Source organism: Martes martes, assembly GCF_963455335.1.
Source record: "Martes martes genome assembly, chromosome: 9".
NCBI classification, from domain to species: domain Eukaryota; kingdom Metazoa; phylum Chordata; class Mammalia; order Carnivora; family Mustelidae; genus Martes; species Martes martes.
Window position 1 is genome coordinate 99,235,283 of NC_137896.1, and position 121,014 is coordinate 99,356,296.

At 47.9% G+C, this 121,014-nt stretch overlaps 7 protein-coding genes and 1 long non-coding RNA gene across 8 annotated transcripts; 4 read left to right on the forward strand and 4 right to left on the reverse strand.

Moving 5' to 3' along the window:
* Positions 1-13,961: 13,961 nt before the first annotated feature.
* LOC308349744 lies at positions 13,962-61,019 on the reverse strand. The gene is made up of 5 exons (XR_013967485.1): positions 60,729-61,019; positions 28,456-28,569; positions 25,427-25,509; positions 16,082-16,230; positions 13,962-14,597 (listed from the first exon to the last, which is right to left on the reverse strand). It is a non-coding gene; the product is annotated as an uncharacterized lncRNA (long non-coding RNA).
* MAT2A (methionine adenosyltransferase 2A) lies at positions 60,620-67,967 on the forward strand. Its single transcript, XM_080814573.1, has 9 exons — positions 60,620-60,835; positions 63,188-63,265; positions 63,367-63,489; positions 64,213-64,325; positions 64,410-64,553; positions 64,722-64,940; positions 65,211-65,393; positions 65,544-65,677; positions 66,341-67,967. Exons 1-9 carry the CDS (start codon positions 60,745-60,747, stop codon positions 66,441-66,443), a joined length of 1,188 nt encoding a protein of 395 aa, XP_080670699.1. The 5' UTR covers positions 60,620-60,744; the 3' UTR covers positions 66,444-67,967.
* A 546-nt stretch (positions 67,968-68,513) lies between these two features.
* On the reverse strand, positions 68,514-81,043 carry GGCX (gamma-glutamyl carboxylase). Its single transcript, XM_080814572.1, has 15 exons — positions 80,903-81,043; positions 80,335-80,505; positions 78,576-78,734; positions 78,085-78,250; positions 76,525-76,603; positions 75,993-76,099; positions 74,996-75,159; positions 74,408-74,673; positions 74,129-74,260; positions 73,594-73,745; positions 73,008-73,177; positions 72,662-72,792; positions 72,224-72,371; positions 71,869-72,064; positions 68,514-71,425 (listed from the first exon to the last, which is right to left on the reverse strand). The coding sequence occupies exons 1-15, from the start codon at positions 80,943-80,945 to the stop codon at positions 71,233-71,235; spliced, it is 2,277 nt and encodes a 758-aa protein (XP_080670698.1). The 5' UTR covers positions 80,946-81,043; the 3' UTR covers positions 68,514-71,232.
* Positions 81,044-90,120: 9,077 nt separating this feature from the next.
* On the forward strand, positions 90,121-93,643 carry VAMP8 (vesicle associated membrane protein 8). The gene is made up of 3 exons (XM_080812656.1): positions 90,121-90,402; positions 91,748-91,906; positions 93,203-93,643. The coding sequence occupies exons 1-3, from the start codon at positions 90,400-90,402 to the stop codon at positions 93,344-93,346; spliced, it is 306 nt and encodes a 101-aa protein (XP_080668782.1). The 5' UTR covers positions 90,121-90,399; the 3' UTR covers positions 93,347-93,643.
* Positions 93,644-95,242: 1,599 nt separating this feature from the next.
* On the forward strand, positions 95,243-102,722 carry VAMP5 (vesicle associated membrane protein 5). Its single transcript, XM_080812658.1, has 3 exons — positions 95,243-95,661; positions 101,683-101,820; positions 102,274-102,722. Exons 1-3 carry the CDS (start codon positions 95,359-95,361, stop codon positions 102,481-102,483), a joined length of 651 nt encoding a protein of 216 aa, XP_080668784.1. The 5' UTR covers positions 95,243-95,358; the 3' UTR covers positions 102,484-102,722.
* On the forward strand, positions 95,629-107,250 carry RNF181 (ring finger protein 181). Its single transcript, XM_080812659.1, has 6 exons — positions 95,629-95,661; positions 105,183-105,344; positions 106,154-106,284; positions 106,464-106,573; positions 106,756-106,830; positions 107,108-107,250. The coding sequence occupies exons 2-6, from the start codon at positions 105,259-105,261 to the stop codon at positions 107,165-107,167; spliced, it is 462 nt and encodes a 153-aa protein (XP_080668785.1). The 5' UTR covers positions 95,629-95,661; positions 105,183-105,258; the 3' UTR covers positions 107,168-107,250.
* A 658-nt stretch (positions 107,251-107,908) lies between these two features.
* On the reverse strand, positions 107,909-112,195 carry TMEM150A (transmembrane protein 150A). The gene is made up of 9 exons (XM_080812657.1): positions 112,059-112,195; positions 111,381-111,561; positions 110,876-110,923; positions 110,447-110,533; positions 109,795-109,862; positions 109,337-109,464; positions 108,956-109,133; positions 108,440-108,682; positions 107,909-108,333 (listed from the first exon to the last, which is right to left on the reverse strand). The coding sequence occupies exons 2-8, from the start codon at positions 111,443-111,445 to the stop codon at positions 108,441-108,443; spliced, it is 816 nt and encodes a 271-aa protein (XP_080668783.1). The 5' UTR covers positions 111,446-111,561; positions 112,059-112,195; the 3' UTR covers positions 107,909-108,333; position 108,440.
* Positions 112,196-114,273: 2,078 nt separating this feature from the next.
* LOC308348891 (UPF0561 protein C2orf68 homolog) lies at positions 114,274-119,715 on the reverse strand. The gene is made up of 4 exons (XM_080813305.1): positions 119,524-119,715; positions 119,330-119,448; positions 118,281-118,432; positions 114,274-117,925 (listed from the first exon to the last, which is right to left on the reverse strand). Exons 1-4 carry the CDS (start codon positions 119,628-119,630, stop codon positions 117,803-117,805), a joined length of 501 nt encoding a protein of 166 aa, XP_080669431.1. The 5' UTR covers positions 119,631-119,715; the 3' UTR covers positions 114,274-117,802.
* Positions 119,716-121,014: the final 1,299 nt, after the last annotated feature.

Consider the following 121,014-nt stretch of genomic DNA (forward strand, 5'->3'; position numbering starts at 1 on the left):
AGAGTGAGTGCTTCCTGAAGCAAAATTATTCCATTTAAAGGACCATCTTTTAGAGGGAAATCAAGTTTGTGCTCCTTTTTTGGTATCAAATCATACTTTCTTTTAGGCCACTTTATTTTGCTGGGCCTCATCTTTAAAATGGAATAGGAGGAAAACTAGAAATAGCAAAAAAAAACAAAACAAAACAAAACAAAACCCAAAACCCAAAGGAATAGGAGGGGCAGGGTGCTCGGCTTAGGTAACCTCCAAGGGCCTTTCCAACCTGATATCCCAAGATCTTCAGGCCTGGGGCTCATTGCTTGCTGCTTGGGACGGTGCTGCTCATAGCCTGGCCTGCTTCCCCCTAGACTCTACTTCTCCCCTCATCCCCTCCAGCCCTCCCTGCTCAGCACCATAATGTTTGCCCTCTCGGCTGAGCTGGTCTTCTGTGCTCCTTGCAGAGAAACGCCCCCTTACTGCACTTTGGATTAATCGAAAACCCAGAGGATACAGCTTATAAAAGGCAAGTATAGGTTTGGAATAGCCTAATGTTTGTCCTGATATCATGAACGGATCCGCCCAGCCTCCATAAAACCCTGGAAGGGCGGAGGGTCAGATACCAGGAACAAACCTAAGAACAAACACCAAGACAGAGTCTGCATTGAAAGAGAAAGTTCTAGCAAAAGAATGCCATCATGAACTCCTACAGCGCCCGATCCATCTTGTCCTGTCTCCTCAGGTTACCAATGAGGAGACGAAAGCCCAGGGAAGGGAGAGAAGTCTATGGCTGGGAGTGGGATGTACATTTTTTCTCTAGCAATGCCTCAGCTGGGGTAAGGTCTGGAGATGGAGAGGAAGTGAGGGAAACTTGGAAATTGAGTCCAGGAGAGGCCAGAAGCGCTAGATTAGAGATGACCCAGGCTCCCCTAAGCCCTTGTGTCCCTGTCCCCCAGCCTGCCCTCTCTGCTCTGGCCCTCCAGCTCTCCTTTCCTTTGCCGTTGCCCTCAGCTCAGCTCTCAGGATATCACAGACAGCGGCCCCGATGGGCTTGGAGCAGGAGGAGACTGGCAAGAGAGAGCGCTGGTTAGAGAGTGAGGAGGGCTGATGGGTGCCCCCCAGAGTGCCCGGAAACTCCGCATGCCCTTTTGAGAAGCTCCAGAAAGAGGGGAGTTGAAGGGGAGCTAGCATTGCACTTAGAACGGACTCCTCTCCCCACCACACATGCACTGTGGACCCCAGAAGGATCCAGGGATAGAGCAGGTTCCCGGCAGTTCCCGTGGAGTCCACAAACCCCAAACACTGGGGAGAACAACAAAGCAGGAATCCCTCCAACTCCCTGTCGCATTCAGCCCTGCGGTGAATAATAAGTGTGAGATAAAAGCCACACTGGAAGTCTCCATGATCCACATCCTGCCCATATCTCTAGCACCTGCTGCTGTTGGTAGAGGGTCATTTTTAAAGTGGTGATGTCAGGGGCCAGAGAGGAGCCAGCTCCAGAGTCCCCGAATCTACCTGGGAGACGCCACCAGCTTTAGGAAGGCTTCCAGCAAGGAGACCTTGGCCAGCCAGGGTGGCCTCACAAGGTCCTCAGCTGTGCCTGTCCTTGAGCACCCAGGCCATCTGCTGCCTGGGAAGCTGGGAGTTGGGGCAGCTGGCTGACCTGGAAATGGAGAGCCCAGGGAGCCCCACGCTTGCCTGCTCCTCCGGGCCAGCCTCTCCCTGAGAGCAGAAGCAAGGCCAGGCTCCCCTCCAGGGAACCTCCTGCCTAGTTCCCAGCCAGCTCTGCAGCTGATGCAAGGCCCGAGGTGGGTGAGCTCAGCCAGGCTCTGGTGCAGGGAGCTTCCGCGCCCCCTCTGTGCTCTAGAAAATGTACCCATTCATTCCCTTCTGCCTTGGCCCTCCTGGGTCTCTAGCTCCATTCCTTCTGGAAGCAGAGCAGGGCCCTCTAAGGGAAGGCTCTGGGAACAGGTGCTGCTGGGAGCTGCGGTAGCGCTGGGCATTTCTGAGTCAGCCCAGCTGCCCTGCACCCGCAACCTGTGAACAACGTGGACACCCAGAGTTCTGCTTCCAGGGCACCTGTTCAGGGAGGGCCTGGGAACCCGTTTGCTTTCAGGCTCTCTCCAGACTGGCCCGATTCCTCTTCGCCAGGGGGTCAGACCCTCTTGTACCGTTTGAGGGTAGACTTACCTCTACCTGTTCTCACTCTGTCAATGTCCAGGCCAAAGGCAGGGATGCCAAGGCCCTCTTACCCTCCCGAGGCACCGTCAACTCAAGATGGGCATTCGTATGGCATTTGCTAAAAGCTCAGTGATAATGACGTGAGGCGTAATATCATCACGTGGATGATGGGTGTCACATTTGATGTCCTCCAAGGGACGATGTCATGATGTAGGGCAGCTCCAGCAGAGAGGTCAAGTGGCAGAATCAGGAGTCATGCCCATGGGCCCGTCCATCAGGCATGGCCCTGAGCAGGAAGCAGCCTCCCACAGACTTGCTTGCTACTGGGACTCTGCTGAGGCAGAGGAACTTTTCTTGAGGACCCTGGGGGCCAGGTGGAGGAGGCTGGCAGGATCAATTGTGGAGCTGGGGTAGAGCTGCGCTGGGAGCCAAGCCCGTCTGGAAAGGCCTGGAGACAGTCTGGGAGCACAGAGACGGTAGGCAGGGTACTCGGAGCCCAGAAGCCATAGCTCCTGTGTCACTTGCTCCCTCAGACAAAGGCTCATGGGTCATGACAACCTCAGGCCGCCACCAGCTGGGCCGGGGTCACCGCCTGGGGACGGAAGCAGGCTTCAGGACCGGCCCCTGCAGTTCTGGCTTGGGACCAGCAGTCGTGGCCGCTGCTGGCCTCCCTCTCCAGGCCAGGGTTGAAGGAGGCCTTCCTCGTCATCTGCCCCATTCCATTCGGACCTGCCCTTTGCCCTCCGCCATGCCTGGACCTCTTTGGGTGGCCACACGCACGTCTTCATGACCCTTGCCCACCCTCCCAGGGCTGCTTGCTGCTGATGCAACTTGGGAGCCCAGTGAGCTCAGGCTGGCCTGGCTCGAGGGCAGGTGAGCACACAGTGCCCTGGAGGGTACAGCCCGTGCTAGTGGCACCCGCCCTCCCTGACTCAGGCTTACTGGCCTGCACGAGCCAGAGGCGAAGAGGAAGGCAGGGGCGCCCCTCTCATTAGAAGCACTCCAAGACAACACACCGGCTGCAGGGGCCACGCCAGGCCCAGCCTGCTGGACACTGCAAGCCCTTCGGTGGACGCTCCTCGCCCTTCACCGAGCGCACCTGGTCAGAGAAGGGGGATCTGAGGGAGAACACACCGTGCACAGACGGCTCCCGACTCCGTCCTGACCTCAAACCAATTCCTAAAACAGCTTTTCAGTTGGAATTACACTGGTTTTCGTATCAGATATTCCAATCACATGCTATTAAAGTAAAAAGGCATAAGAGAGTCTACCACAGAGAGAGACAGCGTCCCTCCCATACCTTTCGCTCCGCTGCCCTGTTCTCCACCCCGGACAAAACCACTGTTACCAGTTTCTTGTGTTTCTTTCCAGACAGGCTAGATTAGCCACGGGGTTTGTGATGATCAGAGCTGACATAGCAAGGTCACATCTTGCTTCTCTTTCCTGCTCGGGATGAGGAAGGGTAAACTCCCCTGCTTTGAATGCTCCCTGAGAACAGGAAGTGACTGGAGATTAGCTTCCCCCAGCAGGCCCACGTTCCGGTTCTCTCCCCTTCACTGCCCTCCACCTGTTACTTCGCTAGATGCCCAAGGCAAGAGCGAAGGACAGATGGCATCGGCCTCATTCCTTAGACAGGGAAGAGGTTAAAGAGCCACAAGTTCTCACACTTCACGCTGAGGCACCCCGGTGTCCCCACACCACCACCCCCTTCCCTGGTATCTTCCCCTCGTCTTCTAAACCACCTCAAGTTCTTCATTATATTTGCTACAACTCGACTCCAGACATTGCAAGGGCAGGGTCAAGGACTCCTCTTCTCTCGCCCCCTCCGAGCTGGACTCTGAGCTGGGCCCTGTACAGCCTCCCAGCAGTGGGAAACGATGTCAGCGAGGTCCAATGAGAGCAGCACAGGGAGTGCTGTTTCTTCTGGGGGCATCCAAGGCCCTGAGGTTTGCTACCTGGACACACGCACATGCCTGACCACCAAACTCACTGACCCACAGGCCTGTGCCTTCAGAGTTCTTTCCTTGTGTAGTTGGCCCAGTTAGTTAATGGCCCCGCTCAGGAGGCCAAGGCCATGGGTTTGCTCCTCAGGGGTGGAATCATCTTATGGTGAAACATTCTGTTCCTTGCCCATGAACTATATAGATTGTTGCAAATGACAGCTGGGTGACAAAAAGAGATTTTTCCCTCTGTGAAAAGGAAAATGAGCAGTCATCTAGCTGAAGGGGTGACCTCCTTTGTAATCCCCTCCTCCTCCCAATTCCTCCCCACCCCCACCTCTGTGATCCTTGGGGTTTCTCTGGGGTGAGTCCCGCTGCACCATCCAGTTCCATCTTATATGTCCAGGCTTGCTTCAGTAAAGCTTATCTGGGGCGCCTGGGTGGCACAGTCGGTTACGGGTCTGCCTTCGGCTCAGATCCTGACCCCAGGGTCCTGGGATCGAGCCCTGCATCAGACTCCCTGCTCTGTGGGAAGCCTGCTTCTCCCTTTCCCACTCCCCCTGCTTGTGTTCCTTCTCTCGCTGTGTCTCTCTGTGTCAAATAAATAAATAAGATCTTTAAAAAAAAAAAAATAAAGCCCATCTCTCTGAAGGTTATAATGTGCCCAGGGTGATTAGGCTCTGAGAAAACAAGGTCATAACAGGGAACAGTGGCTTCAAAAAAGTATGAGCTGTGCCTATCCAGCGATGCAGCAGGAACAAGAGGGAGGCTTTATTCATTTCAGAGAACACAAAGTATCTGTCAGGGCTGTCGTGTGAACTCAGGCTCCGTTCTGTGGTGGGAGTGAGGATGCTGGCGGGTGAGGGAGGGCCTGTAAGGAGGCCTGTGACCAAGGGGGTGCTGACCTGAGAGGATCGGAGGCCATGCTGCTGGAGGGACAGAACAGGTGGCAGTTGGGGACTACAATCAGAGAGGGGGACACCTGAGTATGGAGAAGGGTGAGAAAATGGCAAATCTAAGGAGGGGCAGGTCAGAGGTCACAGAGAAGGAAGCTGGAGGCTCCACCAGACACCAGAAAAGCAAGGTACTCACCAAAGGACTCATCTGTTCCAAGAACTGGCCTCTCTGCCTGCTTTCTTGTTCCGCTCAGGGTGTCTCCATTCTGATGGACCGGGCACCTCCTCTGCGCCCAGGACCTCACCTAACTCTCACCAGGCTCCCCAGAGACCAAAGCTCCGTTGTGGGATCTCGGGCCCCACCTGCTTCCCAAGGATTCCAGATGTGGCATTCTCCCAAGCCTGCTCCCTCCCCCCCCAACCCCCACCACTGCCTTGTTCCCTCTGGATTTCCATTACAGGTGGCTGTGTGAGGTCAAGATAAACTTAATTTGGAGTGTGGGATGACTATTGCATTCAGTTGGGTGGAATTGGTTTGTTGAACCATTGACCATTGAAAAGAGTGGCCTTTCTTTAACATAGCCGCAATAGCATTCCTCCAGATAAAGGACTACTAGCATCACCCACATGGAGCCTGAACTTAGTCCGTCAATAATACTAGCAACAACACAAGGCTTCATGGTTAGTGAACACAATCTCACCCACCCTCTGGGCTTCCACTCTTTTCTGGTTTTCTTTATTTCAGCGGCCTCTCCTTCTCCATGTATTTTTCTGGTTCCTCTTCATCTTCCTGACGTCTAACACTGGAGGGCCCCAGGACTGGGTCATTCTTTTTTCTCTGTCCTTGCTCACACTAGATGACCTCATCCAGAGTCACGAAATGGGTCCATCTCCCTATGCTGAGAGCAACTACGTTTATATCTCCGGCCCTAGCCTGTCCCCTGAGCTCCAGGCTTGAGGCTTGAGGACCCAACGGTCTACTCTACACCTTGACCTAGACATCTAATAGACATTGCCAACACACTATCCAAAATCAAACCTTTATTTTGTGCCCCAACCTGCTCCTTCCACAGCCTTCCTGAAGCAGAAACTCTGGCCGTTGATTTTCCTCTTTTTTGTAAGACAAGTGCCTGACTTCGGCTTGGATCACCAAGGTCTCACTTCCAAGAGGCAACCACTCCAAATTACCAGCCACAGGACTAGACCAAGAGCCAGGCCACTCCCTGGACTGAGGCTCCTTTGTTTTTACAGAATTTGGTCAATTTTGATAACTGATCATTTGGGCCCCTTGCATTCTCTCTTCCCGTGCTTTAAATTCCCCCTTTTATGTTTTAAATTCTCCAACACATAGTGAGTCTATGAAACCCTAGGCCTCCACCCTTCACCCCGGGCCTGCCTGTGCATTCTCTCTCTCTCTCCCTGTGACCTCACTCTGTGGCCCCAAGCATACTATGTAATTTCCAGGTCCTGTAAGTAATAAACCTTTATTTTTTTAAGAAGTTTCCTGATGGCTATGGCTGAAGGGTGTGTTGCAATCATTGTGAGAACTACAGGGCCAGTCCCACCACAGTGTCGGTTACCAATAGGCTGAAACAGGCACGTGATTCTTCCCATTGTCAGTAAACAGCTACATGGCACCTTCATCCTCCCAGGGCTCAGACCCAAACTGGTTGGAGGACTCTTCCCCGATGTGTTTTTTTCACACTTCACTGTCAGTATATGAGCAAATCCCATTGGCTCTGCCTTCAGGATACATCCCCCATGCCCTCTTGCCACTATTCTTAGCCACCGAAGCCTTGACCTCCGCCTCCCAGGCTCATGTAACATCTGGCCCACTGCCCCTCCCTGCCTTCATCTCCTGTCACTCCCCCTACTTGGCTCCTGCCATCCCGGCCTTCCTTCTGGCTACTCCTCAGATCCACAGCCCACTCCTGCCCGGAGGCCTTGGCACTGCCATCCTTTTGGGTTGGAATTCTCTCCCCCAGGCCCTCACAGAGCTAGCTCTCTCATTCCTTCTGATCTCCACTTCGATGTCACCTCCTCAGTGGGACCTCCGTGAACTATCCTATGTAAGATAGCAAAGCCTCCCACACTCCAGCCTCTACGCCCCTCTTTACACTCTCTTCAGAGCCTTTAATCACAGCCTGGGATCTCATATATATGCGTTTGTGTATGCGTGTGCACATATAAACATCAGATTCTATATCTTTCTCGGATGTTTATTACCTGCCTCGCCCCTCTAGGAACTCCATGAGCGTGGAGACTGCGTGTGAATTGTGCACAGCTAGACTGCGGCAACCAGAACCGTTTCTGGAACATAGTTCCATAGTCATTAAAGTTGTTGAATGAATCATCAGGCTTACAGAGGCTAAACTAGTTCCCCAAGGCCAAATAGCTAGCACCTGTCGAAACTCAGAGGGTTAACAAACTTGCCCAGGGTCACAGTAAGAGGTGCAAAGCTGGGGTTCAAGCCCAGGTCCGAATTAACTACTGTGCTTTCTACCTTCCCAGCCTCCCAACGCTAACCACCTCGGTCCACCCAACCACCACCATCCTGAACAGCAGTCTGCCCTTCAGCCTCTTTCTCATTGCAATCCATGCTCTAGAAAACATAGTAGTTCATGTTCTTTGTATAATCACAGCATAGCACATGGAGAAAATAGGAAAATATTTTTTCAGAGTAGGAAGGACAAAATTACCAATTGCCCAGACACCAGAGGCCACCATGGTTACTATATGGCTCTCTCATTCCGGTGTCTCCTGTGGCATTTGTGCATGACAGGGATCACCATTATTATCTGGGCCACAAATCCTTGGTTGTAATCCCAGTGAAAGAGAAGCAAAGGCATATTATGGTCAGAGAAAGACGAGCAGGCTTTGGCTAGAGGACACAAGGACCCAAGGTCTCCCCAGTCAGGGGCAGACAAGCAGAAATGGACAAGAAGGATCTGAGGGCAGGGAGGTGGGGGATGATGGGGATGGCTGTCTCAAGGGGAACACTGGGGAAAGAGAGAGACGTGGCCAAGTGGGAGGAAGGCACGGAGAGCTGAGAACAGTAGCCGAGGCTGCGGAATTTGAACTCCACAAAGGAAGCCTCCAGAGATTCCTGCGTGCGAGGGGGTGGGGGGGGTGGGGATACGAGAGGTAGGGAGACATTGTGAGATAAATGGTTCTTACCAGAGATAATTCACACAGAGGCAACTGAACTGAAAGTGAAGGTCGTTAGAAGGGGAGGAGTTAGAGATCACTCCCAAGGTGAGCGGCCGATTGCCTGGGTGAAGAGTGGCAGCTTTATCAAGGCTCAAAAAGAGGGCATGGGACCTGGTGGGACTCGGTTCTGGGTGTTGGGGAAGGGCGGGGAGCAGTTCTACAAGCTGCAATGGCGTAAACACAGACGTTCTCCTGAGAAGAGGAGACAGGTGAGGAAACAAAGGGTAAAGAGACACTAGGACATTCTCCACCCAAGACCCCGCAAAGACACTGCCTGGAGGACCAAACCCGCGCCCACTTGCCTCATCGTAAAGACCCACCACACCCAGGCCTACTGGCCTCCTCCTGCCTTCCCTCCGCCTCTGCTCAGGAAGGCCCTTCTCTGCTGGTGGACCAGCGTCTTCTCCACTTAGCTTGCCTTCATGTGCTGGATTGTAGGCCTCCCTGGCGGGCTCCCCAAACACACCTCAGCTCCCAGGCCTTCTTGCTATGTGTTCCTGGAGCTCCACAAATGCCCCTTGACTTGACTTCCCTTTCTCTTCTCTCCCCATCCAGTTCCTGGCTCCATCAGCTTCCTCCGCACGGAACGCCCGTGGTGGAGCTCGACTCTAAGAGCTGTAGGTAGCCTGGTCTTTGTGTCCGCCATGGCTAACTGGAGCCAACTTGGTTCTGTCAGACTGCTTTCTAGTACAGATTCCTCCAACAACTCCCCAGACCAGCGTTAATGGGCCCGTGAATCCCCCAGGGTCCCGGTTCAGACGCAGATGCCTGGGGTGAGTCCAACATCTTGTGTTGCTATCAATTCCCAGGTGCTGTTGATGGACTACACTTGGAGTAATGAGGACCTGGGTGAGTTTAGGGAGTCACTGTGTTCTCATCTGCCAAGTAGAGCTCTGACCACTTCACTGGCTCAAAAGAGTTCGCGTTTGTGAAAATAAAATAAAGATAAAGTCACCGAATAAATGTCAGTTGTCCCCACCTATCTCAGGGGTCTGCCCCATCTATCTGCCAGGATGAATGTGATAAAATACATAAAAGGCCTCAGAAGGTATACAACAGAGGCTAGTAGCTCCCCCTCCAGAGGCTGCAAGGTTGTATTCATAATGGTTTCCTCCCAGGTAGAGATATATTTCTCAAAGTCAAGGCAATGAAGGAGTCATTCTGGGCTGGGGTGCGGTAGGATGGTGGAAAAGAAGGAGCGTGTTAAGGGTACACAGTTCCATGAGGCCTGGCCACACAACACAGCTAGGAAAGTACAGGCCTGGGCTTTCCAAAGAGATCCCACTGCCACCCCCCAAAGCAAAATTCTGTCCCTAGAAGCCATTCACAGTGCCCCTGCTCTGTCATGTGAGCCCAAACCACCTCAGCTCTCAGGTCCGCTCCGGCTCATGACTTCCATGCCTGTCTGGCCCCTCTTAGCCTGGGAATCTGACGCTGACCTTGACTACATCTCCTCCTCTCACCCATCGCTCCGTTGCTCCCATTACATACCACTCTGGTGGTTAGTGACAGATTTCCATGCTGACACCGGCCTGCCCCAGGCAGGGTCCCATTTGGCCTGATCTGCCTGACAGATTAGACGCCCACAGCAACCTCACAGCTGTCTACAATGAGATGAGTGTGAAAGCTATTGCCAGCAGCGGGGCACTGTGCGTGGTGACTAACCGGGTCCCCATGCCAAGGCAGAGGTAGGAGTTGAAAATCATTCTAGGTTTTAGGTCTGGGCGGTAGAATGAGGAGTTCAATTTGGAGCATTGAGCTTTGTGGCCTGCTTTGGTCAGGCAGCAAAGTGGACCTTTCTCTCAGGCGGGTGGGAGCGTGGGACCGGAGTGACCATAGAGGTCAGGCGGAAGTGAGGGCTTGGAGACACCCACACGGATGCAGTCTCTGAATCTGGGTAAAGATAGAAGACTGAGATCAGACACTGGAGAACATTGCCATAAAGCCGAAATCAATTCCCAGGAAAGGGTGGTTCTGACCGGGCCTCTCAAGCCAACTGTGGTCTCTCTTAGGTCCCAGATGGCTTCCCTCCAGGTCCTGTGGGGGTGGGTGCTGGGCAGCTGGCTGGCAGGAGGGCCATCAGGCTCGGGTCTCACTGTCACAACAGGTCTCAAACTTAGATTCGTGATGTTATTTCCAAATAGGATTATACTTACACCGACAGAGAGGCCCTGACAGAAATGAAAAAACAAATAAAACAGCGTGTGGCTTAATGACTGGCCTTCCTGTCTGTGATGCATAATGGACTCCTTTTTCTTTAAAATTCTGTGAAAAAAGTACACTTATATTTTATTGTATCCTTTACGTTAAAGTAGAAATTACAGGTGGACATTTAAACTAGACCACAGTGTTGTAATCCTAGCCTGGTTTTCTTCATTGTTTCAGAAAGGAGCACCCCAGATCAGAAGGGGGCAGGACTGTCTTTGCTTCTGCTTCTAACCCAAATCGCCAAGAAATTAAGCTCCTGTGGTCTTCAGGGATCGCATGGTCTAGCCCAAGTTACCGGCTGCTGTCCCCAGCGACCTCGGAAGTCAGTCTGTCCTCGAGTCTGTTCACCGGGACTCAAAATATTTTAACTCCAGTTTCCACCTCAAGCTTGAATTAACCTTTAACAACAACAACAACAAAAAAAAAAAGGCTCTGTTACTCAAAAAAGGTGTTTTTTTTTTTTGTTTTTTTTTGTTAAATGTTTGACTCTGTGCTTACGTTCTGTCCTTCAACACTTTCATACTTCTGATCCTCAGTAAGGAAAGTACTTTTGATCCCATTGTGGACACGTTTAGCAGACATGGAACTACCATCGGCCCTGCTGATATGTTTGTTCATTTGAGGCAACTTGATAGGAAGGTGAGGTCTCACAGCAGGACCTCCTTGATGTCAGCCCAGGAAAGCCCCACCCATGTTTTGGTGCTTTCCTAACCTTCTCAGTATAAAGGGAAACAATTCTATTACCAGGAGCTCGGGACAGCCTGGTTTTGCCAGAGGCTGTGTTGTAGGATATCCTGAGATGCTGGCAGATGCTGGGTCATCTAAATGCCTCTAGACACTGTCCCCAGAAAATTAAAAAAAAATTTTTAGTTGTGGTAAAATACCTGTAACATAGAATTTACCATCTTAGCCATTTTTAAGTATATGGTCAAGTAATGTTTAGTATATCCACATTGTTGTGGAACCAATTTCTAGAATTATTTTCATCTTGCGGAATTGAAATTCTGTATCCAGTAAATAATATCTCCTCGTTCTCCCCTTCCCAACCACATCCCCTGGCAACCACCATTCTATTCTGTCTCTGAACTTGACTAGTCTAGGGATCTCATGTGATTGGAATCATACGTTGTCTTTTTGTGACTGACTCGTTTCACTTAGCATAATGTCTTCAAGTTTCATCCATGTTGTAGCATGTGTCAAAATAGTCTCTCCTTTTAAAGGCTGAACAATATTTCTTTGCATGCATGTATGTACCTTTTTTTTTTTTTATCCCTCTATCTATAGATGGACACTGGGTGGCTTCCACCTTTGGGCTCTTGTAAATAATGATGCTATGAACATGGTTGTATAAATACCTCTTCAAGACTCTGCTTTTGGGGCGCCTGGGTGGCTAAGTCAGTTAAGCATCTGCCTTCGACTCAGGTCACGATTCCAGGGTGTTGGGATCAAGGCCCGCATCAGGTTCCCTGCTCAGCGGGGAGTCTGCTTCTCCCTCTCCCTCTGCTCCTCCCCCGTTTGTGATCTCTCTCCCTCCCTCTCAAATAAGTAAATAAAATCTTTAAAAAAATAAATAAAATAAATACATCTTTCCTATTATAAAATTAATTTGTGTTCTTGTAGAAAACTTGGGAAAGTATAAGCCAAATAAAAATCATCCCTCATCCGTGGTGTGCTGATAAAAACACTTGATTTATATTGTTAGGTGACTTCTGTGACATCAATACTCCCGCCATGGTCAGTTTCAGCTGGCTTCCAGCTACCCATGAGACCTCACTAAAGGCAGGGTAGGGAAGAGATATTCACAGCTGGCTATCACACCCCTGGCCCTAACTCACCAACTGGCCAGAGCCATAGCTTGTGCAGGTGGCAGTCACACAGTCAGCCACGCAATGTCTCAATGGCCGTGTCCTCCCCCTTCTGTTTCAGCCACTACTATGATGGGATGGGATGGGATGACCTAGTGGCTTAGTGCTGGCCAACGAGATTGAGGATAAGTCTTTTCAGGGGAATTTGAGAAGAAAAAAAAAAGTTCCTCCCTGATAAATTTAAAGAAGCATGCTAATAAGGCCCCTCTCTGCCTCCCTGCTATTCTTTTGTTTCCTGGCTTTGGATGTGATCTTGTGAGTAAGTCCTGCTCCAAGCTGATGCAGCCATTTTGTGACTATGAGTCCAGACAGAGAGTTTTAGAGATGACAACTCAGCATCTGGACTTTGTGCAACTGCTGAACTAAATCCTGGAAATGCCTATTTTCAGATTTTTTAAGTAAATAGAGATTTTTAAAAATGATTTAAGCCAGGGATCAGCATGTCTTTTTGTAAAGAATGAGATAGCAAATATTTTCAATTTTGCAGGTTACACAATGTCTGTCACAACTATTTCATTCTACTGTTGTCACGTGGAAACAGCATACACAACACATGAAGGAAAGAGTATGGCTATGTTCCAGTCAAACTTTATTATGCATACTGAAACTTGAACTTCATGTAACCTTAACATGTCACAAGATCTAATTCTTCTTCATTTTTTTTTAAAGGGAGAGAGAGAAGAGTGTGTGCCAGCAGGAGTGGTGTGGGGGGGTGGGGCAGAGGGAGAAGGAAAGAGAGAATCTTAAGCAGGCTCCATGCCCACCACAGAGCCTGATGTGGGGCTCGATCTCATAACCCTGAACTCATGACCTGAGCCGAAATCAAGAGCTGGATGCTTAACTGACTGAGCCAACTTGGAGTCCCCTCATTTTTCTTTCAATTTTTGTTCAATCACTTGAAAATGTAAAAACCATTCTTGGTTCATGGGCTTTTACAAAAACAGGGGAGAGGCCGGATTTGGCTTGCTGGCACATTTGCTCAAGCCCCCACTGGTTAGGTCTTCTGTTACCACAATGGAAAGCAGTGCTTGTCCTAGTTTACAAAGGACTGCCCTCAAACACACATATACTGAATCTCTTCCACGTTCACTCCCAGGAGTGTGAGAGGCAGCACATATCCACCTCTTTGTTGAATCTCCTCAACATTAATCAACATGTTCCAGAAAATATACTGAACACATTAAGACTAGGAAAACATAATCTGGGGCATAAGTTGAGGCTTGGATATGCAAGAGTGTGCCCAGCAGTTAATTTCCCTGAGTGACTGAGCAGACTTCTGGGAAAGCGCTCAATCCAAAGGTGGGACCAGCTTGGGCCAGGCAAGAGCTGTTGGAGGAGAGTCATGTCCATTGGAGGAGAGAGGCACCATGTGTCAGGTTAGAAATGAAAAAATAGAAAAATGCTTTTATTTTTCAAGTTGGTGTGGCCATAAGTGGCTTTAGGAGTCCTCCGGCAAATGTAACACAGTAGGGATGAACAGGTCTTGCCCCATTTTGCAACAGAACCATGTGCCATGTTGGCATCACAAAATGCCAGTATCTCCCAGAAACTAGTGGTGCCCAGAGGATATCCAGTGGGAGACTTGGGGCAGCCCTAATGCCAGAGAAGGACCCGTGTATTCCTAAGTCCTTGTGAGCTACCCCTGAAAGACTCCCAGAAATTCTTCTTCTTTTTTTTTTTTTTTTAAAGATTTTATTTATTTATTTGTCAGAGAGAGAGAGGGAGAGAGAGCGAACGAGCACAGGCAGGCAGAGTGGCAGGTAGAGGCAGAGGGAGAAGCAGGCTCCCTGCTGAGCAAGGAGCCCGATGCGGGACTCGATCCCAGGACGCTGGGATCATGACCTGAGCCGAAGGCAGCCGCTTAACCAACTGAGCCACCCAGGCGTCCCTTCTTTTTTTTTTTTTTAAGATTTTATTTATTTATTTGTCAGAGAGAGAGAGAGAGCATGCACACAAGCAGGGAGAGTGGCAGAGAGAGGAAGAGGGAGAAGCAAGCTCCTCGCTGAGCAAGGAGCAGACACTTAACTGACTGAGCCACCCAGGCATCCCTCCCAGAAATTCTTGATGAGCACTTGGCAGGGCAACCTTCTTCCTCAAGGCAGTGCTTCCCCCATGGCATTCCCATTCGGCGCCCTCTCGGAGACTTCCCCATTGTCCCTCCGCCTGCTCCAGCCGCTGTGTGTAGACTGTCTTTTCCCTTATCTAATCCAGTAGCAGCCAAGTTTCCTGTGGACAGCAGCTCCTACCCCAGCAGCTGTGATGGCTCCTTCTTCCTCCTGTCCCCTCCATCTCGTTTCTGCCCTCATTATGATGACCAACACCTTGGGGAGAATAAAAAGAGCTTCAGATTTCAATCTCCTATTTCCTAGCTGTAGTAGATTCCGAGGAACTATCCTTCTAGAGTCCCTTTCCTAGGGACTGCCCTTCCCCATCTCCATGACCATGGGAGCTGCCTTGTTAGTGAAATATGACTCTTACCCCCACCACACTATTGGTCCCTCCCACACTAGTCACGGCCTCTACCCTCCTTGCCAAAGTTAATGGGTTTAGAAGGGACACGTGACTCAAACTGGACAAAGGCTCACTTCCTAGGGACTGGGAGAGGCAAGTGTATTTCCCTGCATAAAATTTTAAACAACGAAAGTCAGCAGAAATCAGTATTTCCCTCCTTAAATCCATTAAAACAATAGTGGAGGAATTTGTGAAAAGGAATAATTGAACAAGAACAAAGAGAATGTGGGAGGAGACAGAGCAACAAAATGCTGGAAGCTGGGAGGTTAGATGGCTGCGTGAAAACGGAGTTAGAAGACCTGAGAAAGTGGAATCCTAAACCAAAAGACCGAAAAAACAAAAAACAGTACACTCTCCCTAATACACGGAACCCCCAGGAGCTTGAGATAGGAGGCAGCAGGTATCACTCACTTGGAGTAAGGGTAGAGCTGAGCATAAAAACAGGAAGACTGATTAAATATTGATTTAAGAAGCAATTAGACCCCTAACCCCTCCTCCACTGCCCTTGGTGAGTGGCCGTCCCCCCTCTACCCCAGCAGGAGACACTAGAGACTTCATAAAAACAGGTTTTCTGGAGAGGAAGACATCAGTCACAGTTGAGGGCATAGGTGGCATACTGGAAACAGGGGGCTTAAGCAGGGACATCCTACATACTAAACGAGGAGACCACCACCCCTCTTTCCCCATTCCACAATTAGAACACTGACAGACTTATTCCCTCTGAGCATGAGACTGGCAGAAACTTTTCTGGGAAGTCTGAATAAACCCAAGGAAAAAAAACTAGAGATCCTGACATCAGAGGTTTCCCAATGAACTGGCCCAGACTGATTACTCTGCACTTAAGTCCCCAGGTGGCAAGCCCCACATCTGTATATGGGGTTTCTAAGGAAATTTTCTGTGCCCCACTCTTAAGTATGTGTGCATCTAAGACATCCCCAGGGTGATGGTCTAGTGAGACCCCATAACCACCCTAAACAGCAGTCCTAAAGAGAGGTCCACAGAAGACAAGATCAGGTCAAAGGCCCTGGAGAGATTTCTTCAAGATGATGAAACTGATGGAACGTTCCTTGCTTGAACATGATGAGAGATTTATACCACTCTGGGGGGAGGGAGGAGGCTGAGATCAGATTAACAAGAAGTATGTAGAAAACCAGGCAAATGAAAAAACAAGACATTACTCTAGGGAAGATAGAATTGTGAAGGAAAGGGAACATAATTCGCTGGGATGATGAAGGGCTTGGGATGCGTGTGTGAGGGGATGACAGGATGCGGTCTGCGGGAAGTCAGTCCTCACCGTCCATCATACGATGTCTGTACCGAGCATTTGAGTGTTGGTAGTGTAGTGGTGAGCATAGCTGCCCTCCGAGCATCTGAAATTCTTCCATGGATGCCATGCTCTCTCTTTTGCTTTAACTTGTCAGAGTTGTTTTTTATTGCTTGAGTCTGAAAGAATCGCAGCTAAAACATTAGTCACAGGATCCTTGCTTGTCACTTCTATCCCTAGGCCTGGGGCTCACTGCCCATAGAGCAAGGTCCTATTCTTTGATTCTGTGCACCTTTCAACAGTCAACCTCTTCATCTCCTCTCCTCCTACTCAGTCTTTCTGCCAGCTATCTGCCACATCCACTTACCAAAACGAAGATTCCTTTGGGGGTGTATGCCCTGGCCCACATTGTGTCACAGAGAAAGATGTTGACAAACCCTGCCTGGAAGACAGCCTGCTGAGGCAATCCATGGGGGAAGTGCCAGGAGGACAACAGAGCTGACTTTCCAGTATGTGGGTGTGATTCCGCTGCTCCCCAATCCTGGACTTTCAGCTTTGATCGTCTACATGTTATTTTTAAAAAAATATTTTATTTAATCATTTGGCAGAAAGAAAGCAAGAGAGCACAAGCAGGGGGAGGGACAGAGGGAGAAGCAGGCTCCCCGCTGAGCAGGGACCCCCCCCCCACAATGTGGGGCTCAACCCCAGGACTCTAGGATCGTGACCTGCGCTGAAGGCAGATGCTTAACTGACTGAGCCACCCAGGCACTCCGATTGTCTATATTTTAAATTGAAAGTTGACTTATTTACAATTTTTACCCCATCTGTATTTTAGACAAATTTGAATCAACTTTACAAAATTAATAAAATATAGGCAAAGACAATTAAAAAAATAAAGACAGACACAAGGAAAGTGTGATGATACATCGATAGAATGAAGTGCTAAGTTTTATTCCAAGTTCATTGGTAGGTAAGACAAAATAAAAGTTACATAATTGAGGAGTTACTCCACATTCAAAAAAACATTTATTGGCTACTGAATCAGTCGGGCTTATGTATGGCTACATATCAGGGAAAAAGCTAATAACGGCATTTTTTTTGTTTGTTTTTTTAAAGATTATTTATTTATTTGACAGGCAGAGATCACAAGTAGGCAGAGAGGCAGGCAGAGAGAGAGGAGGAAGCAGGCTTCCTGCCGAGCGGAGAGCCCGATGTGGGGCATGATCCCAGGACCCTGGGATCATGACCTGAGCCAAAGGCAGAGGCTTTAACCCACTGAGCCACCCAGGCGCCCCAACGGCATGTTTTTTTAAGAAGGTAAAAGAAGCCCAGAAGTAGGGAAACTGGGGTTAGTATGGGGCCTTTCTGGTCATCAGGAAACCAAGATCCCTTACCATTCAGTAGCGCTCTTCAAGTCACAGCTGTCACCACTGTGTTTGAGGAAGAAGGAAAGATGAACAGTGAGAAAAGTATTTCCCTTCTGTTTATTTATTTATTTTTAAAGATTTTCCTGATTTGTGAGAGAGAGAGGGAGGGAGACAGAGGTGGGGGTGGCGGCAGGCAGAGGGAGAAGCAGGCTCCCCGCTGAGCAGGGCTCAAGAAATACAAAGATGAAGACAACACAGTCCTCGCCCTTTAGGAATTCACACGTTTTAGGAAAATGCTAATAATCAACGGAATATTCTACCATTTAAAAAAATTTTTTTGTAAAGTTGTGAACAAAGAATTCTGGGAGGAGAAGTGAGGTAGTGATGAGCTGTCTAGAGAGACAGGGAAAGATTCATAGAGACGGTGACCGCAGAGTTGGGCCTTCAACAGAAATTTAGACAGGAGAAAGCGTTCTAGGTGCAGGAAAGAGCATGCACAAAGGAAGGCATTAGAACAGGTGGCTTCTTGGCCCAGGGCAGGGGAGGGGATTTTGGTTCATTTTGTATTCTTTAAAATAGGGTCATCAGAGTCCTGGGGGAAGAGAAGGCCAAAATAAGGTGAAAGGGGCCAAAACCTCCACTGAAAGGATTCTAGAGGGAATGGGAAGCCCTGAAGGTTTATGAGCAGGGGTATGGTGGGGCCAGATCTTTATGTTCAAAAGAGAACCAAGGGAATGTGAGAATTAATGAGCTAAAACAGGAGGACGTGGGAAGCAAGGCGATCAGCTAAGGGGCAAGCTAATTGTTTAAGTGATATGCCCTAAGGACCTGAATAAGGCCTGGTAGCCCAGAGGTTTGGAGAGGGAAGGGTGAGAAGCAAAAGTTGGCTTATTGCAGGTTATAGGGAGAGCGAGGAAGAGGCAGAGACCACCGGAAGACCGCTGCGTTTAGTTGATCGGTGAGCGGCTTCCCATTCCCAGCCTCTCCTACCCCTACATTAAACAAGGTGCCTGGCACTGTTCTCCTCGCAGGATCAGTGCAGACCAGGTAGCTGTGCTTCCGGTCCTCAGGGAACTCCTGTCTGGGAGGGCGGGGTACCAATGAACTGAGCAATTTAAACACATTGTGGTGCCAAGCACAAGCATGTCTGTGTGGAGCTGGCTTCCGAAGAGCAGTGTGGGGGAAACGGGAGATGAAGGACAAGGCAGGCATGGGAGTTAGGGCTAGATCTGTCCACTGGGGTGTAACCACATGGACGCTTTAAATGGCCCAAAGCCCCGCCCCCACTGGCCAGTCTCTAAGACATGACTTAAAGTCTAAGTCTTCAGCTAGTGAGTGCACTTCCCCAGGCACCTGAGAAGAAAGCTCAGAGTTCATCTCTCCTAGAATAACACCCCGTGGGAAGGCCTGAACTTTCTTTTCTGAAGTGCAGGTGGGGGTGCGTAACTAGCTAGGACCTTCTGGAAGGCAGCCAGGCAATATACATTCCTGTGAAATATACATTCCTGTGAAATACACATTCCCGTGACCCAGATAGATTCTGCTAGGAATCTATCTCAGAGAAATAATTAAGGATGTAAGCAAACTTTATATTAGCAAAAAAATGGAAATGACCTTACTATCTAACAACTGAGAATCTGCCAAGTAGAATCATCTGATAGAATCCTATTTGGCTATTAACACCCACTGTGGTTTGTTTGTTTTTTGGGGTTTTTTTTTTCCTTTGGAGATTTTATCTTTAAGTAATCTCTATACCCAAGGTGGGGATTGAACTCACAACCTTGAGATCAAGAGTTGAGTTGCATGCTCTACTGACTGAGCCACCCAGATGCCCCTTTTTTCACTTTTCAAATCAACTCCACTCAGGTAATGCATCTACTGTAATATATTTAATTATAATCTGCAATGTGTATTGTATTTTCGGGGTCTGAATTATTAGTGTGTTTTACTATAGTCATTATATTTCTAATATGACTAAACTGGAGTATATTATTTTAGTATATGGGTTATATCATTATACTTAAATCATTATACTTTTTTTTTTTTAAGATTTTATCTATGTATGGGGGGGTGGAGAGCACAACCAGGGGCAGGGGTAGAGGGAGAGGGAGAAGCAGAGTCCCTTGCTGAGCAAGGGACCCGACTTGGGACTTGATCCCAGGACCCTGAGATCAGGACCCAAACCCATAGCAGATGCTCAATTGACTGAGCTACTCAGGTGCCCCAAATCATTATACTTTTAAGGTGAAAAACAGATTAATGAAGTACATTACAAATACATTTGTGAAATAGTGATGCCTTGGACTAGTAATAGACGAATACCCAGGAAATCTAATAATCCAGAATTTCTAATTATTTGGCATGTTCCAAGTCAGATCTGTGCTTGGTTATTGAACTTCTATTGTATTATCAAAATTTGAAGCGTGCCAAAAATTGTCAAGGAGCAAAGTAAAAAGCAAAAACAAATTTGGTCCCAGTTCATCACTCAGAGACAATTAATTGTTGACATGTAGGGACCATTGTTCCAGATGTTTCTATCTGCAAATACACAGATAGGAATGAGAATAAAAGAAAGTGTATGTTTGCATCTGTGTAGGGGGAAAAAAAAAGAAACAGTTTTACAGAGAATGGAAATACCCACAATAGCATTACCCCCGCCCCCAAATGGGATCATATTTTTCTTTCCAACAAAGGCATGACATTTATCAGGAGAAAAAACTTGAAGGAATTCATGAACTTCAGAAAATATTTCTTGACATCAAGAAATACAGGTTCCTAAAAATTGCCTGTTAAATTAAGAAAAATGATGACATTAAGAGTTTTGAGTCATTTCTAAAACCATGTTTCACCTTTAGACAATGTCAGTTGACTTCCAGCCAACAAACGTGAGGACATTAACACACTTGTACTTTTCCCCATTTCCTCTTCCCTTGCCTCCCCCTGATTTTTTTGGTTGTATCATTTTCACATAGGAAAGGTTAATAATATTTACATTCCATTCTTTTACCACAATTCCCACAGTTGTCTGGCTGGCTCTGTGTCTAAATGGAATTGGTGCTCATTAGTGTTCTTTTTCCATGACTTCTCCATTCCTACATTTGGAGTCATCCCTTCATTGGTGGGATTTTGTCGTCAAGTAGTCTGTTTTCCTACAGGTCTCATAGATTCTTGCATGCTTCAAAGGGTCTGCATCATTATACTTAAAGGGCACACTGATTTAAAGTTTTTGGGTTATCTCTTTTCCTCGGATCTTTCCAGATATTGCTCCTTTGTCTTCTGGCATTGAGTGTTGCTTTGGGGGAAGCCAAAGGTTAACTAACTTTTATTCCTTGTGTATGACTTGCTTCTTCTCCTTGGATATATTTAAGATTCTTTCCTTCACTCTAAAATTCAGCAACTTTACCAATATATACTGTAATCAGTGTATCGCTTAGGGTAGAAATTCAGACACAAACGCAAAGTAACAGTGGCTTTAAAAGAGAGAAATGTGTTTCTCACTTAATGATATAAACTGATACAGTAGCAATTCTCTAATGAAATGGTCAGGGGTTCAGGCTCTTTCGATTTTGTTGCTTTACCATCCCTAGGGTATTGTCCTTGTCCAAGGACCAAGATACATACTCTAGCCAATAGGAAGGAGGAAAGAGAAAGAGATCAGATTCCTTCCCTTTAAGGATGTTTCCAGAAGTTGCATACAGTAATCTTGTGCTCACATCCCATTGGACGGAACTTGGTCATATGACCCTACCTAACTGCAGGAATACTGGAAATACAGTCTTCATTCTGGGTGACTATATATCCAGCTAAAAACATTCCACTGTAATGGAAAAAGGGAGAATGAACACTGGAGAAAAACTAGAAAATTTTGCTATGATCAATCTGTATCAGTTCTTTCCTGGGGTATGGCCTGTCTTTTCAATATGTAGCTTCCAATCTTTATTTCAGGAAAGCTTCTAGAACATCTGTGACTATTTTTTTCCTGTTCCATTTTCTGCTTTAGGAACGCCAACTATCCAGCTTTTGTACTCTGTATCTCTTTCTTATTTTAACCTTTGTATCTGTGTTTGTACCCTTTGTACATGTCTTCCATATTAATCATCCTTCCTCTAAATATTTTTACAATGTTTTCTTTCCATTTCACTTTCTTTTCATTTGTGTTATCAACTGTATTCATCCAGAAAACTTTTTCGGTTGTATTTATTCCAGTTCTTATTGTTTCCGCTGGTGTATGTATCTCTGTGATATTACTATCTTTTTCTTCCTTTCTTTCTGAAGTAAGCCAGCCTACTTTTCGTCCTCTTCTGTGGCCTTGGAATCTCTTCTTTGCACTCTTGCATCTTTGAGCTCTCTTGTCAAAGAGAGACTTTCATCTCACATTCTTTAAGATCATGGAGAATTATTTGTTGGACTCTGTTTCCTGAAGTAATCCCTTTTTTTTAAAGATTTTATTTATTTATTTGACACAGAGAGAGAGATCACAAGGAGGCAGAGAGCAGGCAGAGAGAGAGAGGAGGAAGCAGGCTCCCCGTGGGGCAGAGAGCCTGATGTGGGGCTCGATCCCAGGACCCCGGGATCATGACCTGAGCCGAAGGCAGAGACTTAACCCACTGAGCCACCCAGGCGCCCAGTAATCCCCTTTCTGATGTATGTTTTTCATCTGCTTTTTGCTTATGGCTCTCTTTTCTTTATTTCGGGAGAGGAAGGCCATTTATGCTCTAGGAGCAGAGTGAGAGAAAGGGGTTGGAGTTTCCACCATTCAGGAGACAGACTTCCTCTGTTCTTTTCTTTCCTCTTCTTTTTTTTTTTTTCTTTTGCCCCATGGTTAACATTTTGGTATGTATACTTCCAGAGAGATGTGTACATAATTTTCCCTTGCAAAATAAGATGACAATCTACGTTCTCTTTTGCAATTGGTTTTCTTCATGTCATATGTGTTTTTATTGTCAGGAGATATATTTCTCCCACATTATTTAAGCAGTTGCATCACATTCCTTTGGCATGATATAGCATATTTTTTTTAATCCAGTCTCTTGGCAGGCGTTTCCATTGTTTCCAGTAATTTACTATTGTAACCAAACTGATGCATGATTTAAAATCTCTTATTTTGACTCTGGATTTAAAGCTAAATTGTGGAGGATTTCACAGGTTTTCACTTTATCCTTCCTTTTTTATTATGGAGATACAATTCAACTACCATTAAAGCCACCTTTTCAAAGTGTACAGCTCACTGGTCTTTAGTATATTCAGAGTTGTGTAACCATCACTACTATCTGTTTCCACAACATTTTTATCACCTCAAAAAGAAACACCCTATCCATTAGCAGTCACCGTCATTCCTCTCTCCTAGCTCCTGGCATCCTCTAATCTACTTTCTGTCTCTGGATTTGCCTACTGAGGATATTTCATATAAACGTAATTATAAAATAAGTTCTCCTTTGTGATTGGTTACTTTCACTTAGCATAATGCTTTTAAGGTTGGCTCACGTTGTAGCATGTATCAGTACTTTAGTCCTTTTTGTGGGCAAATAATATTTCATTATATGAATACACCACATTTTATCCATTCATCAGTTGATGGACATTTGGGTTGTTTACACCTTTTGATTATGATGAGAAAGCTATAAACATTTGTGTATAAGTTTTTGTGGACATATATTTTTAATTATTTTAAAAAAGATTTTATTTATTTATTCGATAGAGATCACAAGCAGGCAGAGAGGCGGGCAGAGAGAGGGGGAAGCAGACTCCCCGCTGAGCAGAGAGCCCGATGTGGGGCTCGATCCCAGGATCCTGAGATCATGACCTGAGCTGAAGGCAGAGACTTAACCCACTGAGCCACCTAGGCACCCCCTATATTTTTAATTCCTGTAGGTGTATACCCACTAGTGGAATTGTTGGGTCATATGAAGGGGAGACTTACTCTTGATCCCCATGTTTCTAAATCCACAAGACATCACCAGTCCCTTTACAATGTGTGTCCCCAAGTAAAGAGCCTTTCAGATTTAGTTCCTACAGACACTGAATGTACAGTTTCCTGCTTGCATTGGTGGTCACCTTGCTTTAAGGGGTGGAAGAAAAGGCCTAAGATCTAATAGCTGTCTTCTCCCAATGCGTCACCACCACTTTACACAGTATCTCATGCCTTCACGGGATCTGCAGACGCTTTAAGCCGCATCTTCCTCTACTTTGCTAATTTAGTTGCCTCTCACTCCTTCAGGGGTGAGGCCCTTTTATATTTCTTCATTGTCATTTTGTTAGGGTTTGGGGGAGGAAAGGCTATGCATACCAGCTTGTTTAACTGGAAGTTGTATTAATTATGCATAAGTCTTTCTGATTATTGCTTATCTCTGAAAGATACCAGCTTTTTTTTTTTTTAAGATTTTATTTATTTATTTGACAGAGAGAGAGATCACAAGTAGGCAGCAGCAGGCAGAGAGAGAAGTTAAAGCAGGCTCCCTGCTGAGCAAAGTGCCTGATGTGGGGCTTGATCCTAGGACTGTGAGATCACAACCTGAGCTGAAGGCAGAGGCTTAACCCACTGAGCCACCCAGGCGCCGCAAGAGACCAGCTTTGTTAAAAATCAGTTTCGAGAAAGATGAGGCCAGTGATCTGGACAGACCACAGTTTGAAATTGTTGATTTTCCTTGAATGTGTCACCAAATCTGTTTTTGCCTTCGTCTGGGGCCATATTCTTCCAGTTTTCAGGATGTAGAAAGTCAGTGTGGTAACACTCCCTAAGACAGGCGTTGTCTTAATCTGTCCGGGCTGCTATCAGAAAACACCACTGACTGGGTGCTTAAAAAAACAACATTGATTTCCGCACAGTTCTGGAGGCTGGGAAGTCCGAGATCAAGGTGCCAGCAGATATGGTGTCTGGGACGACCCCACATGGTTTGTAGATGGACATCTTTGTGCTGTATCCATATGTGGTATTAAAGGTGAGAGAGTTCTCTGGGATCTCTTTTTAAAAGGGCACTGGGATGCCTGGGTGGCTCAGTCAGTTAAGCTGCTGCCTCCAGCTCAGGCCATGATCCCAGAGTCCTGGGATCGAGTCCCGCATCAGGCTCCTTGCTCCGCAGGGAGCCTGCTTCTCTCTCGGCCTCTGCCTGCTTGTGTGTGCTCGCGCTCTCTCTCTCTGACAAATAAATAAATAAAATCTTTAAAAACTAAAAAAAAAAAAAGGGGCACTAATCCCATTTAGGAGGGCTTCATCTTCACCATCTGATTACCTCCCAAAGGCTCCACCCCCAAATATCCTCAATTTGGGGATTAGGTTTCAACATAGGAATTTTGAGGGAACACAAACCTTCAGTGTATACCAGACTTTCTGATCATTACTGTGCCCTCTTTCCCCCTCCCTTGTCTCTCCTCACTCCCAGCAGATTCCCTCAGGTAGGGGGCTGGGACATAGATAATGAATATGTTACTTACACCTGATTTCTCCATGATTCGCACCTTCCTATTGCCTACATCCTGCCACACCTTGATGGAGTTACTTCTCTGGAGTCATTCCAGATGCTTGAGTTATGGTTCCAAACAGTGAATTGTAAAATGGGCTTTCATGGGGCCCCTGAGTGGCACAATCAGTTAAGCATCTGACTCTTGGTTTCAGCTCAGGTTGTGATCTCAGTATTGTGAATCAAGCCCTGAGTCAGTCTCCACAATCAGAGTGGAGTCTGCTTGAGGTTCTCTCTCCTCCTCTGCCCCTGCTCATGCTCTCTCTCTCACTCTCTCTCTCAAATAAATAAGTCTTTATTTTTTTTAAAGATTTTATTTATTTGTATGAGACAGAGAGAGCTAGCACAAGCAGAGGGAGTGGAAGGCAAGAGGGAGAAGCAGGCTTCCCACTGAGCAAGGAGCCCTACTCGGGGCTCAATCCCCGGACCTTGGGATCATGATCTGAGCTGGAGGCAGATGCTTAACTGACTGAGCTACCCAGGTGGCCTGATAAGTAAGTTTTTAAAAACAAAAAAAGAAAAAGAATGGCTTTCCAGAATAGTGTCCTTACCTTTACTTGGTAGTCTACAGCTTCTTTGTGTCACTGAAGTTGGAGACGGGTACAAGAACGTTCAACACTGTGATAACAAAAAGCTGGAAAGGAATGATCTATCATGAGCTATCAGGAAGGTGGGTAAATACAGTGTCACATACTCATACAATGGAATGCAATTCACCAATACGAGTGAGTGAACTGGGGTGCCTGGCTGGTTCAGTTGGAAGAGCCTGTGACTCTTGATCTTGGGGTCATGAGTTCAAGGACCATGTTGGGTGTAGAGATTTCTTAAATAGATAAATGAACTTAAAAAACAAAAAAAGAGTGAACTATAGATGGGTCTTAAAAACATACAGTTGAGTGAAAAGAAAAGTAAGTCAGTCATGGAAGAATATACTCTGTGATTTCCATAAATGCAAAAACTCCCTCAATTGAAAATATATTGTGTAGGGAAATATACACGAGGAACAAATCTCTAAAGAAAGAGAAGGGAATGATTAAGTCACAATTCAGGATAGTAGTTACTGCTTGGAGGGAGAGGAAGGGGTGTGACAGGACGAGTCCACACAGGACCGTCTAAGGAACTACTTACATCAGGTTTTCTAAAAGCAGGTTGGTAGGTACATGTGTTCATTTTACTGTGATTAGTTAAATTGTTCATATACATTAAGTAATCCTTTTATTAGCGTGAAATTTCATAATAAAAAACGGAATGATTGTTCCTTTTTTTTCCTCATCTTCTAAAAGATGGAGTTGTTTCCCTTTTTCGTTTTTTGGGGGGTTTTAGGGTGGGGAGAGGAGTAAAAAATGCCTCTCTCCATCTTTATCAATGACTCTTTCCCCAGAGATTTGAATAATTCTCATGCCTAGCTATGTAGAGATATGGGCCATTACAGCATTTGGGTTTCTATGTAACACTGAAGAAAGAGAGTCCATGGAAAACGGACATCAAGAAGTTTTGTGACTTCCAAGATTGTTTATTTCTGAAACCCTTGAGATGAAAATGGCTTTAATTCAGAAAATGGCTCGTGTACTCATATGGAGGGACAGTAAGGCAGGATTGCTACAACAGTGAGAGAGGGGACTTCACCTCTGACTCCCAGAAAAAGAAGGGGGGGACAGGTGGTCTAGGTGAGCAGTCATTGGCCCAAGGTGAGACCCGCTTGAGCAGAAACCTGAGTGGACCCACATGCCCCGCTCAAAGGGCATGACACTTGCAGGAAGGGTGGATATTTTTCCCCACTCAGGAGCTCTAGATCTGTTCATGCCAGAACAAATCTTGAGTTGAGCAGTGACTGCTCAAAGCCATGGCCCGAAAGAGCCTTCATGTTAGAACTTGGTGGATAGACAGGGGCAGGGGTGGCATGCATGCCAAGGGAGGTCAGCGGAATCAGGCAGTGCCCGGGAGGGAATTTGGACTTTATCCTGTGCAATGAAGGGCTGTTAAAGGGTGTAAGCCAGGAAGAGACAGGATAAGATTTGATGGAGAAAGCATGTGATTACAAAAATGCTGGTAAGAATTCAACAATTTATTTAAAGGAATCTATACTGCATTAATCACATCAGCATCTACATCGATTATAATCATGTCCATATGTGGGTAAAATATGCTTTCACTCTGTGGGAGAGGGAAGTACTGATGCACATCAGGACTCAGAAACCCTCAGAAAACCCTCTTGGGTCCCCTCCCTCTTCGGAAGCTTCGTACTTCGCTTTGCAAAAAAAAAAAAAAGATTCAGAGACCCTTTGCCAAGCTCTGTACCCACACCTTCCACTCCCCTGAGGCTTGGGGCTCACAGGGTAAGCATGGCCAGTCCAGTTAATGTTAACACTAAACTGTTCTTGCCAGCAATTAGCAACGATTTCAGCTTCTCTCCTTAGGTTTTTTTTTTTTTTTAAAGATTTTATTTATTTATTAGACAGACAGAGAGAGAAAGAGAGAGCACAAACAGGGGGAGCAGCAGGCAGAGTGAGAAGGAGAGCAGGGAGCCGAGCAGGGAGCCTGACATGGGGCTTGATCCCAGGACCCTGGGATCGTGACCTAAGCCGAAGGCAGACGCTCAACTGATTGAGCCACCCAGGTACCCTATCTTCTCTCCTTAGGTTAATTAAACCCATGTCCCCAACATAGGAGGAATGCTTGCCTTCTCATCTGCTGTAAAGGACACACATCTAAGGCGCATGCTTGCCGTTGCTTCTAACCACTTAAGTACGGGCAAAAAACAAGGGAAGAACGAAGGCACAGCCTGGAGCTATTCCAATTAGGACTGTTAGCAAAACTAATAAGTAGTATTAGGACATCAGTTTTGAATTTGCTTGCCTCTCCTATCCTCACAGCATTGGCAGAAGTGGATGCCATTATCGCAATTGGAATTAATGACTTCATTATGTAATCTTTGTTTAGTATCCAGGTCCTGTGATAAGTTCCATGGGAGCAGGGGGGCATGTCTGTCATGTCTGCCCCTGTAAACACGAAGAGTGCCTGGCAGGCGTTGAACATTCAAAATGGATTTATTGAATACATTTTGGATCTTCTTTTGCAAGTGAGGACACCAAGGCTTAGAATTGTTAAATAGCTTACCAACTATTAGGTCACCAGCTAATCCAAACTCACATCTGTTGGACCCCGTCTTCTTAGTAGCTCCCAAATAGTCTAAGGTTTTATAAGGCTCACGTAGCTTGGTCAAGTTTCTAGCTATTAAATAGAAACTTATTGAAAGATTAATTAACACCTTTTGAAAGGTCTTAGCCATTTTCAGAACATAAAGTGGAATGCAGAGGTGGGCAGCAGTGGAATGGTTATGTTTAAACTTGCAATGTCTCATGAAAATATGACATTGAGAAATTCATACCTGACATTTGAGAACAAAAAACTGGCTTAGAACTTGGGGGAAGTATTGTTAGGAATTTGCTCAGCTAAATCTTCCTAAGCTCGTTATCAATAAACAGGGTGTTTTCTTTTTATATCTCTTTTTCCTCAACTGCAACCTGTATTGGAGGAGGGCTCCCCTTGTCATGGGCCACTTGGCATTCGTCATTCTTACCTTGCTTGCTCAAAATCGTTGTCCAAGGAGGCCTGAGTCCTGATTCCAGCCCCTTCCTCACACCTGGTCTCGCAAGGGCACACACTCCCTATTAAATATTCAATACTCCGAGGCCTGTGAAAGAAGCAAAAGAAAATAAGATTACCATTTCCCATAGGAAGGATATTGAAGCAATTGTGCAAGTTACCTATGGCGAGAGAGGGAAGTTAAGTCTCTGGGAACAACTCCTTTGGGAGTAAATAACGAGTCCCAGCCTATTCTCATCTCATCCCACTTCTAGGCAGGAGTCTAGCCAAGTTGCCAGGCAGGCCCTCAGCCAGACAATGTAAGAACAAGTGATGTGTGAACGTGCAGGTATTACCCCAATCAAGAGACGGGCCCAGATCTTTGTTTAAGTCTTTTCTTTGGGTTCCATCCCCCAGAATGTGACTGGAAGAGAAATTGCAAACACCAACCTAAGACTTCACACGTTCTTTCTTTGCTGCAGGAGGGTAGAGGTCAGGGTGCAAAGGTCTCAGAAACTTGAATTCCATGGATTTTAGAAACTAACATTGGCATAGATTTTGATGGTCTCTGAGTCATCTCTGATGTGCAAAGTGTGTTCACATACACCTTCCTGCTGAAGTTGATAGACCAATGTTATTATTCCCAAATTGGAGACAAAGGGATTATGGTACTCATCTAAAACCATGCCACTGCCCCCAAAACCTGCCTCCTGTGGACCATTGCTCAGTCCTGGTGTTTGATTTTTCTGTCCCTTCAAGCCAACCATTTCCCACTTTTGCATTTGGTGTATCATCACTTAGAGAATCGAATGAGCACTCTGGATTCCCATCCCAGGAAAAAAGCCCATTTATTCATTGACATATACACAGGCATATGCACATAAACAGAGCTGTGCACATGGAGTTTTATATTGGAGTATGCTAAAATTATTGAGGATCCCAAAGAGTTTTCTTTATATGGATTGTATCTATCAGTAGTCACTGCGTTCAATGTTTAAGTGTGAAATTGTAAAGATATTTATTACTTTATTAAAAAGAAACACCCCCCAAAATAAGATAAAATAAAATAAAATAAAAATAAAACAAAATAAAATCCATTACATGTTAACATCAGAGTGGTGATGCCAGCATGCATCATGTAGCCTCTGGAAAACTCCACTGCACACTCAGCATGAGAGTAGAGAAGGCAAATAGTATCTTAGCATTACCGTGAAAATGGTTTTAAATGCACAGACCCCCAGAAGGGTCTTGAAGACCCATGGGTGTCCTAGAACCACACTTTGGGAACTGCCTACTAGATCATTCTCCTCAAAGTCCCAGTTACTCAATTCCTCCACATCAAATTTCAGTCCCTTGTCCTTGCAGCTGCTTCCTCTTCACATCTCCACTCATCCCCTAGCACTCACCTGCTTGAGCCTTCCAGCCCTGCATTTGTCTCTAATACCCTTCAGGACTTTGTTCTCTCCCCTCTAAAGTTCCCTTGCCTAGAAGGTCCTTGTCCTTCTTTTTCATTGGCACCATGGCTCAGTGGTCATTCCCACCCCCAGACTTCTGAACCAATCATCTCGCACTGTCCTTGTCCAGCGACCTTGGCTGTGGTTCTTCTCTGCAGGTGTGTGTGCTATCTTTTCCACCAGATGAGCCGCAGGGGCAGCCAGTTGCTTGGATTTAAACCCTGACTCTGCCTCACTAGCTTAGTTTACACGTATTCATTGGAACAAAAAATTACATAGTAGCGTGTGCTTCTTGGAGAAAAAAGAATAAGGACATGCATAAGGCAAAAAGAGCCTCTTCCCCTTGCTTGCCTCCTTCCACTCCCGGGGCGGGGTGGGGCGGGGTGGGGCGGGGTGGGGCGGGGGCGGGGTAACCACAGTGGCTGCTTGTCAGGTGTCCTTCCAGATCTTTTCGTACACATATACATGTGCAAGCTTCTTCTAATTTTTCTATTTGTTATAAAGATGAGACCATATCCTATCTGCGTCCTAGAACAGGCAGGATCTCCCCACCTTTGTGAGGTGGTGCCTTGTGCCTTGAGCTGGGTGACTTGGGACTAAACCAATTCACTTTAACTCAGGTTTCTTCCCACTAATATCCCAGGCTGCCTCCCACGAGCACATGTGAGTTCATGTGCACACACATGAACGCCTGCACCCCACACTTACAATAGATTCAGTGTCTCTGCAGGGAACATTCATGCCTTGTCAATCTTAGTATTCCCCGCAAGAGATAAAGTGTCTGGCAGCTAGGAATTAATAAGAGATTGTGAAATTGACTTGATCTGGACTTTGGAACCGGATTGTCCTGGGGGAGAGAGAGAAGGCACACGGATGAAGATCCCGGCCAGAGTCAGAGTTCAAGACCAGATTGACTGAACTCTGACAATGGTCTGGCCCACCATCCGGGCTCTGCCCACACCCTCTCAGAGCAGAAGGGCCAGGTCACCGGGAGAAGCTGAGATTCCCCAGGGGAAATGGATCTGCCCACCTGGCTCTGCCCCAGGACGTGCAACAGTTCCTTCTGGGGGGTGGGGGCCCCGGCAGGCAAGAGCTTGCAGTAAACAACAGTGCTCATTGCCTACCTGCTTCAGCTGCCCACCCAGGACCTGGCATCCATGGTGATGCCTGCGAAACCAGTCTGAGCAGAGGCCTCATGCACGGGGGCACAGAGAGCTGGCAGGGAGCATAGGACACTAAGAATTAGAATGAAATGGATCACCATTAGGACATCACTGTTTTGCCAGGCACCGCTATATAAATGTACTTGCTTCTACTCTTTGCACAGCCATGCACAGCACTGCTGGCCTTGGACTCAGCCCTTTGCTCTTGCTTCAGCTATGAACTTGCTCCCCTGCGACATTTTGCAGATTCTACGTACTGGATTAATTTGGCTTAACTTTGCATCTGTGCTCTCTCTCCTGACCATGAAATGGGAGGCCACATTGTCCTCTCAGCCTGAAAGACTCCTGGAGCAGGGGCATGGGGGTGGGCCCAGCACAGGTGGCCCAGGCTGCTGCCCACACCACAGCTATGTGCTTTCACGAATCCTGTTGGCTGCCCTATTCTCCCCTCTGCCCACAGAAGTCTCAGCACCCTTGAGAATCAACAGGAAAAGGCAGGATCATGAATTCAACAATGAGCAGTGTGTGGGAAGAAAAAAAGCCAAAGGCCTCCCACGGTGCACTCTGAGACCTCGTACAGCCTCTGCCCCTCAGATCTCTCAGGGTTCGCTTCCTCTTCCTCTCCTCTCACATCACTTTTCACTGTTCCTACAACATGCCAGGGTCACTCCTGCCACAGGGCCTTTGCACCACTCTTCACCCAGATAGTCTAGTGCTCCCTCCTGCTTTCTGCTCAGGCCATTGTTCCAATGTCACCTTCTCCCCGAGACCTTCCCTGACCACATTCTCTACCACTGTAAACCCCCATCACATTCCATTCCCCACCCCTCTGCTTTTTCCTTGGCACTTCTTACTGCCCACCTTGCTTATTTCAATGATTGGTCCCCCTGCCTCAGCAGTTTTGTCTGTATCTCCAGCAGTGAAAATGTGCCAGACATTGATTCCTACGTGAATGAGGCTAGACCGTGAGCTACTGTTGGGCAGTATGTGGTTCGGGTGAGCCCCCCTCCCTCCCAGCCTGACTGCATTCATCTGGCTGATGATGTGGCAAGGGGACACGTGCTTCTGTGCAAGCTGCCTTCCCGTGGTAATAATTGATGAGTCCAGACAATATCCTCTTACCACCCCAGAGAGGCCTAAAGCGAAGTCACCCAGGGAAGGGCGACAGGAAGCAGCTGCCAGGATGACTAACTAGGATCTCAAGTGGCAATCCTTCCAGGCCTCAGCGAGGCTCCGGATGGCTAGCTGTTGAGACGCACATGGCGTCCTGGCCTGACCTGGCCCTAAATGACCAGGAGGCAGACTTGAAAAAATAGGCCTATCTGAGGGAGTTGACACTGAGGCCTGCAAAAGGAAGAGAGATTTGCTGAACTCTGTACAGAAATTTTGCAAAAGTAAACTTGGTTCAGTCCTTATGAGGACTCCTTCTGGGCCAGGCACTGTTCGGCAAGAATGGAGCAGAGAACCAGAGGGGCAAGCCCTGGCTTGCCCTGGGTGTTTACTTGTGAGTTCTGGTATGTCATCCTTTCCCAAGGCCTGGGCCCTGCTTCCCTTCGACCTTCTGCCCTCTAGTACCTTAACTCTCCCCTGATCTACCGGCTATGTCTAGATGGATAAATTCCCTTCACCTCCAGAACAGAACAACGGTGACAACACACAGCACCCTGCCCCCGCTGGGCCAATGGGACTACAGTGCTGGTCTCACCATGTCCCCTCCTCATCCCAGTCATATCAGCTTTATACTTCTGTCCAGCTTTCGGGGAAACTCCAATTCCCTCTCTCATGACCACCTGCCTATGTGCGGTCGCACCATTCCCTCACACATCCGCCTTCTACAGTTGTTGGGCTAAGTGCCTCAGCATCTCCCAAATGGATTATATGGCCCCATGTTCAACACATTCATGTCCTCCTCCAGTTTTCCCCATCTGAACCGCCTCTTCCCTCCCTTCCTTCTGTCTCTGTTGCTCATCACGGATAAATCAACTCTCTCATCTTCGAGGAGAGGCGGACTTCCCCCCGATCAACTCCCCACTGCCTAGAATGCCTGCTCACCATGCATGCATCACCACTGGCCTCACACATCTTCCCATTAATCAGGACTCTCCGAGGGGCACATGGGTGGCTCAGTGGGTTAAAGCCTCTGCCTTCAGCTCAGGTCATGATCCCAGGGTCCTGGGATCGAGCCCTGCATCGGGCTCTCTGCTCAGCAGGAAGACTGCCTCCCCCTCTCTCTGCCTGCCTCTCTGCCTACTTGTGATCTCTGTCTGTCAAATAAATAAATAAACTCATAAAAAAATCAGGACTCTCCAAGAGTGTTCGATGAATGTGTGTACCATCTCTCCAAAAGGATGGAAACTCCTGGAGGGCAGACACAACTTTTATCTTTCTGTAACCTCTAAAGCCCAGCACCCACTCACTGGGCACTCAGTCCATGGTAGATTTGACCCAGATTTATGGATATTTTTTAAAAGATACGTCTGGGGAAATGTGTGGTTTCTTGACAGATGTTACGAAGAAAATGTAGAATCCAAGGTTGTATTATGGTCCAGATACTACAGTTTAAACTATGTAACCAAATGGGTAAACCTGAAAGGTAATTGGTAAAAATAAAAAAAAGAATTGTGTGTTAGGGTTGTTAGGTCATGAGTGATTTGTTCAAATAGTCTGTGAATGTTGTTAGTGCATGGTTTATGCATTTGAAAAGATTTAAAAAATGTATAGGAGGCTTTAAGTGTCCCCAAAACATTTCACTCTTGGGTACAAACTCATTAAGTCTTTCTTAGGAAACAAACGGGAAGGGACCAGGGGTAGGCAGGATTGGTCGTCCTTTGGAGACTTTGCTCAAGTCATATTTATACACGAATAGCTGAGCAAAGGCAAGTACATTTTTGCCTGCAAATGTTCATTCCCTGGGGATGGGACAGAAAAATAAACAGTTTAAAATAACCCAGTGAAATCACGTGAGCTATAAAGATTTTTTTCCTTCTCTCAACAAGAATGGAAAGGTCATGCATTCCTCTTGAGTTTCCTGACGTTTTGTGCCCTGAAGCTCTAGCAGTGGGGGATGGCATTGGGGGAGGCCCTGTACACCTGTCCTTCCAGGCAAGGACTGCTCTGGGCACCAGCTTTCTCTGCGTCTTTAAGTTTTCTCGCGTGTTTATTTTCTCCATCTCAGACCATGGGCTCTCAGAGATGCAGACTGAAGTCTTCCTGCCAAAGGAGTGGTCTTGCAGCACACCTAAATATCTAAGAGGAACCTGAGGAATCAGTGATCCAACCTCCTCATCAGACCCAGGAGAACCAGGTCAGAGAATGAAGACATGTGCCTTGGCCACACAGCCAATGGTTTACTGGGGGACTCTTTCTAGAGAGCTCTGGAGCACCTCAAGCCCAGCCCCTATAGTGTCGCTCCTCAGCTTGGGTAATTAGAACTTTCCTCTGTGTGTTGAGCACATATCCTCTAGGCCAGGAAGTTGGCAAAAGGCCAAGAACAAACAAACCATGCTCCCTAACCTTGAGGAGCTCTGCTCTGGATTTAGCGGGAGAGATGGGGCGAGTTCCCAGATGACCAGAAAGCAAAGTGGAAAGAGGAAGAATCGAAAGGAAGGAGACTTCTGATGAAGTGGGCTAAGGGAGGCACCCTGGGCATCAAGCTGGCTTGAAGGGGTTGGCCTTGCAAATGAACTCAGAGGCACTGAATCTTTTGCATCCATCTAACAAATACTGATCGCTGGGATGCCAGGGTGGCTCATTTGGTTAAACATCTGCCTTCTGCGTGGGTCATGATCCCAGAGTCCTGGGATCGAGTCCCGCATCAGGCTCCTTGCTCAGCTCCCTCTGCCTGCCACTCTCCCTCTCTCTCTGGCAAATAAATAAATCTTAAAAAAAAAAAAAAATACTGACTGCCAACTACCACATGCCAAACAAGGTTCTGGGCACTTGGGAAGCAAGTCTCTTCCCGCGTGGAGCTTACGTTCAAGTAAGAGTAGGGACAGACACTACGCAAGATACGTAAGTGCAAGTAGGTGAAGCGGGCTGGTGAGGGCGTGACATTGTGCAGCCACTGTGGCAAACAGTACGGTGGGTCCTCAGGAAATGAAACAGAGCATTGCCATTGGACCCAGCAATTCCACTTCGGGGTATATACTCACCCCAGGCCGCAATGTGGGGCTAGAGTAATCCAAACAGAGGGATTAGCAAGTACAAAAGGTCCAAGGCAGAAACAGCAAGGAGACTGCAGAGCCATTGCCACGAGATTCCATTGGTTTATCTCTGTGCCTTTTCCGTCAATTGCAATGATACCAGGGAAACTGCTTAATAGCTGAGCTGGGAAAGACCTCCCATGGGGAGGTGGGCCATGTGTGTGTGTGTGTGTGTGTGTGTGTGTGTGTGCGCGCGTGCATGTGTGTGTGTGGTGGGGGGATACACAGTGCATAGGGTCTAATTTGGGTGAGGAGTTGAGGGAGTGACTTGGCTGTACTCTGAGCAAAGTCACTACAGACGCAGCTGTTACCTTTCGTGGGGGAATGTGATCACTCAGGGCATAAGAGTTGCATGTGACCACAACTTCATTTCTCTGGAAACTGTTCTGCTAGGACAGGAACTGAAAATTCTTTCTCTATGGCCTCTTGGTGTTCTAGGAGAACACTGGTTTGCATTTCTCATTATACCGTTCTCACAGCTCCCGGGAGTGGAAGAGGCCATGGTCAGACTCTTTCATGACTTTCACTCCCATCCAACCAAGGACAAAGGGGAATAAGGAGCTCACCCAAGTGAGCAGAACACTGTCAATGCCCAGGATGATTCCTTTTCATAAAACCCAAAGTTTCACGCCAGGGGCATTACATAAAAATAAAGCCACAGTAGCCAAGTGCAAATTATATCATTATAGACAATGCTGTGAAATGAAGTCTTTCTCTCAAGATATTTTAATTGTCAGATGCAAAAGATAGTAGGATCTTCTCTTACTGAAACTTCACCAGCCTTGTGGCTAATGCCCACTGCAGCTGCATTAAAGACCCTGGGATATCACTAGCAAGAGGTGAAGGCCAAGAACCAGTGATGACTTCAGAATGAGCTCTCTGCACCTGCCAGCCCCCACCAGCTTGCCCTGGTCTGCGTATTAGCTGCGTGACTCAATCTCATTCACAGCTCCCATTGGATTGGTAGTCTGTCCTCATGTAGAGGATAATACTCACATATAAGGTTTTAGAGAACTAGCTTGAAGGGTAATGCTGAGAGATGTTGTGGGCCTAAGGGTGGTCTCTGGAGGGATCTTCTCTGGAATTCTCTGCCAGGTCCCAGTGTGTAGAGGCCACAGCATTATGGAAAGTGCATAGGAGGAACAGGAGACAGGAAGTCTGAGGGTTAGCCACTGTTCACCTCTGTGCTGGTTATCTTTTGTTTGCTTAACCCACCCTGGAGGCACTCTCTGCTCTTCTCCACCCTGTCTTACGTCCTAGGAGGCTGGCCTCTGCAGACTTAGACAGGCTCCCTTGCCCTCTGGCTTTATGGTGCAGCCAATGAGGGGCTCCCAGCAGGAGAGACAGGTTGGGTGTTAGTTCCCCTGACTTCTCCCTAGGTCTCTGCAGGCTGCGGCCGGCTCCTCCCACCCTGGGTTTCCCTCCTGCTTCTGCTAACAGTGCCCTCCTCTCTCCTCAGGGCCAGGTAGCTCCCCCAAACACTGGGCTGTCCCCCTGTGGCTTCCCTACGCTCTGCCCCCACTTTTGTAAGGAGTCCTGAATTCTGCTGAAATCACCCAGTTAGAGTGTGTCCTTGGTTTCCTGCCAGGACCCTGACTGCTGCAGCCACTAATGAGCTGGGCGACCCTGGTCACAACCACTTAGGCACTCTGGCCTTGGTTTCCTTGTCTTTTTTTTTTTTTTTTTTAAGATTTTATTTATTTGAGAAAGAGCAAGAGAGAGAGCATAAGCAGGGATGGAGGGAGAGCTGGGGAAAGGAGGTCAGAGGGAGAAGCAGACTCCCCACTGAGCAGGGAGCCACGTGGGGCTGGATCCCAGGACCCTGGAATCGTGACCTGAGCCGAAGGCAAGAGGCTTTAACCCACTGAGCCATCCAGGTGCCCCCCAAATGCCAATTCTTATACACTTGTTCCACAGAGTAGTCCTAATGTTTAAAATGAATACAAAGCGTGAAATAAACATGTCTTCAAAATAAATACGCTTTCTGAGTTTCACAATTCCAGGAATGCTTGACAGTAACTTGCTGTCTTTTCTATGGCATGATACTGCTACCAATAAGCAGGCACTTGAAATAGTCTTTGTAAACTGTACGTGGGTTTTTGTTGAGTACCCAAAGGCTAAGTGGATTTCACTGGGATGCACCCAAACACGTTAGGTGGCTAATAACACTTTAATCCTAAAATCAATCTCAAATTCAGGAAGACCGATACAGCAAAACTATTTTTAATATTTTGCGCCCATCAGGGTAGTAATGATTAGCATTTTACTAGAACAACGTCTAAGCATAAATATTAACATAGTTTTCATTTTGGATAAATAAAACTAGCTTTGTTATCACCATTGGCTGTGAGGCAACCTGGTGTAGGAAAAAGGATATTGCCAGACTTGAGATGGGTCCTAAGTGCCAGTTCTGACATACCCTTTACGCAAAGCCTTTAGCCTTGTAACGTTTTTATCAGATCTGTAAACCAGAGGGTGAGAGCTGCCTCCCTTACTTATAAATGAGATAACAGTGAAAGTCCTCCGTAAATGAAGCTGGGCTATTTGCAATTGCTCCCCCCGGGGCTTCTTCAAATACGTCATCTCTCCCATTATTCTCATCTGATTAAGATAAGTGGGGACAACCGAAGGCTGCTCTGATTTGAGACTTGGGGAGATGGCGTAGATCTTGGGCAAGACAGCGGGGGACAAAGCAAAAAGAGGGCCAGATGTCCTGATTAGCCCAGCAATGAAGAGATTTTAGCCACCCAAGACTGGCTGCAGTCCAGACTCAGAAATGAGTTCAGCAGCGAATAAGACCAGTCCTTGCCCACGAGGACTTTATCCTTTAGCCAGAGAGCTAAGTGTAACACACAGAAAATCATTTAACACCGGGTTATAATTGCCCAAGTGTGCAGCTCACAGGATGCTCCAAGCTCACGGGACACTGGAGTACCTCTGTCAGGCTGGGAGGAAGAGTGGGCCTCCAGGGGAGCCTGGGGACAGGGGTGGGGCACGGGCATCGGGCACCCAGTAGTGGGGAGGCTGGCTGTGGGGAGGGGAAGCGACTTTAGGAAGGTAAAAAGGGCCTGGATTTCTAGAGCCTCTAGGGCTGCAGAGCCAGCCTTGATAACATTTATATTGTACACATGAGGAAACAGAAAACCACTGCACATTTTTGAGCAGAGAGTCCTGAGGTGAGGCTGGAGTTTTAGGAAGATGGGTTTGGGGGCGCTTGTGCGGCTCAGTCCTTAAGCTTATCTGCCTTCTGCTTGGGTCATGATCCCAGCGTCCTGGGATTGAGCCCGGCATTGGGCTCCTTGCTCAACAGGGAGTCTGTTTCTCCCCTTCCTCTGTCAGCTGCTCTGCCTACTTGTGCTCTCTCTGTCAAATAAATAAATTAAAAAAAAAAAAAAAAGGAAGATGGATTTTGTAGAGATGAGCCGGACAAAGTGATGGAGAGACCACAGAAAAAAAGACAGTTTTTTTTGTTTTGTTTTGTTTTGTTTTTTTGCTCTTTTAAAGAAACCTAAGTATTTGCACTATAACCTGTGAATTAAGATGGGTGGTTCTGCTTCCTGCCAAAGACAAGGCTTTGAGAGAATATTTGTTTTCTGTTTTATTTTTTTTTTCCTAAGTAGGGTCTGGGCGCAGTATGGGGCTCACACCCCAGAGAGCCAGAGTCGCCTGCCCTGTGGACTGAGCCAGCCAGGGTCTCCTGTTTTCCCTTTACAGAAGTTTCTTCACCTTTCAAAACAAGAAGTTTACTCTACTGTGAGGGGACTGGCATGGCCCTGCAGGTCCTAAGTCAGATGGGGTCTCTCTACTCAAGGCTTTGCAGATTTACAACCACAGATTGGTCATGATAGTGCGTGGGCATTTAAAAAAAAAAATGGGGGCCTTCACAATATTAACCTATTGGTATTTCAGAGATGACCACTGAGGGTCCATTCAGCACCTTTTATTTTTGGTAATCAGCTTTCCTTTATTATCAGTCTTGGCCCAGCAGCTGTGGGGCCCAGGTTGGCTCTCAGAAGCACCTGGTTTGCCTCCCTCAGCGGCCAACGACCTTTTGTCTCAGGTCCAAGTTGTTTATTTATCTTTCCTGGGCTATTTGGGTCATTAAAAGAAATGTATTAGTTTGCTTTTTCAATTCTCTATTCCCTAGAATTTTACTTCCTTATTTTACATATGACAGGACAAAGGAGTCAGGCCCAGCATTTTCTTTCGTTGTTGTTTTTTTTAGCAGATTTTGAGGAAGGAGGGAGCCGGTGGGCCTACTATGACATAGAGAAAGAGGGAATTACCCTTTCATTTGTTTTTTTTTAGTTTTAATTTTCTCCCTCTCACTATCACAATCACCATCATGTTGTAAAATGCAATGTATGTTGGCACAGAAGATATGGGAGGCCCCGCCCTACACGAACGTCAAGGTTCCCATTCTCTGGGGTCTACAGTTCAGGTGGACAGTCTCTCTGGAATAAGCTATACATCCTGAGTCAGGACAGCAAGCTGGAGGAGGGCAAGGGTCAAAGGTTAAGGGAGGCAGGGAAGGGATGGAGGAGGTGAGGGCTCTGCTGGGGGCATGTGGGCCCAGGGGAGTGCCAAGCAATGCTGCTCAGGAGGCCAGTGCAGGCGGGTGGCACCTGAAGGAGTGGCTGTTGGCAGTGTGCCACAGAAGAGGTGTGGGTATTGTGGGGGGGTGGGGTGATAATTCTGAGAAGCCAGGCCCATGTCCCAGGGCCAGGGCCTGGAACTTCCCCTCTGTGGCTTGCTTCAGGGGTCCTGAGTCCTGAAAACAGGGCTGACAATGGGGGGAGCTTATGCGGGCTTCTGCTGAGATGGCCACGGAGGTCCGAGATGCTGGGGGAGAGCTCGGCATGCCGTGCCTTGGTTCTGGATTTTATTCTGTGGAAGCCATTGAGTTTGGGGGCCAGAAAGAGGGGTATGGTGGGGCAAACAGTCCTGCGTCAGGGTTTTTGTGGTTGCTGCTGTTTGGTTTTTACGGTTTAAAGATTAATCCAGCAGCGATGGGTTAGAATGAGGAGGAACTCAAGCAGGGAGATGCTTTCAGGCCCTTGTGGCTCAGGCATCTAGTGAAAAAGGCCCAAACACGATGATGGGATGGGCAGGAGAAATATTATAAAAGATGAATTGGCAAGCGTTGGAGATTGCGCGTGATGGGCAAAGGGAATATAGCCGTGCGTCAAAGTGACTGGGGCCTCAGCCAGGCCCAGCGGTAACTAGGTTTATGCACAGCCCTGGCTTATGTCTATAACTTATTGCCTTTAGCAGCAGACTTTGCTTACAGACTGTCCCACTTACAGTTGCCGGAGGAACATTTTCTTTTTTTAAAAATTTTTAGTTTTTTTATTAACATATAATGTATTATTAGCCCCAGGGGTACAGGTCTGTGAATCGCCAGGTTTACACACTTCACAGCACTCACCATAGCACATACCTTCCCCAATGTCCATAACCCAACCACCCTCTCCCTCCCCCCTCCCCCCAGCAACCCTCAGAGAGGAGCATTTTCTTGAAGCATCAGTGGGTCTTCTCAAAAGGGTGTATGAGTGACCAAGAAGCTCTGGGCTCCTTCATAGCCTGAGAAGCTGGTTCAGGAGACCCTATTGAGCATACGGTGAGCAAATATGTAAGGGTTTTCAGGAGGAAGTCACAACAGGCCTTAGGGATTCATTAGGTTTCCCTGGTCCAGCTTTCTTTTAAATTATTTTTATATGGGCAACATAAAACCATAGAAGAGAATAGAGAAAACAGGAGAAAGGATTTCCATTTTTGGCTCTGGCATATAGATCCCTGAGTAATCCTACTAAATGCCCAAAAACAAAAGTCAGTATTTATTGAAAGCCCATTACAATCAAGGCTCTTTGGGATTTAAAAACAATGAGTGCAAGGGCAAGGTATTTACAACAAGGAAATTAATTTTTTTTAATATCACTTTCACGGAGTTGAAGAAATAGTAAAACTTTTATTATCTTGAAAAGAAAAGAAATGGGTCAGAATGCTGTTTCCAGATATCTGTTTGATTTTCACTGGGCTTCTGGCTTTGGGTCAACAGAGTTCTCTCCTGTCTGGGGCCCCAGGGGTGCACGTGAGCTGGAGAGAAGCCACTCGGGCCACAAGGGGAGATGATCTAAATCTCCTAGGCCATGCTGTTGCCTCTTGTGCCCAAAGTGGGAGGCAAGGCAGTGTGAACGTACAGGTTCACAGACCAGAGAGATCTGGTCCTGCCTCAAAGCCTCTTTCCAACAGGTCTGATAGAAGCTGAAGAAGAACGTCACGGAGATGAGGCTTGGGACCAGGTGGGAAGCTGGGAACCCCTGGGGAAAACAAGTCAGTGTTATCTAGACAAGATGAAAATGTATAACCCTTAGGACCCAGAAATAACCCCAGAGAAACTCTCGCCTGTGGCCCCTAGAGTCACCTGCAGGAATGTTCCCAGTGGCACTGTCCGCAAGAGCAAAAAATGCCAAAGAACCCAAACATCTGTTGAGAGGAGAATGGAGAAGAAAATGGCAGAGTAGTCACATATAGGAGGTCATACAGCTGCACGCCACAGCAAGGACAAATGTCACCAACAGCACGTTGAGTGGCAAGAAAAGCAGACCAAAGCATACATACTGCATGATTTACTTCATATAAAGTTCAAAAGCACGCAAACCCAGCATGTTGTTCAGGGAAGGGTATTTTTTTCGGGTAAAATTATGAAGAAAAGTATAGAAACAATCAACATGAATTTAGGGGGGTGCCGGGAGGGGCAGGGTGCAGAGGAGAGGTACACAGTGGGGCTTTGGTGGCGTGGGCCGTATCCTCTGTCTAAGCCGGGCTGTAGGTAGTTGGATGTTTGTTTTTTATATTCTGCTCATGTGATTTATTCTTTTGTATGCATTTAATATTTAGTTCGATTTTGAAAACCTAGATGGGGCGGAAGTCTCCTGCCAAAGATGTGATTACAAAGCCTAATCCTTATAATCCTGGAACTCGAAACTCATCAATCCCGTCTTTGTTTAACCATCACACAAATACAACGAAAAGGCCAAGTATATATACGGAGCAAATGTAGATGGCAGAGCATGACCCAAGGACCCCGAGTTTCTCGCCCTTTCTGGGTCGCATTTGCCTTTGACATTTCTTCTTTTTTCTATCTCATTCATGATTGCACTCAAAAACTTTCTTTGAGTAACTCCCGAGTGAGGCATGCTCTATGTTGTGAGGAAGGGACAGTGGAGAGCAAGACAGACATAGGTTCCTGCCCTCGTGCAGAAGACGGATAATTAAGCATTACAGATACGTAAGGACAGGTGATGCCCAGAAGGACAGGTGGCCGGGGGAGCACAGGGTGGCCGCTGACCCCCGAGGCACCGACCACCAGCGTACTTTAGAGTAACAAGAGATGCTTATTGCATGTCAGGCCATGTCCTAAGCGCTTTACGTATTCTGTACACGATATAGTAATGCACTGAATCCTCACAACAACCCTAATGAGACAGGTGCTATCATTATCCCCACTTTACAGCTGAGGAAACTGAAGCCCAGGGGCACTGAGTGACTAGCCCAAGGTCACACAGCTAGGAAGTGCTGAGCCGGGATTTCAAACTGGGCACACTGGTGTTCTTAAGCGCCGCGCTCTCCTGCCCTTCCTGCTTCCCTAAGAAAGTGGCATGCTGAGACCAGAGAGATGAAGAGCAGTCAGGCCAGTAGAGAGGAGGGCGATGGGAGTTCCGGGCAGAGGGCCCGTGTATGTATCACTTGAAGGTGTTACAAGGAGCTAAAATAAATATTTAACCACAAAAAAATGTGAAAGAGCCATCCAGCTGAGAACAGTCTTCCTTTTTCTTCTCTTCTCTTCTCTGTCTGTCTCTCTCTTTCTCTTTCCAGACTTGGCCTAGAAGAAGCAATGCAGGGATGAGGTGCGGTCTGGGGGAGGTGGTTCGAGCTCTGGGCAAGACGCAGACCCTGGTGGCAGGGCTCCGAGGGTTTCTAAGGCCCATGGCAACAACTGCCAGGGCTCCTGGGAAAATCCCCAGGCATCCAGGATCCTGTGGCTTTGGCAGTCCCTCTGTCCCCTCTTGGCCTCGTTTCCCAAATGGACCCAACATCAATCAAGGACAAGAACCCAAGGCACGACCTAGCAAACAGCTGGCAAACTATTTTTAAAATCCAATTTAAAGTTGTGTATGTGTAAGCCCCAGTGTGTTTCTCTAGGGGATTCTATCTTTCAAGTGGAAATTTTTTTTTTTAAGTCAAATAAGGTAATCTCTATTTTGATTCCCATCAAGCCCTCGCACAGGGCCCGCAAGCCTACGGTAAGTGCTAATCCACTTTAAGCACAGGCAAGGCGGAGCTTGGGAGTCAGGGCGACTCCAGGACCCACAGACAAAGGTCAGGACTGCTGATATTTATCGTGTTAACACTGTTAGTGTGTGTTGGGCTTTGTCCAGCAGAAGACAAGAAAGAGAGGACATTAACTGTGGCTGCAGGAGGGTGGGGAGGGCGAGGCTTCTGGGATCTGCCCCTCTGCTGGCCAGCTTCCTAAATCTAGGACTCCCTCTGGCCGCTTCCAGAACAAAAAAATATTAAAGCTCTGAGAAGAAACAAGAGTGAGGTGACAGCAGGGACTGAGGCAGGGAACAGAGCCGAGAAAGTGAGAGGGAGGGCTGACCCGGGTGGGGACACAGTCCGCCAGCACTTCACAACGCCTGCTTGTCTCACTCAAGCTAGTGTTTTTCGGGTGGTTCTGCAGCCGCCAGGCCTTGGCTTTAGGCGCCAGTGGCAAGATAAAGCATCTTGTCCCGGGGCCAGCAGCACAGCATAGCCTGTGAGGATGACAGCATTTTGCTGCTTCTAACAAATGCCTTTTGCATTCAGCAACCCAGATTTATTTGTCTGGGCTTTTCTTCTTTCTGAGGCCTACGCTGGATAGATACATCTAGGGAAGGGTTTCTCCAGCTTTCCCTCCCCGCCCCCCCACCCCGCCATTAGACACTTGCTAACTTTCCCATTTTTTCCTCAAACAAACTCTAGGATAACCCAAAGGACCCTTGGCTCCCTGAAGAGTCAAGCCTGCGGTGGCCACAAACCCAGTCAGAGTCCCCGTCCAACACCCTTGCAGGGGAATTTTTTTTAGTCACGGGAAGGAGAGAACACGGCTGGACAGGCATCCTGGGGTAGGGAGGAGAGGGTCCCAGCCAGGATAGAAAGGCCCCCCGGGCGGAAGGAAGCTCCTGGCAGAAACACTTTATACTTTGCTTACTGTGATGGGACCCAGGGAGGCCCGGGCAGGAAGGCAGTTCTATCAGGAGGGGAGCCGGACAGGGAGCCAAGTCAGAGGAAGGCTTTTCAGACAAACCAGGAGCCTCTTCCCAGGGCTTGTAGTCACCAGTCTCTGCAGCCCTGAACGGATTGATCACAGTTTCACCAGGCAGCTCATGTTCAAGCCTCAATCATTAAAAAGTCACTCTTGTATTGAATTAATGGACAGCAAGCCTTAAGTGCACGTCAGGGGCTGGTGTGTGGCTAAGTGCTCTCTACATATGAACCAGTATCATCAGTATTATCGAGCAGAAAGCTGCCTAACCCAAATAGTGACCCATTGGCCCAGTGCTCTCTTCTAAAGCAACCTGGCCCGTGTCTGATCCCCTCTGTTTTCAATTCTGTAATAAACATCTTCAGTGTTTTTCGGTCCCGCACAGCTTCCAGACACAGGACCATCGTTGCCCTCTATAGACAATTCAAGTTATCAATCGCCCTTTTGGAACATTTTAATCATGAGACCCAGGATTGAATCTAAGATTGCAGGTATCATCGAATCATCTAAGAATACAGTGGAAAAGCACTCCTTGAGTTCTCTCACCTGTTGATGCACAAACCATTATGCAGACAGGTGGGAAAGGCTGGAGATAGGAAGATGAATACAACATAGTGGCTGCTATTTACAATCTGTCATACCTGGATGGGTCAGTGCATCGCGGTCCGTTCACACCATGGACTATTATAGGGCAATGGAAATGCACCAGGACTACACACGACAATGTGGTTGACTCACAAACACAATGTCAATGAAAAGCTAGACACGGAAGAATACACACCATTTGGGGCCTTTTTTTTTTTTTTTTTTTTTTAGTTTATAAAAACAGCCAAAACTAATCAATGCTTTTGAAAGACTCGATAGTGTTTGCCTTGGGGAGGGGAAATAGAGGGTGTAAGAGAGCACAAGGAGGGCCCTGGGGGCGCTGTAAAGCTTGGTTTCTTCCTCTGGGTGCTGACTGCATGACTCTGTTTAGTTGGTGAAAATTCTGCGAGTGACACATTTACAACAGGTGCCTTTATCTGCTTGGGTGTCGTATTATCAATAAGACGTTAAGGGTCGGGAATATGCGTAGGATCAAGGTAATTGGAGGAGACAGGGAGATAACTTCAGTGCAGATGCCATGAAGAGGAAGATAGAATGTGTGATATAGTGATGCGGACAGAAGAAGGACCAATAGCTAAGGCTCGGGGATGCGGGGGCGGTCAGTGAGGCTTCCTTGAGGGCCCCTAACACTAATCAGGAGCTGAACTTCATTCTTGGAGCCTGAATACTTGCGAAAGAAGGCAAATGTTGTTTTAGATATATTTACAGAGAGAAAGCGGAGATGTTCCAGGCACTCATTCTTGTTCCTTGAAGTAAGAAGACAAAAGAGGTCACAAAGATGAGCGGAAGTAAGATGTGAGACGTGAACAGGATGCTGATTTAGAATAACAAGGATGAGAGCCAGAGCCAGCCCAGGGCAAGTAAAAATAAATCGATGGGTGGCAGAGAGAAAGCCGAACAGAGGTATAAACCATGAACTTGGAGTGGGGCCATTCTCACTGGGTAGGTGGCCCTTTTCCAGAGCAAAACCAGAAAATCCAGGGTTGGGATTTTACTGGGCAGGTGTGGCAAAAGAAGGGCAATTTTCGCTGGTGACAGAGTAGCTTAAAAGATCAGTCAGTGTCCTGCCAGGAGCAGGGAATGGTCGTCTGTGACCCCAGTCCCCTCCTGTTCCCCTCACAGCTCTGATCGCTCCCTCCTCAGCCTCACTCTGGGTCTTCTTCTCTACTCAACACTCAAAAATGGGTATCTGTAGAGTGCCACCTTGAACTGGGCCTTATTTTTTGCTTATCACACAACTTCCTTATACCCTGTTTCCATTCCCATCTGATCTCATGTGTTCTGCCTCCAACTTAGAATCTGCTGAGCTCCAGACTTTTACGTCTGTTCACCATAATCAGATTCGATGTTTTCTTCAACTCAGTGCGCTCAGAACTGAACTCATTATTTTCTTCCCCATCCTCCTCTGGTCTCTAACCTTCTCCTTCCTTCCTTTGCCACCCACTCAGCTGCCCAAGGCAGATGGCTGGGCCTCCTCATCCCATCAAGCACCATGGCTATCAGTTGTCCTTTTTAATAACTCTCCTAGCTGAGGCATTCTCTACCCCCACTATCACCAACTAAAATTGAGCCCTGCTCTGTTGCAAAGACCTCTGATCAGTTGCCCTGACTTTAGTCTCACAACTCCTCTCCATCCTCTAGGCTGCTGCCCTGGTGGTCTTCCCAAAACCCTAACGATCTGGTCACAATGCTTTTATTAATGCAGTTAAAATGAACTGGTCCTGTGTCACGACAAACCATAGTTTCCCGCCAAAGAGATCCTTCTTACTCTTTCTTTACTCTTTCTTATCCCTCCATGTTTCTTACCTGCTTTTAAAACATTTATTTTATTTATTTATTTTTTAAAGATTCTATCCATCTATTGGAGAGATACAGAGAGAGAGAGAGCAAGAGAGCACAAGTCAGGGAGAAGAAGCAGGCTCCCCGCAGAGCAGGGAGCCCAATGCAGGGCTCGATCCCAGAACCCTGGGATCACGACCCCAGCCAAAGGCAGATGCCCAATGAACTGCTCCACCCAGGCACCCCTTAAATATTTATTTTAAGAAAAGTCTTACATTCACATGGTATAAATAAATCAGATATTATAGAAAAGCATCAAATAAAAAGCCAAAGTCATTTTTTCGTCCCTCCAACCCCCCAGAGCCATTCTCCAAAAGTAACCAATGCTTCTTATGTATCCTTCCTGAAAAAAAAAAAAAAAGTCTGCAGCTACCTGTATATATTTTAAAACAACACAAATGGGATAGTATTGCTATGCACATTGTTGTCGTCGTCATTGTTGTTGTTTTTTAAGAACACATTTAGAGGATCTTTCCATGTTCTACCTCATGTTTTAATGATTGCATACTTTTACATTACATGGCTGTATTTAACTGGTCCCCTGCTGATGAATGTCTAAGTGCTCTACAGGTTTTTGTTATTACAAGCTATGTTGCAGCGAACATGATTTTGCCCATGATTTTGGCATAATTTTGCCAGTCTCTCCCTAGGGCAAATTCCTAGGGGTAGAATTGCTGAGTCAATGAGAACAAGCACTCAAAATGTTGACAGACATTGCTAAATTGCCTCCAGAAGAGTTAAATCTGTTTACACTCCCAGGAACGGTATATGAGGGTGCCTATTGCCCCATAATCTTGTGAACACTGGACATTACCAAACTTTAATATGTTTGCTGAGTTGATTGATGACAAGCGGAATCTCATTGTTTTGTGATGTATTTTTTTTTTAGCTTTGAGAGACATTAAACACTTTTCATATATCTACTAGCTATTTGTGTTTCTTGTAGACTGTTCATATCCTCTGCCTGTTTGGTAGTTAAGTTTATGAGTCTGGGTATTTGAACCATTGTTCAGTCTCCCAGGGAAGTTAATAGATTGATAGAACTCCATGAATTTTACCTTTGCCCATGTATGAGCCTCAAGCAATCAGAGGATTGAGTAGCCCCTGAAAGTTCATATAAGGGCTTTTTCTGGAGCTTTCTGTCTACTGATGGTTGGCCCAACCAGCTGACCACTCCCTACTTCTTGTGCAACCATTGCACCCAAAAGAAACCCCATACTCATTAGCAATCACTCTCTATTCCCTTTTCTTCTCAGTTCCTGGCCACTGCTAATCTCATTTCTGTCTGTAGATTTGTCTACACCAGATATCTCATATAAATGGATATCATAATCCCTCGTGACTGGGTTCTTTCACTTAGCATAGTACTTTCAATGTTCATCCATGTTGCAGTATATATCTGTACTTCATTCCTTTTAAAAAATATATTTTATTTATTTATTTGACAGAGAGATCACAAGTAGGCGGAGCACCAGGCAGAGAGAGAGGAGGAAGCAGGCTCCCTGATGAGCAGAGAGCTCAATCCAGGGCTCAATCCCAGGACCCTGGGATCATGACCTGAGCCGAAGACAGAGGCTTAACTCACTGAGCCACCCAGGTGCCCCTGTACTTCATTCCTTTTTATGGCCAAATAATATTCCATCGTGTGGCCATGCCACATTATTGTTTATCTAATCATCTGTTGATGGACATTCAGTTTGTTTTCACCTTTTGACTATCATGAAAAAACTGCTATGAACATTTGTGTACAAGTTTTTGTGTGAATATGTTTCAACTCTCTTGGACATATACCTAGGAGTAGAATTGCTGGGTCATATGGTAACTGTTTAACTTTGTGAGAAACTACCGAACAGTTTTCCATTTTCCATTTCCAGTAGCAATCTATCAGTGTTCTAATTTCTCCATATCCTTGTCAATACTTTTTATTATCTTTTTTATTATGGCCATGCTAGCAGGTATGAGGTGGTATCTTATTGTGAGTTTGATTTGCATTTCTCTAATGACTAATGATATGAGCATCTTTTCATGTGCTTATTGGACATTTGTATATCTTCTTTGGAGAAATGTCTATTCAAATCCTTTGCCCATTTAAAAGTTACATTTCTTATCTTCTTATTGTTGAGTTGTAAGAGTTTTTTTTATACATTCTAGATGCTAGACCCTTACCAGATATATGATTTGTAAATATTTTCTCCATTCTGTGGGTCGCCTTTCATTTTGTTGATAGTTTTCTTTAATACAGAAAAGTCTTTTAATTTTGAGGAAGTCCAATTTATTTATTTATTTATTTATTTATTTATTTATTTTAAAGATTTTATTTATTTATTTGACAGACAGAGATCACAAGTAGGCAGAGAGGCAGGCAGAGAGAGAGAAGGAAGCAGGCTCGCCGCTGAGCAGAGAGCCCGATGCGGGGCTTGATCCCAGGATCCTGAGATCATGACCCGAGCCGAAAGCAGAGGCTTTAACCCACTGAGCCACCCAGGTGCCCCAATTTATTTATTTTTCCTATGGTTGCTTATATTTTTGGTGTCATACCCAAGAAATCATTTTCTAGTTTAAGATCATAAAGAAATACTCCTACATTTTCTTCTAGGAGTTGTATAGTTTTAGCTCTTACATTTCAATTTTGATCTATTCTAATTTTTGTATATGGTGTGAGGTAAGGACCTAGTTTCATTCTTTTGCATGTGGCCATCCAGTTGTTCCAACACCATTTGTGGAAAAGACTATTCTTTCCCCCACTCAATGGTCTTGACACCTTGGGTATATTTCTGGACTCTCAATCCAAATTCCTCCAAACTTTCTTTAATATGTTTTCATTCACATATATATATTTTTAAAAATAAATTTAAAGAAATAATTGTAAGGAGGAAGGGATATCTGTATTCACTGTCTAGTTCCCAAGAGGAAAACCTACATGGAATACATTTATTATTAAAAATTATCTTTGGTGATGTGATTGCTTAGAATAAGAGCAAAAATTGAGTGTGGTACAAGAGTTTTCAACACCCATTCTCTTCACTTCAAGTGCTTCCAAGTGTATCTGAGGGAACTTTAGGATGGAAGCATGGCAGGAGGCCAAGGGAAGAGGGTTAGAGTCTGTCAGTGTCACTGGTTGCAGCTGGTGGCCTAGGCATGGGCAAGAGTCCAAGAGAGCAGATTCTGTACATATCAGGCCATACCTACAAGGGCTATCCAAAGGGTAGTTTGTGAAAGATGGTTCTCAGGGCCCAGCCAGAGTTCAGATACCATGAATGTGGTCCAATCTCCAAGTAAAATTCTCATTCCATAGGAATGACTAAGGCAGTATCTCTGGAATAGATAGATACCACCACTGAGCAACAGGGAGCTGGCACTTCTCTGTGGCTCTGGACCACCACCAGTAGTAAATTTGCAGGTCTTGAGCAATTTTTCTCAAATAGGTACTTGTCCAGCAAGGGCCAGGTCACTTACTGTTCAAGTCCAAGACCCCCTGCAAGGAGAGCAGATAGTGGCATTTACTAGTATGTTTTGCCCCTAGAGGAGTAAAAGTGAGGCACCATGTGTGCATCTGTGTGGCACCTCACTTCTACCCCAGGGCTCAGTATGTGTGGTCGCTGGTGTTCTTTGTTCCCAGATTGGGAGGCATCTCCACACTGCCTGTAGTTTCCCTCCAGGCAGTGAGGGCAGTTGCCAGCCTCTGTCTACTTCACAACTCCTCTTTGCCCATGTTGCTCCCATATCCAATGTCCATAAGCCCTTCCAAGTGAGACTATTCCTTGTCAGAGCTGGAGACTCAACTCTGTAGCAGTCCACAGAGAGGGCCTTAGACTCAGTGGGTCTGTGGGCTTCATCAAGTATGACTTTTAGGGACTTATAGTTTCATTCCAATCCCCAAAGGAATGAAGGCGAGGCTGACTTCTAGACATGGTACAAATAAGTTGGACCCTGATTTATGAACTCCAGCATCAACAACAATCCTTCAGTGTTTCCAATAGCTTAGTGGTTCTTAAATGGGGAGCCCATTTTCAGTTGTCACAGCTTGGGGGGTGGGTAGATGCTACTGGAATCCAATGGGTAGAGGCCAGGGATGCTGCTACATATCCTATGATGCACGGAATAGCTTTCCATAACACAGAATTATCCAGCACAAAATGTCATTACTGCGAAGTTGGAGAAACCCTGCAAAATATCTGATTAATATAACATCTGTGTACTATTTTGGACTACGAAGTGATCACCTAATATTTCTGGGTGCTACTGGGATCTGGCTCCCAAGAAGTTTCTGCCTGGACCATCCTGAGTTGTTTCTTTTATAATCTCTTCTACATAAGCTCTAATCAATTCGAGGCTCAATTTTTGGAGTATTCTCTCCTCTCAAATGGGACTAGGTAGATAGTCTTTCAATTTTTGTGGCTTTTTAACTCCAAAGTAATGTTTAAGAAGTATATGCTACCAGCATATTTTTTTTTTTACAGATTGATGTTATTTATTTATCTATTTAAGGGAGGAAAGGGTAGAAGGGGAGGGAGAAGGACAGACTCTGCAGTGCTGGGCTTGGCTTGATCCCAGGACCCTGAGATCATGACCTAAGCCAAAACCAAGATCCAGATGCTCAACTCACTGAGCCTCCCAGGCCCTCCTACTACCAGCATATTTTTAAGTAGATATCTGAAGTACATTTGAAAAGTTGTAACTTTCAGCATATTATAAATATTGGCATTTAAAACAGAATAAACCATTACTCTTAAATATGCCCAATGGAATCTAAATACCATAGAGTTAATACTCACCATCATTCATTTTAAAAAATACATGAACAAAAGGTAATCATAAGTAAAAACTAAAGTACATGAGCAAATTCCTCTTTAATAGGGAAAAATTCTGTATTGTTCCTTTTTTCTCTGTGAACTCCGATCTATTTCCCCCAACAGAATTTTTTACTTACGTAATATATTTTATATTTTATCTTGAAAGTCTTTTATTGATCACCCTATCACCTACTCTGTTCCAAAATATCCATATAAATTGAGATATATTAGAAAATGTTTATTATAAGTCTTTGAGAATTAGCCAAATTTCCTGTGGCTTGACTTAGCAATAGAATAATAGGTACACAATTCATCAAAATCATAAATGTATTATAATCTTTTATAATTATCAGTCAAAAAAGGAAAAGTATATAAGCATGTGCTTATATGTGTATGTGTGTGTGTGTGTGTGTGTGTGTGTGTGTGATGAAGTGGATGGGGTATTTTCTCCCTCAATTAGTTTAAATTCCATGGAAGAATATTACATATTGCTAGAAAGAGACAGGGTTCATTATTGATTTTAATCCTATTTTTCATTTTTACAGGTATAAACACTAAGGAACTTTGTTCAGATAAATAGTTTTGTTAGAGCAATTTTACCAAATGTTTTTTAATTTTTCTAAATGCCAAAAAAACAAACAAAACCATATAATGATCTATCATCCAAAACTATGTGTAATGACCTGTTAGCTAATAATGTCATTAAGTCATCCAGTTGTATAGAAAACAAAATATTAAATAAGACTTAATTTGCAAAAAGATTTGTTAGTTATCAGAATCATTCATTTTCTCAATACCTCCATCAGTATCTTAGTGTGTTCCCTTGTTTAGCACTCCAGCATGGGACTTGGTTGGGTGAGAGGTCTTCTTTTCTTTAATGCACCTAAGAAAGAGGCTTTTGTGAAAGGGGACGTGGGAGATGGGAACCCACTCTTTTGTCTCAGGTCTACTCTCTGGCAGATCAGGGGCACCTGAGTGGCTCAGTTGGTAAGCATCAGATTCTTGGTTGCCACTCCAGTCATGATCTTTCAGTCATGAGTTTGGGCTCTGAGCTCAGCTCAGAGTCTGCTTCAGATTCTTTCTCCCTCTTCCTCTCCCTCTATCACTCCCTGTTCGCGCACGCTCTCTCTCTTTAAAATAAACACACACACACACACACACACACACACACCAAAAAACCTTATTCTCTGGCAGATCAGTCTTAGAAAATAGTTCATATGGAAGTTGGGGATCTGGAAATTGATCAATTAAAACTATCAATGTCTAGATAGACCTTGGAGAGTTTCATGTAATCTCAGGAGTACTCTATCCGGTTTGCAGACTGCCAGTCTAGATTCTTGCTACTCGTTGTGCTTCATAGTCCAGCAGGATCAGCATCCCCTGGAAGCTTGTTAGAAATGCAGAACCTTGGGTACTTGGGTGGCTCATTTGTTGGGTGTCTAACTTCAGCTCAGGTCACGATCCCAGGGTCCCAGGATCATGCCCCACATCCAGCTCCCTGCTCAGCTGGGAACCTGCTTCTCCTTCTCCCTCTGCCTCCTGCTCCCCTTACTTGTGTGCGCTCGCTCTCTCGCTCTCTCTCTCTCTGTCAAATAAATAAATAAAATCTTAAAAAAGAAATGCAGAATCTTGCTAAAAGTTGTATTTTAACAGGGGATATGTATGCACATTAAAGTCTGAGAACTCACTGCTTCCCACAAAGTCGTCTGTGGTCCTGAAGAAAACATTTTCATTATATATATAATATGGATCTTGCAGGCCTCTTGAAGATGTAAGGTTATTACCATTGATGCAACCAACAATTGGCTAGCCCAATAATTGTCAACCCCGGTTGTTCATTAGAATCACCTTTTGCTTTAAAAACCTACCTGTTCCCTGTCCCAAGCCCAGAGATTCTGATTTAATAATTTACGGGTCTAGGCATCTCTTAATTTAAAGTGCTCCAGTTTAGTCTAATGCAGAGCCAGGGCTGAAATGGCAACACTGTTTGTTCGAATTATCTATTTGAGAAAGGTTGCCCATGACTCTGAATCCCAGCTGTTGCAGTTGCCAAGGGACTCCAAAACCAGATCTGCTAGTTCTAATCTGCATATAACCTAACCCATGACAGTTGGGTTGATGTCTTCCAGCTGGAAGCCTGGAAGAAAGGTACTAAGAACCTTTACAGAGGAAAGCATCATTCCAGCAGAACACACTGGATGATCACTCTGCCAGACCATCTTCCTTGTGATAAGTGCCATGAACCCTCTGAGACTGTAGGTAAAGGGTAACATCACTCCAGACTGTGTTTGGGGACCAAGACCAGAACTCTGCTCCCCAGCATCTGAGAAGATCTCAACCTCATAGATCCTGACCATGGCCTGGTTTGTACTCCCTTCCACTGCCAGGCTTTAATCACAGAATACAGTTTAACCAAAGTCGCATTACATTTCTCCTTTGTGGATTGCCTTTTTCAGTTAACTGGGATTTGTAAGAACATCAACTATTCAGGCTTCCTAGAGAACTGGGTAGCTGGAAGACAGAAAATTTATCAAAGTATGGCAAAAACCTCAGCAAGCGTGTAAGGTCTCTGTGAATTGTGAAGGCAACACCACTGAAGACAGGGCTGAGTGCTCCCAGTTACCCCATCATACCAACATTCTCTGTCCCAGGGGCAGTTGTGCCCTCCCACAGTACAGAGTTGGGCAAGAAAGGATACAAGAGTTCTTTCCTACTTCTAACTCAATATCCTTAGTTCTCCAAGGGAATGGGGCAGGTCCTTCCTTTGGGTGCCTGTGGAGGCAGTTCACAAGGGAAGGACCTTGAGGCCATCAGTTAGTGGGAGGTCAAGCCAAAAACACTATGCCCCCCACAAAAAACGTGGGGGGGAAAGAGATGAAAAGGCAAGTCAAGGAAGCCCAGGTACCAAGCAAACAAAGCTGGAAGCAAAAGCAAGTAGGTTATGAATAGGGCAAAGTTACCATTCACCCAGGGGCCCATTTGGCCCTGAATTCAAGGCAAGTCTAAACTAGGACCAGTCTCAAGAGATGGGTATGTGCCCTCCTGAAGTGTGGGGTAAGGTCCAAAGAGGTAAATCCCTAAGTGATACCCTGTCTGTGTGATACGGCATTAGCTTTCAGAGAAAAGCTGAGGATGGCCAGTGGTACATCTACACGATAGTGAAAACATCTCAGTCTGCCCCAATAAAGATACTGATGAGTCAAGTGGACATCACTGTAGACAAGAGGCCAGTGGCTGGGCTAAGCTGCAACAGAAATGGTGAGAATAAATCCTTACAGGAGTCCCAGATTGATGAGCTATAGCCTTTGGCGGCAGGTAGACTAGGCTCAATCCTGAGAACCCCAACCAGATTTGGGTGGGAGAGAGATTTGAATCCTAGTGCTTGGACCCTGTACACTCCCATGAATGGCACCATTCTAGAAAGCACCATCAGAATCACGAAATCTTCACCAGGGGCCAAAATAATAGGGGAGCTAAAGACTGAACATCCTATCATTTAGATTCCTCCTGATCTTCCCTCCTCCGTGTGCCTTGTTTTTCTCAAACTCACCATACAAATCAATTAATTCATTTACCTATCAGTGAGGTTGAGAATCTTTTCACATTTATTCACAATTTGCATTTCCTCCTTGATAAATTACATTATTTTTTATAGGTTTCATGGGGCTGTTGTCATTTTCTTATCAATTGATACTAACCCTTTGTCATACATATTGCAAATGTTTTCTCCCATTGTCTTTGTATTTTACTGATAGTAATTTTTCATTCTTAATGTAGTTAAGTCTTTCAACCTTTTCCTTTGTGGCTTTGGGATATTCTACCTTTCTTGCAAAAGTCTCCAAAGGGTATAAAAATATTCTCCACATTTTTCCTTTGTCATACTGAAAAAATTAAAAAGAGTGATAACACTCAGCATTGGCGGGAGATCTGGGAAATGATATTGTCATTGAATTGACTTAACATTCAATTGAATTGACATTCATTGACTGCTGGTAGGAATGTGAGTTTTGACAGCCATTTGGAAAGTAATCCAGCTCTAACTAAAAACGTGTAAAAATGCACATTTCCTTTGTTTCAGCAATCCCACTTTTGGACATCTTTTCCACAAAAATGAAAACATTGGTTCACAAAAGTGTCTGTACAAATATGTTCAGTTCATCAGCATTGTGTATGGGGCAAAAATGAGAAACAACCTGAATGCCAACCAGTGAGGGAACAGCTGCATGAATTGGGTGGCAGAGTCAAACTATAGTATATTTTACTGTTAAGAGAATGCCACAGACTGTACACTTAAAAATGGTTAAATTATAAATATTATGTTTATTTTACTACAGTAAGAAAAAGAAAAAATTGAATTATTTACCTCGAGTGTCCTGGAGAAATGGCCATAAAAGTTTTTAAGAGAAAAATCCATGTTTCATGTAAAGTGTGTGTGGGCATGCGTGTTAATAGAAAAATGTATGAAAGGATATAAACTAATTTTTTTGGTAAAAATTTTATTATTTTAAAGTAATCTCTATACCCAAAAATGGGGCTCAAATTCACAATCCTGAGATCAAGAGACACATTTTCTACTGACAGAGCCAGCCAGGTACCCTGGATACAAACTAAATATCATTAGTGATCTCGGGGAGCATGAATTATTTATTCTTTGACTAATAACAAGGAACATGAATTTAGAGCTCAGACCTAGGCTCAAGTTCCAGCTCCACTACTGAATTGATGTGTGAGCTGGATGACTTATGTGAAAGCGCCTTCATTTGTAAAACAGGAAGAGAACTAGTAACTTCTCTGTTAGAAGTGTCAGGAGGCATAGATATGAGAACAGTGACTGCCACAATAAATTATATTGTCATCATTATTGTCTCTTTTAGTGTCTTCATTATACCCTATCCATTCTTCCATCCCTCCTGACTTTTATTGGAACAGTCAAAAGATTTGATTAAGAATCAGGAGAGAAAAAGAGAAACAAAAATAAATTTCAAGAGCCTAGAAATAAGGGAATTTACATTTTATTTGTTTCAGACCCCACTAGAGCTAGCTTGTGTCTGAGGCCATCTGAGATGTCTGAGCTTTGGCCCTAAAGGACTGGAACAATTTTGGAGACATGTCGTCTAGATTTCCTTCTTTTTGGCCTATTATCACATCACATCACATCACATCACATCACACCACATTTAAGGTACTCTTTAGATTCACAGCCTAGCAGCTTTCTTCTCAACAACTCCACAACTTCTCTATTGCTCTTTGATATACCTACTGTTATCTTCCTCTTTTCTCCTGCCCAATCAACAACTTCTTGCATGGTAAATGTTTTCTCTTAGTTACTGGAACTCTCTTGTTCACTGGCAAACTGGTAAGACCTGGAGTTGTTATATTTGCTATGTGAGTCACAAACACTAGTTTATCCAATCCCAACCTTGCCACTTTCATAGACTACTAACATTAATATTCTTTGTGTTGAGAAATCTGGAGGCTTTAGGCAGCAATTAGATTTTTTTTCTTGTGCTTTACAACATTTCACATTCAACAAATCTCATTAATATGTGAAATAAACCAATAACTTCTTCTGGTTTATTTTACCCTTAATGTACGGAAACAGAAATCTCTTCTCAGACCAGGATGGCATTGAACTTCCCTGGTAGTAAAGGGCCCTCAATTTTACTATAATGCTTGCAACTAAAACAAAACTGTAGGGGCGCCTGGGTGGCTCAGTGGGTTAAAGCCTCTGCCTTCGGCGCAGGTCATGATCCAGGAGTCCTGGAGTCCTGGAGTCCTGGAGTCCTGGAGTCCTGGGATCGAGCCCCGCATCGGGCTCTCTGCTGTGGCGGGGAGCCTGCTTTCCCCTCTCTCTCTGCCTACTTGTGATCTCTCTCTGTGTCAAATAAATAAATAAAATGTTTAAAAAAAAAAAAAAACAAAACTGTAGCTCTTTTTATTGATCCCCAGGATTTCTTATTTCCCTATTTCCTTCTGCTAGCTCTTATACTTAATCCTCCTTTATGTTTCCTTCCTTTTCTCCTGCTCTTCTCTCTCCCTCTCCTCAGACATTCCTAATCAGCTTCTGTGTGTCAGACACTGGGTAACAAAGCTTGATCAAAACAGACCACCTTCTCATTGTCAGAGAACTTACAAATTACACCAATAAATGCTGTAATTTCAAAGAGCACCTAGTTGGAAACACAGGACCCTGTGAGAAATCAGTGTAGGTGAAGGCTTCATCCAGGAAGTGGCAGCTGAGCTGGGGTGGAAGGATGAGAAGGAGTTAGGTAGGCATCTCCTCCCATTTAGAGCTGGGGAGTAGGGGGTTGGGCAGAGAGCAGGACTGTCAGAGCACCAGTCCCCAGGGCTGGTTGCCAGAAGTGCTCATAAATATTTGTGGGAGTAAGGGACAATGAGAGAAATATAAAATCAATGAAAATGTGTCCACTTTGTTTTGAAACAAATTAAGAACGTAACTTTTACTAATTCAAAGGTATCCAAAATAAAAAAAACAGAAGGAGAAAGTGGCACAAGATGAGCAGTCAAATCATATTCAGGATATGGAGGGATTTTATTCTCTATCCGAACAGCCATTAGAAGCCACGGAAGGGTTATTTTTTACAGCTGATGTTTAAAAAAATGCCTATTATGTTCTAAAGCTAAAGACTACTTGCATGATTTCATTTAATCCTTGAAACAATCCTATGATAGTACTATTAGTATGCCAATTTTACAGACTGAGGACACTGAAATGTAGAGGCTGTTTGCTCAACACCGTTAATAAGTGGCAGAGGCTTGACTCCAAAACCCCTTATTCTTAACCACTATATTACACATGCTAAGAGCAAGAAAGAGAAGTAGGTAAGCAAGTACGAACAGCTGATTCTAATCTCCTTGGCAGGAACAGCCTCACTGTGGAGTTGGTATCATAGGGGTATCCGGGTTTAATGAGCTAATCATTAAATTTAACTAATCCCCTTGTTCTGACTCCATATTAACCAAATAACCTTCTAATTATATTCTGGCTTCCCATATAGATTTTTCTGCTTGGAGATAATGCACTGACCAGCCTATACACGCAGTTTGTTCCAGTTGGCAATTTTATTACTCATTGTGAGTTAATAAATTGGCATTCTGCTTTAAAAAAAAATGAAATACACTAAAACAAGAAAAATTATGAAATAGTCTTATACAGTTGTTTTTCTGTGGTTAGTTTTAAAAAATAAAAACATACATGTTGTCTCTTCCGTGATTTAACCTCGCTGCCTGCTTTGAGCCACCATGGATGTGGTCAGAAAAGAGATCATGAGTCCTTTCCTAACCTCCTTTGTCAAAGCCCCTAGCACAGCCCAAGGGCGTCTATTGTTTCCCAATGGCAAACTCCCACCTTTCTCCTGCGGGGACAGGACTGTTCTTCAGAATTTAGCTAATTCTCTGAGCGTTAAAGCAGCTGGAGGCTGTTCCAAGGGGGGGGGGGGGTCCTCCTCCATCTCCCCAGGGAACCTTGCATCCTATCCTAGGAGCAGGCCTTTCCCTAAAAACATCATTAAACCCGATGTTAATGCACAGGGACCACCAGGACCGCAGACCCCGTCAGACGCCCACGGCGTCTCAGCGCCCGGACGATAGGAAGTGACACCTGCCCTCCTTTCCACTTGTGGGCTTCTTCCAAACACGGACTCCATGAAATCCGTTCCCGACTCCCTACTCCTTGTTGGCTCAAGTTTTGTTTTGTTCTTTTTTTCTTCTCTCCCTATAATTCCCTTCATGGGCAAAACTGGGACAAACGCAGGTTGATCTTTTAAAGTGAAAGCTTCATGAAATGGACCATTTCATCTTACCAAGAGATCTGCTTAATCACATACAAAGGCTAAAACAGGGCTTTCCCCCCAAGAAAAAAATTCAACAGTCTCCTGAACAGAGGACTGAAAGGACACTCTGAACAGTGATTATTTTCCCGTCAGAGACATAGGAAAGTCAGCAAGTGCCAGGTCAGCCTTGTGAGGGGCCTCCTTTCTTGGACGGAGAAAAGGCCTGAGCCGAAGAAGGGGCTGGAGTACGGCCCTCACTGCAGGAGCAACAAAGGGAAAGGGCCTCCCTCAGAAACTTTAGCGCTGTGGTGGAAGTAAGACGGCAATCGATGACACAACTCCCGTTATTCTGCTTTTCGGCCATTTTCACCACGGAGGCATTAACCAAGAAACTACTAGCAACCCCCAGGATTTCCAGCCCCCAGTTGCGCGCCGGGTGGGGATGAATAAGGCCGTGCGAAGAATCGTGCGCTGACCAGCCAAGATGGCCACTTTCACATGGCCGAGGGCCACTGGCTCCCCGTCCCCAGGGTATCTAAAGGCGGGGCCGGCCGGAAAGACCCTCCGGCAGAGCCTGAGGACAAAACCTCGGCCGATTCTCTCCGTCACCGCTGGGGGACGCGACCTCGCGGACAGACAGCTCGGTCAACGGTCGGAAGGGAAGTGCCATGTCACAGCAAGGGGAAGACGCCCATAAAGTCTTCGTCGCTTTTCCTTTCACTTCGAGCACGGAAGGGTACAAGGACCCCAAATACTTGCACTTCCACTTGGCCCTTGTTAGAAGTGCTTAATATAACTAAATATTCGCAAGAAGGGCGCGTTAGCTCCGCTCGCTCCCCCTACCCCGCGGAGTGGTTCAGCCCGGGCTCCCCTTCCGCGCACCTCCCCTTCGGCCTACCCCCGCGCGAGTGGCGCATTGGCGCGCGGCGCCGAGGGGCGGGGCCCGTGTCGGGCGCGCGCGGGCGCTGTGTATAAATACTGGGCCGCATCGCCCGCCGCCTCGTTCGCTCCGCGCCGCCCGTCCGAGCTGAGTAGAACGCTGTCTTCTGCTTGTGCATTTCGCAGTCGTCGCCTCGCCGCTCCCTTTTCCCTCAACGCCACTTACACTTACCGCTACGAACATCAACATGAACGGGCAGCTCAACGGCTTTCACGAGGCGTTCATCGAGGAGGGCACGTTCCTCTTCACCTCGGAGTCTGTGGGGGAAGGCCACCCAGGTGAGGTGACGGGCCCTGGCGAGAAGTGAGGGGCGGGGCGTGGGCAGGGCCGGCCGGGACCCGCCAGCGGCGGTGCCCACGGTGGTTGCCCTCGCCGGGCGGGCGGTGGGAAGAGCGGCGGCCGCGCGCCTTCCTCGTGGCGCCGCCGGTGCCGAGCGCGTGGCCGCCACTCCCCTCCCCCTTCCTCTCCTTTCCTCTCCTCCCATCCGGCCGCGCGCTTCGGCATGCGGAAGATTCCAGAAAACGAGAAGGGCGGGGGCCGGGGCAGCTGTGCTCCACTCGGGGAGGGCACTATTTCCTCATCTCCGCCCCGCCGTCTGAAAGCCCTCGAGTGGGCGACCGGCCCTGAGTGCTCGCGGCCGGTCCTCGGGAGCGCGCGCCCCGCATTGCAGCCGCAACCACGTGTTTGCCGCATGTGGCATCTGGGCGAGGGGGAGCCGTCGGGCTCCCGGCGCGCTCGGGTGTGCGGAGTGGGGGGCCCGGACCTCGGGACGTGTGCCGTCTTTGTTAATTACTTGCCTTGGGCTATTACGGCCCCCAGAAGACGACGGACGTGCCCTTCGGCAATATATGGCCTTGCCTTCAAGGTGACAGTCTCCAACTAAATATAGCGCAGGTCGGGAGAGGCCTTCCTTATTTGGGCCACGTTTGAAAAGGATAGGAAACATGAATTAAGTGTAAGCAGCAGTTGCTTTGGATTTCCCTTTAAAGTCTTGGGTGCTTTACCGTTAGGTAAGGTTTTGCCGAACATTTCCTTCGCTGGGCTTTGTCCACAAGTCCGCCATTATGGAGATCAATTTACACGTGAACGAATGAAGCTGTTTCAAGGAACTTTCAATCTCAGCCTGAAAACATCACCTAGTGGACATAACTATTTTGCTGTACAGGTTCTGCCTTTTCTTGGGATGACCACAGTGACATAGTTATGTAAAGTCTTAATGGTTTTAAGAATCCATTTCTGTCTAGTAAGTCTGCTGTGCCTCTGATGAAATCCACAAGCAACCTACCGGTGTGGGAGAGGACAGACGCCAAGATCCTGATGAGGAAGGTCATGTGTTCTGGTGTGGGTTACCCACCTTCCCTCAAGTGTTGAGAACTTCACATGTATTTGATTCACCTTTTATTAATTTAGTCACTTAAGGTATAGGCGCATGTAGCAGTTTGTAAATTAAGTCTTGAGCTTCTGACTTGACTGCCATACACAGTCTGCTTTAATTGTTCTGGGTAATTGTAGAAAATTCAATTCCCCTGGAATCTCTAGGGGAGGTATTTCTGTTTTCCCACTTAATAGATGGCAATGAAGTGGGGAAGAAACAAGGATTCGAAATACATTTGGACATTTTCCTGGACTACACCTCTGGCAGATTCAGATATTTTATTCTTTCTGTTCATGAAGTGTGCTTTTACTAACTCTTTGACATTTTCTGTTGCTCTGATTAGTGTTCCTTAGGATCAGGGAGAACTTGATAACAAGGGAAGAAAACAGTTCACCTTTCTCGTTGGTTAGATTTATAATGAAGACTTTAAATTTGGGGGATAAAATGTCAGTATAATTGTCCTTGAGAAATAATACTGTAAAGCAAAATGTTTCCCAGCTTTGCCTTTCAGTTTGAAGATAAACTTTCTGCCTGAACTTGATTAATTCCAATTATCTGGCTGTTCTGTTTAAGAGTGGAAATTGTTTTGCCTGGGAACTTAATTTTTCAAAATGTCTGAAATACTTTAGAGATGGGATGAAATCCTTCTAAGGTGTAAATTGCATGTATCACAGTGAATTTAAATGTATTAAACATGCTGGGCATTCTGCTGGCTGATCTGAATTGGTGAGCTTGTGGTGCAGCTATATTAAGACCGGTGTCAAGTTTTCAAGTAATATGCAGCATTATATCCAGCATTTATTCTTCAGGCAAATGGTTTCTGGTAAAGCAGTACTTACAATTAGACAGCAATTAAGATCTCCATATTTGAAATTCCACTGAATTCCATGCTTGAAAATGGTTAAATTGTAAATTTTATGTTCTGTAGGTTTTACCACAATTTTTATTATTGTTACTATTTTTTAAAGACTTGACTTATTTGACAAAGAGAGACACAAGTGGCGGGGGAGCGGGAGAGGGAGAAGCAGGCTTCCCGGTGAGGAGGGAGTCGGATGTGGGGCTCTGTCCCAGGACCCTGGGGTCACAACCCGAGCTGGAGGCAGCCGCTTAACGACTGAGCCATTCAGGTGCCCATTTACCAGATTTTAAAAGAAAGGTCTCCCAAAGATCTATACAGCAGTACTTATAGGAGGAACAACATACTTCCACTGACCATAAGAGAAAGAGATTGAGCCAGGATTCTATTTTTCCACAGATAAGATATGTGACCAGATCAGCGATGCTGTGCTTGATGCCCACCTTCAGCAGGACCCTGATGCCAAAGTGGCTTGTGGTAGGTTCTAAACACTGCTTGCTTACCAACTGATGAAAAGGTAACACCATGAAAATTACTTCATAAGAGTGACATTTGAGTGTGAATTTATCTTTTATTAGAAACTGTTGCAAAAACTGGAATGATCCTTCTTGCTGGGGAAATTACATCCAGAGCTGCTGTTGACTACCAGAAAGTGGTTCGTGAAACCATTAAACACATTGGATATGATGATTCTTCCAAAGGTGTGTTTTAATGAGTTGGCATTTCTTTTTTTTTTTTTTTTTTAAGATTTAATTTATTTATTTAACAGAGAGAGAGAGATAGATTACAAGTAGGCAGAGCAGCAGGCAGAGAGGGGAGGAAGCAGGCTCCCCGCCGAGCAGAGAGCCGTATGCAGGGCTCCATCCCAGGACCCTGAGATCATGACCTGAGCCGAAGACAGAGGCTTTAATCCACTGAGCCACCCAGGCGCCCCAATGAGTTGGCATTTCTAAGCGCATTTTTCCACGTTTTCAACTCTCTCTAGTTCTGTCTTTAGAGTGTTCCTGCTAAGCCATTAATCCCAGTTGTACAGTTTTACTATCTGTGTTGTTCCAGCCCTATTTAATTCTCTTAAAGTTCCAAGTTTTAGATGTACAAGTTTTCCCCTGCTATCCAAAAATGGGACATTCCTATGCAACCTGGAAGCCAAAATGATGCAAAGACTTCATTTTTACAGTAGACCTACATTAGTACATAGCTTTTTTGGTAAAAGCAGAAATCTTCTGCAGATTTTTTTCAGTCGATGAAAACAAGTACTGGTGTAGGTCTTTGTTAAAGGTGTGAAACACTTTAGAAAAGGGGGGGGATACCTGTATTTGATTTACCAGTATTTAAAATTCCAGACACTTGTCGTAAATAGAAGGCATTGGTATTTCTTTGTGCCCCCCCCTTTTTTTTTCCTTAAGGCATTGTTTTGTTTGTAGGGTTTGACTACAAGACTTGTAATGTGCTGGTAGCCTTGGAGCAACAGTCACCAGATATTGCTCAAGGTGTTCATCTTGACCGGAACGAGGAAGACATTGGTGCAGGGGACCAGGTACCTTGGTGTAGACTGTCTGCATCTCTTCTAACATTAAATTCCAAAGCTTGGATTGATGACATTGACTTTTTCCTTTTTTAGGGTTTGATGTTTGGTTATGCCACTGATGAAACTGAGGAATGTATGCCTTTAACTATTGTCTTAGCACACAAGCTCAATGCAAAACTGGCTGAACTACGCCGCAATGGCACTTTGCCTTGGTTACGTCCAGATTCTAAAACTCAAGTAAGTGATGATTATAAAGCTGGATTACACATACTTCACAGAACATCAGTAAACTTGTTTAAAGCTAACTGGAAAAAGACTAGTGTTTATCCTTCGTATTGTAATTTAGGTTTGTCTTGGCTCTGTATCTAGTAAACTGGTGTTCTGATCATCTGCTTTGTCTTCAAGGTGACTGTGCAGTATATGCAGGATCGAGGTGCTGTACTTCCCATCAGAGTCCACACAATTGTTATATCTGTTCAGCACGATGAAGAGGTTTGCCTTGATGAGATGAGGGATGCCCTAAAGGAGAAAGTTATCAAAGCAGTTGTACCTGCAAAATACCTTGATGAGGATACAATCTATCATCTACAGCCAAGTGGCAGATTTGTTATTGGTGGGCCTCAGGTAAGGCCTTATATACAATTCAACTTTTTTGAATTTTCTGTTATGTTGACTTGCAAATTTGACTACTGTCACCTTTTTTAGGCGGGGGGAAGTTAGAAAACAGCCAGGTGCTTTCACATTTTATTAGCTACAGAATAGTTTTTTGGTTTTTTTTGCATTTGACTCTTCTGAGGATGTTTGCTGAGTGATAACTAGGTGTTTAACAAACCTGATACAGAACCGTTTATTGGAAAGCACTAAGCTGAAGTGACTTAAATCCTGTAATTTCAGGGTGATGCTGGTTTGACTGGTCGTAAGATCATTGTGGACACTTATGGCGGTTGGGGAGCTCATGGAGGAGGTGCCTTTTCAGGAAAAGATTATACCAAGGTGGACCGTTCAGCTGCTTATGCTGCTCGTTGGGTGGCAAAATCCCTTGTTAAAGGAGGTCTGTGCAGAAGGGTTCTTGTTCAGGTATATATTTTTTTGTGTAACTGGAGTGATTAGAAGGCATGCAAGTGGGAGGGCATTTAGCATAGTATTCGTCTTTTTTAAATACCAGCGTATTACATAAGTGTGTGGGTCTTTTAATCACTGACTCTTATGACATTTGAATCCTTTTAGGTCTCTTATGCTATTGGAGTTTCTCATCCATTGTCTATCTCCATTTTCCATTATGGCACCTCTCAGAAGAGTGAGAGAGAGCTATTAGAGATTGTGAAGAAGAATTTTGACCTCCGCCCTGGGGTCATTGTCAGGTAAAGATGGTAAAGCCTATTGCTAGTTAAAAATGAGGGTGTGGGTGTATGTACATATATTTGAGATATATTCAAATCAAGGTGAAGGTCTGAAGATTCCTCAAGTGGGGAAATGTTTTAAGTCCTAGAACTGTTGATGTTATGTTTAAATTGCCTTTAGTAAAGGCTTGTGTTAAGAACAATCTAAAACTACAGTGCTCCATGGCTTAGACTAACCACCCTAGAAAGTCTTCCACATTTGATAATGGGGATTTGTGCTTGTGTTATCTAAGGATGTTTATTTTACTTATAAGAAATTAGTACAGATAAGTGGGATATTCAAGGCTGCTATAAAGAAAATAAGCAGGGTGTGGGCATGGGACCTTGGTAAGTATGCCATGATCTCAGAAGAGCTTTTGATACTTGCAATTTCTCAGAATAATGACAAGTTTTCATATTTGTTGAGCCAAGGATGGAAAAACAAGAACTGTAGTTACTAATAAGGACTGTGCGAGGAGTTTGGACACCAGAGAAGTAACAAACACTTCTGCCACAAACTTTTTTCCTAGCAAACCCCAGAGAACTGAACTCATTTGCCAGAACTCTTGAAAATGAGTCTTGCTGATTGTTTTGCTTTATTTTAATTGAATGCTACATATTAAGTTACGGACTTGTATATTCCAGGGATCTGGATCTGAAGAAGCCAATTTATCAGAGGACTGCAGCCTATGGCCACTTTGGTAGGGACAGCTTCCCATGGGAAGTGCCCAAAAAGCTTAAATATTGAAAGTGTTAGCCTTTTTTCCCCAGACTTGTTGGCGTAGGCTACAGAGAAGCCTTCAAGCTCTGAGGGAAAGGGCCCTTCTTCCTAAATTTTCCTGTCCTCTTTCAGCTCCTGATCAGTTGCAGTCACTCCTAGTCAATGACATGAATTTTAGCTTGTGTGGGGGACTGTAAGTTGGGCTTGCTATTCTGTCCCTAGGTGTTTTGTTCACCATTATAATGAATTTAGTGAGCATAGGTGATCCATGTAACTGCCTAGAAAAAAACCAACAACACTGTAGTAAATAATGCTTTTTGAAATTGAACCTTTGTGCCCTATCACCCAACCTTCTAAAATCCTAATTGCATTGACTTTCCCACCAAATGCTGAAAAATGTCCTGTAATGTGCACGTAAAGTACTTGTAGTTCCCTTATAGCCTCTGTCTGGCAATGCCATAGCCCTGTCAGCATGAATTTGTAATGTCTTGAGCTCTATTATGAATGTGAAGCCTTCCCTTATCTTCCTATAACTTGATCCATTTCTAATTATGTAGCTCTTTGTCAGGGAGTGTTCCCTATCCAATCACTCTTGCATGTAACGCAAGTTCCAGTTGGAGCTCTAGCCTGACAAAAAAAAAAAAAAAAAAAGGCAGTTACCATTAAACCATCTCCCTGGTGCTTATGCTCTTAATTGCCATCTCTTAAATAGCACCAAATCAAAATCTCTCCACTTTTCAGCTGTCTTTTGGAGGACGTACGTAATAAGGTTTTTATTTAGTAAACCAACCCTATGCATGGTTTCAGCACTAGCCAAACCACCAACTCCTAGCTCTAGAAAAACAGGCACTTGGCACCCTTGTGATGTCATACAGAGAAGTCACAGGGCAGTACCTGAGGGTCTGTAGGTTGCACACTTTGGTACCAGATAACTTTTTTTTTTCTTTATAAGAAAGACTGAGTACTCCACACTGCACAATAATTCCTCCCAGGGTTTTAACTTTGTTTTATTTTCAAAACCAGGTCCAATGAGCTTTCTGAACAGCTGGTGTAGCTACAGAGAAACCAGCTTCCTTCAGAGAGCAGTGCTTTTGGCGGGGAGGAGGAAATCCCTTCATACTTGAACATTTTCTAATTGCTTATTTATTGTATTCTGGGGTATGGCGTAAGTACAGAGAAGCCATCACCTCAGATGGCAGCTTTTAAAAGATTTTTTTTTTTTCCTCAACACCATGATTCCTTTAACAACATGTTTCCAGCATTCCCAGGTAGGCCAAGGTGTCCTACAGAAAAACCTTGGGTTAGACCTACAGGGGGTCTGGCTGGTGTTAACAGAAGGGAGGGCAGAGCTGGTGCGGCTGGCCATGGAGAAAGCTGACTTGGCTGGTGTGGTACAGAGAAGCCAGCTTGTTTACATGCTTATTCCATGACTGCTTGCCCTAAGCAGAAAGTGCCTTTCAGGATCTATTTTTGGAGGTTTATTACGTATGTCTGGTTCTCAATTCCAACAGTTTAATGAAGATCTAAATAAAATGCTAGGTTCTACCTTAACTGTGTCCATTATTCTTTAAAAGTGTTTTGGTATGAATATGATCTGAGAATATATTCTTTATCCCTGAATAATTGTAAATCTTCTTATGGTTCAGGGAAATCATCTCACACCCCTTCAACCATGACTGCAAGCATTTTAATAGGTTTGTAAGACCAATCCCTCTCATGAAGAAAAATACTCAAGATTTGATCTGTTTGTCCAGCACTACCTTTTTGGCTGATACAATGGCCAAGATCCATGTGTCCTTACTGCAGTAGCCACTCAGTCACCAGGAATGTTTTAAAATTGTCCAAGATCAAGGACGAAACATGGAATGGTAATGTTTACTCTTAAGCTTAAACCCATTATTTAGCTTTCCATTGTGAAAGTCTTAAATATGCTTTAAGTATTAATCCCTTTATTATAAACAAATGTTAAAGGCTGCAAGTTAGATGTTCAGTACGTGACACAGTTGGCAAAATTTTTGAACAGTTGGGGCCAGGTTCTAATCCATTTTATAAGCTAGCTAAAGTGAAAATTTTAACAAAATTATAGTGAAGATGCTATAAGTTTCTAAAACCTTTATTCTGAGTTTGTGTACAGAGAGGTCTACACAAGAACTACAGCCATCCCTTTTTAATTTTTTAAGCCTAGGAACTAAAAGTACAGACAGCTATTTTGGCATGTTTACACGATCATGTATGAAAATCAAATGGTTCAACTTTTTACTGCTGACCTGTAAATGTGAGTGAGACCCAAGGAATGCTTAATTACACCTATTTGGAGGCTTAAAAATTTGTTAGGAGGGGAGCCAAAGTTAAATCTGTGTGTCTAAAAAGTTTCAAAAAGCTTTTTTTTAGAGAATGAACAACACATTGCTGTCAAAACAACCATGCTGGTCAGATAAGGGGAATGATTTGGGGAAGAGTTGGGTGCCTATAGGCTGGTGGGACAGAGCCAGGGAAATTAAGGTTAGGTTTAGGACTTGCTAAGAAGATAAACTGGACCTTAAGGAGCTTGGGGAAAGATCTTTGTAAAGGACCTGTCTTCTGCCTAATGGGGAAAGTTTCTAAAGGTGAAGAAAAATAAGCAGCCCAGGGAGAAGAGAACCAAAGATGTCAACTGGGGTGATGCAGGCCATGTACGGAAGGAAAGGTCAAATGTTTGGGTTAGAAGGAAATCGACTTTCTACAGAGTTTTGAAGGGATGACCTGGCAAGGGACAAAAGATCCAAATGCTGGGAGTAGAATGAAATGGAATACTTTTAAAGCCTGGCTAAAAGGACATTGACAGCCCATTCCTATAATGGCTGCACAGGGCCTGATTCCTCCTGAAATCTGAACTCAGATTTATTCCATTGAACAGCTTTCCTCATAAACTATTAAGATGACTACCTCTCCATCCCACCCCAACATTTTCACTGGGAAAAAGAGGTGGTATACTAACAGTTTCAGGAGAGCATCCTTGCCTATATTAAACTACTCTTAAGAGTCCATTCCCCAAAAGGAACTACTTTTCTTACCAGTCAAATAACAGGCATGGGGAGGGGAGGGCGGATGGGTAGTACAGGGGAACAAGATAGCTGAACTTACTAGCAAAGGACATTGCCACGGTATACTGTCATTGAGATCTGCAAAACTATTGAAACCAGTGTTTCCCCCACACTATTCTTACCAAAGTGATCAAGATACCCCGTGGAACAGCTACTGCTAGCTTAACCCACACAATATCTTGTAGGAATCAGGCTTCGTGGGATGCCCTTAATTCAGGCCCAACCTGCACAACTGCACCTACTCTGCTCTAAGGGTGAAAGAATATAGAAGTACTAGAGATGAATAGACTGAAGAAGAGGTAGAACTGATACAACTTAGAATCTGAGAAATGAGAAAAAAGGAAGACTCAAGACAGGATTCAGATGGCTTGGCCAAAAAAAAAAAAAAAATGCAACTGCCACTCATAAAGGAGAAGCAGGTCTGAGCTGGGGATGAATGTAAAGTTATGTTTAGGACAGAGTTTGAAAGCTTTGTTGGATACCCAGGTGGAGCGAATTAGATGTATAGGTGGAAAGCACAGGAAAAAAAGCTAATAAGCAGCGTCACTGGAAACCATGTGGTGGACACAATCATCCCAAGTGTGTACGGTGAGAAGGCAGCTGCGGGGGAAAGAACCACTGACTGAGGAGGCGGGGGTGGGGCGGGGCATGGGAAGAGAAGCCTGAAAATAGAGATGTCATCCTTTATCGAAGTTGCTGGGACTGCTAATTCACTGCTATGACACATGAGACCAAGAGCATCCAGAGCAGTTTTCTTTCCCCCCCTTTCTTCTCTGTGCATTCTTACTTCCTAGCCCAGTGCCAAGCTTTTGAATTTTCAAGGAATTGAGGTGCTTCCTCAATCACACTGTACATCTAAACCTACAGAATAACTGCAAACATACCCTAATCCATAACCAAGTTTGGTTAATTCCTACTTTACATCACTCTCTTCCCACTAAAGGCTAGAATAATGCTAAATACGCTGAGCTCAAGGGACCTACTACCAATCTTCTAAATTTCCTTATTAGTTTGACTTTGTCCTATTCTAACTATTCTCATAGCTGCTAGGGAAAAAACTACTGGCTGTATACATAATAGTAACAATGAAGAAATCACAACTGTAGAGAAGAAAAAATTACTCCGTGCATTTAGAACTTGATCACTATCCTAATCTTACCTGTAACTAAGAAGACCAATTTGAAGCTGCATTATTTCATTATTATTGTCAGTGATTCTGCAAATTACAAGAGGCAGGCTATGGGAACTTAAGTCAAATAGATGAGAGTCAAACCATCTATACATCTCTTACTAGGTGTTGTCTTTGAGCAAATTAATACTATCTCTAAGCCTCACTTTCTCCAACTGTAAAATAGGGCTAATGGCCAGTGAGAACTACATATAGTAACACAGGCACAATACTTCACACAGTGCCTGGCATATAACAAGTACTTGAAAACAGGTCATCATGGTACATTAAATCTCTTTCCCCAAGAAGCCAGTTGTTAAACCTGACTTTTACCCCTTTATCCTAGAAGGGCATTTTCATATTGCTTTTAAACCCCTCTTAGCCCCTTAACCTTGATATGATAAAGTTTATCCTTGATTCACTCCCTTGGCTCCTCTAAGGTATCCTCTCTGAATTTAAAAGAACTATAGACAAGGAAAAAAATGTATAAAATATCAATTTCTTCACATTCCCACTACACAGGTTAATGGTCCTATGACTGGTTGCTCCCAGATCTGTACCCAAGTCAGAACTCTGAGTGGACATGGTCAGAATTTGGCTCAGGAGGATCAGAATTTGAAGAATCTGTGTTTGAATGACTTGACTCTCCCACTGGTTCAAAGGGTCGCAAGTTTGCGTAAGTCACCTCCTGGGCCAGCTGCTCCAGGGAAGGGCGGCCTAGTACCAGATTTCGAAGTGAGATACAAGTCATCAGGAAGCTGAAAAAGAGGAAAAAGTTCACCCAGTCTAAACTGTTTCTACATAGGAATTCCTGCCAAAGCCCTTAGGGCTAGCTGGTCCTACCTTCTCTCATTCAGGCATAAGTGAAAATATCCCCCAGTGACCCACCCATCCCAGCTGGAAGGGCACCCCACTCTTTATATGGTCTGGTAAAGGATTCCAGAGTCTGGTAGGAATAACCCACAAGAGTCTGGTGATAAGCTGAGGCAGAACAAGACAGCAGGCCACCAGACACAGGTCACTGACTCTTCCATTAAGTCAGGGAAAGAATGGAGAAAGAAAAAGATACTTAGTACTAGGCTGTCCTTTCCTGGGAAAGTACCCCCCCACACACACACACCCTGCCATTACCTTCTCCAGAGAAGTTACCCAACTCACAACCATCTGATGACATTGACCAGTACTGTTGTGGAAAACTCACCTGCGGCGAAAGATATAGAGCTTCCGCAGCAAGAAGCGGAAGAACCGCTCATGGAAAGGGGTATTTCTCCGGCGTTCAAGTTCTTGGAGCCTTCGCTGGCGTCTAAGAAAGGTCTGAACCAGTGGTGTTGGCTCAGGGCCCCCTTGTACTTCCCCTTCCAGCAGAGGCTGCAGCTCTGGAGGCAGAGGCCCCGTTTCTGCCGAGAAGACGGCAAAAAGAGAAATCACTGAGATTATTCCTTTAGAATTCTCACCAGCCAGAAGCTTCAGGTTCATTCTTTAATGGCTATATCCTCATTCATAGCCCTGATTTCTCATAACCAGGTGCTTTCTCAGCCAAATCTTCATATACTCACCCGTTCCATTCTCTACCTTCTCTTTTAATTCCTGCAGATACGCCAGGTCTTGCTCCAATGCCAGCTCTGTAGTATTGACGTAGATGTACATGTAGCAGGAAGGACTGGATGATATCGTATACACCTTATGGTACTCACCAGCAGGCAACTGACAAGGGGGAGGAAATGGATTATTTGACTTCCTAACCTTTCCCTCAGCAGCCTATGTGCCTTGTGCATTACCCACTGTACCGCAAACCACCCCGGTCCCTTACCCAGGCACTTTCTTCTCATTGCATTTTGGAGTCCAAAGAACTGACTTCTAGAATCCTGGATGAGGCTATTCACAGCCTCATAAAAGCAAAGGAGGCTTTTCTTGGGAGCCCGCACTTTTAAGTCTCTGATAAATTAACTCCACTCGTCTAAACTTTTCTGCCATTGTTAATTCCAGCAAAATACCTGCATTTTTTCTCCCTCCTGAAGAGTCTGATTCTTCTGTTCTGCCACCAGCTCGACAGTCACCTCCCCCTGCAGCAGCTGAATGCTAGTGTTGCCCAGGTCTTCACTCACAAAATTCTCCAGGTGCAGCCCTGCCAGGGGCAACAGAGTTCCCCATCCCATCCTATGGAAGATGAAATCACTCCCAGCCAGAACAGAGACATCACACCTTTACCGCTACCACCCCTCAGGTTTCAAGAACATTCCTCCCAGCAAGAATGCTCCTCCCCCCTCTACCACATGCAGTGTCCCCGGCCAAGGAAGCCACAGGGAAAGACAGCAAAGCTTTCTTTGTTTTCCTCCTTACCTGGGAAATCTGCAATGAAGACCACCTCAGTGTGGTTGTCCAGGCTGCTCTTGATTTCCTGTAACTTGGTCCTCCAGGGAGACAGATCCATCAACAGTGGCTGCAGCCAAGGTGTACGTTGGAAGGGGGACCAGGCGGCCTGCACGATGTCCACACGAGGGTCAAAAATCCTTAGGAAAGAAAACCACGATCTAAGGAGACCACAGCCCCCAACCCACCGGAATTTCTGGTTCTGTTCCTTTCATCACTGTTCCCAAATAGAAGAAATGGCTTATGTCAGCATGTTAGTGCCACTCTGGGGCAGAGAGAGAAGAGGCAAGAGATTCTGGAGCATGGGGGAGGAAAAAGGGGTTAGTGGCCACCTGAGGAGAATTGAGTTAACAGCTTCTTTAAAAAAAAAGTTACCTTTTCTTCTGGTTGATGGTGCCCCCTGCTGGAAGCAATCAGCTATGCCCACAACCAGGTGAACAGGGACATGCACCAGAGGACAGCCTTTCAAGCAAGACAACACTGGGGAACATGGGCTATTCATCTCGGCAAAAGGAGTGAAACTTCATTTTTCCCCTTCTCTGTTCCCCTTGCCCACCTCTGCTGGAAGCGGTCATTGATGGAGACCCAAATATCAAAGTAGATCTGGGGATCAGTGACATTGTACTTGGGAAGCAGGTGGCTCAGGCAAGTGGCATATTGCTTCAGCATGTCTGCGTGATCCTTCCATCGCCGGCTCTGTGTGAATACCTGCCCCAAACCCCCACATTAGTCCCATCTCATCGTTATCAACCTCCCAGACAGCTCATGCCCCGCCAACAGCACTAAGAGATCTCTGCCTGTTACCTGTTTCGACCAGGGGGAAAAAAAAACCCGAACTTGTCTTTGGGGGAGAATTTTTCGTTGCTGGGCTTTTTACTACTTACCTTTCCTAAGCCTTATTTCAATTCAAAGAAGTGAATGGCACTGCCCTATTTTAATTTCAACAAAAGAAGGGTCAACCTGGCTCTTGAGAAAAGGGCAGAATGGACCCAGATTATGTTTTACTTTACAATTATGTTTAGGACCAAATCAGACCCTGATGCTCCAGGGAGCTCTGAAGAACTGGAGGTCGTCAACATCAGGTGTCTCACCCCAGGGTTAAGGTAGCCCAGCTCGCCCGTGCGGCCGTCACGGTAGGTGATCTTCACGTGCTGATGGGAGCGTGAGTGGACCATCATGTCCCAGGAGTAGCCATACAGCCCATTTGTCCAGTTGTTATAGCCCTGAGAAGGCAGGGCAGAGGTGATCAGCCCAGCTGTCCTCCCATTAACCCCATCCTCAACCAACACAGGGCTGCAAAACCAGCCCCACACTTTCCCTAATGCCGTGCCCCCTGCCACCTCCCTAGCTAACCCCCAGATCACACATACCTGGGTGAGGAAATGGGAGTAGGGCAGGAAAAGCTGCTCCAGGAGATAGAACAGCGTGAAGGCAGCACCCAGCCGATGGCGCAGCCCTGGCTTTTGGCCACCTTTGGCCCGGCTCCTCTTATACACGCAGGACACACTGGGTTGAGGGGTAGCCTTGAGGGGCAGTAGTTCCTGCAGCCTTTCGGGGAAGCGAGATACCAGCTTCCGGGGCCACTCAGGGGAGCAGAAGAGAGGGCTGCTGGCCAGCATGACGTAGGGGAACATACCTAGAAAAGGAGGAAGGCAATAAGTGTTTCAGGAATTTGGCTGGGGGGGGACATGGATAAACCCCTCAAGCCCTCTCCTTTCGGAAGCCTCTCCCCGGTATTCCACCTGTGATGAAAGCAGTTCGTAACTCAAGCGCTCTTATTTCCCCGAGATGCCTTACTCTGCAACATACGAGCTAAGCCCAGAGGCCCCAGTCCTTTCCTCCCATTTACTGCCATGTCAGTGACTGCACTTGACTCAGTGCAGCTCCCGCGGCCATCACCGTCTCCTGCTCCCCACACACCAGTGGTTCCCACCTCCTACCAGACCACAGGTACTGACCAATGCTGAAAAGCTGGGAATTCATGCAGTGGAAGTAGGACACGAAGAGGAGGCCGATGGACCTCGAGGCATCAAAAAAGAGCAGGAAACCAGCTGAGAGGTCGAGCAGCAGTCCACACCAGTGCACCACCAGTAGACTGGTCATCTCCTCGGACAATACTAGTCTGCAGACACCGGAGACAGAGGTCAGCCACCAGCGCACTGAAGAAGCCAGTGTTTACAGCACATTCACAGCAAATGTGCCTCTGCTCACCCTGTCCTTGCCAAAGGAAGTACCCTAGCAGGTGGGTAGAACTCTACATAAAGACACCCTGTGGTAGAGCCTCCAACCCCCTTTTATTTCCTTTAGGTTTTCAATTTTTTTCAATGTACCCTATGTGCTAACCAAGGGCAGATTTCCTAGGGCAAATCTGATGGAGGAGTGAGCGCATCCGGTGGTGGTGGGGAGGGGTGGGGCTGGTAGATTCTCCACAGAGGATATAAAGGAGAAGAAACTATAAAAGGTGAATGCCTGACTAACATAATAAAATCAAACGTTTGAAACTGGGAAATAACAGGCAAGAGGAAAAAGAACACAGTAAAAAGCGAGGAAAGAAAAAACGGGAGGAAGGGAGAAATCGAGAGTTTTCTAAGAGGTGGCAACAATGGTTTTGTCAGGGTGGGGACTGTCCATCTTCTAAGTCCACTGGCCGAGGAGTCCTGGTGAGCTGGGAGCTCGGGCGCATGCAACAGGTCACCTTATTCTGATTCTTTCATTTTTTAGTTTTTTCCTTTCATTCTTGCCCCTCCCATACATCTCCCAGGGGCAGGTAAGACCTAGATGTTTTGGTACCACTGACTTTGCCTTCTGCTGAAGAGAAATATGAGCAGACAGAGGAAAGCACGTGGCAAATTCAGGCAAAGCAGGAACAGCAGCCATTCCTGCAGCCCCGAGGGAGGCGAGTCACCCGCTGCGCACCACTGCCACAAAGTGACGCCTGCTCTGCCTGCCACTCACTTGAAGGGACTGAAGAGCCAGTGCCGGGACAGATATTCCATGGAGTAGCCTTCCACCCAGTCTGCGTCCAGCTTTTTCACACCCGCGATGAAGTACACAATGAAGATCTACAAACACAAAATGCAAAGCGAAGGTTCAAATAAAAAAGAACCTGCTTTTCTGCAGGTCAAAAATGACCTAAGTTCTGACCTGAGTTCGGGCCCTAAAGATTACATTCACTCCATTGACTCATCTGAGATCTTCACTCGTATGGACATTCTACCAATGCCAAGGGGAGTCGTGAAGCCTAGATCTCTTGTAAGGACGCTCAGCTAGCAGGGTCAAAGCTCTGTGCTTTCTACGATGAGGTAAGAGAACCCAGAGACTAGGGGACTGGAAACTCAAGAGTCAGCCTTGCTTTCCAGCCAAAGGGAAAAAAAAGGGGAAGCTCCAGGGAGGCAGAGTACAGCACTGCCTGGCAGCAGGCTGGTCATGCTGACAATGGCTATGGAAGAACACCCCTCCCCCCCTCCGCTTTCCTAAAATCCTATACCTGGCCACGCAGCACAGCATAGTTCCAAAGGGGCACATGGGCATTCCGCTTGCGGGCATTCAGCAGGCCGTCCACAGACCTACACCAAGGGTAGTAAGGTTAAGGAGAGCTTCTTAATTCCGCACATTTCCACCTTTCTTTTTAAGTGTAATTATCTATCCCAGGCTATCTCCCCTATCCTCTCTGGTCCTCTGGGATCTTCTGAGGTTCTTTAGAAGTGTAGGAGCAAATTTAAGTGATTATTTTCAGTCATAATAGCAATACTACAAGTGCATTAGAACACATGGTTCAGTGGTTACCATTAATTAGTGAGTAAACTAGTCTGTCTTAATGGACCAAATCAGGAAAAGAATCACAACGCTTCATAATATGACTGAATTTGAAAAAGAATGAATTTGAGGGAGTGTTTGGAAAGTTAAAGGTGTATGTAACTATATAGTACATTTAAGAAAAAAAAAAATCTCAATATCCAAACCAAACTGACATCTCAGAGACCCAGATGTCAGGAACTAGTGCTGGAGGGTACCTTGGGAGAGAAGCAATAAACCCAAGATATTAAAACGAGATGTATTCTGGGGAGACAGAAGCAAAGCAGGTTTCAAGAAGACAATGAATGAACAGAGAGGTTGGGAAGGGGCAGCTTACACTTGTGGTTTAAAGCCTCATGGCACTGTAATGAGGAAAAATGTAAAGTGTTTAGTACAGTGCCTGGCCATGGGGAAAGCCCTGAGTAAGGGATAAGTATTTTTTCAAACTGTGTAAAATTACAAAAATGGAACTTTTCATGAACATTCAGTCAAAACTGTCTCTTAATTTTATATGATCAGACCTGTGCATTTGAATGAGTTTAAAGGTTTACAAAGGGGTATGTCTAGGTATAATTAATGGCTGATAAGTCACTAACAAAGGCATCATCTGAGATTTTTTTCCCTATACCCATCTTACTGGCATCTCCTATTTGCTTAAGGGAGAGAATCCCTAGAGGTCATCTACCCTGCCACCCTGTCTCCAAATCCCTTCACCACCTCCCCTGAGAGATGGTCACCTAAGCCAGAGGTGGGGGAGGGTTACCACCTCCCAGGACAGCACTGCTGAGCAGCCCTGGTGGGCCCTCTCCTTCTGACATGACTCTGCCTCACAGCAACTTCTACTCTTGGCTCTAACTCTGCCCCTCTGGGCTCACACAGAGAAAGTCTGCTCCCTCTTCCACATGACCACCCTTGAAGTATCTGAAAACATCTATGTCTGGCTTTAGTCTTCTCTTCTTCTCTCTAAGTGGATTACAGGAAGTGGATAGATCAAGGCACCTGGGGAGATATGGAAAGAGTGAAGGGGTGGGAATGGAGCCATTTTGCTTTTTGTCATCCCACATGCCCCAACCTCACTGACCCCTCCCCTTCCCAAATTCATCTGGACCAAAGTGTGACCCTGTAACCACACTTTGCAAAGCATGGTTGAAAATACTCTTGCTGGGGCAAATTCTAGGACCTCACTGGACCCCTACCACTGGTAACCATCCTGACCCAGCCAACCCTTTTCCCCTTTCCCCTAGAATCATACCAGTAGCGGTTTGCATCCACGAATGTCAGCTGAAAGGCCAACAAACCATACAGATAGGAGTGGTTGTTCCATGACGTCTTGTCCAGGAGAAACACATACCAGTATGGCAGCAGGAATAACACACAGCTTATCCGGTAGCACAGGCCCAGCATCATGCCCAGTGCCCCTGGGATTTGTGGGGGAGAGGATCAAGAGGTCAAAGGGTCACCAGAGGCCCAGCTCCCCCAGGACAGGCTGTGGGTGGGATTAAGAAAAGTCATTGGACATTTTATAATTGCAAAGCCAAATGAAAAATCAAATGTTATTTTAGCATTTTAAAAAGGCTCATGGGGTAACAGCTCAGATGACACACAGGGAGCGGGATGATATTGGGAGTCACAGCAGAAATGAAATAATGAACCCAAGACTTTGGTCATTCACCAGCATGCTTTGTATTTCTGTGGTTTAGGGAGGCTAGTCAATACTCCCATCTCTCCCATACTTTCCCTCACCCAGAAACATGATGGTATAGACAAGATACATCCAGTCAAGTGGTAGTGGCTGCAGGGCGTCCAGCAAGGGGAAGCGGCACACGTCCAGCCCATCCAGGTATCTTCGGTCCAGGGAGCTGAGCCCCCGCTCCTGGGGAATGTCCAACACCATCATCAGCCCTGGGGAGGCAGTCGAGGAGGCACCCTTAGGCCTTAGCAAAGGAAGCAGTGGAATACAGCACCCAGATCCAGGGTCAGCCCTTTTTTTTTTTTTAAGCAATTTTTTAAAAAGATTTTATTTATTTATTTGACAGATCACAAGTAGGCAGAGAGGCAGGCAGAGAGAGAAGGGAGATAGCAGGCTCCCTGCTGAGCAGAGAGCCCAATGTGGGGCTCGATCCCAGGATGCTGGGATCATGACCCGAGCCGAAGGCAGCGGCTTTAACCCACTGAGCCACCCAGGCGCCCCCAGGGTCAGCCTTTTTACCTAACCCCGGCTCTGCCATTTATTCATTCATTCAACAAATGAATTCATTCATTCATTCATTTATTCATTATTCAACAATAATTACTGAGCATCTGCTCTGTGCTAGGCATTATGCCAGCTATGTGATCTCAGATAGCCACTGCACCTACTGAGCCAATTCCTCCTTCCCTATTTGAGAAAGGGATTCATAATATCTTACAGGGTTACAGGAGGCGCCTGGATGGCTCAGCTGGTTAAGCGTCTGCCTTTGGCTCAGGTCATGATCCAAGAGTCCTGGGATGGAGCCCTGCATCAGGCTCTCTGCTCAGCAGGAAACCTGCTTCTCCCTCTCCCTCGGCCCCTCCCCCTGCTTGTGTGCGCTGTCTCTTTCTGTCTCTCTCTCAAATAAATAAAAATCCTTAAAACGAATTTTACAGGGTTACAATGAGGATTAAATAAAAGAAGTGTACAAAATGCTATAAAAGCTGTTCAGGTAACCTTGAGTTATTAACTTCTGTCCTCTGAGGCCATAAAAAGTGTTCCAGGATGGTCCGTCTGAACTTTTTTCACTTCTTAACACACCCAGAAAATAGTATTTGGCTTACCACACTAGAGCAAACAGAAGGGGCTACTCAGGTCAGGAGGCCAGTTCCAGTTAAGGCAGGGTTTCTCAACCTCAGGACTACTCACATTTTGGGCTTGTTAATTATTTGCTGGGAGGGGTTATCCTGTGAACTATTGGTCACTCAACAGCATCCCTGGCTCCTAAGTCAATACCAGTAGCTACCTATTCCCCTTCCCCCAAGTTGTGACAAATAAAAATGTCTACAGTCATTGCCAAATGTCCACCAGAGAGCAAAATTGCCACCAGTTGAGGCTGGGCTAAGAGAATTAATATCTTAGCACATTTGTAACCCACTCCAAGCATACATACTGTAGCCTATGAGTAAGGAAACTCTGACCTAGGGAGTCACAGCCAAAATGTCAGCCCTGTCACCCTGCTATTTCTCTGAGGTCTGGTCCTGAGTATAGTTACTGGGCAACTTCATGCCACAAGCAAGATGGGTCTCTGGTCATCTGCCTCTGTATTTCCTATGGCCTCAGATCAAAGCATTTCTGCCCTCCAATCCCTAATCAGAGGAGACAAAGGTGGATTTGATCCTAAACTCCACAAAGATCCCTTCCAGGAAATCAGTATCTTCAGGTCTGAAGAAAAGGGAGGCAAGTCACTAGTAAGTAACCAAGAAGTGCGCAAGGGACGATGGTTATTCTCCCACCCATCATCACACTAGTCGCTCCAGAAACCCCATTTACCAAAGAGAAAACGGAAGACAGCCAGGCTGGCAGGATCCGTTGGTCGATTCAGCAGGGTCACCAGCCTTCCCCAGCTGGAAACATCTGTGCACTCAAACCCCAAGAGTTTCCCCATTCCGCTGCCCTGGCTCGGCCCTGAAGACTGTCCAGCCTTGTCTTTCTGCACTTTATCTGCAAGCAAACAGAAAAGTGTATCTGCAGGTGTGGGGTCGGAAGTGCTTTAAAATCGGCTCCTCCCCAAAACACAGAAACCACAGCCCCTACAGCCCCAGGGTTTCTCCCTATCAGGGTTCTCCCATTGATTTCTGACTACTAGAAACATCCTCGCAGTGCCAGATCCTTCTGGATCTCCCAATGTCCCAGAACCTCTCTCAGACTATAGCCCCCTAACCGCAAAGCGCCCCGAGTGTCACCATCACCCCAAAGCCGCATACTGCAATCTCTCTCTACAAGCCCCTTCCAAACAGAGACCCCTTTCCCGGGGTCCCTCAGGGGAGTCCTACCACCCCCACCCCTCTGAGACAGAGCCCCTCTCTCCCTCCGCCGCATGGGAGGACTCTGAGCCTACGTGAGTCCGGCTGGACCCGCGCGGACCGGGCAGACACCGCCATGGCTCCGCGGAGGCTAGACAGCCAAAGCGGTGACAGACTAGCAGGTCGCGACGGGAGGAATCACTTCCCTAAGCCCCGCCTCCCCGACACATCAGCGCGCGTGCGGCCGGCCGGAAAGCGCTAGATAGAACTGTCGTGAACACCTCTCGCCGGCGTCGCTTGCTCCCTGCTTGACGGCAAAGGGCGGAGCGAGGGACCTTGGGGCGGGGGAAGAGGGAGGTTGCTCTGGTATCGCCCGACCGGGTGATGGAGGAGGAGCCGGGATTCCCCCAGACGCCCATCTTCAGCCGCTAGACCAGTCTTACCACGAAGCGTCCCAAAGCCCTTGGCGCTTTCAGCCTTAACAAGTCTCAGAGTCCTGACAACTTGCCTGACCCACCCCCCACGCCCCCATTAGGTCTCTCCAGGTTGTAGGGTTCCTGCGGTGCTCCCTGACGTGAGCATGCGGGTGCAAATGTCACTTTTTCCCCAAGACGTTGACCTCCGAGTTGAGGACGCACCTGAAGGGCTGTCCCGGTGTAGGGAGAGGGTGCGAGTTGCTTTATTCTCTCTTCCAGTACCGGCCAAGAACCAGAGGTTTGAAATGAGCTGGGGAAACCGGAAGGACACAGCTGCAGATGTAGATGTAGCTTTAGAAGATGTAGAATAGGGGCAGCGCGTAGAGTGTGCTCGATCAGGGAGGATTCCTAGAGGTGAGTCTTGAACAGCATTTACAATATCTAATTTTCTGCCATGGGATTGGCCAGCAGGATCATAGAAAGGCATCCTAGAAAAGCAGTACTCGCATTTTCTTGGTGTCAGGACACTTTTACACTGCTACACATTACTGAGAGCCCTAAAGAGCATTTATTTATGTGGTTTATATTTTTCCACATTTACCGTACTGGAAATTTATACTGAGAAATGTTTAAAATACGTATTGAGTCACTTTTTAAAAAAAAGTAATAAGCCATGTTTACAAATAAAACGTTTACATAAATAACTTATATGGAAAAAGTTTGTTTTCCACAAAAAATTGCACAAGTAGTATCATATTGTTTCATATGCAAATCTAATGTCTGGGTTAATTGGAAACAGCTGGATTCTCATATCTGCTTCTGCATTTGATCTGGTGCTGATTGAAGTATGTGAAGGAAATCTGGCCTCACAGATACTTAGTTGGAAAAAGGAAAAGCATTTTATTTTATTTTTTAAAAAGATTTTATTTATTTATTTATTTATTTTTGACAGAGAGAGACACAGTGAGAGAGGGAACACAAGCGGGGGCAGTAGGAGAAGGAGAAGCAGGCTTCCTGCGGAGCAGGGACTCTGGGATCCCAGGACTCTGGGATCAGAAGGCAGATGCTTAACAACTGTGCCACCCAGGCGCCCCTGGGAAAAACATTTTAATAACGTTTTTAGGTAACATTTTAGGTAACATTTTTAGGTAACGTTTAGGTAATTGTGGGTATCCTTGTTTGATAACACACCTAAACTTAAAAGTGGTAGTTTTTTACAGGTTAGTGAAATGTAGACTCTGAGGGGCACCTGGGTGGCTTAGTGGGTTAAACCTCTGCCTTCAGCTCAGGTCCTGATCTCAGGGTCCTGGGATCGAGCCCCACATTGGGCTCTCTGCTCAGCAGGGAGCCTGCTTCCCTCTCTCTCTGCCTGCCTCTCTGCCTACTTGTGATCTCTCTGTCTCTCTCTCTCTGTTAAATAAATAAATAAAATATTTAAAAAACGTAGAATCTGAAACCATCTCAATGAACTGCATGCTCTGTCACATTGAAATCATTGGTATATCTCCCACTTTGGACCTTTTACAAAATCATGCATATAGTCATTTGGAAAACATTGGTTTGGTGAGTTATGCTGCTCTTCTAAATGCAGAGTCTCTTAAATGTTGGGAAGCTGCCAAGCTCACAGTGGCAGATACAAGTTTTCCAAAATTCTAATTTTCGTTTGAAAGTTCAAATTTATTCATTGGCAACAAATACTGTCTATTGTTTCCCTTCAAGGAACAGCCACACTTCTTTCATTTTTGAAAAAAAAAACCTGCCAAATATGCCAGTTTGAATAACCATAGTTTGTCAGATGTCCACAAGTAAAATGATGTTTCATTTTTTAAAAAGAAAGGAAGAAACAAAGACACTCAACATCTTATTTTATTAGGGAGTTACAAATTAGAACAACAATGAGATAGCTGTTAGAGTGGTTGGAGCAACAGGAACTCTACTTCATTGTTGGTAGGAATACAAAATGGTACACTCACCTTGGAAAAAAATCTGGCAGTTTCTTACAAAACTAAACATGCTTTTACCATATGATCCAGCAATTGTGCTCCTTGGTAAAGACCCAAAGAGGTGAAAAATTATGCCCACACAAATATATAGCAGCATTATTCATAATTGCCCAAACTTGGAGGCAACCAAGAGGTCCTTCAATAGGTGAATGGATAAACAAACAGATACATCCATACAGTGGAATATGAAGTGATAAAGCAAAACGAACTATTAAAGCCACAAAAGGATGTGGGTGAACCTTAAACTCATATTCCTAAGTGAAAGAAACCAATCTGGAAAGCTTACACACTTATCCAAACTGATATCCTGAAAAAGGCAAAACTGTGGTTTTAAGGTGAAAGATCAGTGTTTGCCAGGAACTGGGGGGTAGGGGGGAAGGTGGGAGGGATGAATGGGTGAAGCACAGGGAATTTTTAGAGAGATGAAACTATCCTGTATGATATTGTAATGGTATCATGATGCATACATGTAATTATACATTTTCCAAAACCCATTGAATATGAACCCTAATGTAAACTATGGACTTTGTTAATAATAACACATCAACCATAGCTCATCAGTTGTAAAGCAAATATGCCATACCAGTGCAAGCTGTTAATAATGGGAGAAAAATGGGAGAGTGCTAAGGGGTATGTGGCAACAGTCTGTAGTACTCAAAAAAATAAATTCTGTTAATTTTAAAACATTACTTCAGCTCACAGTTTAACTACACAAGTGCTTTTTCTCCGAACAGCTGGGAGACAGCCATCATACTTGGTTATGCAAAGTGCTGTGTGTATTTCCCATAAAATAGTTAAGGGTGGGGGCGCCTGGGTGGTTCAGTGGGTTAAAGCCTCTGCCTTTGGCTCAGGTCATGATCCCAGGGTCCTGGGATCGAGCCCCATCATCGAGCCCCACATCATGCTCTCTGCTCATTAGGGAGCCCGCTTCCCCCTCTCTCTGCCTGCCTCTCTGCCTACTTGTAACCTCTGTCTGTCAAATAAATAAATAAAATCTTTAAAAAAAATAGTTAAGGGTGTGTACTTCAGTGTCAAGAATTAATAAAATTAATAATTTGTACTGCTTCATTAGGGATGTTGAAAATGGCATTTTTTGAAAATGCAACTGTGCAGCCAGGAGGAATACAAGGACTATTACTGTGATTTGGTGCCACTGTCTCATTCCTGCTAACTTGCCAATAATTTTGTTACCCACGGTTGCTTTTGTATCATCAGTGCAAATGGCAACATAGTTAAAAAGACGAATAACATATCAGTCTTATTATAAAAATAGTTTTGTTCTTGAAGACCCCAGGGGTTCGTGGACCATGTGCTGAGAACTACTATCCTAAAGGAAAAGAATGTCTGGAGTAGATGTAAAAGTAGGGATTTCCAGGGACAGATGTGTTTGGCAGGTAGAATCGTGGGGTTAACAGTGTTCCTGCTACTGAGGGTCTGGCCCATTTCTAGGTTATCCTAACAGGCAAGGTAGGCCAAGTCCCTTTAGAAGCCATAGATCTATTTGGGGGATGAATGTCTTAATCTGCTGTCAAACCCTAGTCCAAATGAATCCAATATGGGTTGGAAACTTTGGGCTAGCTCGTTAAAAACCATTCAAAATTAGATGGTTCCATTAAATTCAGTATTTATGGGGTGCCTGGGTGGCTTCGTCATTAAGTGTCTGCCTTCGGTTCAGGTCATGATCCCAGGGTCCTGGGATGGAGCCCAGCATAGGTCTCCCTGCTCGGTGGGAAGCCTGCTTCTCCCTTTCCCACTCCCCCTGCTTGTGCTCCCCCTCTCACTGTCTCTCTCTGTCAAATAAATAAATAAAATCTTTAAAAAATATATTAAAAAATCAATTAAGCATTTATAGTCTGTTATGTGCCAGAACTGGACAGGTTATAGAGAAATTATTAAGCTGTTGCCTCTGTCCTATAGGAGTTAAAGGATAAGGAAACATAATAATAAAAGAATATGGAAATAATAGAATGATAATAATAGAATGTACAAAATCCTAAGTATTCAATGAGATTCAAAGTGCTGTGGGAGCACTGAAGAGGAAATGAATCACAACTGGAGAATTCAGGAAAGTTTTCTGAAAACTTGGCACTGGGCTTTGAAGGATGAGTATCATTTTGAGAGGAGAGAGGGAAATCAAAAGTTTTTAGTAGGGGTGCCTGGGTGGCTCAGTAGATAAGCGTCTGCCTTTGGCTCAGGTGGGTCGTGATCCCGGGGTCCTGGGATTGGGCCCACGGATCAGACTGCCTGTTCAGCGGGAAGCCTACTTCTCCCTCTCCCGCTCCCCCTGCTTGTGTTCCCTCTCTCGCTGTGTCTCTCTCTGTCAAGTAAATAAATAAAATCTTCAAAAAAAAAAAAAAGTTATTAGTATAGTCTTGGGTGACCAGAGAGCATTCTGGGTAAGAGAAGTACAGCTGGTAAAAATGAACTGTGCTAACACAGCACCTCTTCACCCCATGACTTAATTTGTTTTTGTTGAGGGGGTTGATTTCCAATTTATCCTTTCAGGACCAGTATACAAAGACCCACACCACTTAGTGTTTATTTATCCATAAAATGGTCTAAATATCTAGGAAAGAGATTTCTTCATAGGTCCTTTTATTTTTTTAAAGATTTTATTTATTTATTTGAGAGAGAGAGCATGAGTGGGGGTGAGGGGCAGGGAGAGAGGGAGAAGGAGAAGCAGACTCCCCACTGAATGGGATACCCAGTGTGGGGCTCGATCCCAGGACCCTGAGATTATGACTTGAGCCAAAGGAAGATACTCAAACGACTGAGCCAACGAGGTGCCCCATGCATGGGTCTTTTCTTAAAAAAAAATTATCGGGGTGCCTGGGTGGCTCAGTGGGTTAAAAGCCTCTGCCTTTGGCTCAGGTCATGACCCCAGGGTCCTGGGATCGAGCCCCACATCGGGCTCTCTGCTCAGCAGGGAGCCTACTTCCCTTCCTCTCTCTCTGACTGCCTCTCTCCTACTTGTGATCTCTGTCTGTCAAGTAAATAAATAAATAAATATTATCTTTTTATCTGCACTGCAGAGAAAAAAAGCCCTCTTTCAGATCTCTCAGTTCAACACCTCAAACATTTAGTGGATGAGTACTGTGCACATGGTGCATGTTATTTTCAACAAGGGGTGCCAAAATAAAAACATAGCCCCTGCCTTCACAGAAGTTAGAGTCTCGAAGGTGTCAATGTGTATGCAGCTAATAATGGCAAGGCACATGACACATTCTATAAAAGATAAAACGTGCTTAGGGATTCCTAGCTTGGGAAACTGGTGGAACAGGAGTACTACCCCGCAGGAGGAACATGGGGAAAAGATAAACGGTTTGGTTTGGCTGTTGGTGGAGTCTGTGGAGAGAGCACTGGAGAGGCAAATGAGAACAAGGTCAGGGCTGGAGACACAGATTTGAGACTCATCCATAAATGGCTACCGAAACCATAATGCATTGCACTTCCCTAGGGAGACCAGGGTTTCAACCTCGGCATTATTGATATTTTGGTCCGAATAATTCTTTGTTTGGGGAGGGCTGCCTTTGCATGTAGAAAATTTAGCACCCCTGGCCTCTACCCACTGGATGGCGGGAGCACATCCCCCTAGCTGTGACAACCGAAAATGCCTCCACATGTTGTCACATGTCCCTTGGAGGGCAAAATCAGCCTCACCTCAGAAAGGACTATTGCTCCAGGAGAGTGGAGCGTCCAAAGGGAAGATGGCCATGGGTGGAAACTTCTGGCTCTAAGAACACAGTCAGAAAGGGAAAGAGACATTGGGAGTGATAGGGGGTGACTGTCATAGATGGCCAGCAGTGTAACAGTCTACAAAGGAGTTTGGAGACAAAAGAGGCCTTGGCAGTGGTGAGAGCTTTATGATCCTTCAGGGAACAATGCCAGTTACACCTCCTGAATGTGCCTTTTCCTTGTTTTCCAGCCTTTCCCCAGAGAGGTACAGGTGTAAACTGCCACTTGGGCCGTAAATAAGAAGATTGGAATAGATGTCAGTGCACCCCCAAAGTTTGCCTCATTGCTTTGCAAGTTGCTAATGTTCCTCTTTCACTATTTTCTCTTTCTGTTTCCTCTATTAGTCTCCCTTTTCTTTTGTAAAGTCCTTTAACAGAAATACAGAAATACATATCCGGATTATTTAATCCTAATAAAGACCCCACAAAGCAGCTTTCATACTTCTTCCCATTTTGCAGATGAGGAAACTAGAGTTCCAAGAGAGAAGTGGCTTGCCCAAGACTACACAGCCAGGGAGTAGTAGAGCTGAGGCCCAAACCTTCTGATCACACCGGGACAGAGAACACTCTTCATTCACACCATGACTGCTTCTTTGGCTACAATGCCGACCACCTAGCATTTTTCTTTGCAAAGTGACCTACACTCCAGTTCTCCTGGAAAAGAGCTTTCCCTGTCTGTAAAGGAATCAGTGACTTGTTTCTCTTCTTGCACCCTGCCCATAGTACCTTCTCTTTTCTTTTCTTTCCTTCTCTTTTCTTTCCTTTTCTTTTAAAGTAAGCTCTAAACCCAACATGGCTTGAACTCATGACCCCAAGATCAAGAGTTGCATGCGCCTCTGACTGAGGCAGCCAGGCACGACTCCCCACACCTTCCGGCCATATTACCATTTCTGCTCATAGTGCACTGTTTGGTGCCTTACTGAATGGCTCATCTTGTGAGGGTGCTAGCAAGGTGGTCTTTTGACAAAGGGAAGCATTGTGATGTGTACAGGTGAGGCCAAGCCCGCAGGGATTCCACACAGTGAAGAGGGTAAGCAGGCTGCATTCCCAACTGTGGGTGCTGGAGAATCTCCCTAATGGGTGCTGGGTTTAGGTCAAGGGTCAGCTCCTTCAGGGACACCAATGTATGTCCCAGGCTGGCAGTGGCGTACGAGACCCCGGTAATTCCTCAACGGATGTAACCCTGATTTCCACCCTGGAAATTCTCCTCCATGTGTTTCTGCTCTCCTTAGCCATCTGACTCTTGTCCTTTGTTTCTTGGCACCTTTCATGTTTCCCTACCCACCACCGCATATTAGCATCTGGAATTCTTTTTTTTTTTTTTTTAAGATTTTATTTATTTGCCAGAGAGAGAGAGAGAGTACACACAAGCAGGCAGAGAGGCAGGCAGAGGCAGTGAGAGAAGCAGGCTCCCTGCTGAGCAAGGAGCCCCATGCGGGACTCGATCCCAGGACCCTGGAATCATGACCTGAGCCGAAGGCAGCGGCTTAACCAACTGAGCCACCCAGGCGTCCCTAGCATCTGGAATTCTTAATCATAGTAATTATAATAGCCACCATGTACGGTGGCTTGTTTCAGCGCCAGGAGCAGACAATGAGGTAACTGAGGGTCACAGATGTCCCATCAGTCTGTCCAGGGTCACACAAATATTAACGTATAGAACAGTGTGTCTAATAGAAATATAAATTGAGCCACATTTGTACTTTTAAATTTTCTACTGGCCAAATTAAAAGAAGAAACGGGTGAAATTAATGTTACTTAATGTTACCAACTTTTAAAATTTAACTCAATAAACCTACAGCATTATTTCAGCAGTCATCAGTATGTAAAACTACTGATGAGATATTTGCATTCTTCTTTGTGTAATAAGTCTTTGAAGTTCTTGGGGTGCCTGGGTGGCTCAGTCAGCTGAGTGTCCTACTCTTGATTTTGGCTCAGGTCCTGATCTCAGGGTTGGGAGGGAGACTGAGCCCCTGGGCATAGGTCTCCGCACTCACAGGGGAGTCTGCTTGAGATTATCTCTCCCTCTTCCTCTCCCCTCCTCAAGTGTACGCTCTCTTACTTTCTCTCTCAAATAAATAAATCCTAAGGAAAAAAAAAGAAATACGGTATGTACTCTTATGTCACTTCTCAATTCAGACTAGCCACAGTTCAAGTGCTCACCAGCCACATGTGGTCAGTGGCTACTGTACTGGACAGTGCAAGGACAGATCAAGGATTCTGACCTACCTCTAAGGATAGTGAGAAGTGGGACAGCCACATTCTCTGTGAAAGCAGGCTGGTGCTGTCCATCAAATTTCAGATTTGCAAAATACAATAATCTCATTTAATTGGAGATCAGATTTCATTATAAAGTAGAATAATGCATCTCAAAACAGAGGTCCAAAATTTGTTAATTTCTTTTAAAAAAGTATGTGGAGAAGCTGAAATTTCCCTCTTAGAACTGACACTCATACTTCCGGGATGGGACAGGAATGTTTGTTCCCTGTTGCATGTCCCGGTTACTGTTCTGTCTTGATAAACACCAGCCAAGAAGGCTAGATTGGAGCCAGGTGGTGGAAAAATCCTTTGCCCTGGGGCCCTTCTCTGTCCATAGGGCAGGGCTCTGACCATTTCTGATGGGACTCACCAACCCCTCTTTGTGGCTCCTGAAGAGACTGTTGCACTCTGGAAAGAAAGAAGGGATTGGTAGGGCAGCATTTCCTGGTTCTGACAGTGGACAGGTCTTCCTTCTGGACACCGTGCGGGGCACACTGCCTATGCTGTCCTTTTACACCTCCCCACTGTCCTCTGAGGTCAGCATTAGCACCTGCAAACTCCAGAGAGGTGAAGAGAGTCACTCAGGGTCACACAGCTAGTAACCCAGAGCTTTCTGACACCATAGCCCAGTATCAATCACAGCAGTCCAGACTTGGGGGATTTGAATACTCTCTGCCTACCCACCAACATGGGAACAGCGGTTGCCAGGAAGAAATTTTCATTTCTGTGTTCTGTTTCCATGTGAATTACCCCTGGCGGGGTACTTACAGTTGACTTCAGTCTCTAAGATTTGGGATCAAATATTCAGGACATTAAAAAAAAGAAAAAAGAAAAAGAAAAAGGAGACAGCCTCCTTATCTAGACCAGGAGACCAGCCTCAAGAAACCTAGGAGGGCTGCTTGATCTTTCTTCTCTTGCTCCTGGCGGGTTAGACAATCTCTGGTGCCCAGGAGCCCTGTGGCTTTAAGCCTGAGCCCTGGTTTGGGAGGAGACTGGGAGGGCGACGGAGGGTGCCCGCCTACCTGGGGGAACCTGCTGGAGGTGAGGCTGGCGCGTCTCGGGATGCGAGGCGGGCGGGGGAGGCTGAAAGTTGGAGCAAGCAGGAAGTGAAGCGAGGGCCGCCCGGGAGGAAACAGACTAGGCGAGTCCCGTCGCGGACAGGCCCGAGCCGCTGGGAGACATGGTGAGCGCGCTGGGAACCAAAAAGGGGCTGATTCAAAAAGGAGCCAGTGTGGGCTGGGGGCGGGGTGGGGGGCCCGGGGATCGGGGGAGCAGGTGGCAAAGGCAGAGTGCCGGGCCAGCGCTGGCTGCGGCCGCTCTTCTTTGACAACTTGGCTGCGGAAAGCTCGCAGCCGCCTGGGCGGGTATTCCTGCTCCTTGTCCACTCCCTCCCTGCCCTGACCTCGCGGCTGGCCTGGAGCAGGGTTTCGGTGGGGGCTGGGGGGGTCCGAATTCCAGGCGGGGAGTTGCTGAGAGGTCCTGCATCTCCTCCTCCAGCCCGCCCGCCAGCCGGGGGTTGTGACAGCCCCGGGCGGCACCTCCGAAGTTCCCGGGGTTAGATTCCAGCCCTGTGGCGGGAGCTCTGCCCGGCTGCCTTTCACCTTATCCCCATATAGAAACCCCAAGAATCTGTCTCCCCGCGGAGTCTAAGGAATCGGCGGCCCCCTCTCTCTAAACATGAGGAAGAAAGCTAAGGGTTTCTAAAGGAACCAGAAGTTGGTTCTCTCTGATAATCCGTCTAGTTTGGACCCCCGCTTCCCGGCCTGTTTCAGAGGTTGAGTGGGTCAGGGAGAGAGGAGCCTAATACTGGTCTTTCCCTCCCTATTCACAAAACCTTATCGTCAGCCGGGAGGACTTGCCCTCCATTTTCCTCAACACCCAGGCTGCTGTTTTTATTTAATATCTGCTTAAGCAGGCGGTGGTGGCTTGGGTGCCTGCGCATGGTGCTATGCGGTGGGGAAAGCAGAAGTTCATGGCGCAATGGCCGTCCCTCAGGTGGCCTGGTGGGGGCCTTGGAGCCTGGTTGCTGTTTCTCTGGGTCTCCGCAAGGAGGCTGCAGGTGGCCTGGGGCCCCCAAACCCCTCTTCAGCTACTGTCTTGCAGTGAGAGGGGGTTTGTGCCCCCTGAGGGTGTTCTGCCGGCCAGCACACATATTTTTTAATGAGGACTCTTTGATAAAGAGTGGTGGGTTTCCCCTGTCAGAAGATGCCAGGTCCTCTGACCACATCAGAAGAGCAAGGCAACCATGGAGTGGGATTTAGGGCTGTGTTTCTTTTCCTCCTCAGGGGCCTCGAGAACCTGAAAAGAAACTTGATCTAGTCTATCTAGCATCAGCGCTCACCTTCTGGGGCTTCAAAATGCATTTGTTTTTGATTACATGAGTAATACATGAAAACATCCTCTTTGTAAACAGTTGAGGCATTAAAAAAAGCTAAAGTCCACCTCAGGCCTTCCCCTCCCCTGGCCTCTGAGGCTGACTCTCAGTTCCTCCACCACTTGGTCTAATTAACCCCTGTGTTGCTGCCCAGGAGGAGGCCAGTGGAGGTGGGGGACATGATCACGTGCGGAACCTGCAGAGTGAGGTGGAGGGCGTCAAGAATATTATGACCCAGAATGTGGAGCGGATCCTGGCCCGAGGAGAAAACCTGGAACATCTCCGCAACAAGACAGAGGATCTGGAAGCCACAGTGAGATGGGGAGCCCACCCGGGGGAGGGGTTTGGGGGAGGGAAGGGTAGAGGAAGAGAGGGAGGGAGGATTGTTGGGTTTGGGGGCTTGGTGGTGTTGGAGGCAAAATGAATACGAGGGAAGTCTGCCTTTTCCCTTGTTTGGGGGAATTGACAAGCAAGTCCCCAGTTCTGACTCTGGTCTACTCCACTGATTGGTACTGGGGTCCAGGCAGTGCCTCCAGGGACTTGGCGGTGGTTGGGGGGAATGGGCAGAGCTGACTCTTGGAGGCATTTTCCGAGACAGATAAGATGGCCCAGTCAGCCCTCGCATTCTTAGGCCCCTCTCCCTTGAAACTGATTTTTCCCTTTGAAGGCTGCGCCTGACAATCATTTGGGCCTGACCTTCCCAGGGCAAAAATATTGGCTCTTGAAAATTCCTCCCAGGGCCTTTGGCCTTCTCTAGGAGTTACTAGGCAGGGGGCGGAAAACTGCTAGGGTTTTGCTGAGTCTGCTTTAAAAGGAAGCTGGGAAGAGCAGTGAGATTCTTTGATCCAAGGGTCCTCTGCTAGCTGAAGGCTAGAATAATATCTCCCACACATCTTGCTAGACCTCATTCCTCTCTCTCTCTCTTTCTCTAGCCAGGGGCTGAAGCCAGCTGCTCAGGGAGGGAGTAACTAACAAAATACTGCAACAAAGGTTGGAGCCTAAGGTTCCACGTCCACAGGGAGAGACTGGCTGTGGCTTTCCAAGTCCAGAATGTACTCTTGGGTCTAGTCTCCCCAGACTTAGAATTTCTTCCCACAGCCTAGTCTGGGGAGCATGGCCCAGGGAAATGTAATTTCTGCAACTCGTGTTGAGGAGGAAGAACAGTTTCTCTCACCTCCAAGCTCCCTGCTGCCCTGGCCCTGTCCTCCAGCTTCAGCGGTTCCCATGGGGCAAGGAGTTGTGGAGCCTCCTGGAGCTTGCACCCCTCAGCCCATGTGTGCCCTCCCAAGGGCAGATTGTACAGACAGTGTCGCATCCCTGGGTGTGAGCATATGGAAAAGACTCCTCCATGTGTGTGACAGTGTAGGGGTAAGGAGAGAAGGGGGGTGGCAGGGGTCAAGGGGAGCCCAAGAATTCTAAATTTGAGCCTGGCCCATCAGAGTGTCATGAAGGTGTGTCTGTCAAGGTAGGAGGACTGCACTTTTTTTGTGTAACAGTCTGTTCCATCAACTGCTCACGTAAATATTTAGATGACTAGCCTGTGGGCCTCTGTTTGTCCTCTTGTTCCGGTGGAAGGAGGCCCTGGTTCACTCTGCCTTGTCCCCAACAGTCGGAGCACTTCAAGACCACATCGCAGAAGGTGGCTCGGAAGTTCTGGTGGAAGAACGTGAAGATGATTGTCCTCATCTGCGTGATTGTTTTTATCATCATCCTCTTCATCGTGCTTTTTGCCACCCATGCCATCCCAACTTAGGGAGCCCCTCACCCCCGCCCTCCTCTTCAGGGCAACCCTCCACAGTGGGTGCCAAGAAGGGTCCTCTCTCCCATCCTTGCCCGCAGGGAGTGCTGCTGCGTCCTCCCGCCCCTCACTCAGGGGCCTCTCTACCACACTGTCTGCCCCAGGCTCCTTGGCCCCCCGGAAGGAGAAAGCTGGACTGTGGCTGTGTTTCATGGGCCCCCAGAGTTGGTTGGAGAGACACCCAGAAAACCCAGCCTGTGGCTGGGAAACAGATGGTGGCCGGTGGGCAATAAAGACCTTTCGGTATCCCTACATATGTGAGGTAATTTCTCCCCTTCCATTTTGCCTTTGGCTCTTCTATTTCTTTTCTCTCTGGAGACACCCTCTGCCTGAGATTCACCTGTTTGAGGCCCCATGGTTGGAGGGGTAGAGAGTGTATGTTTGGTGAAGGAAGATGGAGTCTTCCCATCCTTCTCTTATTTCCATTCTTAGTCAGAGGTCTCAAGAAACAGAATTTTCTGAGGCTCTTCACATGTGGAAAATTCAAAACCATTTTAGGGTGGTATGCAAGACTCCTAAGTGTGTCCCCTGGGGTCTTGCCATGTCCCTTTTATTACTTCTTTGCTGGAAGTGTTAGCCGAGACAGGCGAGGGCCTCCTTCTATCTCTCTTGTGTGGCCCTATTGCAGTCTAGAATAAGGGATTGGAGGAACTGGACCACTTTTCCTTCTTTTTGGTTCTGCAAAGTTGTTTTTGCTTGTTTGTTTTGTTTTTGTTGTTTTTAATTTAAGTAATCTCTAAACCCAACATGGACCTTGAACTCACGACCCTGGAATCAAGAGTCATGTGCGCATCCGACTGAGCCAGCCAGGCGCCCCTGGTTCTGTGAAGTTCTATTTGTCTTCTGTCTGCCCCTGCCCTTCTGGGACTTAGCAGGGCCTCCGGGTCTTAGCTGAGGGGGCGAGCATCTCTCCCCATGTCTCGTGGCCGGACCCAGTCAGTGTCACAGGACAGGGCCTATGGCCCTCCTTCCCCTCCATGTACAATGGGCCTCTTTGTCTTTGGCCTTCCCTCCTCCCCGCCAGGTTCCACCTCATTGTCACTCTTTCCTCTGTCTTGATTTGGGGAAAGGGCTCTTGCCATCTCTGTCCCTGTTTCTCCCATGGACTTTACAACTTTCCAGTATTGAAAACAACCTGTTTTGGGGAGGGAGTGTAGAAGGGTCAGGGTTGGGAGACAGGATTTGGGACTCCTCCTGCCAAATCAGCTTCTGGAATCGTACTCCGGAAACCAGGGGGGAAAAACAGTCTTTGTCCTCCTATGATAGACCTGTGGCCATCCTCTCTCCTTAGGTCATTCCTGGACTCAGAGTCCACAGAACTGGGGTGAAACCTCTTCCTTGGGATCTAGATTGCCCAGGGTGGGAATGTGGGCTGTACTCACGCAGGCTCAACCCCCTTCCTCAAGAGGGGCCACAGCTGAGAGGAGGGGGGTGGGGGGGTGGGGGTGGCTGGGGTGGGCTGGAGAGCCGGCGTCTCTGACCGCCCCCCCCCCCCCCCCCGCAGCTTTGAAAGGAGAGGAGAAAGGGTAGATTCAGCTCAGGAAGGCTCTGGAGGGGTGGCTTCGCCCATCCTCCCTCCCACTGAGGAGCAGGGTCACATGAGGGCAGGGCAGCAGCTGCCCTTGTGGTGAAGAGGGAAATACAGAAAAGCCAGAACTAGCACCTTCTCCCTGGGGGTCTGTTTTCGTTTTGAATTGAGGAGAAATCCGCACAATATGGTTGTGTAAGTGTGCATTCAATTGTAGCAGACAGCGGTAGCGTTCTGAAATACACAGTTCAGCCGCAGGTAGTGCATTCACAATGTTGATTGTGAATAAAGTTTCTTTCGTTTTAAAACTTTTCCGGGAGTCGGGTTTTGGTTACTGGCGAACGCACTCACCCAAGGTGGCAGAGACCCGGCCCGGCTGGCTGTTCGAGGCGTCTCTAGCGCCGTGCCCAGCCTTGGCACGGATACAGATGCTTGTGCAATGAGCGCTACCTCGGCTCCAGAGCCCACTCCACTGTGCCCGGGTCACAGCTTGGGACCCCGACGTGTGGCCAGAGTGCAGCGCGAGCACCAGGCTGCTCAGGCACGAGGGCCCCAGTTCCGGAGGCTGGGCCGGGTGCCGGCAGCTTTCGCTTTCCAGCGGTCCGGGTCGGGGCTCCGGGCAGGCGCGCCCCCCGCCCCCGCCGGCCGCGGCCCCGCCCCTCCGCTTCCTCCCGGGTATCTGGCACCGCGGCCGCCGGGCGACAGAGGAGCCCGAGCTGGCGAGGCGGCGGCAGCAGCTATGGTGAGGGGCCGGGCGGGGCGGAGCCGGCCGGCCGGGGGGCAGAGGGCGACGTAGGGGTGCGCGGCCGGAGGATGAAGTCCGAGGGTGGGGGTGTCGTCCGGGACCCGCGCCTGTCCCCCTCCACCCGCCCCCCCCGCCGCCGCCAAAGTGAGGTGCCCGCGGCCGGGAGCCGGCTGGGAGCCAGCGCCTCCACTCGGGGCGCGCAGGCTGGGAAGGGAAAGTTTGGCCGCCGGCGCTCAGTGTGCAGGACTCCAGCTTCCCTCCTCCCTGAGCCAAGGGGTTACGAGCCCAGGCTTCGGGCTTCGGAGTCAGACTCCAGGCTGAGATCCTGGTGATGGCCACTTGCTGTCTCTGTGACCCCGGGCCAGTCACTTAACCTTCCCGAGCCTTCTTTTCCGCATCTGTGAAGTGGGGTCAGCAATGCCTGCCTTACTGGGTCTTTGCGAGGTGAAGGGAGATGCAGTGCCAGAGCCGCGCCTGGCGCTCAGAACCCGCTCCCGAGGAGTGGTAGGTAATGCCATGACCTCTTCAGCCATTCCTGGAGCTGTGAGAAGCCAAGTGTGACCCGGGAGTTGGAAACCTGAGCAGATGGGGTGGGAGAGGGCTTGCCAGCCCCACGGCAGGGTACTGGAGGGCACACTCCTTCCTCTGCCGAAAGATAAAGGGAGATGTTTACCCTAAAGGTTCCCCTGAAGTTATCAGACTGTGGCACAGTCCTGGCTCTCTCCTAACCTCTACCCAGGGACACATTCTTGAAGTGAGTCATCCCTCACTCCTGCTGCAGACTCTGGCCTGTGTCCCCACTTGCCGTCTCTAAGGCAAAGGTGTCAGGAACAGGTGGTGCCAGTAGCTTTCCTCCATCCTCTGGACTCCTGGGAAGATGGGCTGGGCAGGAAGCCGGCTTGGGACTTCAAGCTTCTACCCTGGTGAAGCTGGCAGAGGTGTGAGGGATGTGGCCTGGCTGGGGGTTGAGATGTCTAGATGGCCTCATCTCTAGGGAACCAGAGGCAGGAAGAGGAAGCGGGGCAGGAAGGTTGCACTGAGCTCTAAGGCCACGCCAGGAAACTGAGGGAGGCTCCAAGAATGGGACAAAGCTTGGAGCCCACTTCCCAGCATGCAGGGCAAGGGATCAGGCAGGGCTAGGGGTGGGCTTCCAGTCGGCCTTGAGCACTTGGGGAGAAGAGGAAACTCCTGAAATGAAGGCTGAGGCCAGGATAATTTATTGGGGGGGGGCGGTTACTGGAAAACTCTGGCACTCTCACAGGTTCAGCTGAGGCCAACAGTGGATCAGAGCCTGGCGGTAGGGGTGGGGGGGCGCATACCTTGATCTTTATCCCCTCCCAGCTCCTAGCCCCATTCCTCTGTATCTTTCACACCTTTCCCTTTCTCTGGCCCCAGCTCTTTGCCTTTCTTCTTCCCACCCCTTTCCCTGCCTGGTCTTTCTTCCTTGTCCTCTCCTCTGATTCATTCAGTCAACAAGCATTTCTTGGGCATTTCCTCGGTGCCATATGTGGTGACAGGTATAGGGGACAGCACAGAACAGTGATGGGAAAGATGAAACATGAATGGGTAAGGGCTTGAATTCATTCATCCTACAGATGGTCCTCTCTCATGCACGGCCCAGTGAATGTGGGTTTTGAGCAACGGGCTTCCCTCATAGGCACACAGGTTGACTTGGCCGCATTAAGAAGTCTGGAGAGTCTTTGGCCAGCCAGCTAAAGTATTTGAGCCCCTGCTTTACCTGCATTCACTTTAGCACCATGGTTAAAAATGTGATTCTTGGAGTCTACATGGGTTCCACTCCCGGATCGTCTATTTACTGGCTGTATGACCTTGGACAGAGGACTCCACCCCTCTGAGCCTCAGTTTCTTACAAAACTGTTATAATAGCATGCCTCAGTGGATTGTGGCCGGGATTAAATGAGATCAGGTGAGAAAAGTGCGCATTAGCTCAGAGTACGTGCCTGTTGAACGTGGCTGTTTTCACCGTCAAGACATTAAACCTTCTCAACAGCTTACAGGGCCTGGTGGAAATGAACTCCATGCAGATTAGTGAAGACCCAGGTGATGTTCTGTATTTAGTTGCGAGAAAAGTAAGTGCACATGTTTGCAACAAGGAAGAGCTTGCTTGGCTTTGTATTTTGTAAAATTATTTAAGAGGTTTTATTGACCACAGGTATTGTAGAGTTCTTGAGATCTGACTGCTTAAAAAAAAAAATCAGTGAGGGAAACTCAGGCTCTGTCCATAATAATAGCTATTATTTATTGAGCATTTGGAATGTGTCAAGTATTGTGATAAGCACTTTGTAACATGTCACATGCATTAGCTGACATGGTAGATACCATTCTTGTCGCCACTTTACAGATGAGGAAGTGGAGGGTCGGCAAGTTTGCACAGTGGGTGAGGGGCAAAGGCAAGATTCCAGGGAACCCAGGGCTGCGATGCAGAGCCCTGGCCCTTAGCTCTGAGCTCAGGGGCATGCTGACCTAGGAAGATGCTGCTACAGCCCTTCGTTGCCCCCGTCCTCTGACAAGGACAGTGGTGACAGCTGGAATAGTGTTTCTTCAGCACTCACCGAGAGAGAAGGGAGACAGGAAGAGTTAGAACAGGGAGGTTTGGAAAGCTTTGTTTTCAGAGGAACCAGGGGTATTTGGCCTTGAAACACCTGAGATATTTGAGGGTTGTAGGCAGGATATTCTGTACAGAGGGTAACGGTCTGTGGAGAACATTTCCTGTGTAACTGCCACCCCCTGTCTGCCAACCACGCAGACCCTGGTGGGGCTGGGAAGCATCCCTCCCACCCTCCCTTCCTCTCTACACTCTGCTCTCCACGAGCCTGGCAACCCTTCACACCCTTGCTGGTGGCATGTTTCCACCCATTCTGGCTGGCCCCCCGGCCCGGAGTTTTCCCGCTGCCATCCATACCAGTCTACCACGAATGCAGAAATTCCAATTCTTCTTCTTCTTCTAAATATTGTGTTTTTTTTTAAAGTGTTTAAAAATTTATTTGAGGCAGAGATCACAAGTAGGCAGAGAGAGAGGGGAGGAAGCAGGCTCCCTGCGGAGCAGAGAGCCCAATGTGGGGCCTGATCCCAGGACCCTGGGATCATGACCTGAGCCGAAGGCAGAGGCTTTAACCCACTGAGCCACCCAGGCGCCCCATTCTTATTCTTTCTCTTCTTCTTCTTCTTCCTCCTGCTCCTCCTCCTCCTCCTCCTCCTTCTCCTCCTTCTTCTTTATTTATTTATTTGACAGAGAGAGAGAGGGAGCATGGGCAGGGGGAGAAGCAGAGGGAGAGAAAAGCAGACTCCCTACTGAGCGGGAAGCTGGACGCGGGTTTGATCCCAGGACCCTGGGATCATGACCTGAGTCAAAGGCAGATGCCTAACCGACTGAGGCACCCAGGCGCCCCTAGAGAAATTACTCTGAAGCCTCCCTCCCCCTTGGCTCAGAAGTCTACACTAGGTCTGGTTCCAGTCTTCCCTCTAAGTGAATGTCCTCTTCTGGACTTTCACTCTGTATCTTCTCTGGCCCCACCCTGTCCCTCCGCCCTTACTCTCTGCCTGGTCTCTGTCTGCCCCAATGCCCCAGCTCTACCCCATCCTGCAAGGGCTCGTCCACCTGGGTTGTCTCAGTATGCAGGAGTCCACTCTCTGAGGGGGGCTCCAGCACTCAGTGTTTGAACTTCTCCCCTCTTCCCTAAGGGGGTCACATATGTCTCTTTCCCCAAGCACATAGTGAGCTTCTTAAGAACAGGCACAATTCATCTGGAAATGTTTCTTCCCCGTGTCCACTGTGTGTGTTCCTGGCACTATGCTGAGTTCACCACGGCTGGAGGGAGCGTGGCCCTGTCCCCTGGTCCCTTACCTCCGTCCACATCCTGTAGTTCCTTATTTCTCCCATGCCAGCAGGGGAGACCTGTGCATACAGTGTCCTTTTTCCTCTGGTTCGGGGAGGGCCAAGGAGGGCCAGGAAGTTAAGCCTGAGGCCTCTGTGTTCCCTGGAGCAAATGTGTTCATTTCGGCCTGGTCCCACCTTGGCCCGGACAGACCTGGCTTTGCAGTGGGAAGCACAGCCCACTCTCCTGGAGAACGTGACCCAATGTCATCCTGTGTTGGAGCATCAGAGAACAACGGCTGTAGTTTTCATAGCAGAAAACATAATATGCAGCAGGCCACCAACCTCTAGCTGTGACTGTCATTTTGAATCTTTGCCCATTCTCAGGTTTTGGCCTTGGACTGTTAGGAAGGTGGGGATGCCTAGGACTGTGTGAACACGGGCTGCGTGAGCTTGTTGACTACCATGGTAGGAAGAATAATGGCGATGATGGCTGGCCGAGGAAGAGGTATAGATGTGGGCAGCCGCCCTGCTGTCTGCATTATTGCTCCTTGTTCCCCAGTCACTGCTCCCCGTGCCTGTGAGTGCACACCTCTGGCATGGTTTGCCTGCCCCCTTTCCAAGCAGGCTGCTTTTCTAGCTCATGGGTAAATATTGACCTACTTGGGTTTCAGATGCCTGCCCCTCTAAACTCCTGCTGGGCTGGATAAACACACTAGGATAACATCCTTTAAAAAATAAGAGTTGCTTTTGGAGAGGCTATAATGTGATCACTCTGAGTCTTCGTAATGGTCAGCGCTGTGCTGGCCTCCTGGGCCATCGGGATGGGAGCAGACAAAGGTAGTCCCTTCTTCTGCGGCTCGTGGTCCAGTTGGGAAGATAGGACTCATGTACTGGGAATGCTTGGAGGCCATGTGCAAGGCAGCTGCAAGGATCCTGAATGTGAATTCTTGCCTGAGTAGGAGTGGCCCTCTGTGACCACCAGATACTTCTCCTTTCTCTGGTTTTAAGTGGAATTCAGTCAAGTGCCAAAATGTCAGTTGCAGACAATGGGTAATGTGGTCTGGCAGGAAAGGGAGCTTGGCCAGTGCTCTGTGGAGAGGAGATGGGAACAGGGATGGGCTGTCGGGGACTAGAATGGCAGGAGAGAGCTGCTGTGGTTTGTGACTCTGCTGGGATTCAGCTCCCTGACACATCCCTGGACCTGCTCCTGGACTTCCAGCTCTTACTGGGGCCTCCTACCCTGGGTCTCTCTTGGTCGCATGTGTCCAAAGCCCAGCCCCTTTCTTGCTTGTGACACACTCTCTCTTCTCTCCCCTGTTCTCTCAACACTCCCTGCACCCCTACGTTTGGGCCCTGCACCTCCCTGCTTTGTCCTCTGAAATGAGCTGGGTTCTTTTGTCAGGTGTGGTTGCTGCTTAAGCTGAGAGGTCTAAGAGTTGGTTTCGTTGTCTGTGAGTTGGACCCCAGTGAAGATCCCGGGTAGCTGGAAGGCTGAGGCCAGAGGCCAAGGAGGCTGAGATTTCCAGGCAGACAGGGAATCAGTTCTGAGCACTGATGCGGGAGTAGGATCATGCCAGGAGGCAGAACTGGCCTAGTCAGTCAGAGAGAGATCTGATCTTTTCAGTTTGTTTCTGTGTGTGTGTGTCTGTGGGGTTAGGTAGAGGTTATGACGGGTGGTGGTCCAAAATTACCTTTCTAGTTCTACGGGGTGGATCTCCTCCCTGTCTGGCTTCTAGCTATGTAGCTTGGTTCCCTGCTCTTCACTGCTTCTTTAGGCCAGTAGGAAGCCCCAGGGCCTGTGTCCACTGTGTGCATATTGGGTAGAGGCCATCCGAGAGCAGGTGAGCAGAGTGTCTGCTTTGTGGGAGGGTGAGGTCCTGGGAAGTTTCCATTCTGGGGCATCTCAGATGAAGCTGAGATGCTATAGCCAAGGCTGACCTCGGACCTGCCTTGATGGGCATGGGGAGGATCTGATCTGTGAGATCAGAGGCAAGCCAGACACACCCAGGAGACCAGTCCTTCACTCTATACATGTCATACCCTTACCTGAAAGCTGCTATTCCCCCTACCCACCCACACACCCCCACCCACAGTGGGGGCAAGGAGGCCGCTAGTTCTCAGGATCAGAGGAGGGCCAGCTGGGGGCCTCATGCAGTTCTGACCTTGGGCTTGGTGCCCAGGCAGGGACAGAGTTGGAACGGTGCCAGCGGCAGGCGGATGAGGTGACAGAGATCATGCTCAACAACTTCGACAAGGTCCTGGAGCGCGATGGGAAGCTGGCGGAGCTGGAGAAGCGATCGGACCAACTCCTGGACATGGTGTGAGGCCTGGGGAAGCAGGGGTGGGGCTGGGAGAGGCCACAGGGCATCCTCAGAGCAAGTCCTCAGGCTGTGCTCAGGGTCTCCAGGCCCTTCCTGGGGCCTGAGGGCCAGTGTGGGACCCATAGGTTTATAGCCTAGATAAGTTCCAGGCAGGCCTCATGAAGCAAGAAGTTCTTGGTTTGAAGCTTCCTAAAGGCTGAGGGTTGGTATTGTTAGCCAGGCATGAGCCCACAGGGGTGTGGGTCGAAGGCTACACCAGCATCTGTGACCGGGAGTCCAGCCGGGAGGGTCCCAGGGCAGGCTGTGTAGAGAAGGGGAGCAGACAGGCTGGGAAGATGCAGGAGATTAGGTCTTGCTAGGGGGCAGGGAGGGAAGGAGGATTGGGAGAATCTGGCCCTGGGGCTCCAGGGAAGCCACTAACTCCCACCCTGTGTCTGGGGATGTCCACAGAGCTCCGCCTTCAGCAAGACAACCAAGACCCTGGCCCAGCAGAAGCGCTGGGAGAACATGCGTTGCCGGATCTACTTGGGGCTGGTGTTGGGCGGTTGCCTGCTCATCCTCCTGATCGTGCTGCTGGCCATCTTTCTCCCACAGAGCAGTGGGGGCAGCAGTGCCGCACAGGCCCAGGACACAGGTGCCGCCTCGGGGCCTGGGGACTGACCCAGCTGGGCCTGGAGGAGAGGCCAAGTGGCCACACTGGCCGGTCCTGGTCTCCACAAAACCCCAGCGTTTGCTCACATCTGAGCCACCCAACTGAGCACCGAAGAGCAACCTTGATGTGTGCACCTTTGTATCTCCTATCACCCCACAGACTGGCCCTTGAGGGCAGCCTGCTGCACTGGCCATGACAGGCCAGCCCCACCTGGAGCTCAGTAAAAGCTGCTGTTTGGTTAAAACCTAGTGTGTGTGCCCACAAAGTTCTTCAAGTTGGTTCATCCTTCTCTGCCTCCACTCCTGAGGTTGTTTAAAGAGTCAGTGGAAGGACTTCAGCCCTGGAAGGTGGCCCCTTTCCTCTTCTCCTCCTCTTCCTTTTTTCTTTTTTTTAAGATTTTACTTATTTATTTATTTGCCAGAGAGAGAGAGAACAAGCAGGGGAATTGGTAGGTAGAGGGAGAAGCAGGCTCCCCACTGAGCAGGGGGCCTGACGTGAGGCTTGATCCCAGGAGTCTGGGATCATGACCTAAGCCGAAGGCAGACGCTGAGCCTCCCAGGCATCCCTCCTCTTCCTTCTGTACTTGATCCAAACCTACCTAGACAGATCCTTCTGGGGTACAGGTGCAAAGACAGAGTGGCTCCCAAACCAGGCCCTCCAACCAGGGCCTTCTGAACCTGTTTCTCTCAGAATGAAATCTGTTCTTTTTCTGATGTCTTGAGAATGCTCAGAATAGGACTCCAGAAGAGGAAAGCACCTCAAAGGTTTTTAATCTCATAAGGCTCTTATGTTTTTTTTCTTTTTAAAGATTTTATTTATTTGAGGGAGAGCAAAAGAGAGAGAAAGCAAGCACAAGCAGGGGGGAGGGGCAAAGGGCGAGGGAGAAGCAGGGAGCCCAATGAGGGCTCTATCCCAGGACCCTGGGACCATGACCTGAGCTAAAGGCAGATGTGTAACTATGATTGAGCCACCCAGGTGTCCCAAGGGTTTCATTTTTTTTTTTTAAGGCTCTCATTTTTGAGTAGACTTTTCCCTTTCTGTATACTCCGTCCTCAATTTCTCTCCTACGCTCTTCCTCAAGCTTTACACCTGATTACAGATGAGGCAGATAGCAGTGAAAATGGGAAGGGCTTCTCTGGTCCTGTAATTCACCATCACAAAGGATAGCCTAGAGCTTGCCCTGTAGGAAAGAATTTGGCCTTTTCAAAGCTCCAGGGCCACACAGGGCTAAGCTGGCAGGGCCTCAGGGTCACAGGAAAGATGACTGGGTAAAGGCCATGGAAGAAGGAAAGAAAGCCCTACCAGGACTGCAGGATCTGGGTAGTCTCTGCCTGGGCTACTTGACTGCACCTCAAACTCAAGTGTGGGTGGAGAGGAATTCAGGGTCAAGTGTGTAACAGAAGCAACTCCTTGTTAGGTAAAGTGAGGGCTACTGACAGAGAAACAAGAAAGAAACTAAGAGTTGTGTGGAGCTTTACCTCTCACAGAGCTTGTTACTTCCAGTGGACTCATGACCATCTTCATTTTGGAAAGATGGAGAAAAACACTTGGCGCCCTACTTGGTCAGCAACATCATTTAGAGGCCATGCGAATTTGGGCAAGACACTTCTGAGGCTTGGGTTTCACATACGTAAAAAGGGACATACTTAACTCCCAGAACAATTGTGAGGATTATTTGTATTGTAATGTTCTAGATGCCAAATAAATGGTAGCTATCACCCAAATCATTTACTGCAGTAGTTCTCAACCCTGCCTCACATTAGAATTACCAGTAGAACTTCTAAAAATACCAGCTCCAGGCCTAGATCCGTGAGTACCAAAGCTAAGATTTAAATCCAATTCTGCGGGATGCCTGGGCACCACACATTAACCTACATAAGCCTACACAACTGCCTTATGGGGCCTAGATCAGTTAAATCAAACTCTCTGAGGGTACGTATCTGACGCAGGGTTATTTCCCCCTGCTGCAACCTCTCGTTCTCTCTCCAGGATAGTCATGGGTAGTCAGTGATGCAAACTTTTTGAATCCAAGTCACTAATTTACTTATTGAATTCAAGCCACTAATTTCACAGAAGCTAGGGGGAGGGGCTGCGCAATGGGCTGAAGGTCACACACAGAGTTCCCTGTTCGGGTAAGGCCCCAGATTCCCCAGCAGGGATCTTCCCTCTCTCGGTGGGGAGTTTTGCCCCACTCTTTATTGTTCCTAACACAGAAGAGATAAGCAGGGTATTTTTGTTTTGTGGGTCAGAGGGGAATCAAGAGCGGACTCCTGAACCACCCAGAATGCAGCAGGTGCAGAAGTACTCGGCGGGCATCAGGCAGAGCAGCGAGAAAGGCTGTGATTCCGGGTTCTTTGTACCCTGAGCCCCTGAGCCAGCACCTCGCTCTCTGGAGGGCTTCTAGCATCTGCACGTCCTAGGCCCTCTGAGCCGCAGAACGGACTGACGACTCCTAAAGCCCCGACACTTGGCTTTCCAGGACGCTGTGGACGAAAACCGCACATCACTCCCACTTCGTTTACCCTAGGTTCGGAGTCCAAAACAGATATTTTCTGACGAGCCTCATCCCCTGCCATTGGCTTTAGCGTTTGGTCACCTGATTCCTTTGAGCCAACGAGAGGCAGCAGAAATAATACTTCCGCTTTCGGCCCCTAACGAGTCTCTGTGCCCGCCTTTCGGATGTTCTGATTGGTCTTCCTCTCTCAAGTCTGCAGCTTATTGGCCAGCGCCGCGGGGCCGCAGTCCATCAAGGTGCGAGGGCTGTGTCAGACACCCCGGCTGCCATGGCGTCCTATTTTGATGAACACGACTGCGAGCCGTTGGATTCCGAGCAGGAGGCCCGAACCAATATGCTGCTGGAGCTCGCAAGGTGGGTGCGTGGTGCTAGGAGGTGGGGGCCCAGGTGGCAGGTTTCTGGGCTGGGGCTGGCTGGAGAAGGCGGATTACATGGGGCAGAGAGTCTGGGGAGGACTCTCTGAGGAGGATGAATAATCTGGAGAATTAGTCCGGGGATGAGATTCGACGAAGGTCGATCATTTGGGTCATCCGTGGTTGGGCCGGGCAAGGGGATTGTAGAAAAGACTGGAGCTGGTGGACGGGGGAGTCGGGAGCGGGAGGGCAGAGAGTCTGGGGAGGACTCTCTGAGGAGGATGAATAATCTGGAGAATTAGTCCGGGGATGAGATTCGACGAAGGTCGATCATTTGGGTCATCCGTGGTTGGGCCGGGCAAGGGGATTGTAGAAAAGACTGGAGCTGGTGGACGGGGGAGTCGGGAGCGGGAGGGCAGCGGGTTCTAGTAGGTACGGCAGAAGACGGGTCATGGGGCCAGGGGAGGGGCCTTGTGGGTGTGATTAGGTGCGTTCGTTAGGAGCAGGCAGGGAAGTCAACACAGCCACTTGGAATCTGGCTTTACCAGGTGATTTCTGCATGGCCTGAGTAACTTCTCTGAGCCTGTTGCCTCATGTGTAAAAATGGGACTAAACAGCTTGCATGCTCGGGGTTGTCTTATAGCAACTGGAAGCCATTTCTCACTGTGCTTTTTATCTACCGAGCAGTTTATGGGGTAGCTGTTAGGAGTAGCTGTTCAGGGTATATTTATCTGTTAATGCTTAGTGGATTGTGGGGGTAAAGAGAAAGTATGGTTTTCTTTGGTTCTGAACATGCATTGTTCTTCCCAGGTCACTTTTCAACAGGATGGACTTTGAAGACTTGGGGTTGGTAGTAGATTGGGATCACCACCTGCCTCCACCTGCTGCCAAGACTGTGGTTGAGAACCTTCCCAGGACAGTCATCAGGGGCTCTCAGGCTGGTAAGAACATTAATTCTTGCTGCTGTTTGGGGCAGGCTTTCCAGACCCACCCTCTCCCAAGCTAGACTGGTCTAGCCCTTCAGTTTTCCAGGTCAGGTTGGGGCAAGAATGTCCTTCAGGAGTGGGAGCCGGGAGGTAAGGCCTGTAGCAGCTCTCCTGATCAGCACTCCCTCCTAAAGAGCTCAAGTGCCCCGTGTGTCTTTTGGAATTTGAGGAGGAGGAGACTGCCATTGAGATGCCTTGCCATCACATCTTCCATTCCAACTGCATTCTACCATGGCTAAGCAAGGTACTGCTTCCTTTCTCTCACCCCTCACCCTGCCCTGAGCCCAGTTCTCAAGCCTCTTCCTGTTTATGGACTTTTAGGGGATCAGGGAAGGGACAGGGGTAGGGGTGGGAACTAGGAGCAGGGGACAGGTGTTAGCTTATGAAGACCATACCTGGGCTGAAACACTGCCCTCCTTTTCTCAGACAAATTCCTGCCCCCTGTGCCGCCATGAGCTGCCCACTGATGATGACACTTATGAGGAGCACAGACGAGATAAGGTAGGGGCTGGTGGTAAGTGGAGAGGTTGGGTGGTAATGGGGACCCCTCAGGCCCTGTCCTTAGTGTTTTCATTCCCTACCTTAACAGGCCTGGGTAAGCCTCAGGGCCACTGGCTCTGGTTGTTTTTCTGGTGACTTTGGCAAGGGACAAGAACCTTGGCAATGTACCTGCTAGGGGCCTGAAAACAGTCATAGGCAGCCCTGTGATAGTTGTCCCATCATGCTGCCCACAGGCCTTCAGGTATGCCCCATGCCCAGTGTGCCCTCTTTCCTTCAGGCTCGCAAGCAGCAGCAAAAGCACCGACTTGAGAACCTTCACGGAGCCATGTACACATGAGCTGCCTGGGGCTGACCACCCGTCCTTCACATCTTCCTCTTGTACCTTGAATCCTCATTAAAGATTTCTTTACCCACCCTGCACTGCATTGCTCAGAGGCCTGGGTAGGGGCTCTGTACCCCTAAATGCTGTTGGAGAAGATGGGCCTGAACCACAGAAAGCACTAGGCTATGTGTCCCTTCCTGCCAGCCCACTGGCCTGAGAGCAGTGGAGCCTGGATTAAGAACCTGGCCACTGGACCAGCCAGTGCTTGGGCCTATGAGCTCATTGTTGGAAAGAAATCATGTCAGGGTCTGGCATCCACTGGCTACTTACAGATGGTAAAGAAAAATTAGCCTACATCTCTCTTCCCTGCAATTTTTAGTCAACCTTGGAATCCCACAGGCTTTCTTTAGCTTCGTTGTGAAAATTGCTTCTACCATTTTAAAGTTGCTCTATGGGTGACCCACACCCTCCCCCACCCCCCATATCCCTTACTAAGGAAGCAAACTTCAAACCACTTTGAGTGGGGGAAGGATCACCTCAGTTCTTCAGACTGTTTAAAGGTCTAGAAAGGGTTTCAAGCCCTTGAGGGGTATTTGGATGGCACCAGGCATCCTTTGTTCTTGGCAGCCCAACTCTCAAAAGAGCAGTGGGCACCCAGGACTCTCCCTGAGGGCAGGGGTTTCCTCCTATCCTTTGCCTAGGGAAAGCTGTCCTGGCTTAGGCCCTCGCTTGATTCTATTGAACAGACTACAAACGTGCAAATTAGAATTCTTTTAATAGATAAAAAAAAAAGTACTAAAATACCCATGTGGTTCTGCTGTATTATTTGCCCAAAAGAAAGTAAAGGGCAGAGTGAAGAATCCCAGTGCAGCTCAGTGAGCCCGAAAGAGGGCCTCCCCACAGACTAAGTAGTGCTCCCCCCCTCCACTCCCTGACTTCTATCCCTCTTGCTGTTCCCAGCCCCCAATTCCTGCAGCAGGAAACCCCAGTGGTGTGGCCTCAGCACTGGGGCGTAGAAGGCACCTGAAGGGCTGGCTGGGTGAGTGAGGATATGTGACCTTTCAGAAAAACAACACTGCAGAGTCGGGGAGTAGCTTGTGTGTGGCCCACGCAGCTGCCTGGCCCGCTCCGCTGTGGCACAGGTGAGTGTAGGATGGCGGTTCCTTCAGCAGCAAGGAATCCTATATCCCAGCAGAATACTTTCTCAAAATCGTTTTTGGTACAAAATAAATGCAAAGTTAATGAGGTGGGGAGCTGCTGAGGCTGGGCCAGCCACCCTCCCCAGACCTCAGATCATGGCAATGCTTTCAGGAGCACAGTTGAGGCGAGTGGAGGTGCTGCTGCTCCCAGAGGACTTGCAGGCCCGGCCAGGGGCAGGCTGCAGGGCCGCCACCAGCGTCTCTGAGGACACTGCCCCGAACTCATAGCTGAAGGTGCCGTAGAAAATCAGGATGTCAATCACAAACACCCACTCGCACAGGGCTGCCCCATGTTGCAGCTGAGAGCTCTCGTGCATAAAGAAGACACCGCCTGCAATGGGGCTAAGGAAGTGTGCGGTAGTACACGTGGGAGCTGGTGACACTCCTATCTTCCCAGCGAGCTAAGCTGGGGCAAAGAGCCACCTCTCACGACCTGGGAGGGGAAGAAGGAAACTGCACTAGGCAGTATTTTCCGGCTATATGTATGCCGAGCTCTCCCCGCCCACCCCTCCCTCCACCCCCACCCCGTGGGGCTTGTGTGTGGGGGTGGGGTGGGGGGAAGGCTGGGTTAGAGGAGGAGTTCCCGGCTGTCCTGGAAGGATACTGAGGATTAGGGTGACAAAGGCGATGGCTGCCAGCACAATCCGCAGGTAGGCCATAGCCAGGTCCTGGGGGGCAGTGGCCCCATGGTAGGAGAGGGCACAGTGCAGGCAGACGAAGAGCAGCCCGGCAGGGAAGGCCACACCAGTTCCGATGTAGTGCAGAGACTTCGCGTGGTCCACCTGGGCCCAAAGAGAGGGGCTCTGTGAAGCAGCCCCACCTCTAGCACACCTCTTCCCCCTTTCCCTCCTCCAGCCCCTCTCTCCCCACCCTCAGCTTCGAAGAGCTAGCTCTGCCACTGGTGTCAGTCTTCAGAGGACTGAGGGCAGCTGCAGACAGCCAGGCCCCGCTAGTGAAAGTTCAAGAGGCAGGCAGGTGGGCACACCTGGAAGTTGCCAACCACCACGAGGCCCGCAGCATTGGTGCAGCCTGTGATGAGTGTCGTGGTGTTGACCCAGGAATGACGACTCTGCTCCAGGAGCTGCCCATACAGCAGCAGACAGATCAGGACCACTGGGGAAAGACAAAACAGGTGGGGCCAGCACTGGTGCCCTCCTCCCACCAACTACCCCCCCCCCCCCCCCCCCCCGCGCCAGACCACTCTTGAGGGCTGAAAGGGAATAAAGGGCAGGTAGTGAACTGGGTTTCCTCAGGCTCTGGCCAGCAGTGTGGCTGTGTGGGAGCCTTTGGCCCTTGTTAAAGGAATGGGAGACAAATGGTCCCTCTTGCTTTAGCCCTTGGTGGGGTGGGCTACACTGAACAAGAGTTTCGTGGGCCTCTCCGGGGTGGGGGTGGGGAAGTGGGCTGGACTGGGCTGGCTTGGGGGCTGAGGGCACAACTCACCCATGAAAGCACCCATGTTGCCAATGAGGCTGAAGAGGCAGCTCTCTGGGGGATATGTGCCACACTTGCTGGGGGTGGGGGGCAAGGACAGAGTGAGAGAGGGGCAGGAGCACTAGTACCCCCATTCTGGCCTATCTGTCTCTTGCTTTATCTGTGCCTGTTCCTTAGCAGGCAAGCCACTGATTTATGAGATGGGCCAGTTGTGTATCACGCACAGCTGCCCCCAGGCTAGGCCCTCCCCCAAAGCAGAGCTCATGTATGCAATGGGTGAGAGAATGCCTGAGACTCCTTGGACTCCCTGAGATTGTCAAGGCCTGCAGCCAGTCTGGCTTCCCTTGAGCCAGAACTGCGGCTGTGCAATTGGAGGGCTTGAGCTTCAGTCCAGGTGCCTCCACTTCCCAGCTGTGTGACCGGGACGGGGACATGCCTCAGTCTGTTCTCTTGCCTACAAGACAGAGGAACAGTAGCTGCCCCGATGCGGGCAGGACTGAATGGCACTGCGCACGAAGTGCGTTCCGCACCGCACCTGGCACACAGTGACCGCACGGAGGGCTATTACAAGTAATCTCAATCCTCTCCTTATTGCTGAGACTGCGGTACAGGTCTTGCTTGAGGGCCTGAGTCCCCCTGACCTGCTGGTTTCCGGCTCTACCTGATGAGCGGGATGTCGTCCAAGGTGCAGCAGGTCTTGGGGCCCCCGTGTTCGGCGGGGTCAGGAGAGCAGGATTCGTTGTAGGACCTGGCAGGCAGGACAGAGAGTAGCCTGGGGAAAAGGGGCTCTTCCAGGTTCTCGGCCCGCAGCCTCGGGCCCTCTTGGGGACCGCCCTCCCAGACTTCTGCTGGCAGGGACAGAAGAGCCCACCCCCCAGAACCGGCCTGAGACAGAAGCCAAAGGGGTGAAGGGACAGTGGGAAACAGGGAGACAAGCGTGGAGCCATGCCTGGGGAGGGGCAGGCGTTGCCAGTGTCAGTTAAGAGCAGCGAGGCCCAGGGTCTCCGTCTGGCTTGTAGCTGCCCTGACCCGAGAGGGAACAGAGATGAAGGGAGCTTTAGAGGGAGGCTGTCTGCAGAGTGCGCCATACCAGTTCTCCACAGGGCACGCGTGGCGGTTCATCACGGCCATGGCATACCTGCGGGAGCAGAGCTGTCACCTCACACCCATGGCCCTCCCAGCCCAGCTTTCCACCACAGACTCTCTTCTCCCCATTCTGGCCCCATTCAGCCTTTGTCCTGGCTGGGGACTCAAGTTGAGGTGGCCCTGAAGCTTGATACCACACGAGAACCCACAGCATGGCCCAAACTCGAGGACCTCTGGAAGTGGCCCTGGCTAGAAGGTCTGTCAGGGTCACGCTACTGGATAGCAGTGGTGCCAGCTTGTCCAGAGGGGCTGTGTGCCCAGGCACCAGGCCAGGCTCTGGAGACAGCTAGAGTGATCCTGGGTACCACCCTGGAGCCCACAGCAGGACAAGGGACTCTGTGTGTGCCGTTGAGCTCCTGTTGGGTGCTGGCTGGACCCCAGCCCTCCTCAGCCTCGGCCCATTTTGTCCCTTAGTTGTTCTCTCCCTTCCCCTCCCCCTCTTTACTCACACAGTCCATAGGCCCGTGATGGAGAATGCTGACAAGCTGACAGGAAGGAGGATCCAGGCGGTCATGAGGGAGGGGAGCCAGGGTGGTGGTGGTGTGGGGGGGAGGACAAGAGGTAGGTCGGAAAGAGGGGGCCGGCCCAGCTGCCTTAAGATACTTCACCAAAACCATCAGCGGCCCAGGCCTGGTGGAGAGAGACAGGTCAAAGTCCAGGGTCCAGTGTCTGGCTGCAGCCGGTCGGGGGAGAAGGTGGCCAGCACCGGATTCACAGCGCCCACATTTGGGGCTGAGCCCGCGCCAGAACGTGGACACCTTGTGGCCTCCGCCGTGGGTGTCCACGTTCCACCCGCATGCCATCGGTGCGCCCAGACTCTCAGGCCGGGCCGTAACGTCTCGGGAGGGTGTCCCGTTCCCAAGCTGGAGGGACCAGGCCGGGGAAGGGACTGCAGTCAAGGCAGTCCGGGCGTGCCGCGCCAGGGAGAGCCTGCGGGCGGGTGCGGGTCCCCGCGGAGCGGCGGCCGCGCGCAGGCAACCACCTGACCGCGGGCGGCCGGTGGGGAGAGGCGGGTTAGCCCAGGAACCCCAGCCCGGCGGGGCGCACGGGGCCCCTCGAGAGCTGGGGGCGAGAGCCTCCCCAGCGGACCCCCAAGGGCCGGGTACACGAAGGGGCCCAGTACGCACCTCCTCGGAGCGCCCCGCCGCCGCCGCCGCCGCCTCCGCCGCGCCCTGCTCGGCCCCTCGTGGCGCCGTCTCTGGCTGCGGCCCTCGGAGCGGCCCTGGAAGGTTTAAAGGGCCGAGCGGCCCCGCCCCTAGCGCCCCAGCAGCGCCGCGCCGCCCGCCGGGACGTGGAGTCCGCGCTGCCCTGGCCCCCGCGCCCGCGCTCCGCAGGAGACTACAACTCCCGAGCCCCCGCGCCCGAGGGCGGTGGAAGCGTGGGCGGCGCCCCGACCTCGGGGGTCCTGAGCGCTGTCGGGTGGGACTCGGGCGGAGGCTCCGACTCCGAGGTACCCAGAGTCCCCCTACCTTGTTTCTGAGGTGGGAGCTTCGGGGGAGCGGGAAGCTCTGGGGCTGCGCCTCTGTGATTGGCATCGCGCACAAGCCTGGAGGAAGCCTCCCTCCGCCGCTGGGCACATTTTTGCATGCCGGACTGGCCGACAGTGAGACTTGGGGGAACCTCGCAAAACGCGGCTCCCCGTGTCTGCCTGCCCTAGGCGAGGCGGGTCAGCGAAGAAGGGAGGACAAAGCCTTGGCTGTTAAATTCAAGCGCCCTGGATTTGGCTTATGTTTCCCTAGGCTTGGCAAACTCTGGAGGAGGGCTCCTTTCATCAGATACTTATTTTCAAGTGTCCAAGGACACAGAATACTGTTCAGAAGTCAGTGTCCAAAACATGTTTCCTGGCTGATGAACACTTACTTCAAGGCCACAGAGACCAATGGATACCCATGGTCACACATGGCCAGGTACTGGTAAGCAAGAGAGGAGAGGCAGATTGGAGACCCTGAGCAATTTGGGAAGAGGAAACAGAATAGTGTGGGAATAAATTACCACCGGCTTCACCAAAATGTACAGGCCAAGGGTGCCTCCTTGGGCATTGATGAAAAGGGTGGGAATACTTTTCACATACTAAAAGTGTGTCTGGCACTATAAGAAGCCCAGCAGGTGCTGGCACCCCTGTCAGACAACACCTGGGCTGATAGATGGTTATCTGAAGGGAACATGGACCCAGACAGCCAGGAGCAGGGGAAGCTTAGGTCTGGCAGCATTGGAGAGTCAGAGGTAATGTGCAGAAACAGGGGGCCATGTATTGTGAGGAAAAAATGGAGCAGATAAACTGCACAAGGGCTTGAAGGAGCGACCTTTTTTGGACCCAATGGAAAGTGAAAATGGAAACCGAAAATCTGTTGGAGAGCACTTTCCTCAGTCACTTCAGGACAAATAGATAAAGCAGGGCCAAGAAGTATGGCTGAGCAGGGGCTCCTGGGGGGCTCAGTTGGTTAAATAAGCGTCTGCCTTCAGCCCAGGTCATGATTCCAGGGTCCTGGGACTGAGCCCTGTGTAGGGCTCCTTGCTCAGTGGGGCGCCTGCTTCTCCCTCTCCTTGACCCACCCCCCACCAACTTGTGCCCTCAATTTCTGTCAAATAAAATCTTTAAAAAAAAAAAAAAAAAGGATGGTCATGCAGAGTGATCACTGTCCAATACCTGGCTGAAGGATCAGTGGGGTATAAAATCCAGTCCACTTTTTGCCAGCCATGCTCTGTGTCCCAGGACACAGAGGTGTCGTTTTCTAATTCACAGAGAAGCACCATCTTTCTGCCCAGGTGTTCCCATTTGGAGCAGGCACCTTTTCCTCACCTGCCCAATGGTGCTGTGAACCCTCAGCATTTCCTCTCTCAATGGAAGCTTTGCAAGTCTTAGTCAGCACTTAGTATATCCTGCTGAACTAGGTTTGGGTTCCTGTCCCAATGTTATCATGAGGAAGACCTGAGAAGCTACTTAGGTTCGAAACCAGCTATTCTAACATAAAGTGAGGGTAAGATGGGCACTCCAGAGTTAAGAGGAAAATTTGGCTTAATAGGATAATCTCAGCACTCCCTAAAGTAAAATTACCCCAGCATAAAACTCCCTAATACGGAGGGACTCTTCATGGTACTTGGTAGGGTGAAGTCACTTATCAGATGAGTGGGAGCAGACATCTTTAATAGTCCCTTCCAGCTCTAATGCTATGTGAGTCTAGTTGTTATGCTCCAACCAGGACGGTTCTTAAAATAGTCAAGGCAAAGCAAGAGATGAGATTTCAAGTGCTGATTCTGTGGTGCTGAATGACTTTAGGGCAGGCATTTAATCTTCACTTTTCTTATGTACACAAGTGATTTCAAAACCCTTGGCAAAAACAGTGCTGTAAAAATAGTTTATTGCTTAAAAAGAATACTGTTTTCGAAAAGTACCCCCTTCCAATATTTTCAAATAATTTGCACAGTTCATTCATTCACACAGCAGAAACATTGGAAATGAAAAAACAGTAAGAATATATGGCTTGTTATACATTTAACACAACTTAACCAGTGCAACCAACCTCTCATCCTGGAGGCTCTGGGAAGGCAAATGAGCCATATACTCAAGGTTATAACTACTGGAGATATCTGGGGTGGCTGCCTACAGCTTCTTGACCATCTGAGTCCTCAGGGATAGAACAGGAAATTCAACGAGGGAGCTGAAAATGTTCCAAATAATTGTTAACATTCCATGCTGATTCTCCCCAAAGGCTTGAAGGTAGGAAAACAATCTGTCCTCATCCCTCTTTCTATATGCAAAGGTCTCATTTATGCTTGTGAACCAGCTGGGGATCCACTATCCTACTATCCATGCATCCTGGCAAATGCACAGCAGGCTGGAGACTCACCACCTCAGAGGGTTTCTTCCAGCCCCATGGGCTAATCTCTAGTTGGCAGCGCCCCTCAGAGTGGACAGTGGAGGTGAAGTGCCCCTTTCAGAGCCTCATCCACAGGGCGAAGCATTTGTTACTGCCCACGTTGGCCCTATTGGCTGGCCATGCACCACAGACTCCTACCCTCAGTAGAAAAAGCTTTACATTCTTCTTTCTCCTTGCATTACATTCTTCAAAGATTTCTAGGCTTGTGAACTGCTAGAGTTCAAGCTCCAGTGTTTACATAGCCCAAAGCCACTAAAAACCCCAGATTCCTTCTATTTATAGTATCACCCATGGAGGACCAGGAAACTGAAAGTCTAAAAATCCAAGGCCTTCTCTCAGTAAGTGAAGAACATTCATGGACATGAGATAGGTCTACGAGACTACCAGAAAAAAATTTTTTTTTTTTTTTTTTTTTTTTGACCACCAAGAATAGATCTAGTCAAATGAGTGTTGGTTCTGAAGCAGCCTGCCTGAAGGCTCCACGGTACCCAACAGCATGGGGCAGTCCTCTGTGACATGTCCAGAGCCTGTGGGTAATGCTCTGTAACATGCTCCTTGATGGCAAAGCACTGAGTTTTGAAAACAGCTGGAAGATGTCTGGAGGCAAGTCTGGTGAATAAACTGGACAGTAGCAGTACCATCGTGGACCCCAGAGGAGGGGCGGCCATGAGCAGTGAGCCTGAGCTCTACGGCTGCCAGCTGGCCAAGGGCCACCACCAGAGAAGCATTTCAGGTACATCCAGAGTAGTGGCAGCAAAACCACCAACAGGCCTCCCCGGAAGGACAACCTCTCATTTAAGTATCAGGCCTAGTGCTTTCTATAGTCCTACTGCTTAAATGAGCTAAGAATGAGGATGCTTTCCTGGGTGGAAAATATTTTATGTGCGCTTGGTAAGCAAAATGCCTCAAGAAAAAAAGTTCACCAATAAGGAGTTTCTATCAGTCTCTTACCTGAGAGTGTGAGGGTTACGACAGACAGAAAAGGTTGTACTAGGTACACACTTTCCTTCTCACAAAAAGGAATGGAGGCTAAGATTTCAGGTGCCATGCCCTCAATCTCCTCTTCTGGTCTTGTTTCTAATCCTGTAATAAGTCCACGAAACAGGCCATCCAGTTGTGAGAAGACAGACCCAAAAAAGTATTTCCAGACTAGGAAACCTAAGAGTTCCAGTGAAATCCTATGTCCAAATCAGAAGAGCGGTTGAAGAGCTGGAAAACTAAAATCCCCAGTCCTCTGAGCTGCCGGAAGATTGGGGAGAGTATGGCACAGGCTCCTTGACCTGGAGACTCTGGAGGGTAGTTAACATTGTAAGTCAAAAGGCACTTCTAGCCTGCCTGAGTAAGTGGAGGGCAGACTTTCTCCTCTGAAAGTAGAAACGAGCCCAGGACTGGCAAATTTAAGGCATTTAACCTTGGGCCAGCTCTGTGGGTCAGGAACACTTTGGTCCCTGGCTCCCTTCACTACCAGGCCCATCTCACTTATCTACCTCACTCACTTTCCCAGAATTCCTCTGGCACTGCAAGCTGTGGCTTAATGGATTCTAATGATGTAGTTGAAGTAGCTGCCTTGCCCCATTTCTGAGGTGGTAGATTTTCAGGGGTGTAGGGCACAAACCAACAGTGCCCTCAGGTGTCCTTTAAGAGAAAAGCCGCTGAGATGGAACAGCCAGACTGATCTTGAGACCCTGATGTAGAAAAACCCCTGGGGCAGAGGGACTTTGGTTTCAAGAAGTTTTAGTGTTCATGGGCTCATTTAAATCCCATACTTCAAGTCACTGAGGTTAGGTCAATTGCTGGAAATCTGCAGGGGGTTGGAACTGCGGTGCATAGGATGTCTTGTGGATGTCTCAAACCTTAGCCTGGCCCTGCATTAGGGAAACAGGTCACTGCGTTGAAGACAGTGATATTCCTAGGATCTATATACTCTTGGCAGATAGGAAAGGAGAAAGAATGGGGCAGGGGCAGGGCAGATGAGACAGGCTCATTTCGCAGCCCATTATATGGGCCTTTTTCTTTCTTTTTTTTCCCCAACTAGGGCTCCAAATAGGCAATTATTGCTCATGTTGAATTTCCCTTTGTATGTACATTCGAGACTGTTAAATCACATTTGAAAAGTCAGTTTCAAGCTTGTTTTGATAATTCCCCTTTAACCTGAGCAAAGGATGGTCTGTTCAGAGCTAGGAATGAGGTTGAAAACTGGAATTCTGTACCCCTAACCAAGGGAGGTTTTGCTGCAAGAAATCCTTGCAGTTGAGTTCTGGCATCATCTTCCTAGATCTCTTTATCTAGACAGTGCAAAGCAGAGCGATGTGAAAGAAACTTGCAAAAGCCATGGAAGGATAGGGAGACATGCTTGCAAGACAGTCTCAGAAATGAAAATCTCCCATGTTACTGGTAACGGAATTACTGGGAGAGTTTGTCAGAAAGGTAGACCCCCCAGAACTCCCCACCTCCAAAGTCCTGAGCAGTTGGGAGGTCCACAGTCACCTTGGGAGGTGGGGTGGAACTGACAGGTTCTGAGACAAAGATGAGGGAATGGAAAGAACAAAGAAACAGCTGAAAAAAAGGTCTAGGAAAACATGGAGCAGAAGCAAGGAACAAAGGAACTGTAAAACTACAAACACGGTTCATTAAGTTGGGTGGAGCAGCAGCGGGTAGTGTCCCACGGCATATGACCTCAGTAAGAAAGCAGCATACTGGCATAAGGTTTCATAAACCTCAGCTCTCCCTGGAATCTCTGCTTCTAGAACACCAAGTTAGCCAAACAAAATTCTCATATTCCAGAATACTAAGCTGGTCAAATGGGCCAACATACAAGAAAGAATGGCCTGAAAAGCAGGTTTGTCCCTGTAACACTCGGTTCCTATGGATGTTGAGCTTGGTGTGTGTGTGTGTGTGTGAGAAGATCAGCTCAGACTGGTCCTGACACCCCCAAACTAGGAGTGAGCTCCCTGGGCAGTGAATCCAGCCTGGTGAGAATGCCTTCAGCCTGGTCAGTGTCGGCTCTGGCGCTTTGCGATCTCCTCCTGGATGCGCAACTTGAGGGCCTCTCGCATTGGTGGATCCAGAGGTGTGTGTGCAGACACCTCCTCACTCACCCTTCCTGGATCATCATCCTACGTGGAGGAAGAGTCAAGAAGCTCAGGGCTGGGCGTCTTCTGGAAAGGCGACCTGCCCTGTCCCTAGACAACACTCTTTTTGATTCACGGCTTTTTGCCAGTGCCTGCCACTTCCCAGGTGTCCCCCGTGATAGTGATTTTCAGCTGGGGGCCACATGCCCTCCTAGGGGCCTGCTGAGGATCACTGTGTGACAGGGGTGAGTTGTGCTCAAAACCATCGCCCAACAGTCTATGCTCCTATGTGGAGCCAACACTTCCCACTGGCCCTGAGGAAAACAGTGGCTCAGGCTCTGGCAGTGATTTCTAGCACAGCCAAGGGCCTTCAGGCTGCAGCTGTTTCCACGAGGCATACCTGATACACGATAACTGAGGTGACCTCTCCGCTGTCTGCCTCATATTCTAAACAGAAGAGCTGATGGCCAGAAGGTTCTGGCTCGGAGCCGCCACTACTGCTGCTTTCACTGGACTCCTCACAGTCTGGGTTGCTTAGGTGGGTCGAGCCATCTGGAAGGATGAATCACAGTGAGAGGGAAGAGGGGAAGGCTGCTGGAGCCCCTGCCCACACGGAGGACACATGAAAACATACCATAAAGAAAGTCCCGATCTTCTCACGGGCTCTGTGCGTGTGTGTTATGTGTTAAGTGCGCAGCCAATCAATAGTTTCATTTACCTTTGTATCCCTGCTCTGGGGCCAGCACAATCCTATCATGTGATAGATACACAATACACCTTCATCTAGTGAATAAGTTTGCAAGGTAGTGGAGAGGTGGCCAGAGTCCTACTTGGGTTCAAATCCAGGCTCTGTCATTTATTAGCTATGAGAGACCTTGGACAAGTTAACCTCTCTCTACCTGTTTTCTATGAAACAAGTGACAGGAGTTTCCGTCTTATGGATCCAATGAAAATTAAATGAATTAACATACCCAAAATCTAAAAACACTTTTAAGTAATACCAAACAAATTTAGTGCCACCCTAGCTATTGTGATCTCTAGGTCCCTGGGAAGCTGGAGAAAAGGCCATTTTAAATACTGAGTTTGAGTTTCATTCCACACCTATGTCCTGGTCAGCTATAGCTGTGCCAAGCTCTCTGTCAGCTAGTGAGAACCCTAAAGCACAGGATAGTGGGCAAATCAGTAGACAAACCACTACTTGCCGGCTCCCAGATATTTCCTGTTAATAGTGATGCTTAACTGGGGGCCACGAGCCTTCTCTGTTTTCAGAGAGAATCAGTGAGCGAATGAGGAGCGTCAAGGTAGGTGTTCCGGGAAGGAACGTCATGAACTGAGCCTTGGGGGTTAGTAAGTGGCTTTTTCCACGTAGAAAAAGGAGCGCGTAGAGAGAGAGCTGGGGGCTGAAAGAGCGCGAGGGATGGAGGAGGCAGGCGGGGTGGGCGGCCTCACCTCGGTGTCGCGGCAGGTACACCTGCAGGTCGGGCTTGCGGGGCCGCGTCGGCGCGGGCGTGTGCCGCCTCCTCGCCTTCTCCTTGGCCGCCTGCTTCACCTTCTTGTCATAGTCGTCCCTGCGGGGAGCCGAGCGGGAGTCAGGGACCGCCGGGCCGAGCTAGGCTGGGGGCGGCGGCGGGGAGGGGCGGTACCGGGCGAGCTGGTTCCGTCGGATGTGGTGCACAAAGCCGTGGCTCATGTCCAGCCGCCCGCCAGGCTTGCAGCAGAGCCCCGGCCCGGGATCTGGCGCCGCTTCCATCTGGAGCCTTGTGCTGGGAGCCTCCGCCAACTCAGCGGCCCCAACGGCCGCCCTCCCGCCCGGCGAATACCGCACCGTCCCTCGTCCGACTTCCGGCCCCGCGCCCCTACGTCCCGCCCCGAAAGAGCCTGCCGGGCCGAGTGTCGCGGCGCCCGGAGTTCCCGACGCGGGTGCTGGGATGGGGCATGCGCGGCTTTCACTCCCCGTCGGGGCTTTTCTTTTGTCAGGTTAGCCACTAGGAAACAGGATTTAGGCTTACCGCTGATACATCAGAAAATTCAAAAAAACACAAAGCACCCATTACACCACTCAGCGATCGGTGTGGAGTCTTCCTTTCCTTTTTGTGGTGAGAAAATGCTGTAGAACTCCCATGCCCGGTTGTGTGACCTCCGCTGACCATTGAAGCCCGCGGAGCCTCAGTGTCCTCATCGGTAAACGAGGCCATCGAGCTCATTTACCTCAAAAGAGGTTGTGAGGAGGCGAGTGCTCGGGCAGGGCACACAGCGGCATCCTGGCCGCACAGCCCTGCGAAGGCTGCTGGCGCCTGGGTCGCCCCTTCTAGCCGGTCCAGAGCCGGAGCCCACCCGATCCACATCTCAACTGTCCCCTCGGGAGGACCCAGCGCTTTTCAGAATCTGAGTGTGTAGTTTGGGAGTCCTCTTTTAAAAAATGACAAAATTAGGGGCGCCTGGGTGGCTCAGTGGGTTAAAGCCTCTGCCTTCGGCTCAGATCGTGATCTCAGGGTCCTGGAATCCAGCCCCGCATCGGGCTCTCTGCTCAGCAGGGAGCCTGCTTCCTCCTCTCTCTCTCTCTGCCTCTCTGCCTACTTGTGATCTCTGTCTGTCAAATAAATAAATAAAATCTTTAAAAAAATTAAAAATGACAAAATTAGAAATTTGTGGTTAGTACAGAGACATATTGGTATATCCACACGATGGAATACCGCTGAGCAATCAAAAGGAACAAGTTGTTGATAGACGCAAGCCCATGGATGAATCTCAAAATAAATTCTCCTAGCCAAAGGCACCAGGCAAAAAAGAGGACATGCCGTGGGCTTCCATTTATATAAAACTGCTCTGTAGTGAGAGAAGGCAGATGTATGGGGAAGGACAATTTTGAGGCTGGTGGGTAGGTTTCTTATCTTGATTGTGGTGATGGCTTCAGAGGGTATACGCCCATCCGTCAGTATCTAGCAAATTGCACATTTTATTTTTTTTTAAAGATTTTTATTTATTTATTTGAGGGACAGAGATCACAAGTAGGCAGAGAGGCAGGCAGAGAGAGAGAGGGGGAAGCAGGCTCCCTACTGAGCAGAGAGCCCGATGCAGGGCTGGATCCCAGCACTCTGAGATCATGACCTGAGCCGAAGGCAGAGGCAACCCAC

Excerpts from the sequence above, each read along its gene's own strand:
- MAT2A (XM_080814573.1), top strand. The coding sequence starts at position 60,745 with ATGAACGGGCAGCTCAACGGCTTTCACGAGGCGTTCATCGAGGAGGGC. Across the intron at positions 63,266-63,366 it reads TGATGCCAAAGTGGCTTGTG|AAACTGTTGCAAAAACTGGA; the intron begins GTAGGTTCTAAA and ends ATCTTTTATTAG. Across the intron at positions 64,326-64,409 it reads ACATTGGTGCAGGGGACCAG|GGTTTGATGTTTGGTTATGC; the intron begins GTACCTTGGTGT and ends TTCCTTTTTTAG.
- GGCX (XM_080814572.1), bottom strand. The coding sequence starts at position 80,945 with ATGGCGGTGTCTGCCCGGTCCGCGCGGGTCCAGCCGGACTCAC. Across the intron at positions 75,160-75,992 it reads TGGCTCTTCAGTCCCTTCAA|ACTAGTATTGTCCGAGGAGA; the intron begins GTGAGTGGCAGG and ends CGGTGTCTGCAG. Across the intron at positions 71,426-71,868 it reads CTCTATATCTTTCGCCGCAG|CTTCCTGATGACTTGTATCT; the intron begins GTGAGTTTTCCA and ends CCTCTTTTTCAG.
- VAMP8 (XM_080812656.1), top strand. Across the intron at positions 91,907-93,202 it reads CAGAGGATCTGGAAGCCACA|TCGGAGCACTTCAAGACCAC; the intron begins GTGAGATGGGGA and ends TGTCCCCAACAG.
- VAMP5 (XM_080812658.1), top strand. The coding sequence starts at position 95,359 with ATGAGCGCTACCTCGGCTCCAGAGCCCACTCCACTGTGCCCGGGTCAC. Across the intron at positions 95,662-101,682 it reads AGGCGGCGGCAGCAGCTATG|GCAGGGACAGAGTTGGAACG; the intron begins GTGAGGGGCCGG and ends CTTGGTGCCCAG. Across the intron at positions 101,821-102,273 it reads CGGACCAACTCCTGGACATG|AGCTCCGCCTTCAGCAAGAC; the intron begins GTGTGAGGCCTG and ends GGATGTCCACAG.
- RNF181 (XM_080812659.1), top strand. The coding sequence starts at position 105,259 with ATGGCGTCCTATTTTGATGAACACGACTGCGAGCCGTTGGATTCCGAG. Across the intron at positions 106,285-106,463 it reads CATCAGGGGCTCTCAGGCTG|AGCTCAAGTGCCCCGTGTGT; the intron begins GTAAGAACATTA and ends TCCCTCCTAAAG. Across the intron at positions 106,831-107,107 it reads AGGAGCACAGACGAGATAAG|GCTCGCAAGCAGCAGCAAAA; the intron begins GTAGGGGCTGGT and ends TCTTTCCTTCAG.
- TMEM150A (XM_080812657.1), bottom strand. The coding sequence starts at position 111,445 with ATGACCGCCTGGATCCTCCTTCCTGTCAGCTTGTCAGCATTCTCCATC. Across the intron at positions 110,924-111,380 it reads ATCACGGGCCTATGGACTGT|GTATGCCATGGCCGTGATGA; the intron begins GTGAGTAAAGAG and ends CTGCTCCCGCAG. Across the intron at positions 109,134-109,336 it reads TGGTGGTTGGCAACTTCCAG|GTGGACCACGCGAAGTCTCT; the intron begins GTGTGCCCACCT and ends CTTTGGGCCCAG.
- LOC308348891 (XM_080813305.1), bottom strand. The coding sequence starts at position 119,630 with ATGGAAGCGGCGCCAGATCCCGGGCCGGGGCTCTGCTGCAAGCCTGGC. Across the intron at positions 119,449-119,523 it reads CGACGGAACCAGCTCGCCCG|GGACGACTATGACAAGAAGG; the intron begins GTACCGCCCCTC and ends GGCTCCCCGCAG. Across the intron at positions 118,433-119,329 it reads GTACCTGCCGCGACACCGAG|ATGGCTCGACCCACCTAAGC; the intron begins GTGAGGCCGCCC and ends TCATCCTTCCAG.